General features: G+C 38.2%; 2 protein-coding genes and 2 non-coding genes across 4 annotated transcripts; 2 read left to right on the plus strand and 2 right to left on the minus strand.

Annotated features, from left to right (window-relative positions):
- The first annotated feature begins 11,126 nt into the window (after positions 1-11,126).
- Positions 11,127-11,199, plus strand: Trnay-aua (transfer RNA tyrosine (anticodon AUA)). Its single transcript has one exon. It is a non-coding gene; the product is annotated as a tRNA-Tyr (tRNA).
- A 13,130-nt stretch (positions 11,200-24,329) lies between these two features.
- On the minus strand, positions 24,330-26,660 carry LOC134654790 (uncharacterized). The gene has a single exon (XM_063510260.1). The coding sequence runs from the start codon at positions 26,658-26,660 to the stop codon at positions 24,330-24,332; it is 2,331 nt and encodes a 776-aa protein (XP_063366330.1).
- Positions 26,661-34,808: 8,148 nt separating this feature from the next.
- LOC134654505 (neuropeptides capa receptor-like) lies at positions 34,809-118,420 on the plus strand (the record flags this gene model as incomplete). Its single annotated transcript, XM_063509951.1, has 7 exons — positions 34,809-34,909; positions 66,988-67,187; positions 83,961-84,108; positions 91,792-91,901; positions 106,749-106,932; positions 115,742-115,894; positions 118,209-118,420. Coding segments are annotated over 7 exons (1,092 nt in total), but the record flags the coding sequence as incomplete, so codon positions are not given.
- On the minus strand, positions 92,272-92,344 carry Trnat-agu (transfer RNA threonine (anticodon AGU)). The gene has a single exon. It is a non-coding gene; the product is annotated as a tRNA-Thr (tRNA).
- Positions 118,421-120,662: the final 2,242 nt, after the last annotated feature.

Raw genomic sequence — 120,662 nt, forward strand, 5'->3', positions numbered from 1 at the left:
TGTAAAAGTTAGGAATTTGCTCATTTAAAATACCCTTATCTCCAGTAGGTACTAGCATAGACATGCTTAGGTATGTTCGGTTGTACCTGACTCGTGTTTCTGACCTGGTGAAGCTCCCGAGAGGCCAGTGATGGTTCGACGACCTTAGAAATGGTGTTTGGGAGGAGACTACCTACTTTTAGATCTCGCACGCATTTGTCACTGCCGCGGGGAACTGATTTCTTCTGATAAATTCGATATGTAGAAATACGATACTAAGAATCGTAAAGAATCCAGACAAATTATACTAGTGCAATCCCTTATTACCTTGCTTTAAATAAATTACATATTAAATATTTTTTTCACGATTTCCTTCTTATACGTAGGTATCCATAATCCACAGAGATGGAATCTCTTTCTTTGGCGTATCAGACGTGTAGCCCTTACATCTTCTTATCTTGTTGACATAACATAAGTACCTATTAAAATTTTATTAGCTAGTGATCAGAATATTTTTGGAGATATTTTCTTCGCCTTATTCTTTCGTATAAAAACAATTACATGTTTCGGTTGCTGTTTGGCGGTTATAGTATTTTTCACATAAATTGGGTAGAGTGATAGCTGTCATCTTAACACATATTTTGTGTTTTAGGGTTGTGAATTGTATGGAGACAACAGCTGACATCGTAGCCAAGTTATGTGAAAAATATTTAAAGATGCTTACTCGCATAAATGAAAAGGGACGGACAGTATCTAATTTTAATGTTTGTAGTGTGAGTATGTGTATTGCTCCATGTAGTGGTAAGTAATCTATGTATTGGGAATACGATTGGATTGGAAAATTATGCAGGAGTATTGACAATTTGTTGCTCGATACAGTCGAAGAGTCCCTTTGCCCTAGAGGATAAATAGGCATCAATCAAACAACTTTCACAAAAAAAAAAATTTTGTTACGAAAAAATAGCCCCCAGATAGAGAAGATATTCACAGTCATTTGGTATAAAATTTGGAAAAAAAAATTTCGAGACCATACTTGGTCTAACCAATTATTGAAAATGTTATATGCTTATATGGTACCTATGTTTAAAAGAAAAAAGTAAAATAACTTTGTATTGTCGACTTTATGACGTCACTGTAATAACTACCCCCACCATTTTCACGCTTGTCATCTCATATATTTGTGTTCAGAACATCAAACTGAATGAATTGATACCATATTCATCCGTAATATCATAGAATCATTAAAAAACGATTACGCAAAAATTGATATGGCACAAACGTATTCTCAGCCGACGATTCGATAATAGTTAAATAATAGTTAAAATGAAAACAATTGTTAACCAAGGGATAAAATTACTGCCTTTCACCCGAGTTAAATACTCTACTTTTCATTTCGAATAAGAAGAATGTAAAATGCATGAGTTTTGTGTAAAACATGACTAAGTATAAATTTATATAGTATATCTTGAGGGTACTTTCAACTAACAATTTAGGCAAAGGTATCGTTATTAATGGAACGGGGAGTTAAATATCAGAATAACAAATTTATTTCAACCCAAATTTCAATTGCTTATCGTAAAAAAAAACGTAGGTACTTGGAACGTAAAATGCTCTAGTGCAGAAACGTATCATTTTCTGCAGACCTTTTAGAACAACAATGACCCTCTTTCAGAGCATGAGGAATAACGGTTGATTATACAACGGAGATTTAATTAAGGACCATTGTAGAAACTGAACAATGGAAATTTAGGAAATTCGTCTGTTTTGTAATTATTGTTTCTGTTCAAAACTTCAGTTTGGGTTATTTTGGGTGTAAAAGTTATAAGTAACTTAATAAACGAATATGCATAATATCAAAGAGAATACATAGTATAGAGGAGTCCTGTCATAGTCAATGTTGTAGTCACAGTAAATCTAATTACGATTAAAACTCAAAATTAAAATGTATAAAACTATCAAAAAAAACTACAATATGGATAAAGGAGTTACATATATATGTCTTTGATAATATCGTGTAAAGGTGACATTCGGATGCTGCATTAGTGTTGTTGTTGGTGATTCTGATTCTGTGGCTGCATTACTGTTGCGGCGTTAGTGTTGCCGCCGCTGTATCTATTGATAACCTTCATAAAATGAGTGGCGTTCGCCTAAAATTATATGGATATTTTGGTCAATTCAGTTTTTGGATTTTTTCGAAATGGCCGGCTTCGCGAGGTCTACAGCCTACAGCTCACATTCATATATCCGAACGATCGATTACGAGTTTAACTACCTAGTTTATTTATACTGCCGTATTCGAATTTCAAGATATTCACAAGAGACGACACGTACTAGATCCATAATTCTAGATACGTTATAGTTTAGATTTCAACTAGTTCTCTTTTGCAGCGCAATTCGGGCAACCAATGTCACTTTTACGATAGATTGTGTTAGATATCTATTAGATGTGAATTAGATCTCTAAGTAATATCTTGTGGAAATCGTTCAAGAGTATCTCCAGAATCGCGGAAATGTCAGATTTGACAGGTTATATCTTAAACATATCGTTATCGTATCTTGGCGATATCTAATAGATGTCTATTACAAAATCCGAATCGGGCCCATAGTGAATAGTTAAGCGTAACGTAGCGAAGCGTATTAGCGTACGTATACTGAATTTATGTATAAGTCGGCGGCCGATCGTAAAATCAGGCCGATTGTAAAGTTCCTGTGTAGTGTTTTGACGGTAGTTACATTAAACCAATAGATAGGCACGAGTAGGACAGGTTCGTTAGGCTTCAGATGCCCGAACAGGGATGTTGCGGATGCAGATTTTTTGACATCCTTGCGGATGCGGATATTTAAAGGCTCACATCCGCGGATGCGGATGTCAAGATTAGGTAACTTATAAATGTCAAATATTACATTTTTTTTAGTATTTTTTTATTTAAAAAAAAAAAACGAAACCTTTGGTTGAGCAAGAATATAGGTGCGTTATAATACATATTTAATAAACAGTAACTTGGCCGACTTTTCTGGATTTCGTTATAGGTAATGACGAAATTACCTAGCACTTACGCCGCCGCTAAGACGTTCCTGTACCGACTTGTTCGACGTCCGCATCCGCATAAGCTCCGAATCGATTTTATGCGGATGCGGATGCAGATGCGGATGTTGAAAATAATGCGGAAGTTCCGCGGTTGCGGATGCGGATGCGGATGTTCGTAACATCCCTGGCCCGAAGGGCAAACTATCCAGAAATAGGAGCCCCGCTACGCTTTGTATTGTATGACTATACCGAGTGTAACCTGTAACACGAGCAAATAATGTAAACATATATTTTACTCCTCAAACGATAAAGCTTTTGTTTACCAACTTTTAAAAAATATGAATCCTTTAGACGACATGAAAACTTAATTCAAAATAAGTATATATAAGTATAGAGAATATTCATATAGACTGAAACAAAAACACACACACACACACACACACACACACACACACACACACACACACACACACACACACACATGTACACACACACCTCTTTTATATTAAGTACCCTATACCACATTAAATTTATATTAATATAATATAAGGTCTAGTTAATACCTATATTAATACTAGAATTTGTAATTTTTTTATAGTTTATTATTACATATTATTCCTAAGATACGTATTGTAAACTAACCGCGTGGAAGAGCGGTGTTCTCTTAGCACAAGTGCAGAAGCTTAAAAAGAGGCACCAGTGCAGATACTGTAATTTGTTTTTTAAGCTACTGAATAAAATATTTTTATTTATTTTATTATTTAGACTTCCTATATTTTATACAAAATAAATATTGCCTTCAATGTAGAGTCAGCAATACTATTCGCATAGGCAATATCGCAAGGGGGGTACTTTTTCTCTGCAGTTGACTGTACGTTAACATCGTTGTGCGCGACGTTACCTACCTGTCACGCTTTAAACAACAAAATTTGCAATGTCTACATTGCGTCTTAGAATAAACTTTAAATTGTACTAAAAATTAAAACACAAGTTTATAAAAAAATTGCTGGACTAATGTTAGTCAGTTTGAGGAGTACAGTCGCAATCAGATACATTTGAGCGGCCGAGGTGCTCACAAATATCTGAACACGCCTCTATTGTCACAGGCGTTAGAGTGCGTGTTAAGATATTTTGGACCACCTCGGCCGCTCCGATATATCTGATGGCGACTGTACAGCCTACAGTTTAATTTATTGCCCTTGTTATATATAGGCGACACCCGGTATACTTATAATAAACATGGAAAACAAGATGTTCCAATTAGCAATAGTTTACCGGCCGTTTATATTTACGACAGGTATAACAAAACTTCCGAATTTCGGGAACTCGATACTGAGCTAATTAATTTTGAGACGTCTTTAGAGCGCGTGTAACTTGAAAGTAAAGCCCTTGCTACACGGTCGCCGACAAGCCCCTCAGACCGCGTGGCCTTGGTCTGGACGGACCGTGTAGACAGTTGTTTCCAACAAAATTTGACCAAAACTGACCAAGGTCAGACCAAGGACAGACGGTTAGAAGGCTGGTCGGCGACCGTGTAGCAAGGGCTTAAGGAGCAAGAGTTACGTTATTTGAGCCATAATAAGTATATATCATGTATCGTAAACGGGTGTCATTCTGAATCCCTAACAACGTTTGTCCTAAAGTCGCTTGCCCTAACTGGTTTGTCCTAATGGGCACATGCCCAAACGATCAATTGTCATAACGATTATTTTCCATAATGTAAGGTTCTGAAAAATGGTTATGTTTTAGAACTTGCTGCCACAAAAGTGGGTTAGGTTAGGATTAGAACTGCGACCCTCGCAAAAAAGAAAATATGCTTAATAACATTAGGATAAGTAATCAATAATTAGGGAAACCAAAATTAGGGTTTTAAAAGTTAGGACAACTGATCATTATGACAAACAATATTAGGGAATGCAAAGATAGGAGAAATGACTTTAGGGATTCAGATATAGAACGTTTGCTACCTGTCCATATCGAAAATCCGCAAAAAAAATATAAAAACATCGAATTTCTTATCGTGTGCTGACCAAAACCGAACACTGGAACCAAACACACTGGAATAACACCATGGAAACACACTGGTGAGCCACAAACTGTAAATAACCCAAATATACGAAGTAACAGTAATAAGTAATCGAATTTAAACTAACATACTCCCTTCGGTCGTGTTTTAAATGTTTTAATTTATCGCCACTCGTTTCGAATTTCCTGTTTTCCGCACTTGTATCGTAAATAACTATAGCATGCAGCTCAGTTAATATTTCGATTGCTCGTTTTATTGTTACTTCTTATTCTCTCTTTACAAATATACATAGAATGACTTTTCAATAAAAAAAACAATAAAAAAGCATTTATTTCGTTAAAAAGCCAACCATCAGAGTGTTATGTTATGTTGTACTCAACATAACACTCTGATGGTTAGGACTTCCTAGTAAATATATGTATTAGTGACAGGAATCCCCCGCTCTTCCACATTTATCTATTACTTGGAAAAATGTAGATTTAGATTATAAACTATATAACTATGTATGAATGAACAGTGTAAAATAAATGCCATACGATAAATAAATCTAGTACATTTGTATTTGCACATAGTTAACGACAATAAAATCTAACATTGCGCCAACTGTTTTCACTCGACTTAAACACAATTGAATAATAAGTTCCATTTACACGTTTATTTATATCATATCACTCAAATTACCTTCATCCATGTCGGTATTCTTGTAAAAGTAAACAATAACAAATATGTCTGGTTACTTTGTTATTGTTAGTCGAAGCTATGGGCCCGATTCGGATTTTGTAATAGACATCTATTAGATATCTTTTAGACATCGCCAAGATACGATAACGATATTTTTAAGATATAACCTGTCAAATTTGACATTTCCGCGATTCTGGAGATACTCTTGAACGATTTCCACAAGATATTACTTAGAGATCTAATTCACATCCAATAGATATCTAACACGATCTATAGTAAAAGTGACATTGGTTGCCCGAATTGCGCTGCAAAAGAGAACTAGTTGAAATGTAAACTATAACGTATCTAGAATGGATCTAGTACGTGTCGTCTCTTGTGAATATCTTGAAGTTCGAATACGGCAGTATGGCTAAAAATCTCCACTTCGAGCAACGTGCTTTCAGTCTGCGAAAGCTCGCGGTTCGCTACGGACGCGTAGCCACGTAGCACGTCTACTGCTCTCCGCTGCTACGATCTTTTCAAACTTTTCACGTAATTTAATTCTATCCGCTAAGATAATTTTGAGTGCTACAAATAAATAGTGAATGATATTCATGCTTTTATGCTCTGTACTTATTCGAATTTAATCAAAGTTTGAGTGCTGATAAAAGTTATGATGAGTGTATTAGATAATTTGATAAGTGAACAGTTCTTTATATTGCCGGTTAAATAGTATTGCTCTATCGTGTGAGTAACCTTGAATAAAAATAGTTGGCGAGTTTTGTAAGTTTAAATCCAGTGCATAACATAGTGATGAAAACTTAAAACTATTTAAATTTCACAGTCAAAATACTTACAATAAAATTAAGTGTATTAAAATTCGTCTCTTTTAAGAATAACTCAATGCAACGATGACAGAATTTCTGCGTTTTAATGAGACTTACGAGGCTTTTGAGCAGCGATGTACCAACGAAACTGTCTTCGATTGTACCGAAGAAGAGATGTTATGGTGGATGATAGGGCCTCGACGTCTTTCTCTGACAGTGCTGACACCTGTGACGGTGGTGTTGCTGCTTATCTTTGCGACGGGAGTGGCGGGGAACGTGGCGGTGTGTGTGGTGATCGTGCGGCACCCCGCCATGCACACAGCCACCAACTACTACCTGTTCAGTTTGGCTCTCAGCGACCTACTGTTGCTGCTATTCGGTTAGTACTTTCTGTTCCTATAATAATGTATTAGCTACTTAATTTCGAGTGCCTATTTAAGTGATACGTGCTTTGCTCCCTACTCGGTAATTGTGCACCAACATGAAGTATGAAAACTTCACAACTCCATTTAAGTGTAACAACATGGTAGTAGTGACGGTCTACTTTAAATCGGTACATATATCAACATACCTAGAGACAAACCAAAGAAAGTCTGCAGCGCTAGATTAAAAGTAGTTTTTAAAAATCAGTATGCGACAACACCACAGAAAATGGATTAAATAGTCTTGATACTTGTGAAATTTCTACCATATTTACCGTCTATGAAAAAATTAAGCTGTATGCACAGCTTAATTTTTATGGTAAAATAAATTTCATTCCAACAATAGATGTCACTATTAATATGTAGACATATACTAATATTGATAAATAATATTGGGAGAATGTGACATTTGGCTTCATCAAAATTTATAAGCTTTTGTAATATCCGCGACGGCGGTAAATAGGTACAGAGGGCCTACCGCGAACACCGAAGTTCTCAATATGCGAGCATCTTTCTCTTTTACTCCCATTAAGGCGTAATTAGATTGACAGAGAAATTGCCCGCAATTTGCGAACTAGTTTTCGGAAAAACGAAATAAACCATTAAAACAATAAACATATATGTATTAAAAATTAATTTTAGCTTTAACTAGTAGGTACCCATGCCGTGAGCATAAGCATGGAGGTTGTGGGTTCGAGCTCAAAACCCGGCTAGTACCAATGAGTTTCTCGAAATGTTAGAGGAAGTTCATAAGTATGCCTATACCTATTAGGTGTGTTCAATTTGCTGTGAAACCTTAGTCTAAACCAATATTATATTATCTAAGTAGGTACATATGGTGAAGTATTAAGATGTTTCATTCCACTTACCCGTCATCAACTCCAAATTTTGTAAACATTGTCGTTTTTCAGCTTGAATCGCCTCGTGCTGACTTCTTACAAGTGTAAAATTATTCGTCATGCGGAAAAGTAACTCCCGCACGCCGGTTTTGTAAGGTTTCACCATGTTTATTCCGTTCATCACAAAACACAATGAATATTTAAACGATTTTGACAAACACATACATAGTGCATGACGTTTACTGACTGCTTAAAAAACATTGCCATATGTAGTTTTTTAATTCGATGTCAAATTATTGCGCTGCAGACTTTCTTTGGTTTGTTTCTACCACAATATAATAATAATAAAATTTAAATTAAATTGGCTCTCGACCCGTGGCCCAACCGCTATGTCCAACTGGTTGCACCACGGGTAAGTTAAACTATCCGTGGTTCGACTATCAGAATATATTTTTTCTGTGATAATATTGTTATGACCCGTGGTACAACTGAGGGGCAATTGTCCAACTAGTATATGAACCACCGCTATGTCCACCTGGTGGTACCACGGGTAAGTAAACTATCCGTAGTTCAACTATCAGAATCCTTTTTTTCTGCTATTTTATTGTCTATTCGTCATGTCCGTTTACCAGAATACATGTGCTGACAGGCAAGCCAATATACTCTATGTAGAAATAAAACGCTGTTTATTAGTACCGGGGAGCCTTAGTTGTAGGAAGATTAATTTAATTCGTACTGATACTAAAACATATAATGTATTAATGTAATTAATGTAAAATAATTCAAATGTATATAGACCTGGTCTGAAAATAGTACATTGTGAACGAGGGGGGCAAGTGAGATATTGGAGACGAGGGCAAGTCCAAGGCTAATTTGTGTGTAAAAAGGTGAATTTGGTATATATAAAATAAGCACCAACATACCTTAATGGTAACGGATCCAGTACATTTTTCTTTTTTGTATAAGGAACACCGCCAATATGACCCGCGAGACTTTTCTTTTAAAGATTTCACTCTGTAGAACTGCCGTCCGTTAAATATTAGATCTCATCCGCATTTTCTCTGAATTATTCTAAAATCGCAATTTTCTGCCATTTCTTACATTTATCCGTATTCACAGCAAACTAACAAATGCAAGCTTTAACACTGATGTTAATTTGTAATCATCATCGAAACAAGGTTGCAATCAATTGCAGTTTAACACAATAATAGATAACTAAGACAACCTTTTTGCCTTTATGTTAGTTGGTCCATGGGTAAACGTGCGTTTCCGTGGTGCAACAGTTGGACGACGGGTAAACATATTTTCTAGTGTTGGACTACCGATAGACTGAGTGTCCCGTGGTCCAACCGATTGGACCACGGGTAAACTTGCTTCCTCGTGGTACAATCGGTTGGACTATGAATAATTGTACTTATCCATAGTCCAACCGATTGTACCACGGGTTGGGAGCGATTTCGCAATTTGGAGCAAAGTATTGGGCACATTTTTACGGTACTGGTGGTAAAGTGTGTGGCTTCCTAAATGGTTGTGGGTTGAAATCTCAGTTCAGAAGAATATGTTTCTCTTGATGAATGTGTGTCATTTAAAATGTCATCATTAACATTTACTCTTCGGTGAAGTAAAAGCATTGTATGAAAACTCGCATGCTTATCTACATATGTAAAAAAAAAAAACAATGTATTTATTTTCAGGCAAATAAGGCACATAAATAACCCAACATTTTGAACATCGATATTATTACAAAAAAAAAATCAGAAACATATTCTGCGGATATATACATATAAAAAATATTAATTGTGTTATTTTTACGGCGATCGGAGTCGTAAAGCGACCATTACTGGCGTTTTACTGCGCCAACTAATATCACTTCCTGGCCGCGGGACTCGTAAAAAATAATTAACACTGGCGTTAACGTGTTATCTCAGGTCCCAGTACCCTTACCATGAGTATTCCGCGGCATTTTACGCTAGCGACTGCGTTAGCTCAAACGCAGTGCATCTAGCTTGCACCAATGTCAGTACGAGGGTGATACATTGTGAGTTAGTTTACGTAGTCGCTAGCGAATATGTCAGTGTCAAAGTTGTGGTAAGGGCACAGGTATAATATACCTATAATATGTAGTCACTATAAAATTTAATCTCTTGGTAAAAGGTACATATATTTAAACAGTGGTACTACTAAACTAAATTGGTATATGTTAAATGTCATAAGACTAAATATAAGTCGGTGTCAAATGCCGAAGCGGGAGCGTGGTTGCAAGCTTTGCCTGCTCCTCATCTGGGAACACTCCTGGACAACGACTCATTGCGGGTGGCAGTGGCTCTCCGCCTGGGCTGCGATGTTTGTGTGCCTCATAAATGCATCTGCGGCTCCATGGTGGAGGCGACTGGCCATCACGCTTTGAGTTGTTGTCGTTGTTCAGGAAGGTTCCCGCGTCACCACGCTCTCAATGACATTGTAAGGAGGGCTTTAATATCCGCCAATATCCCCTGTGTCCTCGAGCCTCCGGGCCTCTGCCGTGCCGCACCGATGGTAGAAGGCCGGACGGCTTAACTTTGGTGCCGTGACAGAGGGGCAAGTGCCTGCTCTGGGACGCCACGTGCGTTAGCACTTTCGCGGCCTCCTCGAAACGACCTCTGCCGAACTGTGCGGACGGCTGGTGCCGCTGCAGATTTTGCCGCGGTCAAGAAGCGGGATAAGTACGCGAACCTGGCAAGTAAATATTATTTTGTGCCCCTTGCGTTTGAGACTACTGGGTGCTGGGGGTCGGAGGCTATTGCCTTTATTAGGGAAGTGGGACGTCGTATTAGGGAGAGGGGGGCTGACGCCCGCGCGGGTTCATACCTGGTGCAAAGGTTGTCCATCGCCATTCAACGTGGTAACGCTGCTAGCGTGATGGGTACCTTTGCGCCGGGGACAACTCGCGGGGGACTTTTTGACTAGGCTTAAGCTAATCTTAAGTTGTTACTGTTTTTTGTTTTTGTATTTTGACTTTTATTGAATAAATTTTGACATTTTGAATATAAGTATGATTAAGAAAGCTTTGCTTGAAATTTTATGCAGCTCATTTTCTGCATGGAATATCTGTTTTGCATTTTGTAACAACTAAAGCTAGGCTTCTTATATGCTAAAGTTGTAAAACACACGCTTCGGCAAAGTAAATATTTTTTTTCAAAAATGGACGGCAAAGTCGACGTTGCCGGTTAAAAAAAAGGTCGCGAAGTGCGTAGTTTATGGTCAGTCAAAAATTTAAAAAGTTAAAAACATTGCAGTCTCGATTTCGGGACTGCAATCTGAAATCAAATCTTTCCACCATATTATTATTTGCTGGCTATGGATGAGGTCTTGGTAGCTCAGATGGCAGAGCGCTGGAATATAGATCCAGAGGCCGTGAGTTCAAGTCTCACCGAAGATAATAATTTTTCCACTTTTAAATTTATTCTAAGCTTAATAGCATCGTTCGCAGACGTTTCTGCTTATTAAAAATTAAAACAAGAGTAATTAATAAAACTGAATTGTATTCATAGAAATTGAAGTTTGATTCTATAATAGGTACTTGTACGGCATGGCCTTGTAAGTCATCATGACACTTTGTCATGTATGCGCAGGCGCAGCCGGCGCAGAGCGCAAAGTGGACGCGTTCAAATTTACTTAAGGGGCCCACTGATTAACAGTCCGCCGGACGATATCGGCATGTCAGTTGTTCGGAACTGTCAACTTTTTGTTCTAACTGACAGGCCGATAACGTTCGGCGGACTGTTAATTAGTTGGCCCCTTTATAGGGTCGTGTTGTACGGTTGCGTTCGTGGCCCACAAACGGTCTCGCCGGAAGACCAGCGCTGACTTTCGGGTTAGCATTATGCTGAGGCGGGACCATTTTGTAGTAAACTATAATTTTTGTTTAAAATATGCTTTTTGTAATACGTTTGTATGAAATGTAGTTTTAGTTTGCCATGAATAAACGAATTTATTCTTATTCTTATTCTCAAATTGATTTGAATAAGAATAATTTTTCTGTTTTTATTCTTATTCTTATTTGCCCAACTCCGATTCAACTATTTACGCGAGTAGAATGTCTAAAAATACTCCTGTTATTCTTCGATGTTGCGATATTCTCATATCAACATTGTGATGTAAAATTAAATTGTGTTTACATTTGCACGCATTGCATTTTTTCACCATCGCAAGGCTCAAGCCATAAACACAGTTTGTTTTAAAATTTCGGAGCGATCCGAAAAAATATATTTTTAAGTATCAAAAATATTTTTATCAAGACCACTATGACACTCCACACCATCCTATGGATAGAAGCGTTTAAAAAATTTGCATTGAATTTGTTTTTCACTCCTAAATCTTATAATAATAAAAAAATGGAAAAAAATCAAACGACCCCTTCGTTTGATTTTTTTCCATTTTTTTTATAGCTATGGTTAATGTACATAAAATACAAATAAATACTTTCCATTAGGTCAATATCTAAAGAGGAAAATGGGGACTTACATTTGTAGTGAGAAGCGGTCGGTCGTCGGTCGTCCCGTTTCCTCTTAAGGCTGTGGAAACATTGTTTTACATAATTTGATATAACTAATTTAATTAATTTAAATCAATGTAATTGCTAAAAAATATACCTAATTAGTACATACCTAGATTTATTATACATATTATATTAGCTATTTATACCTAAACTACCAATTTCAGACTGCATAATTAGGCAAGAAATTCAATTAGATCAAAAGCTGTCAGGCCAACTTTGACTAATTAGTAAAATCAGACTAGATTATTTGAGTAGGTGTATATGTCAGTATATAATAGTTCGTTATTAATTTCAATGTCTTTGAAGACATCAAACGCAAATCTTATATGTAGGTACCTATATTATGATAAGTGCTTTATGATATGCCTTTATCCTATGCTGCTTTGCAAATATTATGTTTGGAGAATATAATAATTTGCAAGGTAAGCGGATATTGCACATATACTAATAGTATTTTATACAATCGTGATATAATGGAGAGCTTTTCAGTACCGTGTTTAGGCAACGAAGCTTGCTGAGTTGCCTAAGTAAGGTACGAGATTGAAAAGCTTGATTATACTATACAATACTTTTTCTACGAGTCAACAAAAAAAATACTTAAAACTAGTAGAAGGATCATACATGTAGGTAAAAAAAACCAAAAGTATACAGCTAAGATGCGCGAGCAGCCGCGATACCTTCATACTTGTACGCGACCCGGCCCCCGCGCCCTGCGCCCCCCGGCCGGTTGGTCAACGACACCTTCTCGTAACTCATGAGGCCCTGGTACTTGCTACGCACTAAATTAAATTTTTAGACAGCTTTTGATTGGTAAATTTCATTATAGTTGACTAAACTGTATCGAAATGAATATTATTGTTGACTAAACTGTATCGAAATTAATATTATAGTTGAGTTTGGGTCCCATAGTGAAAAAAGTATGCGATTTCACTTTGGTATACGAAGTCTTAATTCAAGCATTGCAGTCGACGAGTAGAAAAAGATGATTATGTGACATATTTGTCACAACTGTGGAGTTACACCATCTATAAAAATTACAAGCCTAAACTGGGTGGGGGCAGAATCACTTGCTTATCCTGGTGGCAATTCCTGGCACGGCCTTTGACTTAAGGGGCCCACTGATTACCAGTCCGCCGGACGGTATCGGCCTAAGCTGTCAGTTAGAACAAAAAGTTGTCAGTTCCGAACAACTGACAGGCCGATACCGTCCGGTGGACTGGTAATCAGTGGGCCCCTTTAGTATGCCTTTGGCTTAATTAATAAACTGCTCCTTGATGACTGGATGCTTTGATAGGGATATAAGTACATTTCCACAAATTGTTAGATAAAATATTTCTGCGTTATTACGCAGTATTCTGTTAAATACATCGAAATTATTAATGTTTACGAGAAACATCGAAAATATTTCTGCGTTATTACGCAGTGTTCTGTTAAATACATTGAAGTTATTAATGTTTACAGTTGTGTATCTCAATCACCGCGAGTATTTTGCTTTTATGAGAGTTATAATGATTTTCATCCAATCAGTAAGTCGTTTCTTACTTTCTGCACTTTTGTAACTTTTCGCCAGCCCTCTGACCCTAAAGTTTTGATTGCGGGTCGCATTTATAGAAGTCATCAAAGAAATCTTTAACGAATTTCGGTTTGGATCTTGACTGTATGTAAATTAAGACCCACCGAAACTTACTTATGGTTATGACTTTGCACGTGAAAGAGTGTGAGAGCAAGCGGTCCAGAGAGCGGCGTCCCACTCTAACGCACGATTATTTGATGTTGATGAACATATTGGTGGTTATTTACAGAGAATCGAATGCAAAGTGCTTTTATAATGCTGCTTTTGCTAATATATGAAAAGAAATTGACACAAAAAACAAACTTTATGGAGAGTTCGTTTACTCAGAAGACATTCCCCATAAAAAAAAATGACGCCAATATGTCTTTCTGCTTTTTCCTGGTCGGAATATAATATCCATTATGCTTTTAAATATAGTTGGTCAAACCAATTTGTCAGTCAGTAAGAACCAGGAAAAGTATACTCATCCTTTTCTTTTGGGTGCTAGTTATGTACTAGTGTAAGACAAAGATAGTATGATTCTCTCTGTCTATTTTTGAAATGAGGCAGTCCTTTGACAAACTATATATCGTCAGTATCACACCTTGTATTTTAATGACCATGGGTGCCTATGCCCATTGTAAAATGCCTATTGAAATTGATATATACCCACGTTAAGACATTTCCAACCCACGCCTAACAGAGAAGTATCTTTCAAAACGGCTTGTTTCGTCATCAAAACCATACAAAAAAAAGCCGCTGTGTCATTAAAAAAAGTTAATTTGGGACTCATAGAGTGTAATTACGATATACAATTGCGACAGTGACGACCATATTATAAAACTTTTCAATCTTTTCATATACGAGTTGTAAATAAATAAAGTGCCAGACTCGTATTTCTAAATTACGTCCCTCGTATAAATCATGTTTATAAGGTAGTAAATTTTGACCCTTCACCGAGCAGCCGGGTCACCTATGCTATTCTTTAATCAATCAAAGTTGTCGTGGATTAGCAGATTATAGTAACATACTATTTGTTTCAATTAGTCTGTGGACGGACAGGAAAATCCAATATAGGCCTGTAATCTCATGACATGAATTGCTTCGCATTGTATTTATTATTTTTACGTTAAACATATTTTATTTCTTTTTTAATAAGTTTAAGGGTTGACTGAAAATCAGCGTCGTTACACTAAGTGCTCCGGTACATGCTGAGTGGTATCCTCTTGGGGACAAAAAAATACATGTACCTACTTACTCGTAATGTCACATGTTTATCATCTGTAAATTTTAAGATTGTGTTGTTTCAAATAAATTATTTTCATCACTACATAGTATAAAACAAAGTCGCTTCCCGCTGTCTGTCTGTCCCTATGCATGCTTAGATCTTTAAAACTACCCAACGGATTTTGATGCGTTTTTAATAGATAGAGTGATTCAAGAGGAGGGTTTTGATGTATAATTTGTTAACCCGTGCGAAGTCGGGGCGGGACGCAAGTTTATAATATTTAAAGTAGCAGATCTTTTACGCTGTCCAAAACATGTCATTCCGTACCAAAATCCAGGCGTTTACAAAATACAATGTAGTTTCGGAAATGTGTGCATTGGTAAAACCAAACGGAGCGTGTAAGAGAGGGTGAAAGAGCACACAGCGGCAGTTAAAAATCGCCAAGTTACTGACGGTTGACAGTATTTCACTTGTGATCGATATTTGGTAGGTTTTTTTACTTTTTTTAAATATTATAAATGGGTTTACTCATGGCCACAGACTAGCCGAGGCGAAGACGTGGCCTACGATGGAGCGAGCCTGCCCAGAGGGTGCCTGTTCACCCTTGATTTGAAGGTTGCCGGGTTATATGAGCTCGGAAATATAGACGCCGGCAAGGAATTCCATTCCTACTCTCCTGTGATAAGAAATTACTATATTGCAATAGTTAGTTTGTGTAAAAAAACCGGCCAAGTGCGAGTCGGACTCGCGCACGGAGGGTTCCGCACCATCAACAAAAAATAGAGCAAAAAAATCGTGTTTGTTGTATGGGAGCCCCCCTTAAATATTTATTTTATTTTATTTTTAGTATTTGTTGTTATAGCGGCAACAGAGATACATCATTTGTGAAAATTTCAATTGTCTAGCTATCGCGGTTCATGAGGTACAGCCTGGTGACAGACGGACGGACGGACGGACGGACAGCGAAGTCTTAGTAATAGGGTCCCGTTTTTTACCCTTTGGGTACGGAACCCTAAAAAAAGACATTCAGTTTCAATTACGTTGTTAGTTAAGTACAGTGTATAATTAAGTTGTGTTGGATAACTTTTTTTGTGCGATAGGTAACTTTAATGATTTTAATACATAAGTCTCAGAACGTTGGCTATTTTATAAAATATGTGACGCATTCAGAAAGAATAGTTAGCTACCATATTTTTTATTTATTTTTTATAAAATATATTAAAAATATGGTAAATAATAATAATATAAATATTTTACCAGACTCAGAAATAGTCTACATACATGAAACACACACCACTGATCAACACATCTCTATAGTTCGTTTTTTTTAGCATTAGAAAGAACTTGAAAGAAGGTAAAGCGATCTTGACATGTCTTTGAATTGAAAAAACGCTTTTTAAAAATCAGTAACTATTACTTATGAAAGCAGAAGAATATAAATGATCGTATTAGATTCATAATTGTTACATATTTGCCGTAACTTATTTTTAAAATGTGTTTTTCAATTAAAAGACACATCAAGATTGTTTACCTTATTTCTAATGCTAAAAAAAACGAACTATAGTGGAAGGTAATAACAGTAGAATAAACTTCGAACAGGTAGAAGTAGCTTCTCATACTGCAAACTTCACAATTTCGACTCGTTAGAAGTTTGTAGTGTGTTTGCTAGTTGTTGGAGTTATGGCTCGCTTCTGTGGCATTGTCTCGTGCGATGTAGGTCAGGAATGTAGCCGGAACACGGCCACCTTTGTACACAAGCTATTGGTGGAAAGCTTACTCGTCATATACTAATTATGCTATCTGTCTGTCATGTCATACTTTAATTAAATTCAAGTGCGGTTAACAAGTCCAAGAGGTCCAGGAGGGAGAGGCATTCAAAGTCACGGGCAAAATTCGTAATCTACCAAGGGTAATGAGGTTTTAATTGTTAATTACCTACCTGCGCTGCGTGCATTTTTCATGTTTGTCCTGTGTCTGTTAGATAGTATCTTAAAAGTTGTTCAACTCGTATTCCTGAAAATTGACGCGAACGTATAGTTCACATTAAAATTAGGAGGATTAATGAGGAGAAAGATAGGCCTGAGGGTGAACCGCGAACACCGAGGTTCGCAAATTGCGGGCATCTTTCTCTTTTACTCCAATTAAGGCGTAATTAGAGCGACAGAGAAAGATCCCCGCAATTTGTGAATTTCGGTTTTTGCGGTACGCCCCTTGGTTAAAGAATTAGAAATTAGAGGGATCAAAATGTATTTAAACATTAAAATTTTGACAATCAGTCTGGCTTAGTCGGTAGTGTGTAGTGACCCTGCCTATGAAGCCGATGGTCTTGGGTTTGAATCCCGGCATTTATTTATATGTGTGATGAGCATAGTAGTTGTTTGTTCCTGAGTCATGGGTGTGTTCTATGTATTTAAGTATTTGTATATCGTTGTCTGAGAACCCACAAATAATCTGTGCCACAACACAAGCCTTCTTGAGTTTACTGTAGGCCAGGGATTTGTCAATTTGTCTAAGAATGTCAAAAAATGTCGTGTAATATCTATTTATATCTATTTTATTTTCATGTCGCGAGGTTAAGGGCGAACTACTAGTAAACATTTTAGCTGTAACACAATTTTGCAAGCACTCCTTTCAATGCAGCAACCACTAAGTGGTAAAGGGATACTTGTGTATACAAAGCGGTCCTCGTAGAGAACACATATTGCAGACCTTTTGCTTGACAACAAACAAAATAATATAACGAGTACCCCTTAACGAGTTCCCTTCAGAGATGAGAGTCCTACGTGAAGAAGTAAGGCTTTTACTCGTAAATTTGCCGATTTGCAGAAATAATGGATTCGCTCCATATTCGTAATAATAAGCTCGATAACTGCACACCAAAATGGATCCAATCGAAATTAATACATTTGAACGACATGCAGTAACTTAACATTATGTAAACGTGGTGAGACAAGAAAACAAAACCCGATAAGCCTCGCTTCGCCAATATAAATCATCAGCACAGAATAAATTGGTACTAATAGTAGAAGACTCACTCTCTAACAAAACGCGTCAGCACAGATATGGCCGCTAGGTGATGACAGCGCCACGCGCGGCTTATGGCTTTCCCCAAAATTGGGGCGGAACGGATGTACTTTTAGCTACCTGTAGCAAAGCGACGAAATCGCGGAGTGAGACACGCCTGCCATCAGTGAGTAACTAAGACACAATAAAATTGCAACTCAATTCTGCCCCACGAAGCATAATCTAACCAGGCAAATCCACCTACTAAATAAATCCGTTGACGCCATTAAAAACTCTGACTGAACTAACTATAGTGAACCTTCCACAAGCATTAAAATGAAAAAGTGGCGGGAAAAAGACTGACAGAGCTGTCAGGGACCGCAGAATATCACGAAGAATCTTCGATAAATGGAGATCACCGCCAAAATCTATATCATGCAGAATCTGTAAGTTGCACGTGCACGGCGTTTTTTTCTAGGCCCCAAAATCATAAAAAAAATGTATATATGACATTCTTACACAGATTGACTAAGTCCCACAGTAAGCTCAATAAGGCTTGTGTTGTGGGTACTCAGACAACGATATATATAATATACAAATACATAGAAAACTGCCAAGACTCAGGAACAAATATCTGTGCTCATTACACAAATAAATGCCCGTAGCGGGATTCGAACCCAGGACCGCGGCTTCACAGGCAAAAAACGCCGATCTCAATTAAGCTATCCAACTAACTGCACTCAACGCCTAAATATTAAGATAGTTTATCAAAATGTAAGAGGACTCAAGATGAAGTTGCAGCAATAGAAACACCTACCTAATCTCCTATTTCACAAAAATACCACTTATTGTGCGATCAAGTGGTAAAATGAATTTACCAATTCCTACAGAAAACAGTAAATATTTTATTTCTTTCAAGGAAAATTGGATGGATATGTATCAAGGGAAATTACATTTTCCATTCTCTTAACCTAATTTGACGAATACGTAACGAATAGATTTGACGTTTATCCCATTATAAAGATATATTTATAGCCTGTCAAGCTATTTGGGCGTTTTCTAAAATAAATATTGAAAACCCGATTCTCCCAGATCCTGGTGTTTTTGGGTTCTTTCAACTCAGAATCACTAGCATATTCAATCCTGGTGATAAAAAAATATTGTCCCAAAATTTTGTATGAAAATTGTACATTCCACTACGTCACGTTACATACAAGTGAAAATTTTTCTCATACTAAAAACGTGACGTAATGGAATGGACATTTTGGGACATCTTTTTTTAATGGTAGGATGGAGAGTGCTATCGATTCTGAGTAGAATGAGCCCAAGAATGTCCAGATTTGAAAGAATCGGGTTTTCGATTAGAAAAGGCCCATTTCCGTCAGTAGAAAAATGCAGTAAATTTAAAAAAATTAGGTGCGAAGGGTTATTGTCCCATAGAAAATTTTAATTTCGCGCCTTTTCCTACATACAAAGTTGTTCGACAGACTACCTTTCGGAACTTATAATTTTCTGTTGAATTTGGTAAATTAGATGGTTCATCTCTGTTTGTCTTTTTACTGTGATTAATAAAAAGACAAACAGAGATAATTTAAACCATCTAATTTACCAAATTCAACAGAAAATCATAAGATAATTATTGAGAGTTTATCTGCCTAGGTATTTGTTTTTTGTTAACAATGTCATATTTCCAATGTGGTACATTAAAAAAGATTACCTACAACTAGACAATATACCTATCGCCTTCTATAAACTGTCAATGAAACATAATGCACATGGGATAATCAGCTTCATACCACAATAAGCCTAACCCTAACATTTGTTACGATAACTTTCGCATGTTCGTATTTTAAACAACCTTGCTTAAAAAACAACGTTAATACAAAAATAATAAGGTTCATTTTCTAAAGGAACACCAAAGCCAGTAGATTCAATGATCTGCAGTCATATTGGTTTCTAGCTAGTGAAACGGTGTATTACGAAAGTAATTTCCACGAACTCTCACACCGGTATTATATTCCAATTTGAACTTTACGTAGTTAGAATAGGGTTGGCTTTGCTGTAGTTCAGTTAGTGATGACATATGTGTTGATTAAACTCGCAGCGGGGGTTGTATTGTCTGTATTGGCATTGGTACCGTCTGTCTATTGGTTAGGGCTGGTAGAGACGGACTGCAACGATATGTGGATACCGCATTTCAAATCTTTGTTGGGGCACCTTTACCTTTCAGTGGTATCCAGGAATTCCAGGATTAGATTGAGTAACTACGGACTGAATGGTGTCCATCGTAATTTCGAAAATGAATGTCGCACTGATGAACGAGTCTACTGTGTGATTGAACAGTCAGCATCAAAAATAGATAGGTAGATATTTAGATAGATATTGGCAACCCGTGGCCAAATATATCGCAACACATCCTTATTATTCTTATGGTAAGAAACGTGTGTTGCACTATATTTGGCCACTTTGGCTGTCACTGTCATTTGATGCTGACTGTATGAATCTTTCTTTTTTGAATGAAAGTAACGTAATTTATTTCCCAGGTTCTGCGCCTTCCCATTTATATTTTTAGATAGGTAGTATTAATATTTCTTTTTCTACTTGCTGTCAGTTTAAGTATTCAGATTTTTTAAGATAATGAAGATCAAAATTAACCTAATATAAATGTTTTAAACTTGTTTTATTTTATATATTTATTGTGGCTTTATCTGGTTTTAATCACGCGACGCGTTGAAATCTGCAGCCAAAAAAAAATGGAGTGACCTCTTAAAATCCTCTTTTGTAAAAACAGTCAGTTATTAACCTTTTAAGGCTTCCAAAGCAGGGATCGGATACCGGTATTTTTTGTATGGGAACGGAAACGGTATTTTTTCGTTCTTTGTTAATTACTTCATTTCTAATAGGGCAATCTAATAATACGAAGTCGTAACCTAAAAACACAACTGAGTCCTACATTTCGGGTATAAAATAATTCGAAAAATATGGTTATTTCTAAGTTTTTGCCAAAAACCGGTTCCGATCCCTGTTCCAAAGATTTGTTGTCTAGGGGTTTGGTCTATCTCTATAATGGACATTTAAGTTCTAGCTTACTCTTGCGTAAAATTTGAGACAAGTATACATAGCTAAATAAAAAATACTGATAACCTGGCATTCTTCTACAAAGGCGAGTAGGTATTAATCGAATTTAAACTGTTGCGAGTCACATTAACATTAAACTAATTTTACGGAATATTGTCTTCGGTTACCGCGATAGTTACTCATGAAAAAAACGGAGCGCGAGGCCATTGAGATTAAGAAATATCCAAACTTTAATAGGGAAGATGGCTTTACACTACCACCAGCTTGGGATTCTGTAGTCCATCTGATAAAGGAACAAGCGAGATATTGACTGTGAGACCTTGTGTGTTGGATGATGCTGGACATTCTTAGTACAGTATTATTAGTTTTCATTTCCAAATGAATTCAAATGTATTTTAATTTAATGCATGTTAATTATAAGATGTAATGTTTTGAAAAGATGTGTCCCGCCGAGTTTCTTGCCGGTTCCATATTGGGATACCCTCCTACAATTTAGGAGGGAATTAAATCTTCTCGGGTTAGAGCCGGCGTAGCTTCATCGCGTATTTTTATCTTTATTTGAAAATAGTTGTAATGTAGAACTAGCCTTATGAACCAATTTTGCATGTATAACTGGCCTTAAAATTTATAGTTTAGTGAGTAGATTTGCACAGTGTAATTTTTCCTCAGTCACCCGTTAACCACAAACGCTGTAAAGGGTTCGAAACATCGGGATGTAGAATAAATTTAATATACTCGATATAATCCGGTTTAATAGTTTTATTTCTAATTTTACGGTTTAACTTTCGTATTTTTTGTCACTAGCGCATATGTTTTATTATAATCTTTTCAATTTATCCCTGTACCCCCGTATGATGAGGCAGTTGAACGACTTACGAGTAGTAAGGTACTAGTGGGCAAAGTCTCTCAACCTAGTTTCATATACAATAATTATTAGGTAGTGGGTAAAATGTTATTATTCTGGCAATGATGGTCTGAATCTTTTACGGGTCTCTGGTAAAATGTATTAAAGATAACATATACAAATTTGAATGTCAAGGATCATTTTGTTATGTAAGTCGACTTGTTTAGTCCCAAGTTACATCGGACTAGGCTTATAGTGACATTCAAAGTTAGAGAACGATTCAAAGTGAGCAATACATTTGGGAAATTAAAGCTATTATTCAATGGAAATTTATGAAAATGTTTGATGTAATATAATATAGGTATTTTGTATGAAAATTAAACTAATTTTACGGCTTAAACTCGTGTTTTTAATCACTCTGGTGTTAGGTCTTGAGGAAGGCGACCTAGACTCTCCGTAATATGTCGCGCGAGTGACTAAAACACGTCATCGTCGTATTCGTGCTCCCTCGGTCGTTTAATTTATAGAAACCGTCTAATTTAAGTCTGCAGTGTAAAATATATTTAGCAACACTTAGGTACAAACGGAACTCGGACGGACTCTAAGGCGAAGAACCCATTAAGCACGCAAGATGTGGCACGAGGTGGAGCCACTTGAAATCTTGTAGGTACCTAATAGTTAATCCGTCTAGACCACGTCTAGACCGCACACACGACGCCGCTCCAACCACACCGCTACCCGTGTTCTTTGCCTAAATAATTGTGCCAATGCCTTTCTTGCACACATAATCAGCCAGCCAAGAATTTAACGGAATTGAAGAACCCCTTGTCACAAACTATCCGAGTAATTGGCAATGAAAGTAAACTAGTATAATGACTAAACGGTACCCATTTCACGCACGCTGACCCAATTAAAGCGGAAATGAGGATCAAACACCACAATTGGACCTTGGCAGTGTGTTTCTGTCACTACTGTCACTAGACTCGATCGTTAAGTGCAGTCTAACGGTTAGGGTAGTGAGTTGTTTTTTAGGGCTCCGTACCTCAAAAGGAAAAAAACGGAACCCTTATAGGATCACTCTTGCGTCTGTTTGTCTGTCCGACCACCTTTATCTCCGATACTACTGGGTCTATAATTTTGAAAAAAAAAATACAGAAAATAGTTCTTTGCCTATAGATAACAGGCAAACCTATTAGAAATGTGCAGTCAAGCGTGAGTCGGACTTAATGTACGGATCCCTTGGAACGCGAGTCCGACTCGCACTTGGCCGGTTTTTTTTTCAATATGGGTACCTCGTTATGTACAACGTATCCTAGACTTTATTACGATCAAAGAACACGTGATTCTGAGTAGAATTAACATTAAAAATCCCAAATATAAAAAAAAGTGTAGTCAATAAATGGCCCACCTAGTTCGACTCGTCGCGTTGGAAAAACAAGCTACTCTATAAATAGGTATCTAAATCTACTACTGTTTCACACAGCCTCAATCACATTAAACTGGGGAGTTTTAATTACTTTAGTTTGAGGCTCCTTGAATAGAAGCAGGATGCCTCTATATTGGGTAACTAACACATGATTTTATTTATCAGTAAGCTACGTTTGCCATAATAATCATTTAGGATCGATGCTCACATATTATTAGTAAACAAATCAGATTATTTTATGAAAATATGTTAATTTGTGCCAAGTAGAAACAATACTATATAAATGATAAACTGGAATATATGTCATAATACTTACAAAATAAAAAACCGGCCAAGTGCGAGTCGGACTCGCGCACGGAGGGTTCCGCACCATCAACAAAAAATAGAGCAAAACAAGCAAAAAAACGGTCACCCATCCAAGTACTGACCCCGCTCGACGTTGCTTAACTTCGGTCAGAAATCACGTTTGTTGTATGGGAGCCCCACTTAAATCTTTATTTTATTCTGTTTTTAGTATTTGTTGTTATAGCGGCAACAGAAATACATCATCTGTGAAAATTTCAACTGTCTAGCTATCACGGTTCGTGAGATAAAACCTGGTGACAGACGGACGGACGGACGGACAGCGGAGTCTACTAATAGGGCCCCGTTTTTACCCTTTGGGTACGGAACCCTAAAAAGGGACCATGACCTCCATTGCCCAGGGCTGGCACCAAACCAGCTTCCTCTGCATTCATCATGATTAGAAGAAATTTTCCGACGGACTAGGGTTTTCGATTTACAAGTAAAAAAACTATATTTATTGCACAAAAAAAATACAATCGTACAAGAAACTAAACGTTAAAATTAAAACTAAAATAAAACAAATCTTAAACAAAACTTATAAGTAAAAAATGCTCCCCAGGTCACCTTCATCATGCGATATGGTGCCCAGAAGGCTGGCAGCGTTACCTTTTTGGATGGCCAGGCTTATCCTCTGTCCGAGGTAGCTGCCAGCCCTCCGGTCACCTGAGGTGTCAATGAGACGCTGGGACATTTCCTTAAAAAAGCTTTTTGCGCTAGGCCCCCACGGTCCCAGAGTCTCTACGCCAAACGGCGCAAATATGTAGCCCTCGCCGAGGACAGCATATTTGCGCCGCTTGTTCTGTTCAGCGGTTGTAGCCGCAGCTCCCGCCTTGACGGAGGTCGCCTGTAGGTGGGACGGTGCGAGCGTGTCAACGCAGGTGGCGTCCCACACAAGCGTCCTCCCCAGCCTCCAAGGAATGAGTGTCATCCCGTCGGGCCGCTTGCCGTCGTCGCGTGCGATACCGTTCGGCTCAAGGATGGCCGGCACGCTAACGGAAGCAAGCGCCCTCCGGATGACATCATTCAGGGAGGCGTGGCGAGAGATGCGGCCCGCGCTTCTCTGGCAGGACAAGCCGTGGTGGCCCAGCTCGTCAACATTGGAGCCACAGCGGCAGCGGTGGGGCTCATTGGTTTTGACCCCCAATCGCAGACTGGTAGCGAGTGTGAGGGTCGTTCTCTCAAGGAGGGTGCCTATGTTGGGGGATGGCAACGCATGGAGCCAGAGCCCCGACTCTGGCTCCGAAACGGCTAGGAGGCGAGCGCGCTCTGCAGGGCTTTGAGCATTATCAATAAGAGATTTTAAGGTGGCTCTGCAGAGGGGCTCATCCCAAAGTTTTTGTGAATGTACGAAGGCTGGGATTGGATTTTCCGGGCAGGCTTGCGTCCAAGCATTTTTGGCCTCGATCTGTATTTGGATGCAGATATTGTCGGCGGGAGGGCAAAAAATTTTATTGGCGAGATCTTGCGTGCTGTGGAAAGAGGACAAAAAAGCTGGGAGGGCGACGCTGACAACTTGTCGGATGCCCAGGCCGCCATGGCGGATTGGCAAAGAGGCCTGGGACCAGGCGCGGTTGTCCAGGTTGATATTGAGAATTGATGAAAGTGTGAGTTTAAGGACGGAGTCTAGGGGTTCGATGAGATGAGGGTATTTCCAGACGGGGCTGCATCTAAGTATGTATGTGAATTTGGGCACAAAAAGACAAAATTTAATGATTACTAACGCCATGTGTGCACTGATTTTTAGAAGGCGGTCCGAATAAGCTTTGTGAGTATTTAGATGTTCACTAATGATAGGTTCTATGGATTCCGGGAAGATAGGAGCACCAAGGAGTCTAAGAGAGGTTTTGTCTATGATTTTGATATTAGGAGCTAAAGTGTTGAAATTTGAAATAATGCTTTGCAGGTCGGTAGTGGGGACAGGATTATTTATAAAAAGTTCACATTTTGTAAAGTTTAATTCTAAGCCTATTGTGTTAAAAGAGTCGGTTAGGCTTCTCAAATCATCTAGAACAGACCTCCAATCGCCACCTAGTGCTCCGTCGTCCAGGTACCACGAATTAAATTTTGATTTTAGGTTGGAAATTATGGGGTGGATGGCAAGGCTGAATATAGCTGGTCCAAGTGGGTCGCCCTGCTGACAGCCCACAGCTGACGCCAAGCGATGGGTTTTGAAGAGGAGGTTTGTTGATTGGTGGTAACATTGCCACAGGTATTTGTAGATAAGAGGTGTGGCATCTTGGATTTGTGTCAGAAGGGCGCCTCTATCGACGGAGTTGAAAGCGTTTTTCACGTCCACTTTCAGCAGCACCTCGCACGAGTCGTCATCGACAAAGGCGCGCGCTGCGTGAACAGCAGCCTCGCAGCCGCCTTTGCTGCCGAAACCAAGTTGGAGAGGTTGAAATTTTTTGGTGAGGGTTGGAAAAATATGTTTGCAGCAAATTTTAGAACAAATACGCCGAAAGGTAAAGCCTACAGCGATAGGCCTTATACCGCCGTCTTTCTTTTTAAGGGCGCAGAGATTTGCGCCATATAAGATTCCTGAGATCTCGCTGCAGACTTTACCAGACAGCATGAGGTTTATCAGTTGGGTGATACCGTCCAATAGACGCTCGCCAGCATCACCGGTGGCACCGCATAGCAAATCTTTTAGGTGTTGCGGCGAGAGGCCATCGGGGCCACCGGCGGAGCCGTTTTTGAATGACATAACTGCGGCCAACACTTCTTTCTTATTAGCAATCAGGTGTGGTGCATCGGGCTCCGGGGGTTCAGGCAGGCGGAGGGATGCTGCTGGAAGTGGATGTTTAGAGATTAATGCTGAAACGGTGTCAGGGGTATCTGGAGCAACAACGTCACTGGAAAAAAGCATTTGGGCGGCTCCCTTTATATCACCGTCTGTGACTTTTTGTTCCACTATTTTAAATATTTTATTATTATTTGGGGTACGATTCGACTGAGGGCGGGGAACTGGGTCAGTTGGAAGGATACAGTTCGATTTAATTTTCTGAGTAAGGGGTTTGTGTCGCTGACGTGTAATGTTCTGTAGGTAAAGGATAATAGCTGGGTCCAACTTTGAAATGAATTCTCGCTAAGAGTTTTTAATATAATTGGGCATAAGGCATTCGCGACGGAAATGCGAGCTCCCATAGGAATTCTTTTAACGATAGGAGTTGCATTCCGTTGTGAACCAAGCCAATCCGGTAAATTGTTAATTGTATTGTCGCTCCTGATATGACTGGGCGCTGTATTTATGTGTAATAAAACTTAAAAAGGCCAAGCGGACCCCAGGCTTCCATGAGCCGTGGCAAAATGCCGGGACAACGCGAGGAAGATGATGATGAGTCTGTTAAAACTTAATAAAGGAACGCAAAAATTTATGCACACCTCCTGGGATTATGCAAACTCGGATTATATACATTTAGGATCAAAAGGTTAAACGATTTCCACCTTGCTACGAATTAATTCATCAAACAAATTTAATTTGATCGGCCTGATGGAACCGGGCATAGGGACGGACATCTCTTGTGCCAGACGGATATGGTAATTAATAATGATCGTCTAAAATTAAAGGGTTTCCTTTTAAAGCACATACATATACTTTAGTGATGTACCGACTATTGATTTGGCCGACTAGCCGACTAATCGGCGCTCGGATGGCTGATTAGTCGGCCGACTAGTCAGCTAGTCGGCCAGATCATTAGTTTGGTCTAAGTGCGGTTATAATGCACTAAAAAACAATCGTTTTACCCTTTCGTCGTGCTATTTATCATATAGTAACGCTAAAAAATTAAATAAAAAAATCCTAAGGTTATATTTCATACGGCGACCCCACAATCGGACATAAAAAAGCGACCACAACGTCAATAATTTCAAACAAAAGTTTTCGTAAGCACCCTAAATAAAAATAGGTAAAAAGCATAAGCTCATAAGAAAACATGTGCTGTTTATTTCTTTTTGCCCTGTTTTTATGTCACTTATAAAGTGCCGACTAGTCGCCGACTAATCGCCGACTACAAATGAGGCCGAATAGTCGGCTTTCCCGACTAGTCGGCGACTAGTCGGTACATCCCTAATATACTTTCAAAATATCTGGCTGGTGTAATCGGTTACACGTGTCATCCCTTATGCCAAATTCCATAATTCCATATGGGGCTAATGGAGAGGATATTTCAAAATAATTTGTAGCAATTTAATTAATGTAAATACTGGACAGTAGCCAGTAGTATGGGTTGATTAGGAATCCGTAGGTATACTTTAAGAAATATTATTTGCACCGATGAATGTTATTACACTTATCACTCGAAATAGCTTGGCTTTTACAATATGGTAATAAAATCATGATTTTGATAAATGTTTACTTGAGCTACACAATCTTGATCCCTACTCTTCTACATCTCATTTTCTAAGTTTTTCATGTTACCAACTTTTCAATTCATAGTCTGTTAAATTAAATTCAAAGCGCTTGTGGCCCAGCGATAAGAGCGTGCGACTTGCAATCCGGAGGTCGCGGGTTCGAACCCCGGCTCGTACCTACCAATGAGTTTTTCGGAACTTATGTACGAAATATCATTTGATATTTACCAGTCGCTTTTCGGTGAAGGAAAACATCGTGAGGAAACCGGACTAATCCCAATACGGGCCTAGTTTATCCTCTGGGTTGGAAGGTCAGATCACAGATGGCAGTCGCTTTCGTAAAACTGGTGCCCACGCCAATTACTGGGATTAGTTGCCAAGCGGACCCCAGGCTTCCATGAGCCGTGGCAAAATGCCGGGACAACGCGAGGAAGATGATGATGAGTCTGTTAAATTAAATTAAATATTTAATCATTTAGATTTTAGAACCACGCGAAATATTTCTACTTCATTTCATTATTTTGATAAGAAGATGAATTTCTATTGCAAAATTGATATAGATACCTTTTCAGTATCTTTTTAATTCCGGCACGTATGAAGTGACGTCTTCGTTGACACCCTGGCGTCTCTGTCGGAATTGGTAACTTTCGGCTAGTGTAAGGCCTGAGTGGACGCTCGAAGCGGAGCGTTCGGCGGGGCGTGCAGCGTGGCGTCGGGGTCACGAGTAATTTGAGCAGCGTGCACTAAGGCCGCTGCTATACGCTTGCATTTGTTTAACATGCACGGCGCACGCCCCGCCCCGCTGCACGCCCAACTCAAGCGTCCACTCAGGCCTTACACTAATGCGGACGGCGCCGGTTAGATGTTGTCGCATGAGCTCAACTACCTGTGAGTAAGTTAGTCTAGAAGGTTTCTTCGGGCTGGCTAAATTCACAAGCAGTGCCCTGTTTATCAAAAGCTTGTAACTTAATACAAGTGGAAGTCCCTTTCTAACAAAAGCTGTCAAAAAGGAGCTTCCGCTTGTATTACAAGTTACAAGCTTTTGATAAACAGCTGGAGTGGGGAGTCGCTTGTATTCCACAATATCGTTGTCCTTTGTCAACAGTAGTCATACATCTCGAGTGCTCAAGAATGATACCCATTGTCAGCCCTTTGTTTTTGGGATCTTTTGTTGTACATCCAGCAAGGTTTCGCTTAAATCTTGGGTAGCGGCCAAATCTACAGGACTCAACGTTTCTAGAAAAAATTCAAGGTAATAATTTAGGTATTATTTTGTCATCCACTCTTTTTTTTAAGTATTTTTTTCAATTTATGCAATGATTACTCAATAATGCAAAGAAAACCTTAAGGTATGTCTAAAACGTAGTGGTTATATTCTCTTGGGGTATGTCTTCTGACTAATTTTTTAATCAAAGGAAAAATGGAAAAAATTACACCTCCGGCAGGACTCGAACCTGCGACCATTGGACGCCGATCCAATCGCTTCTGCCAACTAAGCCACGGAGGCCTACCAGATGTGTGCGAATCTTTCCATTTCTTCCCTTAATGCGTTGTATCGCTCGCAGTCGTTTCTGCTTGATAAAAAAATAGGCAACGAACAGTATAAATTTATTTACTTAATTGGTTTATTTAGTGTTAACAATTGAAGGCTACGAATAAATTAAGAAAAAAAATCGTTTGAAGTGAGGTACGAGTAAGAACTGCTTTTTAAATTGTTTTAAGTAATTATATCGAAAAACGTCTACACAATTGTCGGTAATTAAACTAATCTAATGAATTTCCAACGAATGCCAGCAGTTTGATTTGAATTTAATTACCATTAAGTTAGTGTTTATTTCAACTAAATGATCGTCTGGGAGCGCCTTTATTTAATATTCTTTTGAAGAAAGGCACGACGATAGTAAAATTCTGAAGTTGTATACATGTATTATAAATCCAGGCAGTGATGACGTCTGCCAGGATTTTTGATTATTGGTTTTTGGTATTTTTGAAATTAGATAATTCGTAGGTAGGTATTCTCGCATCTTCAATCCGTTTACTTATTTAAAACATTCATTGAAAATAAAATAGCAAATATTTTTTTCCTTTTTACAATGTTACACTATTCAGTTTAGTCTGCGGGTATTAAACTAAGCCGTTTTTTCATTAAAATTACTACGTGTTTGTTGGTCTACGTCCTACGTGTAAACTGGATTATATTTCTAGTTAAAACTTTAGTCCTTAATCCTTAATTATTTATATTCCGCGACCGAGGGTTGGACAAAGGGTGTCAAATATTTTACAAAGCCTTTTCTGTAACGACTGTAACCCAGTAAACAGAGACAATGAAAACTTCCAAGTCAATTTCAGACACCCTTTAACTGAAGGAGTGACGTTTCAGGCGATGTTTGTTTAAAAGCGGGAATAGCGTATAGAAGATAAAGTTAAATTTTTGTATACGTACAGAGCGACATCGTCACAAAAGTGACCAAGCTCTTTATATAAAGATAAATAAAATAGCGTTTACTATTTATTTTTATCCAGGTATTGGCAGTTGCATAATATATGTTGCTATGTATGTTACGTCACCCTACGCGCGGAGGAAATCTCACTTCCTGACCAAGTCAAGACGTAAAACTTTAGACAAACCACGGGCGGTAATTCGTAAAGCCCCCGATCGCATATTTATTCACCTCCCTAGGTATGTAATGTACCTACTATTAACTATACTGTCGGTATGATGTTACCGTAAATGACAATATTTTTTTTTATATGTATATCGTCGGTGCGAATAAAAAAATCGCCATGTATTTTTAGCTACTTTACAGGAGAAAAAAAAACTGTTTATTTTCCTGTTTGTAATATATTAGTTGCACCTGTATTTTTTTCTGGTAGATCAATGGTTTTTACATATACTTATGCAGAAAATAAACAGTTTTTTTCGTAAATTTTTACAATATAAATTATTTTAACCAAAATTTTGCTACATAGCGACTTAAATTTGGTTCACTTAAAATCGTCATGTGTAAAGTTTACCACATAGCGATTTGTTGCCAAAGTAACGTAGCACGAGAAATGATATATCGCCATGTGCAATATTATCGTCATCACCCTCGACGGAAAACAAGGCATTTAATTTCGTTATGTGCAAAAAAAAACACATAGCTATTTATTTGTACAAATTTTGTTAGTTATTTTCAAAACTAATATAGATATAAAAAAAATATTGATATAGATCGACGGGAAATTGAAAAAGGAATAAGAATATGCCAAAATCAAAAAATCGTAAAAAACCACAGAGCGATTTTTTTATTCGCTCCGACGATATTTGTTCCTTAACCAGGTCGACCGATAAGTTCGTGTTCTTCTCTCACTCTCACTGAGCGTAAGCGAGATGGAAGAGCGTGCCCGGGAGTGCAAATATCATGTTTTTGAATTTTAATTTTTGTACGGATAAATAAATAAAAAAGTTTTATCGATACGTTCCCTCAAACAGCAGCAATTTGAGCAAGTAATATCGTCTTACACTATAAATTTGTAAAAAAAATATATAAATAAAAGTTAATTTTGTACGGAACCTTCGGTGGGCGAGTCAGACGCGCAATTGTCTGGTTTTTAAATTGTGAAAACGAGCTCCGCTAATTATAACCGTCGATAAGTCTTATAATCGGCTGATAGAATCCTGAGTAGAACTTCGAAGCATTTCTGCAACATCATGATTGATAAGGCAAAACTACGAAAACATCGGAACTCGCAAATGTGCTGGAACTTTCTTTTGTCTTTGTGCAGCGTATTTCAACTTTTCAAAGGGAGCAGAGATCGAAAAAGTATTCAATATTGTACTGTTTGCTGTCTAGTGTTTGCGTATTTCACGGAAACAATCGGGGTAATTTTGAATCAAATGTCGGAGTTCGACTCAGATTATTTTGCATGTATCTTTAAAATATTTACTGATGTTTTGAGTCAATTTTGGCGACAACATTATTTTACTGCGTCACCTGTTCAGGCGGCCTAGCCAAGGTGACAGTCGCTATCGCTTCGCGATCGAATCGCTTTGTGTCTCTCTATCACTCTTCCATATTAGCGTGACAGTGACAGTTGCGTTTCGTTCGCTACGGAGCGTTAACGATTGGCATGTTGTCTACTGGGTCTGGTGTAGGATTTGGCAGATTCTCACCCGCCAAAATATCACACCCTTATTGAAAATGAAAAATGAAAAAATCGTTTATTGGTCACAGTCATTATTGTGTAACAAATTTAGAAAGGGTCGGGACCTCCTAGTAAGTATATCAATACTTGTGACAGGAGACCCCGCTCTTCCAGCAGCAAGTTAAGGGTATACAAACCAATGGAATACTTGTTAATTATGTAGGTATACAGAAAGTAATACATTAAAACATATAATTAGACTAAAGTAACAGCAGTTAACAATTCAATGTAATGTAATAATCTGAGAGTACTTTATATAGGGATAATAATTATTTTAGTATATAGTACGAAAGTTTTGTCAGGCCTATGGAACTCTCCGCGCGAGCTCGGATTTATACCTACGATTCTGTTCCCGTTCACGGTAGAAAAGCAAGCCAGCTGGTTACCACACGCGCTCACGTACGCACGTTACCGCGCGCCGCACTGACAATTTTTACGATAGTTACAGCTACGTATGTACTATTGAATTACTTTAATTAAACATGTAGTGTTTATTACGACAAATGTACCTATAGTTAGATATCTATTTGAAATAGGTAGGTAGCTAACTTGGTAAATGATCATTTTATCGACAGTAAGATCTTAATTTTTACACCGGAAAATAGGTACTAATTTATGCTCTGGTTATTTTTATAATGAATTACACATGTAAGTAATCATGAGTTCTCTATTATTTTTCTTTATTGTGTAACATTAATCTATATCTGGTTTTAAATTACTTACATGAAGTTTTAAAACCAATTCTTGCTGGGTTCATTGCGTGGTTTATAAAACGGCGTAAAATCTGCGGTTACTGCAGGGACATATGACCTTTTAAAATGAGTATTTCGCAAACACTAACCTAACCTAACGCATAAACGGAATATTATAAATTATTGCAACTTAACTTGCTTAAATGTAGTTATTTAACGCTATGCTGTTATATACTTTATGGCAAGTTCTAATGTTAGTTTGATAGTTTGATCAATCGAATTAGGCGCCGGCCTTCACACGTATTAAAATTTCTAAGCGTCGTGTCGGCAACCCTAGCGTTGTGCCGGTGCGCGCGGTGCGGGGAGCGGCGCGCTGAAGGTCAGTCCATTGTATTTTTGTGTAGGTATCAAAACGGTAGGTATTTACGTTTTCTTTGAGAGATAAGTATCTGTTCGTAAGAACTATTATATAATCTGTGGTTTTGTTTTAACATTAGGAAAATAATAGGCTATGCTTTGTTACGTGTTATGTTAAATTACCTATACAGTGTGTAAATCCAATACGGGCGAATATTTAAACGGTGGTTAGCATAGGACCTAAAAAGTATATTGAGATAGATTTTACTTAGAAATGCATTGAAAATTTTAACCATACAAAATAATTCGGCCCGCAATGTAATACACCACACACGTTACGGGATACGAGCTTTTTAAAGTAACTGTCAACGCTTGTTGGCAGTTACTATGAAAAGCTCGTATCTCGTAATGTCATTATCATCTTCTGTTTCTTAATATTTACAGTACATTGCTGCTCGGTACATGTGGAAAAAATTAATCACGGGGTCATAATTAAGTGTAACTTAAAAAAACATCTTAATTAATGATAAGACGGGTAAATAGGCTACATGACTAATTTTTTTTTATGGTATCAATCGATCGGGTTTGTTTTTAGGATCAAATGTCTATATGGGACCCATTGCATTAAAGTAACACAAAAGTCAGAAATTGTAGTCAAAGTCCGACAGTCGCACTTCACTCGCGAAACGCCCCATACAAAACGGACAGAGGCCGTGACGTCATCGCCCATCTGGACCGCATCGCCCGTATGGACAAAACAAGAAAATTGCGTTTTTGTCGGTGAAATATTGCGTTTATGTATATAGTTGCTATACAATATTTTTTTGGATGAAATGTAAGGAATCAAATGGTACCCTTACTTTTATCGTTTTTGGAAGTTAAAAAAAACTTAAATTTTGAGACTTTCAGGTCCTGTAATTTTGTAATTTTTCAATATTTTATTTTAATATCCATATTATTGTGATAAATTGCTCGTTTGCTATCTATTTTACTAGATTTTGTTATAAAATTCAACATGTGTCATCATCCCTATTCTATATCTGGTTTAATTTATTGCCCGTATTTGACTTACACACTGTATTAATAATGTGTGTGTGTGTGTGTATATATATATATATATATATATGTGCGTGTGTGAGAGACCGTATGTTAATGATAGGTATAAGTATGTTGATTAATTATCAATAAAATTATAAGATGAATTTAATTTATATCTATTACCGAGTATTAGAATGTAATAATAACTCTGTATGCTCATAGTTTAAATTATTTAACCAATTCCGGACTCCTTTTTTACATTTATATGTCTGGAGTGGATAGATGGATAGTGTGGCATCAACCGAATTATACAAGTGGGCTGCTTGTGAAACATATTGCCGCTTCGCGAACACATACTTATTAATACAGTACAATAACATTAATTTTGTTTGCCCCTAGGTCTCCCCAACGACTTACTGGTGTGTTGGCACCAGTACCCCTACTTCTTGGGCATCGTGTTCTGCAAGCTACGGGCCCTCATCTCAGAAGCGTAAGTTATCATCTTTCCACATTCACTACCAGACGGTCTAGCATGAGTTGAGTTCTCACGCGCGACTCCATACATTTTGCGCGACTTCAAGTATGCAGTCGCGCGCAAGAACGCAACTCATGCTAGACCGCCAGGCTCACACCGCGATTTCGTTGCGTCGCTACTTGTAGAGATACTTGTATCTCAAGTACATGCGGCCCACACCAATTTTGGTGTCTAGCCATAGTAGTTGCCGCGCCTGTGCTCCCGATCCATAGCGGTGCGCTCCTGCGTCATGTCTGTCGTAATAGACGCGTTTTGTTAGAGAGTGAATCTTCTGTACCTAGTACTATTATTTATTCTGTGCTACCAGCTAAACGCTAGGCTGGTTCTCTGGGGGCCTAGTCGGCCTAGATGACAATCGTACATAATTAAACCATAATCTGCACCGCTTGAACCATAATTGAATAGAATTGGCCACGACACATATACATAATATATTTAGTTGCCAAGCGGACCCCAGGCTTCCCATGAGCCGTGGCAAAATGCCGGGACAATGCGAGGGAGATGATGACATATCGTCGGGGATAGTGCAATACTGCGTAACTAGCACTGGTAAATAGTGCGTATCTACTTTACACCCATATTGCAAAACCGCGTAACTAGGTAGCTTTGGTAAATACTGCGTATCTACACATCATGAAACTTTACAGGAAAAGCTTAAAACGTTTTATCTCTATTACTTTGGAAGATATTTTTTATTTTTCTACACAGGATATATTGAATCACGAGTTCTACAAGATAGTGAATCCAGTTTTATGAAATCATACCTAATTAGGTAACTACGACATTTACGCGGTTTTGATTTAGCCACTTAAGCCATGAAGTGGAAACCAATTATACATAATATATTTTTCACCTCAGCAGCTCGAACAAGGGTACTTTGCTACTTAAAAATAGTGAGCAAAATCGCATTTTGACGATCCTTTTGTGAAATTCTTAATTTAATTTAATCTGTGTTTAATTTGATTTGTATAATAATCCAATATTCTTATGGAATAATAACATCAATAAATTGCTCTGATAATTAGCTTAAGATAATTTATGTATGTTACGATTCATAAGTGCTTGTTGCTAAGCCTACATGAATAAAGTATATTTTGACTTTGACTTTGTATATCTTAAGAAAACATGAGTGAATAGAGGTAAGTGATGAAGAAAGAATACATTTTTCGGGTTCTCTAATATGTTCTCACTGCTGAGGTGAAAAGTTTTGTGAACTACAAGAGATCAAAGTTATTTACATCTCGTGCGCTTTTGAGTCCCTTACTACGCTCAAGATTCTACATTAGAATCTTTCGCTTGCATGGGACTCAAAATTTATTAATTAATTAATTACTATAGAATCTTTCGCTTGCATGGGACTCAAAATAAGCACTCGAAGAAATATCAAACTTTGATCTCTTGTTGTACAAATAACTATCTTGGTTGTTTCCGAAAAGAATACGTCCGCTTGGTGACCTAGTTTCAGCCGCTTTATGACAACGTTAATCCCTGTAATTGGCGTAAGCGCTTGTTTTTACGGAAGCGACTGCCATATCACCTTTTAATACGGTGGCAAAACTAAGCCTTATTTTTGTCCTTACGATGTTTCTTTTATACACTAGGTACACTAGCAAACTAAAGTACTGTAGTACTAAAGTCTTGGTTTTCCAAGCGAAGTTGGCAGGGATTTTGATACACAGACTGTGCAATTGTTATTCTACAACAAACTTCTACGAAGTTATGACGTTTACATAACACTTGCACAGTCTGTGCTATCAAAATCGTTGCTAACTTAGCTTGGGCTCTACTAAAGTTAATTCTAAGGTACCATAAAAGGTCCCTCATTATTTTTATTTCTTATTTTTATTTTGTTTAATATGAACTTGCAGTTTTGTCTAGGTTACTAGCGAAAATAGAGGCAAAATTTGAACCCATTCACACTTACTAAAGTATGAAATTTCGAAAGTAGGCAAGTTCCAAAACGTTCTTATGCACAGCTCGCAGGTACCTTATTTTTACAAGTTTTAAGTATTTTTTCAATACACTTGCTAGTAACGTGGAACTTATTGAACCGCTTATACCTAGGCTCATAACCGTAGATATTAGGTACACACGCGTTCTTTCAAGATACACGCGGCGGCAACAACGACGCCGCAACAGTAATGCAGCTACAGTTTACATCCGAACGTCACCTTTATTCCTTTTTTCTTAGTTTCTAATTTACTAGATTTATGCTCGAAAAATACTCCAGAGGGGCTACCGCGAAAACCGACTTTCGCAAATTGCGGGCATTTTTCTCTGTCACTCTTAATTACGCCTTCATTGGAGTAAAAGAGAAAGATCCCCGCAATTTGCGAAATTCGTTATTCGCGGTAGCCCCTCTGAACAAATCAAGCGCGAACCGCGCATGAGCCGACACTCGATTCTTTTGGACCAATGAACTGTAATAACATCGAATCTTCAAAGGCTTTTCAACCTTCCGCAGTCGGAAGAGAACCTATTTCAGATTAGCCGATTTAACGTTATAAATCGTGCCATTATTTTAGGCGTACCTGCGTTTACGCGATTTTGTTAAGGTGAAATTTGTCAAGTATTTCTAAGAGATTCTTAATGGTTGAACGCTCGGAGGAATAATCATATGGAGTGGTGACACGCACTAATTTCTATGTGAAAAATTCTGCCGTTTTCGGCGCGGGGGGCGAGGAACGCACACAAATAATGTAAACACTAATGCATTTTTCGCATGCGTCGCTACACACGCACACGACAAAATTATCAAACACTAGCATAAACTATATTCACACAAATACAAGAACAAACACAGACAACCCCGTCCGTGAACGAGATGATGTCAGTTCTAAGTAAACGTAGAAGTGCGAGGGACTTGTCGATAATATTGTCGATATTTTATTGACTGAATTTTAACTGTCTGCTTTAGTCAATTATAACCATCAAAAACATTACATGTAAAAAGGTGCAAGTCTCGCAACGCTTCTACTACAAAAAAGTTTTGAGATTTAATGCTAATGTGAAACCAAGTCGGTTATTTTAATCAGTGCCAGGGGGTGTTAAAACCGTATCAATAAGATATCTTTAATTTGTAATAAGTATAATGACTTGGCCATCGCACGGCTGCATAATGACCTAGGGATCATCGTCACCTACTAAAAATAGTTCTAATTGAACATAACGCTAGCGCAGCTAGCGCTAATTGCAGTTTGAGCATTACACATATTTACGAGTACGGTACGAGTAAATCATTATGTGCGATTGCCAAGTCATTATATCTTATTGATACGGTTTTAACACCCCCTGGCACTGATTAAAATAACCGACTTGGTTTCACGTTACATCTCAGAACTTTTTGTAATAAAAGCGTTGCGAGACTTGCACCTTTTTACATGTAATGTTTTTGATGGGATCTCAACTCTTTTTGTAGACAGTCCTTCTTTTCGGGTACTCATACCCATACTATGTATACACATATTATCATAACTAAACACATCTTTATTCATACTCACATCGTACATATATCGTAGTGTACCTTTACCTACTATTTGTAGGAACTGCAACAGTAACTTTGTAATAGCATATATTTATATGAAATTACAATCTTACTTATGCAGTTCTTAGATCTTTAAAACGTGACTGATATTGCAATATTTTTAGGTTTTCGATGGCTTGATAAGCTGAAAACTACTTATGTTTAAAATTTATTGCATCTTTTGGAAATCTAAAAAAGTAAATCGAAATAACAATATATTTATAATGTTCATATAGATTTTATCGATATTGGTTTTTATGGTGTCCCATCGCTAACTACGGTAGAGTGATACCAGAGTAATAAATTAAAAGTGCCTATTTATGGAAAATGACGGCAGTAAATACCTTAAAATAAATAAAATACAATACAAATATTGGACATGTCAAATAAAAAATATAGATTAGATTAGATTTTAGATTAGATTAGATAGATAGATATACGATAGAAACTAAGAGAAAAATGAATTTTCAATAGGGTAGGTGCGTTAGTTTTCGTCCAGCTCTAGTTTTCGTCCACTTGACGAAATTGAATATAAATCTACATTGCTGCACAAATTTGGACTTAATGCAATCCTTAATGTCGAGACAATATATCTATCTACATAAAAAATGTATTTGGCAAGTAGCAAATTAAATATCAAATATGTTATTTGCTAATCTGTCATGTGGTCGAAAACTAGAGACTAGAGCATGGACGGAAACTAGCACAATGGCCCTATATCGGTAATATCACGTTATTTATGATTTATACTATTTATTTCATTGACTGGATTATGTTGATATAAAAATAAGGTGTTATATAAAAATAATGTGTTATATAAATTATATAATAATAAGCAACGCAAATTAGAAGTTAGGTATACCTAATGAATATTTAGAAAGTCTTCTTTAAATATTACCCTAAATTAGATCTAGTACCATGAAGTGGTATCACTTTCAGATTGACAATGTTTTTTAGTTTTTTGCTAAATTAGTGCACTATTTGATAATATTGTACTTACATATGAAAAGAAACGTGTTCTTTAAGTACGCTAGATGTTTCCGATCGGTTTTTACAGGAGAAAACGCTACAATTCGGCATTTTCTGCTCCTAACATTCCACTTAGACTGACGTTTGCTGAATGGCGTATGACGTATGGCAACTAGTTTTATATAACCTCCTTGACCGGAGGCCGCCGACTTTTGGCAGAGGGGAACGCCTGTTAATGGCGGTTCCTGTTGGTTTATTATTCCGAGGTTGAACGGGTACTTAGTAGTTCGTTCTGTATGTTTAGCTTTTCTGTTACACAATGAGCCGTCAGTAACTTTAACGCAATTAGGTACTGGCAGAATACAAGCGATGTGGCTTGCCGCATCACAATGCTGAGCCAGCGCCTTTTCTGTGCAACGACACATATATGGCTTCATAATTTTTTAATGTAATAGTTAATAGTTTTTAGTAATTAAGTTGTTTTGCATGTTCTTATCCTGTACTTTTTCAATGCCGTGTATGTTGTGGGTATGAATAAAGAAATTATCTATCTAGGTATACTTATACATATTGACAATACGTTTTGGTTCCTTATCGAATGAGCGAGCGAAGCAAAGGTCTTATATTGAACGGGTATGTCCCGGCATTTCGAAGTGTTTTTGATTTTCATTGTTTGTTCCGCGATAATTTTACTAAACTACGCCTTAATGCCTGAAGACCGTGTACGAACGTATATTATATTACCGCTCAAAAAATACTGTAAATGAGACGTCAAACGCAATTGCAATGTTAGGTTTCCTTTTGTTACAATTAATACCTGCCAATAAGCCGCATGGTTACGGCCCACAGCATATCCCGAATGCAGCATTTCACATTTTCCATTCCGATAAACAGTAAACATAATCGTAATATTTATTCGTACCTAACAAATAATCTGTGTACTCTTGTCAAAAAACGGTTTACTTTACGGCATATATAAATCACTATATGGTTTACGGTTTGTGCTAGTGGCAGAACATTTCAGTAATAGGTGCTCCGTATTAATGCTTGCAACCACCCTGCAACATACAATTCCCCCTGCTAATATAATATAATAATATTATATTAGCAGGGGGAATTGTTACATTTATTATAGTGTGGTTTTAATAGATGTACTTATTTTAGTTTAGTTTTTTTATTATAGTAATAGGAAGCAAACGAGCAGACGAGCCGCCTGAGTTTTTATTATTCCTTTTTGTCATAGCGTTATTTAATGCTTAAATTCTTAGTGGTAGTACCTCAATTAGCACATTTGGGTTCGTCCTACTCCAAAAATATCAATTGTGACACCCGCTGATGTAAATGTATGAAAAAAACATTATTTTGTATTCTTATATAGTAGTTTATGCAACAGTGATATAATAAGGGTTCTTAAAATTCAAGGGTCGAAGTTACAAAACGAGACGTAGTCGAGTTTTGTAAAAAAAGACCCGAGAATTTCAAGAACCAATTATGAGCTGTTGCATACATTACTTTTTCTATGACAGCTGCAGCAAAAAAAAAAAAAAGTTATTATTAAAAAAAAAAGAGTTATTATTTAAAAAAAAAGAGTTATTATTTAAAAAAAATTGAGTTATTATTTAAAAAAAAAGAGTTATTATTTAAAAAAGAAAAAGAGTTATTATTGTAAATGAAAACATACCTCTTTCAATCAAGATGATCGGAACTAAAAAAAATAAAGCAGTTGTATTATACTCATAAGATGACTGCTAGCAGTCATCTTATGAGCCTATAGACAAAGCATTCAAATGACATTGCTTTAGATATCACTGTCAGTCATTTAATTGACACATTTAAGTGCTGGAGTAGAAAAAATATTTTATATTTGTTATGATCACATATTTCAATGTTGTTTTAATTTCGAGTTACCTATTAACGTGTAGTGTATCCATGGAATTTTACTTGTGATTAAATTCTTCGCCTTCGTTATTGAATTCCTGTCACTGTCATTGGAATTTGTTTGAACTTACAATTATTTAATATAAAATTAGGAGAGAGCACCATCCCCTAATTTTACAAAAAATGTCGTCCCAAAACCTTTGTGACGCAGGATTCTCGGGTTGTAAACCTGGTGAGCGAACAGACCAGTCAACCAGCGCCTCACGACCAAAGGGGACCAATGTTTCCAGTTGAAGTTATGACTATTTTTTAATTTTTATCATTGACTAAATACGATGGCGCTTTATTTAACCCTTTAACCGCCAGAGTCTGATATATAAGACATTACATATCCAGCTCATTTCGCCACAGTCTGATAAATAAGACAAAGATCTGATTTGGTTTTTACAGCACATTTATAACTCCCGTGACTATGCCAACCTTACTCTGCGTGGTACAATTACTGTCGGTGGCGACACGAGCACGCTCGATCAAAAATTTCTGGCGGTTAAAAGGTTAATATTGACTGTGCCAAGTTACTGTCCACATTGTTGTCCACGTTGCTGTCCACGTTACTGTCAGTGGGAAAATACTCTCGGATTAATATGGATTACAAGTAGGAGGTAATAAATGTGATTGTTCGCTCATCATGAAAATCGTTTATTTTGACCGAATGTCGCGTTAAATTTCTTAGTTGAGCTTCGAAAAGTATGTCGTTTACGGCTTTCACTGCATACCATCGTCGGAGTGATAAACTCGTCCAGTTAGCTACGTATTTAGAATAAAATTGTTTTGATATTATATTTTTAATTTCAAACTTAAATTATTTTAAACGGGCTACTCACACTTGATGACTGTTGATGTGTGGGTGTTGTTACTTAAAAGTAATGTAATTACTCATGATACGAGGGTAATTTGAGAAGTAACTTGTTTCGCCTATGTATAGATGGCGCTGGCTTCAACTCTGTATGTATTGATTTAGTTTAGTAATTAAACATATTTAATATGTGGCGTCATGTCATTTTTGGCAGGAATTTGTCATTTGACAGTAGGTCAAACAAAACTGGTCTGAGTTACGCGGGAAAATGGAGAAAATTGGAATTCGTGGAGTTCTTCAGTTCTTTTTTTTGGAAGGCAAAACTGTGAAACAAATCCATGAAAGGATTTTACCTACGTTGGGTAGATCGTGTCCTTCCTAGGGAACGGTTTGACTTTGGGTAAATGAGTTTAAGCGAGGCAGGACACACATTAAAGATGCACCTCGCCCTGGAGCCCCGAAAACAGCACTTTTACCCGAATCGATAAAATCCATGATTTAGTTTTAGCCGACCGAAGATTGAAAATACGCGAATTAGCTGAAGTCACAAACATCTCTTCTGAGCGGGTGCATTTTATTTTACACGACGATTTGCACAAGAAAAAGCTTTGTGTAAGGTAAGTGCCGCGATTACTGACTCTGAACAAATGCGTGTTCGCATGTGAACATCTGATGAAGATTTGCAGGTGTTTAAAAAAATCCAACAGATTTTATTCGCCGTTTTGTCACTATGGATGAAACCTGGATCCATCACTACATCCCGGAGACGAAACATCAGTCGAAACAATGGGTTGGTCATGGTGAGCCAACTCCAAAGAAAGCCATATGCATTCCGTCTGCTGGAAAGGTGATGGCGTCTGTGTTTTGGGACGCAAAGGGATACTTTTAATTGACTACCTGGCCAAGGGAAAATCTATAATTGGAGCATACTACGCATCACTTTTGGATCAGTTACACGCGGCAATAGCCGAAAAACGTCCAGGTTTGGCAAAAAATAATGTGATTTTTCACCATGACAACGCTCCGGTGCATTCAAGTCGTGTCGCTGCACAAAAATTGTCGTAGTTACGATTGGAACTTCTTCCACACCCTGCTTATTCACCAGATTTGGCTTCGTCGGACTATCACCTCTTCCCGAAACTGAAAACATTTCTCTTAGGGCGAAATTTTAAGTCCGATGAGGAGGTTATATGGGAGGTCAATGCGTATTTCGAGGCCCTTGAAGAGACGCACTTCCGTGAAGACATAGAGATGTTGCAGACTCGTTGGGACAAGTGCGTAGAACTTCGGGGGGATTACGTAGAGAAATAAAATAAATACATTTGCAATATTATTATTTTTTGATATGAAACAAGTTACTTCTCAAACAACCCTCGTAGGTAGTATATATCTGGCTCACGGAAGAAAGAATAAGCGCGCCGCGATCTGGCTCGTAAAATATATTTCAGATGCGCAAACATAAATTGAATTATTCTCATTAGCAAGGAGCGTATGTAATTATCATGAATTTGGCTAGTGTTGAGTCGCTCACTCGTGAGGCACCTCATTTGTACCACTCATTTTGTTAATTTGTCGCAGTACTTCGTACCGAAAAAATGTCTTACTTCACTCCTCTATTCATTTTACTTGATTCTAAAATTATCTTTCTCCTAAAAGTTCTATTCTTAACCTCCAGAATTGCACTCCAATTAAATGTTACTATTTATTTATTTATAAAGGAAGTGATGAATACATAAATATGTATATACATTAAATATTTTTGTCGCCGTTGGAATTAATGGAATAGTCGACGCTGAAAATATGCTAGTACCTCACCTCATTTGAAGTAAGACATTGTAACACCTCATTTTAGAAAATGAGGTACTCATACAAACTCATTTTAAATTGATGTCCTACCCATCACTAAATTTGGCTAATGTGTTACACATTTGCATAATGTAAGGGGTGAAATTATCGAAATATTAAATGAGTCGACACATATGAGAATGGAAATTTAAAAGAGACAATTTTGACATTTAATATGGTTTATGGTTTAAGAATTTATTTCTCCAAAAGAATATTACATTCACTTACATAGAGAAATACAAACAAACATTATTTACAGAGTGCACGAATAGCATAAAATATATTCTAGGACGACGATATATATTGTTAGCTCATTTATTAATAATTTATACGTGATAAATATATATTTAATTTATTACGTGCATGTCACTTGATTATCCCTCGGCAAGCCAAGAAGTCATTAGTACAGTTGTTATTTGACTACATCCGTCCAGCGCCCTCTAGAAGTAGTTTCAACGGTTGCCGAGTGATAATAAAAGGGGCAGAACCAGTCAGCGGCTCATTGCCTTGACAGCAGTTGAACAGTGCAGACGTATAGAGTTAAGTGCCGATTGTAAAGTGAATTATTGTAAAAACAAGTTAATACAATTTTTATTCAGTACCCTGTGAAGTTTATTTTTCTTAGGAAATACTCCAATAGTTCAGAAGAAGGGATAGAAAAAAATCTAAAAGATTTTTTTTTTATATACCACGCCACACTAACTTTCAGGTATGGAGGCGGACGATGACCCAGGGACACCCAGGTCACGGGGCCAGGATTCATATCACAACAGCGAGAGGTTATATTACGACAGCCCCGGAGCACCCAGGTCACAGGGCCAGGGTTCGTATAACGGCAGCCCAGGAGCGCCCAGGTCACAGGGCCAGGGTTCGTATAACGGCAGCCCAGGAGCGCCCAGGTCACAGGGCCAGGGTTCGTATTACGACAGCCCAAGAGCGCCCAGGTCACAGTGCCCACGTTCATATTACAACAGCCCAGGAGCGCCCAGGTCACAGGGCCAGGGTTCATGTTATAATATCCCAGGAGCGCCCAGGTCACAGGGCCAGGAATCGTATTACAACAGCCCAAGATCGCCCAGGTCACAGGGCCGGGTAATGTATTATGACATCCCGCCATCACCTAGATCGCGAAGCCAGCCACTGTATCATAACGACCCAGGAGCAGACAGGTCAGGTTACGAGAATGACGACTATAGCTACAAAAGAGGTAGAGGCAGCCGCAGACATCATCGTAGTCCGCCAGGAAGAGGCAGCCGCAGACGTCGTCGCAGTCCGTCAGAAAGAGGCAGCCGCAGACACCCACGCAGCCCTGCAGAAAGAGGCAGCCGCAGACACCCACGCAGCCCTGCAGAAAGAGTCGGCCGCAAACGTCGACGCACCTCGTCTGAAGAATCTGGTGAGCACTATGATAACTATATAAAACGACCGAAGTTATCAAAATCAAACAGGAAAAATCGCGACTCTGCTGTCCTAGATAAGTTTCTTGATGTGTTAAAGGAATTTAAACGGTCCGATAAACCGAAACTTTCCTTTAATACCAATGTTGTACCCGAATTTGACCCGATGTCTAAGGAACAGACGGTATTAAATTGGCTTACAAAGGTCGAAGAATGTGCCAGTATATACCAATGGGACGACAGGGAATTGATCCACTATGCTCTCCCCAAACTCACAGGCGTTGCAAAAACCTGGTACCAAGGTCTATCTAGCGTCTTATTCACATGGCCCGAGTGGAAGAAAAAACTCCTTGATTCATTTCCCTGTCGCGAGGATTATGCCGAGATTCTTACAGAAATGCTCTCAAAAAGGGCCCGTTATGGAGAATCACTGGAACAATACTATTATGCGAAGTTAAATCTCCTAAACAGGTGCAAAATATATGGAAGACAAGCTGTTGATTGTATTCTTTACGGCGTAGATGACCGCGCGGTAAAGGTAGGTGCCCAAGCAGCCCAGTTCTCGGAACCCGAACAAGTCCTGAAGTATTTTAGAACAGTGAAGGTAGGACAAATAAGAGGCAAAGACATTCAAGATTCTTCTCAAAAATTCCGCCAAAATGACTACAGGAATAAGTCTGCCCGGCCTCAGACAACGAAGGACACATCGAAAGAGAACCCTACCCACGGCGAGGTATGTTTTAATTGCAGTGAAACTGGACACCGCGCTAGTAAATGTAAGAAACCTGCTGCCACATGCACATATTGCGACAAAAGGAATCACCTGGCGGAGCATTGTTTTAAGCGACTGCGCGAGTCTAACGATGTGAAAGTGGAGGAAGCACGAGGGAAAGAGCGTAAGGAGAAGCAAGTTGCCGCAGTACAGATAGGTGATACAAATAATAAATATAAAATGGACATCAAAGTCAACAGTTCGATAATTGAATGTTTTGTAGATCTTGGCAGCGAATGCTCGCTAATAACAATTAATGCAGCCAAACAGTTGAATCTGGACATTGACACATCTGAGGAACTCCCAGTACTGAACACCGTAGGAGCTAATTTGGTATCACCTGTGGGTATAGTAACAAGCAGCGTCGAAGTTCAAGGCATAAAGGAAGTTATTGACCTATATGTGGTCGAAAACCATGTGATTAAGCGACCAGTTTTATTGGGCCATTCCTTCACAGAAAAACCGGACATCACAATAATTAAAACTTCAAAGGAACTTATTTTCGTCAAGACCGCAAATGGCAAATTACACCTGAAGGTGAGTAATCAAGTCTCCCTGCCACGCAATATGTTGACACCAGTCACTGTGGAATCTACGTCTCTCGTTACTGGAACCGTTAACATTAACGGTTCACTAAGAGGAGCAGAAGAAAAAAAATATTACTTACTTCCGGGACAATATGACATCAATTCTGGTACCAGCACACTGCTCCTCCTGAATGCATCGTCTGACGAAATTACTCTGAATAGTGGTTTTCTTTTAACGCGTGCTGAGTTCAAGCCAGCCGTCGACGGTGGCGACACCACATACGACTGTTGTGGGGTGACATTCGACGAAAAGGAAGTTGATGAGTCAGTTAATTGTGGTCCAAGTGTGAACAAGGAAGAACGTCTGAAGCTTCAACAACTTTTGTCCAAATACGGCAATTGTTTTTCGAAAGGTCTCGATGACCTAGGCTTCACGAAGGTATCAGAAATGGTTATTGAACTTGAAGAGTCAACTCCGGTGGTTTACCGCCCATACCGTATGTCACATGCCGAAAGAACACTGGTAAGAAATATGGTTCAAGAAATGCTCGATAGTGAGATCATAAGAGAGTCTTCGTCACCATATGCGAGCCCTATAGTTTTGGTCCAAAAAAAGACAGGCGAGAAACGCTTGTGCGTGGACTATAGGGCCCTCAACCGCAAAACCAAGAAGGATCATTACCCACTCCCCAGAGTTGAAGATCAACTGGACCAGCTCTCTGGAAACACGTTATTCACTTCGTTGGATTTGGCATCGGGATACTATCAGATCCCCATTTCGGAGGAGTCACGACACAAAACAGCTTTTGTCACACCTGACGGACAATATGAATATAACCGGATGCCATTCGGACTGGTCAATGCGCCATCAGTGTTCCAGAGGACAATAAACAAAATTTTGTCGGAAGCCAAAGTTAAGTATGCCATTGTCTATATGGACGACATTTTAATCCCGTCAAAAGATGTTGATGAGGGATTACAAAGACTGGAAGAAGTGCTCAACTTACTTAAGGAAGGGGGCCTAACGCTAAAATTAAGTAAGTGCAATTTCTTCCAAAATCAGATCGACTTTCTTGGGTTCGAGGTCAGCGCTGAAGGCATTCGCCCTGGATCTAGAAAAACTGATGCCGTTTCAAACTTCCCTACGCCAAGAAATCAGCACGAGGTAAGACAGTTTCTTGGACTTTCAGGATTTTTCCGGCGTTTCATCAAGGGCTACGCTCTCATAATATCCCCATTGACAGACTTACTACGAAAAGGATCTACATGGGTATGGGGAGAACCGCAAAGGAAAGCTTTTGATGATATCAAGACGCTACTGACTCAGAGACCGCTTCTAGCTCTGTACGACCCAAAGGCAGATACCCAGCTGCACACGGATGCCAGCAAAGATGGCATTGCAGGGATATTACTCCAAGCTAATCCGAACGGAATTTTCCAACCGATTTCTTACTTTAGTCGCAAGACGACTCCCGAGGAACGCAAACTTCACTCGTACGAACAAGAAACTCTCGCCGTAATAGCATCACTAAATCGGTTCAGGGTGTATTTGGTAGGTATATCATTTAAAATCTTTACAGATTGCAATGCCCTCAGGTATACACTCACCAAACGCGACGTTATTCCACGGGTGGCTAGATGGTGGGTACAGATACAAGAATATGACTGTTCCATCGAATATCGACCCGGTGCACGCATGCTACACGCAGATGCACTTAGCCGCCACCCTATCGACGACGGTGTACAAGAATCTCACGTTCTCGACGTACTACTGACTACGGAAGTGAGTGACCAGGACTGGATCTCGACTGTCCAGAGCGCAGATACGGAAATTAAAAAAATAAAGGAAACACTCAGTGACCCAAATTCCGAACAGGTAATTGACTACCTTAATAACCATAAACTTAAAAACGACCGTGTTTACCGCATCGTGGCTGACGAATTAAAATGGGTAGTGCCAAAGAGTGTTCGTTGGCAGATACTTCAAAAGAACCACGATGATGTAGGACATTGCGGATTTGATAAAACACTTCAGCGGATACAGAAACACTATTGGTTCGCCAAAATGAGACGGTTTGTTAAAAAGTATGTTGCATCTTGTCTGGAGTGTGCACACCACAAGAAGCCGGGAGGTAAACGGGAAGGCGAGCTACACCCTATAGAAAAGGCCAGTATTCCTTTCCATACTATTCACGCGGACCACCTAGGCCCTTTTGTAAAGAGTAAGAAAGGACACTGTTACCTTCTTGTAATTATAGATGGCTTCACAAAGTACGCAAACATAACCCCTGTCAAGAACACAAAATCAGCTACCTCTATCAAAGTAATTAAAGAGCACATAAGTTATTTTGGAGTACCAACCCGTCTCATTACAGATAAAGGGACTAGCTTCACAAGCAAGACGTTCAAAGAATTCGTCTCATCCCATGGCATAAAACATATTGAGAATGCCGTGGCTACTCCCCGGGCCAACGGGCAAGTAGAGAGATTTAATAGAACAATCCTTAATGCCTTATCTACCTCCACACATGGCAAAGATGAGAAGAATTGGGACGAGTACGTCGCTGAGATTCAGGTAGGTCTGAACACCACAATGCATAAAACTACTCAGAAAACTCCATCTGAACTTCTGTTTGGATTTAATGTTACAAGTAATTCTCAAGGGATACTGAACTCTGTCATAAGCGACACACTAAATGTTGTAAGTACTGAAGACCTAAATGATGTTAGAGAACAGGCTAAACAGAAAATAAATGAGCAGCAAAATAAAGATGCACTAAGGTTTAATAAAAGCCGGAAACCCGGTACCACTTACAAGGAAGGCGATTTAGTGCGTGTAGAGAGACAAGTACCACATGATGGGAAGTCACAAAAACTTGTAAGTAAGTACCAAGGACCATATCGTATCCTTAAAATTCTCCCTAATGATAGATATCTTATAGAAGATACTCCCTTGACAAAGAAGAAAGGTCGTAGGTATGAAAATGTGGTAGCACTTGATAAAATTCAACCCTGGTTGAATTTTGTTAGAGAACTCGATAGTGATGGTGATACTGAATGTCCTAGTAGTGATCAGGAACAATGACCCACTGACCCACCTAATTAATTTGCTATTAAACAATATAATGATATAAAATGTTACCTGTATACCTAATCATATTCATGGTAATTTAATTATGTTGATTGGGACATGCGTTTTGATTCAAATAAATTATAACCTTTTTAAGTGCTATGCGAAGACTTATATCACACAGGTAGATATGGTATTTGTGATTCATTTGTTTGTGTAATTATTTACAAATTAATAGTTCAACATTTATTTCATAAATTTCTGTGGTCAAAATTGAAAAGAAATGTAATTCCATTGTTTTTGTTTTTTTCTTTTCTTTTTTAATTTATTGTGAGATGAATGAATTTTGATTATGGCATTCTGTAATTATTAAAATATCACTTTTGTGTAGCAACGGGACTTGCTACAAACAGGATGGCCGAACTGTTAGCTCATTTATTAATAATTTATACGTGATGAATATATATTTAATTTATTACGTGCATGTCACTTGATTATCCCTCGGCAAGCCAAGAAGTCATTAGTACAGTTGTTATTTGACTACATCCGTCCAGCGCCCTCTAGAAGTAGTTTCAACGGTTGCCGAGTGATAATAAAAGGGGCAGAACCAGTCAGCGGCTCATTGCCTTGACAGCAGTTGAACAGTGCAGACGTATAGAGTTAAGTGCCGATTGTAAAGTGAATTATTGTAAAAACAAGTTAATACAATTTTTATTCAGTACCCTGTGAAGTTTATTTTTCTTAGGAAATACTCCAATAGTATCGACGCTGGAAAGGAGAAATGGAATAAGCGACACTTAGCTAACTTTACAATGCAGCCAAAAACTGCAATATTTCCTAGGACTAAACAAAACAAAATATTATTATTATTATTTTAGAATGTGGGTATTGTAAAGTATCAATCGGCAACTGGTAACAGTACAGTAGGTACAGGGAAATTGTCATCGCGCGAGCGCGGGCGGACAAGGCTGTCGCGCAGTCCAGCGTAACGTGACCTAGACATTAATAAAAGGGATTTAAACAAAAGTAAATAGGTATATTAATTAACATTATGATTAAAATAAATAATTAAAATTAAACTAAATGATTACTAAATAAATCTGAAATAAACGTAAAATAACCCTATATTATACCTAAGAACTGGTGTAAAAAGTAATGAAATATGTAAATGCATTTGTATTTGTATTTGTAAAATAAATTTACTAATTGTCCATGCGGCATAGTACCGAACCAAAGACACTGGCAACATTTCTTCGCTGAATTGTTAGGCTGATGTGTTGAGCGAGGAAGCTGCCAGCTCTTCGGTCTCCTGTGGCGTCTCTGAGCCTCTTCGACAGGTATTTGAAGAGACAGAGCGCCAGGGCCTCGTGGACCAAGGATCTCGACGCCGAATGGTATGAAATTATACTCGGCGCTGAGACCCCTATATTTTCCTACCTTGGCATAGAGTAGGTATAGCAGAACTTAGTACCTATACGTAATATATATTATCAAAGAGTGCTTTAGAACAAAATCTGATTATTTTCTCCAAGCCCATACAGTCGCCATCAGATAGGTATATCGGAGCGGCTAAGGCGCTCACAAATATCTGAACACGCCTCTATTGTCAGAGCGTTAGAGTGCGTGTTCAGATATTGTGAACACCTTGGCCGCTCTGATATATCTGATGGCGACTGTACAAACAAGTCTGGTAAGCAGTAAACACGAAAGGAATCCCTTACACTTGGTTGGGCACAACCTTTTTATTGAGTTTGCCGTTTCGGGGGTTGTTTCTATTGACCTAATGCCTATTTCCTGTATCTATGAACCTTTTACCAGGCTTAAGGGATATACAATATTTCCTACATACGGGCACTTCAAACATATGTTCTATTTCCGATGAATACGACTCACATTCGATTGTCATTTTTGAAATGTCAGCCTGGTAAAGGGTTAACTTACCTACTGGACAATGACAAAGATCACATTGACAAAGAAGATCTGGGGGTCTAGCCAAGATGACACTCGTCGATAGAAAAGCCAAGAAAACGAGTTTTTCAGATAATAGATGACATTACACAAAATTATTGCAGGACAAATTATGTTAAAATTACTTAAAATTACTGAATGAGTATAAGGATGAGTGTGACTTTAACAAAGCTAATAACTAATACAAAAATTACGTTAAAACTACCTATTAATCAAACATATGAAAATAATACTACTTAAAAAAATAATTGTGGCTTTCATTTTAATATTAATACCTTAAAAAAAATGATTCCAAAGCTCACTATAATCTTACCCACCGTGCGAACGAAACTCTGATGCCTACAATCATTACTTTCTAGAGTACTATAGGTACTTATAGCCTTTGGGGTGCTTTGGGTCCTACATGAACTTGGCAAATAGGCACTCAAAAGGGCACCTGAGGCCTCTAACTACACAATTAACCCAATTTACTGGGACGTAAGTGAGTGATAGCCGTCTGTTTAAATAGGTTTACCCACGTTTGACCCCAAACGGCCTAAATAACGTGACAGGACAGGGGGTAAGTATTTGGATTAGTTTTGAGAAGGCCGATTATGAATTCAATAATTTATTCACATTATTACAAAATATATAATTTGATAACTTGTTATTGACGTTAGTAATAATGATATAATGTTTACAACTATCTAATATATATTTACAATATTTACAAAGGTATTACATCAATTTTAGACGAAACCTAATGTCACCTGGGGCATAGTCCCCAGGACACTGGCCGCATTTCCCCGCTGTATGGTTAAACTCAGCCTTTGGGCAAAATATGACCCTGACCCTATGACTATCTAATGATTTAAAATGAAATAAGACATTGTTAATGGTACCTACATATATACAAACTCAATAGAAGAATATTGCCGTGCCCTAACAAACCTAAACCTAAACAAACAACTATTACCTATATAATACCCACAGAACATTATTAAAGAGGTTAGAATGGCTATCGCGCGCAGTTAGTATCGGAACCGGTGTCGCCGCTCGTTCCTCTCCACATTTACTAACACTCGCGCAACGGTAGTAAAACTAAAAATGTCTCGCTTCTTAATCTGAAGGTTATTGTGGCGCAAAAAGGCATGTTTACTACGCTTTCGGTCAGCGCGGGCGAGTAGCATGTGAGCGTTTGCTCAAAACCGGCGGCGACACGTACCCTGCTCGCATCGCCATTCTAACTTGTTCTGTGATAATACCTACATGTACTTACATGGATGCAATAAATATAAATATCTGGGTGACCGAGCTTCGCTCGGAAAACATATAAAAACTCGAAAATGCGCGTTTTCCCAGAGATAAGACCTAGCTAGATCGATTTTTCGCCCCCAAAAACCCCCATATAGTAAATTTCATCGAAATCGTTAGAGCCGTTTCCGAGATCCCCGAAATATATATATATATATATATATATATATATACATATATATATGTATATATATATACAGGGTGTCCCAAGAAGTAGTGATATACTGAAGCTGGGAGGTAGAGGACCTAGAGGGCTATCTGAATCACCCCCATGTATGTTCCGCGATTTTTCGTATTTTCGGAGTTATGATTTTTTTTAATTTTTCACCTATCGCCGAGTACGATGAGATTTTTATTTATGGTGACGTGAATTATTGCGGTAGATGCTTGATTTTTTTTGTGTGCTAAGCTGATAGATAGGCCAATTCAGTATGGTAACATTTACTATCGTTAGATCTCTGAATGGACTTAAAAAAAATTTAATACCAAGAAAGATAAAATTACCCAGTATGTTTTATTTTTCTAAGCGCCCTTGAAGTTGTGAACATTCTGGGTAATTTTATCTTTCTTGGCATTATTTTTTTTTTAATTCCATTCAAAGATCTAACGATAGTAAATGTTACCATACTGAATTGGCCTATCTATCAGCGTAGCACATAAAAAAAATCAAGCATCTACCGCAATAATTCACGTCACCATAAATAAAAATCTCATCGTACTCGGCGATAGGTGAAAAATTAAAAAAAATCATAACTCCGAAAATACGAAAAATCGCGGAACATACATGGGAGTGATTCAGATAGCCCTCTAGGTCCTCTACCTCCCAGCTTCAGTATATCACTACTTCTTGGGACACCCTGTATATATATATATATATATATAAAAAGAAATAAATATATGAATAAACAAGAATTGCTCGTTTAAAGGTATAAGATATATATATATATATATAATATATATATATATATATATATATATATATATATATATATATATATATATATAATATATATGTATATATATAAATATATAAATAAACAAGAATTGCTCGTTTAAAGGTATAAGATATGAATTATATACTCGCTGTCAGTTTTCATCCAGATATTTTCGTGTACGCGTGTAGATTTTCTTTTGCAATGTCGCCGTTTTTCCGCGATGGCCTTGTCAAATAAGCAGGCCTGACAGCTGACAGGCAGGCGGAAGCGCGAGCTGGTAAATCGGTGGAACCAACGGTATACTACCTATAGAGTTGCAACATTCGTGCGTTTGTGAGCCGGACAAAACATATTAATAACACGTTTTAAGACCAAATATCTGGGTGACCGAGCTTCGCTCGGAAAACATATAATAACTCGGAAATGCGCGTTTTCCCAGAGATAAGACCTAGCTAGATCGATTTTTCGCCCCCGAAAACCCCTATATACCAAATTTCATCGAAATCGTTAGAGCCGTTTCCGAGATCCCCGAAATATATATACCTATATATAAATAAATAAATAAACAAGAATTGCTCGTTTAAAGGTATTAGATAGATAGATAGATAGATTAGATTAGATAGATTTAAGACTTGTGTAGGACCCGCGCGAAATCGCCTTTTCATACAAACGTAGTCCTCATTTTTCTCTCTGGATTTTAACATTATAGAAAATATTTTGACACAATTTGTTGTATATCAACCACAGCTATGCCCTACGTTTCATATTTTCGAATTTTAAATTATTATAAGAGTTAAATTATTGTCAGGTAAATCACATTTTAAGGTTTGTCCCTATTCACCCCAGCCATTCCTTTTCACGGGTTGACGGTATAAAAGTTAATTAGAATCGGACCAAGCTAAAATTATATATTTATATATAAAAACCTAAGAAATCTGATTAAAACGTCCACTTACACAAATTCTTTGTCATGAGGATTATTAACCCTTATCAAGGCAAAGGCTTAATCGCCATCGCCACCACATGCGGCTCTTCAAACATGTTTTATACACGTATATTATATTAAATAAGCGGGTAAACTCCGCTGGGATTTAAGCAGTTTAAGCACTGGTTGTTTTTAATGTCGAGTAATCCCTACTATAATAGTATAGGTTTAGTTTATCCAATCTGTTACTTACTCTTTTGAGTCTTTTGTAAGCCCCAAGATACAGGCTCAGCCTAGTTACCTTTGTACATGCGTATTTCGTAGTTATTATATATAAAATTTATTCTTATAAATACGATAGTAACTCTGTCTGTATGTTTTTTTTCGTCCGACGTTCGTTCGAGTCCGACCTGCACTTTACCGACCTTTATTTAATGCAAGGTGAGATTTTATCATTTCAATGGCCTACATTAAAAACAAACTTATTCCGAGGGCCCCTAACAACGTCTCTTAAAAATATCACCGATCATTGTAATTATTTGTAATACAATAACAGGTTGAAGCGGATAATGTCATAAATAGCTTAGCAATCTACAGCGCACGAGCTCCCAGAGGTAATCTATATTCCAGTAGCTACTGGTTTCACAGAGCAGTCTGAAAACAGATATTAGTTAGACTTTTCTGCTTGATAAAAATAGTTTAGTTTGGGTTAGCGCATTGTTATTGGCAAATGGGGAATGGATGAAAATATTAAGTCAACTCATGAACTCAACATCATCATTCCCATCATCATTGCATGCCCATGTCGGGTAACTGTTGGGTTGTTCAATGTTCTTATTATATAAATGTCATCTTCTGTACACAGTTTGTCAATAAAGTGTTTCTATTCTATTCTATTCTATTCAACTGTCAATGTCATTGCCCACCACAGATTCAACTAGCCTTAACTTTTAAAGATTTTGATAAATGTCTTAACAGCCGGAAGGGACCGGGGGAACAACCCAAATATTCCAAAATATGTTTTTCCGACTTTCATAACCTCGATTTTCATAATCCCGATTTATTATATGTCCGAAATATCGAAATTACGACTTTGAAAATCACGAAAGAAGAAAATCACGATTATGCTATTACCGAAAACTTAAAATCCGATTGTCATATGCACGAAAGCACGATTAAAAAAAAAACCGAATATATTTTTTTCCGAATTTGTCTATTCCGAAAAAAATCATTGATCGATCGGAAAAAAAGTAATTCGGTATTCAGAAATTCGATCTTTTGTAAACTCGGAATAATGAAATTCGTGATTTTCAAAATAAGATTTAAACGCACTTAGACTTAAAAGTCTATATGTATAACTAACGAAATTCCGAATCGGAGCACCCCACTATCCACGTGGTCTTGTCTGTCCTACCCCTAGAGTGTATGTAAAAAGCCGGAGGCGCGGAGGGGAAGCAGCCCTCGCCCGCCGTAGCAATGCGCAGAGCACAACGCGAGTCGACCAGCAGGCCGAAGCTGCGGAGGCAAGCATTTGTGCCTGCGCTTTGCTACGCAAGGGCGAAGGGGCTGCTTTGCCCGTAGCGCCGGAGCAGATGCGGAACACGACTCGATAAATTCGGAATTTTAAAAATGGGGATAGTTAAAATAGGAATCACGTCAAATCGGAATACAAAATTTCGGAATAATGACAATTCGGAATTCGTGATTTCAAAAATCGAAAATGTTAATTTCGGTATTTATCACTATCGGAATTTTTATATTCGGAATTTTGAAAAATCGGCTGTTTTGCTATTCGGAAATATATACCTTCGTGATTTTCATCCTTCGTAATTACGACAGTCGGAATTTTGATGGATCGAGCATTTAAAAATCGGAATAATAAAGTTCGATATTCTAAAATTCGGCATTAAATATTTCGGAATCATGTAGTGTACCCAGGGGCCGGACGCGCGCCGTGTATGACGCAACCGAAAAATCTGTAACTTTTTTCTATAACTAGAAATGGTTAGTCCTATCACCAGAAAAATAATCAGTCACTTTTAATATTTTCATTCATTCCCCATTCACAATACAAGGTGTAAAAAAGAATATGGGGATCCGTTTGATGGCATATTCGATATCGTGTTCATATTAAGAAAAAGTAGAAGAAAAGCTTTGTTGACTTAGATACTTGGACGACCTGCCCCATAATTTTTTTTTTAACTTTTGGGCCTTATAGCCTATTATAAAAATCTAAAAATAATTTATTGACAGGCAACAGAAGGTCATAGAATATATAGGTACATATAATACTTTACAGACTAACATACATACCTACAATAACTATTTAACTATTTTTTTATCTCCCGTATCTCCTAGGAGGCTGTCTGTGTATTATATTCTGTGGTAACATGCACCTTAACGAGATCACGCAAATTGACTGGACATTTTCATAATTGCTTCATAATATGGTTCTACTATTCATAGTACCTAGAGCGTTTCTTTTATTTTTTGCCATTTTTAGGGTTCCATACCCAAAGGGTAAAAACGGGACCCTATTACTAAGACTCCGCTGTCCGTCCGTCCGTCCGTCCGTCTGTCACCAGGCTGTATCTCACGAACCGTGATAGCTAGACAGTCGAAATTTTCACAGATGATGTATTTCTGTTGCCGCTATAACAACAAATACTAAAAACAGAATAAAATAAAGATTTAAGTGGGGCTCCCATACAACAAACGTGATTTTTGACCGAAGTTAAGCAACGTCGGGCGGGGTCAGTACTTGGATGGGTGACCGTTTTTTTGCTTTTTTTTGCTCTATTTTTTGTTGATGGTGCGGAACCCTCCGTGCGCGAGTCCGACTCGCACTTGGCCGGTTTTTTTATATATTGTGACCTTTTTTGCCACTTTTACACAAAAGTGGCAAAAAAGGTCAAAGGTCACAAAGAGCGTGTGATTCTGAATAGAAATAACACTATTTCTACTCAGAATCACGAGCTCTTTCGATCCTAATGGGATAAAAAAATGTCCTAGAGTTTTTACCCTATTGTGTTACCATTTCCCCATATACTTTGTATGGCGGTAACAAAAAGGAAAGTTTGAAAAATGTATGGAAATTTTAGGACACTTTTTTCTCCTATAAGGATGAAAAGGGCTCGCGATCCTGACTAGAAATAACACAAAAGTGGCAAAAAAGATCACAATATATAAAAATGGCAAAAAATAGAAACGCTCAGTATTAAGATGTAATCGAATAAAAATGACAGAAATGTAATGGGAGATGTCGCTAGGCGTCCGTCCCCTTAAGCACATATGTAGGGTATGGTGGAAACATTCGCTGTCAACAGGTAAGTCTTGGTAGCTCAGTTGGTAGAGCAGCAGGCTGGTATTTCGGAGTTACGAGTTCGAGTCTTGCCCGGGACAATGAGTTATTTTACTTTTCTAAACATTGTATACAGAAGTAACAAAAATAGTGGGGATCCGTTTATAATGTGTTCTGAATTTCTGATTAGGAAAAAGTAGAAGATTTTTTTTGACGCGATATACCTACCTATTAGGTTAGGTCGACCGGGTTAAATGCAACTATGGGGTAATTGTGTCTATTTAACTTATTTTTTACAACAACGTGAATTACAAAAGCTCCCGTCATCTAGTAATAAAGCCTGAGCTTTGGAAATGAAACGTTGCATAGTAGAGGGCGTTTCGACCAATCGTATTCGAGAAAGAACGGAGAGACGCAATAACCCCATAGTTGCATTTACCTCGCTTGACCTTAACGAGTATTATTCCGTAATCACATAGCACGCTGAAATATTTAACGAACATTATTTTATCCACAATTTAATCCTTGTATTTATTACATTCATGTTTAATTAAAATATGTTAATTATTCATATTTATGTGAAAGAAAACTTCGTTAAAATATTAGGTTATGTGTCGAATACTAGCCAAGTCAGCTGTCGGTATTAACATACGAGATATCGTCGCTATACTTACTCAACCTCATATCTGCAACAATCATTTGATGGAAATGTCGCTTTTCTTTCAATCGGAATACGGGTGTTTTTGTCATCAAATGAGTATTGCAGACACGAGGTTGAGTAAGTATAGCGGCGATATATTGCGAGGCGAATGCCGAGACGTACAGCCGAGTCAATAAATATGTATAGGTACATTTTTAGGGCTCCGTACCTCGAATGCGTCTGTCTGTCCGACTCCGACCATCCCCTCCCCCCTTTAAAATAAAATAGTAATATGTACACAAAATTGTACTTTACTTATATATATGACAAGAAAACCTATTAGAAGTGTGCAGTAAATCGTGAGTCGGACGTAATTAGGTACTTAGTTTTTGATCCGACCCCTACAAGGTTTTTAAAGACATTTCAGTCACATTCCACAACAAAAATACATTATTAAAAATTGGGTAATGTACGGAACACTTGGAACACGATTCTGACTCGCACTTGATCGATTTACTGCAATTGCAATATATTAATGAGAAAAAATGTATACATTTCAATATCCAGAGAGGAAAATGGGGACTACGTTAATATGGAGAAACGGTCTTCCCCTTTCCTCGTAAGTCTCGTAGGTATTGGCAGCTTCCACCCTCATTTCATCTTAATTAATTTGGTCAAAATATTCAAAATCGCTATTAACATTTTGTTCAACTTAGATTTCCTTTTAACAGGGCTCAAGGAGGTGACAATCAATATTCAATAAATTTTAATTAATCGGCGTAGGTAGGTACCTACATAAATTACAAAATTGTAAGATGTTATTATAAAAGCTAAGATTAAGTACAGTCACCATCATCTGATATATCTATATTGGAGCGGCTAAGGCGCTCACAAATATCTGAACATCTCGGCCGCTCCAATATATCTGATGGCGAACTGTACCTACTAACAAGGATATTTTTAATAAAACCTTAAACCTAATCTATGTTAAAGCTAAGTAGTTTGATTTATTTGTGATTTTTTAAGTAAAATTAGCCGGATAGTTTTTACCTATTCCACCAAAGACATTCGCCTTTTTCACTTTGCCATATCACCTACCTAGCAGAGCAGAGGTGTCCATACAACTTGATTCCCACGTGCATGCCTATTTTATCATAAATTTTGGAATTCATTTGATACTAAGTAGCTGGGTTACATAATTTGACAGAGTGAACCTAATATGTTTTGCAGACGAATTTACCTAACACTTCTTTCTAAAGATTATTCAACTATCGTTTGCTTAAGAGCCCATCAACGTGCACACTAGCGCCACTGCTAAATAATCGTGATTATTTAAATTTAACGAAAGATATTTTTAAAAAGGAGCCCGCTACGTACTGTATCTTGTATTAAAGTACCTTTTGAATACATCAAACTAGTTTCTATGTTGCTGGATTCGTCAATCTATAAACACAAAACGAAAACGGCCGTATGAACTTTGAACGCATAGGTTGACGAATCCAGCAACATAGAAACTAGTTTGATGTACTCAAAAGGTACTTTAATACAAGATACAGTACGTAGCGGCCCCCTTTTTTAAATATATTTCGTTAAATTTAAATAATTACGATTATTTAGCAGTGGCGCTAGTGTGCACGGATGAGCTTTTAAATATTTTTTTTATTAAACAACAGAGCCCAGGAGGAGCCACATTCGCAAAACCTAATAGTAGTCCCAGTACCATCGCCCACACTGTTAACTGCAGTTCATAAACCTTATTACAATACGCATAAGGTCCACCGGTGGACAGTGAAGAGTGTAGCTGTTTGTACAAGTACAAAGGAATCAAACGGGTAACATATTGATGTTGGCAATTTCCGTGCCCCGCGAAAAAGACCGGAAGAGAAAAAAACCGGCCAAGTGCGGGTCGGACTCGCGCACGGAGGGTTCCGCACAATCAACAAAAAACAAGCAAAAAAACGGTCACCCATCCAAGTACTGACCCCGTCCGACGTTGCTTAACTTCGGTCAAAAATCACGTTTGTTGTATGGGAGCCCCACTTAAATCTTTATTTTATTCTGTTTTTTAGTATTTGTTGTTATAGCGGCAACAGAAATACATCATCTGTGAAAATTTCAACTGTCTAGCTATCACGGTTCGTGAGATACAGCCTGGTGACAGACGGACGGACGGACGGACGGACGGACGGACGGACGGATGGATGGATGGACGGACGGACGGACGGACAGCAGAGTCTTAGTAATAGGGTCCCGTTTTTACCCTTTGGGTTACGAAACCCTAAAAAGGACACTTTGAAGGAACTTTATTGGGCCTTTTTGGTTTACACGGATCGGTTAGGTACAGTCGCCATCAGATATATCGAAGCGGCCACGGTGCTCAGAAATATCTGAACACGCCTCTATTGTCAAGGCGTTAGGGTTCGTGTTCAGATATTTTTGAGCACCTTGGCCGCTCCGATATATATGATGGCGACTGTACAAGTGATAAGCTGTTAAATAAAACTAATATTCTTTTATACATGCTTACAATAGTTACAATAGTATATAACCTTAGTAAAATAGTTATTTGTTTTACAAGGGGGCAAAGTTGTTGTTTAACCGCTCGTGCTAATATTGATACCTGAGCAAGCGAAAGATTCCAAAATTGAACCACGAGCGTAGCGAGTGGTTCGAAAAATGGAATCTTGAGCGTAGCGAGGGTTTCAAAGCACGAGGGTTAAACAAAATTTGCCCCCGAGTGAAACACAAAATTTTTCACCACACCGACCCGAAGCAAATATTACTTAAATGTAAAATAGGTATCAAACAAAATCAAACCTAATCAAATCCAAATGAATGTTATTAAATACTTATTTATCATCCAAAATCATCATATAAAAGTCAATTCTACCAGCAAACATAAGAAAACAATTCAAAATTTGCATTTGATTATTTTACCTCACATGTGAATAAAATGCAACTTTGCTATCAGTTTTTGAAGTGCAAAGTAAGCCTTTCCGAGCTGGTGCGGTGAAAACAATATTATTACTTAGTGGGCTGTAGACCATGGATTCGCTATTTAAAAAAAACGAAATCTTAGACAAACAAAATATTGATCAAGAATCAGTTGAGAATTGCGGCCTGTAGAGGAGGACATCCGGACGGACATACAGAGAAATTTCGCCCAAGCTAAAACGGAGACCTTCGCTTTCGCTCTGTCAATTACTGAAAATATCAACAATCGTTCTTAGATTTTACTAAGTCGTGACGCTGAAACCTTTTTAATATAAAAAACCGGCCAAGTGCGAGTCAGACTCGCGTTCCAAGGGTTCCGTACATTACACAATTTTTAACAATGTATTTTTTCATGTGAAACGTGAGTGAAATGTCTATAAAAAACCCGTAGGGGTAGCATCAAAAACTAAGTAATTAAGTCCGACTCACGCTTAACTGCACATTTCTAATATTAGGTTTTCCTGTCATCGATAGGTAGAGAACTATTTTGTGTTTTTTTTTTAAATTTTAGCACAGTAGTTTCGGAGATAAATTTTCCATGTGTTTAAATGACTAATTCATTGACCAATCAAGCTACCATGTAGATTCACAGGGGTCAACCAGAAAAAAACGCGAGCGCAGTGAGCGTGAAATTTTTTGTGACAAAATTGTGAAAGCGTGTTAAAAAGGCCGGGCCGGGCCTAAAAATTTCCGGGAAAATGCGAGGTCGAAGCCGTGCTTCAGGATAAGCTCAGCTAGAGCATAGACGCCAACCAATGTTGATTGTGTGTCTGAGTCTGAGAAACTGATATTGGACTTGGTAGAAGTAGGTAGGTACTGTAAAACATTTTTTTTTAAATTTTGATCATATGAAACGTAGAAATGTAGGTATATTATTATTTACCAAGTCCAGCCCCCTAATACTAAATAACTATGATTTTGAACGAACAAAATTTTAGACCCAGTAGTTTCGGAGATAAGGGGGGGGGGGAATGGTCATTTTTTGCCTATTTTCTTGAATAGCCGCTAAACTATTTATCCTAAAATTATAAAAAAAATACATTTGAGATTCTTACAATGAGCTATTTCATTTGATATGTAACACGATATAGTTAGAAAAACTTTATTTTTTAATTTTCTCATTTACCCCCCAAAAATGGCCTCCATATTTAAAATTCATTTATTTACGTTACACGTCCATCTTTGGGTCACAAACCTACATATGTGTACCAAATTTCAACTTAATTGGTCCAGTAGTTTCGGAGAAAATGCTGTGACAGACGGATGGACGGACAGACAGACAGACAGACGAGTGATCCTATTAGGGTTCCGTTTTTTTCTTTTGAGGTACGGAACCCTAAAAAGTGAACAAGCGTAGGTACATACATATTAACTCACATTTATAGACGGGTCTATCGCGAATTATCTTTATTTACCGACGTTTCGACACAGGTTTCACTGGTCGTGGTCGTGGCTAACTGATGTCCCAGCAAAATGTCAAAACAAAGATTTGTGCAACTACCCGAAGAAAAGTGTATGAAAAAGTTTGGGGTAGACATCACATTTTCAAACCACCCACTACACATAATGTTAATAATTGTCAATAGTCCCAGTAGTCCCACACGCAACAAGCGAGGCAAGGTACATTTTAGATAAATTTCGCGATAGGGTCATCTATAAATGTGAGTTAATAAGCGTAGGTATTCAAAACTTTAGTTTTAGATTATTGAAAATTCCATTAGAAATGTTTATGCTCAACCCCAGTTTCTCAACTATGTAAACGGTTCAAGCTATAGCGAGAAATTAATAATATCGAATATTGTGCCATTCGTTTTGTGAACGTGTTTCAAAACAGTTTTATTGAAGAGAGTTGTTAAAACGTTCCTGCTTTTAAAATATAAATTGTTATGATAAAAACGTGAAATTTTTGTATTGACGCGAAACTTTGTTTAAAAATTTGTGAGAATTTTCACAAAGGCTCACCTTTGCTATGCGTTTCAACTCATTAAAATGCAAAACGCTTACACGGGACTTCATAAGCTGAGAAGCTACGAATTTCGCAAATTGAGGGCATTTTTCTCCGTAACTCACACACAATTATGCCTTCATTGGAGTAAAAGAGAAAGATCCCCGCAATTTGCGATATTTGGTTTTCGCGGTAGCCCCTCTGATCGTAAAAGACGTAAACGTTGGTACTTAATTAAATTTATGCTGTAAAGTCACCTGCATTAATTTATGAAAATCTTATTTTGTAAGCCCACGAGCGCAGACAAACCACCTAGGCGGTTTTCAAATGCGGTAATCAAATGTTAATAACAAAACTTTTTAGAGACAGACATATCAAAGTACCTACATACCTATGGGTACGGCGTTGTCCCCGTGGTCTCGGAGAAGACAACACCGTCCACGGGGACAACGCTGTCCTCGAAACGTCGGAGGTAAATCTTAAAACTTAGATGCGCGATTAAGTCCCGTTGTACAATTTAATAATGTGTAAAAATCGTGAAAGTTTAAATCAGTGTTACCTATGGGTAGTAGTTATTTATATTATACATTTTATTTCGTATTGATATCGAGCCAGACACAAATACACAATAGACGATATTATATTGTATTGCCTACTTGTTCAATGAAACGAGAGAACTTCTATTGACATTGATAGAGTTGGGTGGGGACCGTGAAGGTGACAATATTAGTACCTAGACTGTCATTCAATAGAACTTGCTAACTATGTAAACAAACCGCCATACTAAAATTGACACTAAAAGTCAATTTACTAGTAACCTTTGTTTACATAGTTCTATTGAATGACAGTTTATACACGGTTCCCTGACTCTGCGGGGTTGCGTGATGCATCGCAATCATAATGTGTTTTTTAGTGTTTAGTTATATTTTTATAATATGTATGCTAGTTTTAAGGTATTTATGTATGGACCACTAGTTGCCTGAAATAAACGATTTCTTCTTTCATTCTTTATATAGTTAGAGACGTACCTATCAAACACTGCGGAAATATTAGATCCATATAAACTAGGTTACAGATACCGCCTAAGTTAACTTTGCACCAATTTGAATAGAACAAAGCGAGAGTGTCATTATGATATTACCCCCGCTCCGGGTCGTTCCTATTAGCGCAAACTGCAAAGGTGTGATGGGCACCTTTGCGTCGCGTCGGGAGCGATGCGGGGTGGGTTGTTCGAAAAGTTTTTTTAGGTTAGTTTAGTTTTATTTATAGTTACGTTTTTTGATACATAATTTTTAGTTGTCGAGTAGGTATATTTGAATGATTGTATTTTTTTTTATTGTAAGTACCTAGTTATGTTATTGATTTGATTCCTAGGCCACTATGGAACCATGTCACAATTAATCAATTTATTTATATTCTACGACAGCGCTTATTGAGTGTTGTATGTCATGTATCTAGTAGTTAAAGCGACAAGGTTCTATAGTGGGCTAGGAAGGAATCAAAATCAGGTTGACTGTACTGAAAAAAAATATCTTAAAACACTAGTTTTGTAGCCATAACGCTTCTTCACAAAGATTCTACAAAAGATAATTTAGAATGGAGGCGTAGTTATTGTCAAAGTAAATTTTGTACTTACAGCCACAACCAAATCTTTTCGAGCGATGGCGCCTTCGATCAACACGGGCTTCCGACACGTCGGAAGGGATAGGCCCAAGCGATATCTTGACATTCAAATCATTCTGCCATTTTTCGCGGGGGGGGACGTGCACACAGTCGCACTTCTCACACACTTACATACAAAATCCAATCTGTAATGACGACACAAATACATAGAAAATGACACACGTCATAGACAAATCTTGCAAACCTCGATCTCTTTTTGTGTACGGATGAGTCACAAGTGTCACAACATGCACACTAACACATTTTCGTCGAAGAATGTTATTGTATTCTGAGAGATGAGAAGTCGGATTTGTCGCTCGACCGATCCGCAATTTGTACTGGGCGAGCAAAATCGATAAATCCAACAATTTCATGAGACTAAAATATAATAATTGTGTTTAAATGTAATGAAACGTATGATATGTAAAAAAAATATTACATGTGAAATGTAACACCTTCTTTTTGTAAATTTGATGTCCCCAACCTCTTTTTACAACAAAAAAACCGAGCAATTATTATTTTTTCTGCTGCTGTGTTCACTCGCGCGTCTGGACTCGGTCTAGTTAAAAATCCGAGCGCAACTAGTTTTATTACCCGCGCTAGATCAGTTGATCTTGTACCTAGGCAGAGGGGAAATAGTGCGAATGCCGCATCCCTTCCGTGTTGATCGAAGGATGGCGCCATACCTTTGGCCTATACTCGTCATACTCGTGTAGATGGCGATACTTTTTAATATTTTTTTTAATATTTAACACATTATCATTGAAAGAACAAGAATCAAAGTCAAATGGCGTTATAAAAGTTTTAATCATGTTTCGAAAGATGGCAGTAAATTTACTGTGGCTACGAAATGTGCTTTGACAATACTCCTCTATTCTAAATTCTCTTTGATTCTACATATATAGCTTCAGCTTCTGTTTACATAATATTTTTTGTTAGAACAGAGGCCTTATGGAATTTCCTTTACTTCTCGATATAGTCCAATACAAAGATTGATGTTTATGTTATTCTTCGGAATTTTTGTAACTTTTTGTGAGTATTGCCCGCAAGTAAAGAATACCAATTCGCTAAATTGGATTTCTCTCAGTTCCCGTTTATTTTGACAAGAATTCATTCATGTGGATTGGAGATGGAAGGATATAATAACTTGATTGCATAAGAAACACGAATAAGGTACAGTCAGCAGCAATAGTTGCTAAGCGGACGAGCTGTTCAAAATGATCTTGACGCGACTTTATTGTTAAGAGAGTAAGAGCGCGTCAAGGTAATTTTGAACACCTCGCCCGCTTAGCAACTATTGCTGCTGACTGTACTGCTTAGGTACAAATTTTTGTACAATATTCCACAAGCTATTTTGAACTTTTATCGACTAACCAAGGGTACCAAGTTCAAAAACAAAGCAAATGCTTCTGGGTGTCAGGAGGATAGGTACCATAAGTATGTCTACGGAAACAATCATAAATCGTTGTCTTTAATCTCGACTTTTGAAAAATGTTACCACAATATTTATTTTTTCAATATCGATTGTTTCAGAGCCTCCTACGTATCGGTGTTGACGATAGTCGCGTTTTCCCTCGAACGTTACCTGGCCATCTGTCACCCCCTGCACCTGTACACCATGGCGGGGCTACGGCGCGCGCTGCGGATCGTGGCTGCCATATGGGCTCTGGCGATGTTAGCCGCCGTGCCCGTGGCTACCTACACTAGCATACACTACCTGGACTATCCACCAGGTGAGTGCATTTAAAAGTTATCTGTCACCCGCTGCTATACACCATGGCGGGGTTACGGCTACGGCGCGCGCTGCGGATCGTGGCTGCCATATGGACTCTGGCGATGTTAGCCGCCGTGCCCGTGGCTACCTACACTAGCATACACTACCTGGAATATCCACCAGGTGAGTGCATTTACAAGTTATCTGTCACCCGCTGCTATATACGATTGTATTGTAGTACCTACTGCGCCATATGGGCGCTGGCGATGGTCGGCGCCGCGCCCCGTGCCCGTGGCTACGACATATGTAACTCCGTATAAGTTGAATAAAGTCTAAGGAAAAACGTGCCTCGGAAATCAAGAAAATCTCGCCTATGCTCTTTTCCTATGCTCCTTTGGCCTATGCTCGGCTAGATGGCGTTGACGACACCGTTTAACAATTTTAACACATTTCAGTGAAATGGGTGAAAGTCATATAAAAATAATTAATAATCAATAATATAAAGTAAATACATTTTTTTGATATTTTTATACTTTTTCATTTTTATTTTTAATCGTTTGTCGATAGATGGCAGTAATTTTACTGTGACTACAAAATTTATTATGACAGTAACCCTCTATACTATCTATTCTCTTTGGTACCTACGTACACCGCATTATTTTATTACATACACTAAGTACATATTTGGATTACCCACCTGGTGAGTGTGTTGACAACAAGGGAAGATTGAATACAAGTAAAAGGAAAACAACATATTTTTTTTCCGTATCACACGTTTATTTTTCTGATCACTAAGGTCGGCATGAAGATCAGGTGCGGTTTGTAACTCTAATTAAGCGAGTGGGGGCCCGATTCGAATTTTGTAATAGACATCTATTAGATATCTTTTAGACATCGCCAAGATACGATAACGATATGTTTAAGATCTAACCTGTCAAATGTGATATTTCCGCGATTCTGGAGAGACTCTTGAACGATTTCCATAAGATATTACTTAGAGATCTAATTCACATCTAATAGATATCTAACACGATCTATCGTAAAAGTGACATTGGTTGCCCGAATTGCGCTGCAAAAGAGAACTAGTTGAAATCTAAACTATAACGTATCTAGAATGGATCTAGTACGTGTCGTCTCTTGTGAATATCTTGAAGTTCGAATACGGCAGTGGGAAAGTGATAATGATAAATTGCGACATCATGCCACACTGTTTAATCTCAGAATGTATTTCATTCCGAGATAAGGCATTATGATAAGATTAGGCCTAATCGAATATTGATGTATGATTGTACTAATTCTTACGTTAAATTGGTCTTATTCTGACATTTAGTATTTTTACACCATTTATACTTGTACCGAAATAAGATTTATTTTTAGATACCGTCTATCGGGTAAGGTCATATCTAAGGGCATACATCTCAGGACTGGCATTGACATGCACTAAAAATGGTACTAGTTCAGCGGTGTCACTCACGAATTCGAGCCAATCGTGCAGTTTAACGCAACTAGTTGCGACCAATCGCGCGGCCGCGCGCGCGTGATGCGTACTCATCAGCCAATCGCGTTGTAGCGCTGTCACTCCGCTGTACTGGCCCCATTCTTATTGCCCGTAAAGCCAGTCCTGAGATATATACGTCAATGTCTAAGGGTAAGTTCGTCTACAACTAATACATGCTCTTTCTTCGCTTCTTACTCTTACTGCAGAAATAGCGAAGCTCGAATCTTCTTTTCATGAGCGACGTAGCTACGTAAAAAATACGAGAGTTATTTCCCTCTAACGGTCTTCCCAACCAAAAATTGTATTGTATTGTATTATTAATTGTAGTGTCTTCCCCAAATTGAACTTAGTTTTATTTCAAGATTTACATGACCCGATCATAGTTAAACGAATATTCTAATGTTAGGTTAGAGATACTAATCACTTGCACTTTCAATCAATCAATTTCTAGTATTTCTAAATTCTAGCCTATACCTATGTACATGCTGGATTATTCGCCATCCATCTAAATCCAAAAAAACAATAACAACTTAAGACTATCGTCCATCTAAATTGGAATTTTCACATCTAGCTGCTGTCATAAAGTTTTTGTCTAAAATATTAGGCACTAAAATACTACTCACGGCTTAAATACCAAAGTGATTTAAGAAACTTAGTCCGTTTTGCGAGAATTAATAGTTCACAAACTTTACATTGAAGCCCCTGATAATATCAGTCGTTCGAAGCGGCTATTTAAAGCCCAATGTTTGTTGTATTTGGCAATAAATGTTCATCGTCGATCGAAGCAGGTGTGAATCTATTTTTTTTTTTGTTTATATGTAAAGAAAACGGATATAGAATATATTGTTTATATTTAGTAAGGATAAAGACGACTGTTATGTAGACGTGGGCATTCTTACTCGTATTGAATGTGGTGTATATATGTAGGTATGTATATGTATATATATTTTGCTTGTGTTACAGCCGTTACTACCCACACCCATAGATATAAAACCGGGTATGGGATTGACGCGCCCGGGGATACAAAAAGGGATCAGGCAGTGTAATCAGATGAGATCTTTTTGCCTGCCTTTGGCGGGGCCAAGTTCTTAAAGGATTTGTATTTGCTGAAAACTTATTGGTAAGTAGGTAATATACGAGTGATGGTTACATGATACATGTGTACTAATTATATCTAATGGCGTACAAAAACTTAAATGATATACCTACTACGAGTATCATATCAATACAACATGTAAATATTGTGGCAACACACCCGGTTACCACAGAGGGTTATTATTATTATTGGGGTGGTATCGGGCCTTTGAGTGTCACGTCGACCAAGTATTGATCTATTGTGACGGCCCTTTAAAGTTCATTACTAATGCCCGTTGCATCCAGAAAATTACAGATGCTTTGGGCCGTAACGTTCTGTACCTCATAGGGTTGCAATACATGCCGCCCTAAGTAGGTACTTCTTTTTGACATTAGTGGTCCACAGGAACAGAGGATGTGCATTGCAGTCTCCTCTGACTCCTGGCAGAACCTGCATGTCGCTACCACAGAGGGTTACCGGACATCAGGAATTTTGGCCGTCAGGAACGCGGCTGAAATACGAAAATGTCAGGATTTTTTGTAAATTTTCCGACTTTTTTACTATGTACCTAAAAAGGTACTACTACATTATTCAACGAACATACATTTAAAGAATGTATCACGCATACATAGATATCGCTTACGGCAATTTTTAGGGTTCCGTACCCAAAGGACCCTATTACTAAGACTTCGCTGTCCGTCCGTCCGTCTGTCATCAGGCTGTATCTCACGAACCGTGATAGCTAGACAGTTGAAATTTTCACAGATGACGTATTTCTGTTGCCGCTATAACAACAAATACTAAAAACAGAATAAAATAAAGATTTAAGTGGGGCTCCCATACAACAAACGTGATTTTTGACCGAAGTTAAGCAACGTCGGGCGGGGTCAGTACTTGGATGGGTGACCGTTTTTTTGCTTGTTTTGCTCTATTTTTTGTTGATGGTGCGGAACCCTCCGTGCGCGAGTCCGACTCGCACTTGGCCGGTTTTTTCTATCCGATTTATTAAATAAGACGTGCTTAAAAATAACTGCTATCTATGTTTTTCTAATAATTATCTGGTGCTTTATTTCATGCACGGTGTGAAATAATTTATTTCTATTTCTGAACACGCTGCAGCTAGGGTTGCCAGATGGTCGGGATTTGGCGGGATTCTCCCGATTTTTAGCATGTGTTCCCGATTCCCGACAAAGTGGAAATTGTCCCGAAAAACAGCTTCACGTTATAAAACAATAATAACAACTGTCATCGAGCGAACGAGCGACCCGCGTCAAGCCCATCAGCGCGCGCGCGCTGGTGCGCGTGGCGAGATTGGGCAGAGCAGCTGACGTAGTGCCAATTATGTAAAATGTCATTGTTTTTAATACAATTACTTTAATTTGAATGATTTTTTCTTCCCGACTTAAGTCCCAAAATCCCGAAAAATTTATATTTTTCCCGATAATAGCGCCTTTCGATCTGGCAACCCTACGCACCGCTCACGCCCCGCCCGGAAAACGGGCCTGTGTGACGGAACCTTTAAGCTAGGTTTAGACGAAGCCAGTAACGCTGGCGCTAGTCCTCAGACAAGCCAGCACTGGCGCGAATAGACAAGCGCTCTATTCACGCCAGTGCTGCAGGCAGCCAGCGCTGGCTTGTCATGAAAAACTGTTTATTTAGACGAGGCCAATATCAATCCAGGGCTCCGTCTAAGTGTAAGGCCTGAGTGGACGCTTGAAGCGGAGCGTTCGGCGGGGCGTGCAGCGTGGCGTCGAGCTCCCAAGGGATTTGAGCAGCGTGCACTAAGGCCGCTCCTATACGCTTGCATTTGTTTAACATGCACGCCGCACGCCCCGCCCCTTTGCACGCCCAACTCGAGCGTCCACTCAGGCCTTACACTAAACCATGAAGCTAGTATCTGGATCTGGCATGAGGGGTGGGGGGAAATAACCAAACGGGATAGTCTTATATGTCTTTCAGGAGGAGTAGCAGCGAAAGCGCTATTATTGTTTGTCCTTATCACAGTCTCACATTTTTTTTATTCCCTACTTGTTCCCTACCGTAAATTTAGTATGGATTATGGTGGGCAACAAATAAATTCGACCAATCATAGTGTCGCATTGCGTATGTTTTGTCCCTCACGGACGCACGCGTGTAACACATCTGTTGGAATCCTACCATCTATTTATGGTCTAAACCTAGCTTAACATGTAAATTCTCTCTCAAACATCGCAATGTTTCGGAACGTGGCATCTGTTTATTTAGCGTAGCTCACTACCGGCATAAGCTAGAGACGACGCGAATATTCGGCAACTACCTATTGGGTATTCGGTCACTTTGCCGAATATTCGGTATTCGGCCGAATACCGAGTATCTGTTGCACCTACCTAAAAAGAAAACTTGCAAAATAAAAATAACCAAAACCTAGTTATATTTAATATTTAAAACGTGTTCTTGGAAAGTTGTTAAATACGAAGACCCTTATTTGAGCATATTGAAATTGAAATTGAAAATTGAAATTGATTTTTTTTATTTCAGACAATATCGTCCATATCATTGGTTAGTAACAAAAAACAAAACAAAACAAAGCAATTAAAAATAATGTTAGTATTACTTACGGCTAAAATATAAACTAATAACTAAACATAACTTACAACTACGCAGTCTAGATTCCCCGCTGTCACCGGACATACAAAATATTTTATTTACTTATGTTGATTACAAAACAAGCGCTGGTGGCCTAGCGGTAAGAGCGTGCGACTTGCAATCCGGAGGTCGCGGGTTCGAACCCCGGCTCGTACCAATGAGTTTTTCGTAACTTATGTACGAAATATCATTTGATATTTACCAGTCGCTTTTCGGTGAAGGAAAACATCGTGAGGAAACCGGACTAATCCCAAACGGGCCTAGTTTACCCTCTGGGTTGGAAGGTCAGATGGCAGTCGCTTTCGTAAAAACTAGTGCCCACGCCAATTACTGGGATTAGTTGCCAAGCGGACCCCAGGCTCCCATGAGCCGTGGCAAAATGCCGGGACAACGCGAGGAAGATTATTATGTTGATTACAAAATATTTTATTTTCATCATGGGTCTGATTTGATTGACTCAGACTACATTCATTAATTCTGTTGGCGAACAGTTTATTTCATAATAATTGTGACTCAAAAAGTTCACAAGTCATGCCGAATATTTGGTCGCCGAATATTCGGCGCTTCTGCCGAGGGAGGGGCCGAATTTTCGGTATTCGGCCAAAATCACTATTCGGGGCGTCACTAATATAAACTAAGTATATCCTCTTTGCTACATTGTGTAAACATTAAAGTTAATTAAAAGAGAGCTCATGTGAAACGGGGAAAACTGAATGAGATTTTGCGAGCAGGTTTTGAGCTGTGCAGGTTTTGTGTGTGTGTGTGTGTGTGTGTGTGTGTGTGTACTTTTAAAATTTCATACTTTTAGATTATGTGCGGAAAGAGAAGAGTCGTGGAATGTATTGGGCCCCATACATTCCACGACTCACCTCTTTCCGCACAGAGTCTATAAGTGTGAATGGGTTAAAATTTTGCGTCTATAGCTGGTCAAGCAAATCTTGTCAGTAAAAAAAGGCGCGAAATTCAAATTTTCTTTGGGACGATATCCCTTCGCGCCCACAATTTTCAAATTTGCCGCCTTTTTCTACTGACAAGATCTGCTTGACCAGCTATATGTTCACTAGTACCATAGACAAAAGTGAAAGTTCATACATAAAAAGAAAAGAAATGAAAATAATTATGGGCCTCTTTGGTGCCTTAGGTAATAAAGTAAAAAAATAGTGATGTGATATACAGATTACAAAACCCAGTCTCGCGTAAGTTGGAGTTAATCTTCAGCCCTAGTAGCACGGTCGCATTTTTATCGTTTATCACCATGCCTGTCACGTTCTAACAAGTATGTAAGTGCGAAAGTGACGGGCATAGTGATAGTCGATAAAAATGGAACCGTGCTGAGCCCGCAGGAAAAAATCAGCAGGTAAAAAACCCTCGGAGCGCGTTTTCGACTCGTACTTGGCCAGTTTTAGATATTAATTCCCAAGGAATCTGCCGCATGGATTAAACTGTTAAATTTAGAACGGAAAACGTCTGTTATTATTTACTTAGGATCCGTCATAATGAATTTTTATATGTTTGTAATGAACTGATAGGAATATAAAATGGTTTGAATATGATGTCGGCAGGAAAGACAAATAAATACAGAATATCACACCGAATGATGTTAAAGACGATAACGTCCTAAACCAATGACCTTTTATTTATGTAGACGTGTGACGTTCATAGTTGACAAAACTAAAATTTAATCCAACGATTTTGACAACTTGACAGGTTGGCGTCACCCATACGACTAACTAAATATAGGTCCCGTAACCTACATTTAATGGCTCACGATCGTGCGCCTGGTACCTCATTCTACCTCATTTTACTTACATCTATGTCCTAAACATCATTTTTAGAGAATGTTTTCTTTATCAGTTCACTAGTTAGGTAGTTAGTGAGATTGCCGAATCGTTGAATATATTGAAACTGTCCAAAACGATACCAGGTTGTCGTTGAAATGAGCAATGAGCTTTCAGTGATAATGCCTAGTCGTAGAAAATATTAAAATCAAAGTCAACTTCACGAAAAGTACAAGAGTAAACAATAACAATGATGAACTGGGGCCCATTTCTCGAACGGTATTAGTCTAATATTATTAGTGTGTTGCCATGGTAACCCATACGATTTGACAGTTCGTGGACTAATAATATTAGTCTAATACCGTTCGAGAAATGGGGCCCTGATGTGTTCATAGTGTTCTATTGATTAGTGTAAAAGTTGTCAAACAACAACTTTTTTTGATACTGGCTATATTGCATCAGCGGCCCGGTGTCAACTTCCGATTAAATTATTTTCCATCTATTTATTTTCCAAACATATTGAACCAGCTAATATTTTAAAATATAGCTTTTGCGTTTTATATGAGTTTTCCTCGAAATGGTTTTCGATTAACGGCAAATGAAAAATATGAAATGTTGTCAATTACCAGAACTAAATCCAAAACGCAGATCAAACAAATGTGGAAAGGCGTGGCATGATTTTCTTGCCCCATCTGGCCTCATTTAAATCAAAATTGTAATAATATTGGTGGGGAAGGTATTGAACAGTCGTAATCCGGGCAATCTAAGTCCCGGTAAGGTAAGGGCATTTATTTGAGTGATGAGCACAGATATTTTTTCCTGAGTCTTGGGTGTTTCCTATGTATTTGTATATTATATATATCGTTGTCTGAGTACCCACAACACGAGCCTTACTGTGGGACTTAGTCAATCTGTGTAAGAATGTCGTATAATATTTCATCATAAATATTTAAGAGCCAAGCTCTTGTTGGTGGAGTAAGTAATCGCCAGTCTTCTCTTTGCTGGGCCAGCCTTTTAACTCCCTCGTACGACAATAATATTTATTTATAATCCACTTCAATTTGTATTTATGTAGGTTGGTGGTGGTAGATGGGTACAGAAGTTTTAGAACTAAGAATCCGTTGAACAAAACACACTTATTTGCATAACATAATATGCCTTATTTATGAGTAAAGTTGAACGCGTGTCTGAAGCTCGTTTTCTGTAACTCTTGTTTCGGCCTTCGAGTAACACAACTTTCAAATGTTTGCCACAACATGCGTGTTAGGGAACTTCCCATTTGATCAACTTTCTTATACGGGTGTTAATTACAGGCCGCCTTTTGGGGTGTAATGAAACAATACGTAGAGCCACTATATTATTTATATACCTCGTTACGTCTTGTGGCTGTATGTGTGTTTTAGATATATGTTACTTTGTAGTATTGGGATACAATCCTCCAATTGAGGGGGATTTAAATATTTTAAATCTTCTCGAGGCAGAGGTTAGGTAGTAACACGTAGGTACCTAAGGGCAAGAGTAACATGATACGATAAACTTTAAAAAAACAAAAATCATAAGGTTTTTTTAGAGCCACCCCACACTAGCGTCTCCCGAGCGTCGGCGTCTAGTCAACTCTATGGCTGGCTGCTCGACGCAACGTTGGCGCAACTGCACAGCGACGACATTTACCATAGCGCTGACTAGACGCCGACGCTCAAAAGACGCTAGTGTGAGGTGGCCCTTAAACGACTGGAGTCATTGACGTATATCTCAGGACTGGCCTTACGGGCAATAAGAATGGGGCATGAATGGAGCCAGTATAGCGGTGTGACACCCACTACAACGCGATTGGTCGATGAGTTCACATCACGCGCGCGATTGGTCGCAACATTCGCAACTAGTTGCGTTAGACTGCACGATTGGCTCGAATTAGTGAGTGACACCACTGAACTAGTACCATTTTTGGTGCACGTAAGGCCCGTCCTAAGATATACGTAAACAACTGGAGTTTGATTTTGTAATCGAGGAAGCTGAAGCATATTAGACAAACTTGAAGGGTTTCCTCCGAAAATTGTGGACCTTTTGCCCTTCTCGACGGGTTGTCACTAACATAACATGTCACAGTAGATTCTGAGAAGCATAATGTCACGAGGGCACAGGCCAGCCCACCTATACCTATCTACTCATATCGCCCGGGCCCCTAGCTACGACAAATAACTGCCAAAAACATGTTGGATTGTTGGACCAGTTTTGTGTAGGATTCCGTAAATCCGTAGCCGATTAGTAAATATTAAACACTTTCGCCTAAAAGTGCTAAAGTCAGTGAAATCTAAGTACCTAACTTGTGCTTTTTTTTTCGTTTTCGTTATATACTTATTCTTCTTCTTCTTCCTCGCGTTGTCCCGGCATTTTGGCCACGGCTCATGGGAGCCTGGGGTCCGCTTGGCAACTAATCCCAGTAATTGGCGTGGGCACTAGTTTTTACGAAAGCGACTGCCATCTGACCTTCCAACCCAGAGGGTAAACTAGGCCCGTATTGGGATTAGTCCGGTTTCCTCACGATGTTTTCCTTCACCGAAAAGCGACTGGTAAATATCAAATGATATTTCGTACATAAGTTCCGAAAAACTCATTGGTACGAGCCGGGGTTCGAACCCGCGACCTCGTTATATACTTATTATTATATATTTATAAAAGCTGTCAAAAAGTGACATCCGCTTGTATTACAAGCTACAAAGTTTTGAGAAACTGGCCCCTGGGACGTTTCTCAAAAGCTTGTAACTTGTAATTTATTTATTTTTATTTTATTTATTCAATTACAATTATAAGCTTACAATAGTACCAAAGCGTCTATAATGCTTAACAACAGTATTTAACAATACAATAATGTAACAGTACATCTAATAACGCATATTTAAATTTTAAATGAATTCATTACATAATGAGCGTATTTTACTAATCAAATACCTTCCAACGCCACAGGGTTGTCTATTTTCCCTCTTATCAGAAGGCTGTAGTGAACGGCAAGATGCAGCTTGCGTCTAAAAACTGAGGGTCTTGAGTCCGACCATACCTCCTACAAAATAATACAAGTAATACAAGTGGAAGTCCCTTTCTAACAAAAGCTGTCAAAAAGTGACATCCATAAGTTGTACTTAAGGGATCTCTTCCAGTCAACCAATGTATTTGTAAGAAAGGATAAAACACAAAATAACAAATTCAGGCTTGTAAAGTTTCATGAACAAAGGGGTAAATGTTTTCTTCGTTGTCTTGTTGTCTACAGAACCCTAAAATGTGAAAAGGGTGAAAAGCCCCGACGGGCCTAAACGAAGGTTAGGGCCTTCGGGGCACGAAGTTTTGTCTACGCGATGAATAAAATTATAGTTTTCTTTTTTTTTAATAAAAAATGTTTAGCCGTAATCCTTTCAAGAAAATGTAGTAAAACGTTTTGTTTTTTACAAAACACGAAATCAAATTGATACTTTTAGATATAGCGCGATTTTCGATGTAAGATTTTTTGGTCGAAAGATTTTATCAAATCTCATTCACTGGTTGACTGTATCATTTTACTATTGCCATTAGTATAAACTACAGTTCATTGATAACAAGGATACATGGGATTAAGCTATTGTCGTGTATCACAAAACTTAAATTTTCTATTATTGAAATAATTTTACGGTATAGACTCACGTATATTTAGTCCAGTTCCAAATTTAATAGCAAACCTATATTATAGGAGTACTTAGGTACCAAAAGACACTAGTAAGTAACCTAAAGTAAATATTTATTATTAGGTACACCACAGGGTCGCTCGCGGATACCGTACAATTTCGTACGAGGCGGCTGCTCTCCTGGCACGGTCTCCGCCACTAGACATCATGGCGGAAATGGATGCCAGAGTTTATAGCGCCTTGCGCGCAGAAGCTGGAAGCTCTGCCGCAGAAGATATTAAGGTGCTTCGGGAGAGAGCCCACAGACAGGCCATCACTTGTTGGCGGGGGCAACTGGAAGAACCCAGATGTACGCGGCAGCGAGTGGTCGCCGCAATCCTGCCACACCTTAATCAATGGCTGGAAAAGAAGGGTCGCGTGACTTATAGACTGACCCAGGTACTCACCGGACATGGCTGCTTCGGTGAGTACCTACACAGAATAGGACGAGAGCAGACAGCAAGATGTCACCATTGCTGCTCTAGTTTAGACTCTGCGCAGCACACGCTCGAGGAATGCCCAGCGTGGCAGTCCGAGCGGCAGGTCTTGGTAAGAGAAGTGGGGCAAGATCTCTCTCCGCACTGCCTCATCGCAGCGATGTTGAGAAGTGCCTCGGCATGGGATGCAGCTGTCACCTTTTGTGAGACGGTCATGGTCCAAAAGGAGATTGCTGAGCGCGAACGGGAGCGCTCCGATCCTGCTAGGAGGAGGAGACGGCGACGATAATGTCGCCGCTGCGCCCTGTAGCCCGGGCGTAAGAATACGGCTACGGCATCCCCTGCCTGTCGTAAAAGGCGACTAAAAGGGGTCCTTGGGGTCGGAAACGGTCGCAGCTAGGGACTGCGACTGCAAAAAGAGGAGACCCATAAAGGGGCTCAGCGCTAGGACGGCACTGGCGGGTTCATTGGAGATCCCAGAGCCGTCCGAAATGCGCCGAGGAGGACAACTGGGAGGTTTTTAGTCGGTGAAAGTCCGACATAACCTCCGCGCTGTCCCTGCGGTGCGGAGGTATCCATAACGGATTTTCCTCCCAAAAAAAAAAAAAAAAAAAAAAAGGTACACCACAAATGAAAAAAAAATCATTTATATTCTTCTGCTTTCATAAGTAATAGTTTTTGATTTTATTCCCTAAAGTTAAATATTTTTATTAAAAATAAACTAAGTACTAAAACAAACAATAAAAAGCCTTAAAATAAAAATTACAACCTAAAATTAAAAACTAGAATTAAAAACTAAGCTTAAAAACTAAGCATAAAAATAAACTATAGATAAAAAATTTGGCCCAAATCGCCGTCCATTGGCAGCGTGCCCAGAAGGCTGGCAGCATTGCCACGTTGTATGGCAATGCTGATCCGCTGTGCTAGATATGACCCAGCCCTCTGGTCACGCGTCAATCCCACCAACCTGTGGCTACATTCTTTAAAGACCCTGTGAGCGCTTTCCCCCCAAGGCCCCATGGTCTCAACCCCAAACGGCTCAAATATGCAACCACTGTTTATGGTTGCATATTTGCGCCGCTTGAGGACCTCGGCCGAATTGGCAGCCGAGCCAGCCTTAACTGCAGTGCCATGGAGATGGGACAGCGCTAGGGTATCAGCACAGGTTGCGTCCCAAACCAGCGGCCGACCCATCTTCCATGGCACGAGGGTCATACCGTCGGGCCTCTTACCGTCATCGCGGGCGAGGCCGGTCGGTTCCAAAACGGCCGGTGCACCCGCACTGGCTAAGGCCCGACGGATGATATCATTAAGGCCGGCATGATATTTCGTAATCAGTTTTACGAACGTGAAATTTATAAAGCAATCAACCCAACACATCGCTTTTCACCCTTTTTAAAGATCTCATTTTTTTATGAATAACTGTTTTACGTTAACATTCGGACACCTTAAAAAGATTCTAGCTAAGAATTTACAAAAGTTTTAATTGTATATAAAATAACTATTAAAATAATAAACTAATGTTAAATTAAGTATTCATAAAAAAATAGTTATTTGTACAACAAGAGATCAAAGTTTGATATTTCTTCGAGTGCTTATTTTGAGTCCCGTGCAAGCGAAAGATTCTATAATAGATTCACGAGCGTACCGCGTGAATCTAATTTAGAATCTTGAGCGTAGTAAGGGACTCAAAAGCGCACGAGATGTAAATAACTTTGATCTCGTGTAGTACACAACATTTTTCACCTCGGCAGTGAGAACATATTAGAGAACCCGAAAAATGTATTGCTTCTTCATCACTTACCTCTATTCACTCATGTTTTCTTATAATATACCAACAATTAAATTTTCACCTCAGCAGCTCGAACAAGGGTACTTTGCTACTTAAAAACAGTGAGCAAAATCGCATTTTGCTCATTTTGTCTCACTCAGTCTCACTTGTTCGAGCTGCTGAGGTGAAAAAAATATTTAGGTACTCAAAACCTTTATTAATTGTATGTGAATGTACATTTAAAATTGACATATTCTTACTCAATGTTAATCATTTCACAATGGATTTCTATAGAATAGAATATACCACACACAAACCACATATAAATACCACAAATGTGTTGAAAATTCGTAATATCTGTTTAGAGAGTCCGTTATTTGGTTCTCATGGTAAGTTTGCTTGGACATCCCTACTTTTCCTTAATTCCCACTATCCAAATGACTGGGTACTCACTGGGTAGTAGGGGCATAAATTTTATTGACTGAACCGCCAATTTTGTGTATAATTTTATCGAGGTCGTGCTTAAGAGCCCTCAGCATCGGTTCTCCATACAAATGTACTGTAGATACGCTCTCATTTTAAAACAACTAGCTAAACTGCTCTGAAACTTAGTCACCTGGGCGTTTTTTTTAAAGTTGTCCCCTACACTTTTTTTTTCAAATTTGGGATTTTTTATGTTATTTCTACTCAGAATCACAAGCTCTTTCTATCCTAATAGGAGAAAGAAAGTGTCCCAAAATTTCCATACATTTTTCGGTCTTTCCATTCCGCGACCGCCATACAAAGTCTATGAAAAATGGTGACGGAATGGAAATAAAAACCTTAGGACACTTTTTTTCTCGTATTAGGATAGAAAGCGCTTGTGATTCTGAGTAGAAATAACATAAAAATCCAAAAATTTGAAAAAAAAAGTGTAGGGGACAACTTTAAAAAAAAACGCCCACGGTCTGCAATAATATGTTACACAACGAAGGCCTCAATAATATCTGACACGATCTTATTTGTAGAGCCATAAGAGCGTGTCACATATTTTTGCGGCCTTCAAAAAGTAATACATATATTATTGCAGGTGACGGCACTAACAATGGGATAAGTTATAATTATCTAGTCCTGTAATTAGTTTATGTAGCTTGAGATACAATATTTAAAAAATACAGCCAATACAATTTGAGTTTCTCATACAAAACTTGTTTTTGCTCTAGGTATTTGGTTTGTTTTATAAACTAGAGCTATATAAACTAATTACAGGACTAGATATACCTCATGCCATTGTATGTGCAAAGTTTAATTTCAATCCAACACGTAGTTTTAAAATGAGAACTAAATTCCGTTTGTATGGGAAGGTGAAATTGCTGGGGACTCTAAACAATTAATCTGTTTGAAAGTGGAAAGTGTAGGGAAGCGTATAAAGGGTGGAGTTATGTGGACCACTGATATGAAATTTGCGTCAAAACTTCAAAATAGGCCTAGAAAATTGTAGGTCGAGATACCCTTTTGTATTTGAAATATTATGGCAATCCATTTAATTTTATCTAATGATTTACTTAATACCTAACATCTATCTGACTATATAATCTGACAAATCCTCTATTGAGAGCTTACTCTAAGGCGATTATGTGGTGAAGCTAATAAGTTATTATCTTGATTTATTAGTAGTAAAAAATAGTAGTCTTGATTTATTAGTAATAAATCAAGACTTGCCTATCAAACCCGTCAGTTAGGATTTTAACATTTTTAACCTAGTTCAAAAAGAGGGAGGTTCTCCATTTCTCGAAATCTTTATTGTTCTTTGTTAGCTTATTTTCCATTCTTATAAGAAGCCCTGTAGGTATTTCGCTGGACCGATTAGTAAAATTCCTTTTACAGTACATATGGTGCTACTTTACCGCCCTAGTGCGGTAATTAGCACAATACGTGCCTATGCCGAAAATTTAAAGGGCCATATGTATGTACTGAAAAACGTTGTACCTACAATACACGTGCGAAAAGGTAATTCGCAACGAGTGGCGATAAATTGAAACACGACCGAAGAGAGTGTTTTAAAATCGACACGAGTTGCTATAGAATGTCCTAATTTTCGCACTTGTATCGTAATGTAGGTACTATTTCATCACTTATATCACAAAAAGATCTTATTTCATGCAGGTGTACTAAAGGGTAAAGGCACAGAACATATTAAAGGGGTTAGAATGGCTATCGCGCGCAGTTAGTACCTATTGGAACCGGTGTCGCCGCTCGTTCCTCTCCACATTTACTAACACTCGCGCAACGGTAGTAAAAACTTGTGTGCGTGGTGAATGGATACGCCTCCTTTAGACAAATTTGATGTCTGGCTTCTTAATCTGAAGGCTATTGTCACAGTACAAGAACAGTAGTGAATCTTCATATAAATGTGCCGCTGCCGGCTTGAATGTGTGCGTGCGCGCCGGGCGCCGTGTACGCACGCGCTGCCACGCACACATTCGCATAATATACAGGGGAATACGGTGGCGGCAGTGTGGGCCGTACCGCGACTGTGATCACGCGCATTCGAGTACGCTCGCATTTACCTGGTCTTACCGGCCTTAATTTATACCTCATTTATGAATTGATAGAACATTTCATTATATTATATAAATAGAAACCTAGTGCTACTCATAATACGCAAATAATATTTAACTAAAAATAAAAGTGACGACCCTAAGCGCCAACGCAAGAGTAGGTAAATAACTTGCCGAGCGGCCTTAGATTCACTACTGTTCTTAGTATACTGTGCTATTGTGGCGCAAAAGGCATGTTTACTTCGTTTTTCGGTCAGCGCGGGCGAGTAGCATGCGAGCGCTTGCTCAAAACCGGCGGCGACACGTACCGTACCCTGCTCACATCGCCATTCTAACATTTCTAACTTGTTCTGTGGGTAAAATGTCTATAAGTATTTGTTCCCGCGGATGGATTGTGAAATAAAAGCTACCCCCTAGGGAGTAAGATAAGCTATATTCCCTATAGGGAGTTATTTAAGTTTTTTATTTATGTCACTAACATATAGGAACCAAGCACACAGCAGTAAGTATTATGAGTTTTACTTTTAAAATACTGACGTTTGTAATTTAATATTTTGTTTATGTAGTAGGTAACTCGTGCATAATGCTTTCGGAAAGCACCATTTTTTGGTGAAGAGGAATCATCATTTTAATGTTGACACTGTTTTGTAAAGTCGGTTCTTTTTGTCAAAAAATTGTCAATGTCTATTTATATTTCTTAGCGAAAGATAGTCATCTAAGCTAAAGATGAAAGATAACTTTGAAACCTTTTGTAAAATAAATAATTAAATTAATCTTTTGATCTTTTGACAAAATTGTTTGCCCTAATTTTTCACATTATTTACCCCTGCATCTTAAGAAGCTTTAAATTAAAATCTCGGCTTGTCATCGCTTGCCCCAATTAGATAAAACACATAATTCCTTATTCAATCTTCTAAAGAACAAAACACCGGACAAGTGCGAGTCGGATTCGCCCACGGAGGGTTCGGTACAAATGTAACATATTTTTTATTTTTTACAAGTTTATTGATTTGAAATTTTTCCCTGTACTTATAATGTGAGACGATATTACTCGCCAAATTTCATAATTCTAGGTCAACGGGAAGTGCCTTGTAAATTTTGATTCCCTTGAGAGTGTCGAAAATATACGTTTATTGCGGCATTAAACGGCCATATCTTTTTTTACTTTTGAAGAAGAAGAAGAAGAAGATGTATTTATTGCCACAACAGCGAATACAGAACACAGAATATTAAAAAAAAGAAGTTACTTAACCTATAAACATTAAGTATACCTATTATCTAAAATCTTAACCAGACTATTGTAACTTAGAACTTTAACTTAGAAGGCCCTAGAAATAAAACTGACATTCATCTGACTTTATTTTGTATTGTTCCAGGCTCCGGCAACCTATCCAGGGAGTCAGCATTCTGTGCCATGCTGACCATGCCCTCCTGGTACTTGTGTGAGCTGAGCAGTCTTCTCTTCTTCATACTGCCAGCCTTCATCATACTGGGGCTGTATGTGCGCATGGGCCTTCGCATTAGGTACGTCATGGGGTACGTCTGCTTATTATTTCGTATGTTAATTTATGATGTAAGTACTCAGCAGAATATCTGAAGGCTTCGTCACACAGGCGCGTTCTCCGGGCGCGACGTGAGCGGGGCGCGCCGCTTTTCACATCCTCGAGACTCGAACTCATGGCGAAAACGAGTCACCACTTTACCTACAGATTATAATTCTAAATCGTTTATTTTCTCGTTTTTCGTCCGAGTATGGATAAAGCAACCTAAATGAGGAAATATCTCAACCATTCAAAAAATTACAGCCATTTTAGTTATTTGTGATTCTCACCGCGCTAACTTTGCACAAACTTTGCATACATAAATTATCCCTATAAGCTCCATACTTGACGTAGCAATTGGCACGAAAATTTAACGTGGTCCTAAAGTAGCTAGTACTTTTGAAATTAATGACGATATTTCCGCTCAACTACACTTTCAATTCGCCATTTTGCCTCATTTAAAATTTTGTAATATCACCTACTTCTCATTAAATAGTGGGTTGGTAATGCTGTGACCTACTGCCATAATATATTATAGGCACGTCACCTTCCGTCACGTAATAAGTAAAATTGAGCCATAGGTGAGAACTTGATTAATTGATTCTGTCCCTTACGCGTGCCACAACGTACGATCATTTATTTTCTAGGTATACGAGTATAACCGCGAAAATCGAAGTTCGCAAATTGCGGGCATTATTCTCTGTCACTCTAATTACACCTTCATTGGAGTAAAAGAGAATAAAGATCCAAAGATCCCCGCAATTTGCGAATTTCGGTTTTCGCGGTACCCCCTCTAACTTGACTCCATCTTCGAATTATACGTAAAAAATATTGTCCAGGAGACTTAGGTAATAATTATCTCGGTGATTGTAAACTTAGGTATTGCCAAATATATATTTACCATAGACTGAAATATATATGTAGCAAGCACCCTTAACCTTTATGATGCCAAAAACATCTGAATTTGTCGTGAGTAATGCCTGCAGCGTCAACCTACATACTCCTAAATTATAGGTACCTACTTATCGATACATCGTCTGTGGTGTTCGTGTTCGACTGTTCGCTACGCTTAGATCAAAAATGTAGGTGACTTGACCGTGACGTCACTTGTGCAGTTTTCATATAAATTTCGCCAGGTGACAAGCAAAAGTCACTAATTACTATAAAATATTTAAACAAAAATCAACCTTCTTTTCGTACTAATATGGTTCACTATGGCTATGAACTTGTGGAGGTACTTAGTGACTTTTGCTTGTCACCTGACGATTTCATAGTGGCTAATCGATTTGACAGTTCGGATTTTACTGGTAGGAAAGTACCCTATTACCTATGTTAAATTCTAGCATTTAATAAGAGCGTACCCCTCTGCCGAAAACCTTGCACAATTGTACAAACTTTTTTGGTACTTGTGTGAGCTGAGCAGTCTTCTCTTCTTCATACTGCCAGCCTTCATCATACTGGGGCTGTATGTGCGCATGGGCCTTCGCATTAGGTACGTCATGGGGTACGTCTGCTTATTATTTCGTATGTTAATTTATGATGTAAGTACTCAGCAGAATATCTGAAGGCTTCGTCACACAGGCGCGTTCTCCGGGCGCGACGTGAGCGGGGCGCGCCGCTTTTCACATCCTCGAGACTCGAACTCATGGCGAAAACGAGTCACCACTTTACCTACAGATTATAATTCTAAATCGTTTATTTTCTCGTTTTTCGTCCGAGTATGGATAAAGCAACCTAAATGAGGAAATATCTCAACCATTCAAAAAATTACAGCCATTTTAGTTATTTGTGATTCTCACCGCGCTAACTTTGCACAAACTTTGCATACATAAATTATCCCTATAAGCTCCATACTTGACGTAGCAATTGGCACGAAAATTTAACGTGGTCCTAAAGTAGCTAGTACTTTTGAAATTAATGACGATATTTCCGCTCAACTACACTTTCAATTCGCCATTTTGCCTCATTTAAAATTTTGTAATATCACCTACTTCTCATTAAATAGTGGGTTGGTAATGCTGTGACCTACTGCCATAATATATTATAGGCACGTCACCTTCCGTCACGTAATAAGTAAAATTGAGCCATAGGTGAGAACTTGATTAATTGATTCTGTCCCTTACGCGTGCCACAACGTACGATCATTTATTTTCTAGGTATACGAGTATAACCGCGAAAATCGAAGTTCGCAAATTGCGGGCATTATTCTCTGTCACTCTAATTACACCTTCATTGGAGTAAAAGAGAATAAAGATCCAAAGATCCCCGCAATTTGCGAATTTCGGTTTTCGCGGTACCCCCTCTAACTTGACTCCATCTTCGAATTATACGTAAAAAATATTGTCCAGGAGACTTAGGTAATAATTATCTCGGTGATTGTAAACTTAGGTATTGCCAAATATATATTTACCATAGACTGAAATATATATGTAGCAAGCACCCTTAACCTTTATGATGCCAAAAACATCTGAATTTGTCGTGAGTAATGCCTGCAGCGTCAACCTACATACTCCTAAATTATAGGTACCTACTTATCGATACATCGTCTGTGGTGTTCGTGTTCGACTGTTCGCTACGCTTAGATCAAAAATGTAGGTGACTTGACCGTGACGTCACTTGTGCAGTTTTCATATAAATTTCGCCAGGTGACAAGCAAAAGTCACTAATTACTATAAAATATTTAAACAAAAATCAACCTTCTTTTCGTACTAATATGGTTCACTATGGCTATGAACTTGTGGAGGTACTTAGTGACTTTTGCTTGTCACCTGACGATTTCATAGTGGCTAATCGATTTGACAGTTCGGATTTTACTGGTAGGAAAGTACCCTATTACCTATGTTAAATTCTAGCATTTAATAAGAGCGTACCCCTCTGCCGAAAACCTTGCACAATTGTACAAACTTTTTTGACGTGCCCCTACCCCGCAAAAATCGGCAGATTGTTTTGTACATAAAATGACAGACAAGGCATCTCCAGTTACTAAATGCTCTAAGCTGGATGACAGTGTCGGCCCGATTCGAATTTTGAAATAGACATCTGTTAGATATATCTTTTAGACATGTTTAAACATATCGTTATCGTATCTTGGCGTATTTTTTTTTAGACCTTAAGGTCTAACCTGTCGAATTTGACATTTGCGCGATTCTGGAGATACTCTTGAACGATTTCCACAAGATATGGCTTAGAGATCCAATTCACATCTAATAGATATCTAACTCTGTCTAACGTAAAGTGACATTGGTTGCTCGAATTGCGCTGCAAAAGAGAACTAGTTGAAATCTACACTATAACCAAGGACCATAACGTAACTATAACGTATCTAGAATGGATCTAGTACTTGTCGTCTCTTGTGAATATCTTGAAGTTTGAATACGGCAGTGTGTTTCGTCTTAGCGCAAAGCACTAATTTCCTATTTCCTACGCTATTAGCGCTTGACATCTCGTTACCGCAAATTGTAAGCCGTGCAGCGCCATCTAGTCCAGTTGTCAATAGCACTCCGCGGTGTTAATGTTACTATTAGCTGTGGACGTGATGGATCGAATGCATCTTCATCTGTGGATTATATGAGGCATTATCTATGAAAAGGGACCTTATTGTCGATGGCGCTTACGCCGCACAGCGTCGCGCGACATTGTATTTATATCAGAGCATCGTTAATAATGGCGTAAGCGCCATCGACAATAAGGTCACTTTTCATGGATAACGTCACATATGGGCGCATTTACATGGTCCGGTACTTTTTAGTGCGATTTGAATAGGGCATCTAATATCGTATGATTCTTAATTGTCTGTGCGGAAAGAGAAGAGTCGTGGAATGTAGGGAATGAGGCCCAATACATTCCACGACTCTTCTTTTTCCGAACAGACCGAGTATTTAAATACGATATTGGCCCTCGGTACCGGAATTCCGGAATTACCTTTATTTAGGTTGACAGTTTTTAATAATGACTATATTAACTTCGGTGAAAAAGCACAACATCGGTAAAAACATTGGAAACGAGTGACGTCACCTTGGCTACGCCCTCTATCATTTCAACACATATCTCATATAATTCTCATAAACGTCACTTTCAAACACAACATGTATTACTTCATCATTGGCTCACCTTGGCTTGAAGTTTGACATGTCTCAAAGCCAGCAGTAGGTAACACATTGTTACCTATCCACGTCAGGCCCAAGATACACTTGTAAGTTTTATTACTTAAGTAGGGACACAGCTATACTACAGAGTGACCCTCATACTGTCTGCCCCGAGCAAAATAAACCATGTTCGTCTTACCCCACCTTACCTTATGTCACTCACAAACCACTTATTCGGGTGGTATTGGGCCTTTGAGTGCCGCATCGACCAAGCATTGATCTACTGTGACGGCCATTTAAAGTTCATTAGGTACTAATGCCCGTTGCATCCAGATCATAGGGTATTTCCTACTAGTCAAATCAGTTTCTTTTTTAGAACTTTTCATGCATGGTGTGAAATAATTTATTTTAAATGCAGTATAATACTCTATTACAGATTTTTTGGGCCGTAATGTTCTGTCTCACAAACCAACATCGCTAACAAACGAGCCCGTACTTACTTATATTAAAAATCAAGGTTTTTTTTGCTGCGCCCTGAAAATAATTAAAACGCGTCAATATTTACGGACCTTGGACGAAGGTTACTAATTCCTTTATTATTTCTCTGAATAATATATTATGTTATGCAGCTGAGGTTTTTTTTAACTTCCATCTCTATTATTAAAGGTAATTTACAGAGATGTTGAGGCAACGGAAATAGGCGCTCTTTTAAAAATACTAAAGTAGTCAAAAAGCAAAATCTTCCGACGTAAAATATAACCGTAGATAAACGGGTCTTTAACAGTCTTAAAAATAATTGCACAAGCAAATTCAATACATTTTTTAATTAGCTAGTTTATTTCAAGTAAACTGACGTTGGAAAATGAGTCTTTTAATAAAAGAACTGAAAACAAATTGCGAGAAAAAGCTGTTTTGGTATAAAGTATAAATGTCTTTACAGCAGTGAGAAATATATAATTATTTATTTACTTATGAAAATTGTTCATCTACTGACGGAGGATTTACATAAAAACCTTATAACCTTAGAGATTTTATGACTTAAGTTTCCTTTGCGCTCGTGTCCTTTCTTAGATGGTTCAGGGTGCTTAGCCAACGTGCCATTCGTTAACGCTTCGTATCGTAGCGTAATCATCTCTCCATCGCTCTTCCAGTGCGACAGTGACAGTTGCGTTTCGTTCGCTACGGAGCGTTAACGATTGGCACGTTGGCTACGCACCCTGTTTATTATTTACGTTGTTTACTTCCTGAAATATGTTTACCGACTCCTAAAACTTTGTGAGCTTCTTGCCGAATATTTTTTAATACCAGGGTCGTGGACGATTTTATAAGTATTCGACTTGTTTTTCGTTGTCTTTTGTTTACTTATGATTAGGTATGAATAAAGTTCGGCCTGGCCAGCCACATTAGCGCTCACGCTAGTGACGCTAGACAACTTCTGTCGAGGACGAAGTAGGTTTTATATGATTATACCTTTTTGTCTATTAATATTTGTGACGTTTTTTATAAAATACTTTTGTTTTTTAGTTGTCAGTAAAATGCTCTGTGTGAATGCCGGCTTTTTCGTTGCTCCCGTATTTTAGCTAAGGTCACTGCGGGCAAGACCGTCTACAGGGCAAGTCCGTCAACACGTTATAACTTTTGAATTTGAAGGCGTATGCCGCTTTGGAGTCTAGTCGATTAATCAGTTTTGCGCGTTAGTTCCCTCACTCTAAAACACATGGCGCTGTGACAACCAATTTCAGAGCAATCCGCCTAAATAAGTCACTTCGTGTTTTGAACTCGAAGTCATAGTTCGACAGCCGTTCGAAAAAAATTTATTAAAAATAGTTTTTGAAAAGATTGTGCATCAGAAAGTACCTACGTAAATAGCATAAGAACCAGTTATCTTTATTCTGTGTTTAAAATATCATAATTTGGCTTAGTTTTGTAATTATACGTTCCACCATTTATCACATTAAAATTTGACTAAGTTTGAAAGTCCGTCTATTATTTACAAGGCAAGTCCGTCATATGCCGGACTTTCGTTAAATCAGAGATTACCAACTGTTTTTGCGATTTTAATATTATAACGATTTGATAAGGTATCGACAAATCCTCCTGACATTACGCATGATGTTAGTTTCCTAAATTTTCATCTCAGTAAATTAAAAGAAACGAATAAAGTACATTTTAAAATGTCTATTGGTCTTTTATTTCGGAAATCCAAAAAATGATTACGTGTAATTATTAGCCATAAAAGGTTTACCACCCCATTTTCGTAGTATATGCCTTTATATTATACTTTGCCTTTATATTAGAAAAATGGCGTTTATTTCGAACCAGAACCCTATATTAACAAGTTGAAAGTACACTTTTCATTGTCTTGATTCCTTCTTTTTAGGAATTCGACTACGAACATATACGCACCCATAGATTGGCTGATATCATTACTAGACGGACTTCCCTTAAACTACAAGGGAAGTCCGTCTACTCGCCGATTTTTTAAAAATACAAATGTTTTTGCTTAATTTATGATTAAAACGATCTGTCACTATGGCTAAACTATTAATTATTAAATTCTACGTCGTATGCGATTACAAACGGTAACGTAGGTGAATAATTAACGCAACTAGATCACTCCAAAGTAGAAAAAAAATAAAGTATGCCGGTCTTGCCCGCAGTGACCTTATCGAATTGTGTAAATTGTCCTGGATTCCGGGACAACTTCCATAATATTTATTTAGGGTCGCCGTCATCGAAAACGATGAGGAGGACTATATATATTATGACTGTGATTTTACAATGAAATTTTTGCTTTATTACCATTGCATATCTTTTAGATTTTGGACAAAATATCCATGATATACAGAACACGTTAGAAATGAAATTTAAACAGTGCATAAGGCACATATTTGAAATTAAAAGGAATACACGCCGACTATTCAAGTATTCACACCGCCGCCGGCGAGAAAATTAAATTTTTCGCACAGACAATTCGTAGAAAACTCGTAACCTACTTGTGGAAAAACTCGCTTATAGCTATTCTGCCCTCCTAACGTAAAGTGCAATAACTTATATTAAAATCTTTTTACCTTTAAAAGAGCATTTCTTGTATATATATTTATTTATGTATATATTTCGGGGATCTCGGAATCGGACTCGGATTTCGATAAAATTTGTTACATGGGGGTTTTCGAGGGCGAAAAATCGATCTAGCTAGGTCTTATCTCTGGGAAAACGCGCATTATGAGTTTTTATATGTTTTCCGAGCAAAGCTTGGTCTCCCAGATATTTTCTACTTCATCCTCATATTTTCGACGCCATACAAAACAATGAAAGTGTCGCAATCGCAACTTGTAGGCGAGGGGAGCGGGGCGTCAACCACGCGACCAAAACGTCGTAAGTGCCATTAATTTCACGGCGCTTACGAAGTTTTGGTCGCGACGAGATTCACGCCAGGTCCAGTTGGTGTCGCCTGGCAACGACTCATGGCGCAAAATACTGGTTCTCTGTGCCGGTTCTATACGTAGTAATAACAGTTCAATGCCCTTCCCGAACACCTCAGTTCTTATTTTCTAATTAAAGCAATTTTCTATCGACAGATCGTCGTGCAGCAACTCCGGGAGCCCCGGCACGCTCAATGGCGTCAATGGCAGCGTGCACGGGGAGGCCAGGCAAGCGCAGTCCAGGAAGACCATCATCAGGATGCTAGGTCAGTATTTATCTAGGCAGGGCCGGATCTAGGGTAGAGCGAGTGGAGCGGCCGCTCTAGGCGCCGGATGGCAAAGGGGGCGCCAAAATGGCAAATGAGAAAAAAAAGCTTTAAAAGACGCGAGTGTGGCGGGGGGGGGGAGAGGGTAGAAAATACGTTTGAAAACTTCAACGAAGGGCGCCAAAACCCGATTTCGCTCTACCCTGATCAAGGCCTCGGGCCGGCACTGACTGTTAGGTATAGTAGAGAGGTCCCTTTGTTTCCCATAAAGTTTTAAGTCATAATGTATTACATTAATTTTGTATTAAGCAGAAATGTCTGCGAACGATGCTGTTAAGTTTCGAAATAAATTAAAAGTGGAAAAATTCACTGTCTTGGGTGGGAATTGAACCCACGACCACTGGATCACTAGTACAGTGCTCTTCCATCTGAGCTACCAAGACCGTACCCAATTCAGCGAATATTTCCACCATATTATGAGCCCTAGGGAGGCTCATAGCGACATCTACCGCAAGAGTACTACACTTCTTAAACGGCTACCAAAGTTCCAAATCATATTGGAAATTCACCATGATGCGCTATCCCATAATAAATTAATTTTGTATTAAGCAGAAACGTCTGCGTCTGCGTCATATTGTTTGTCATATTATCATTAGTCATAAAACTGAAACCGTTAACATTTCAGGATTTTCGTAAGGTTACCCTATAGATAGGTTAGGTTAGGTTTGTTTTATGGCAATCCTGAAAAGTGATGCGTTTCTGAAACAAATGAATTATGACTAGCGGAAATGGGGGCAAACAATACATTATGACTTAAAAGTTTTTGGGAAACAATAGAGACCATATAGTAGAAACAATGTGCCAAAGCAACAATGGCATTATTAATTAACAGTAGCAGTAGTAACCACTACATAAAGGAAACAATATCTGGGTTATTCCCACTAGTTACCACCAAGTTTTAACTACTGGGAATTTTTTACCACCTTTTACAACTGGTAACTACTGGGAAAAATTATTCCCACCACCAAAATTTTGTTAGAGTTAAATACTAATAAAAACAGTATAAATAGTATAGTATAAATATAGAGTGATTTAATAGATAATTATAAGTCGATTAGTGTTTTAGTAAACTGCCTTAAAAGTGACCAAAATTATTGAAACAGTTTAAAACCGGTACTAGTACAAAAACTATAATATACAATACAATACAAAACTCTTTATTGCACACCTCACATACACGTAATATATGTAAGGATAAATGTAATAATCCATTCAGATTATTTTTCAAGTGATTTTATTAGGTATTAATTCAAAATCGTTGGTGGTCACTACTGGGAATAATTTTTCCCAGTAGTTACCAGTGGTAAAAGGTGGGAAAAAAATTCCCAGTAGTTACCACTGGTAACAACTTGGTGGTAACTAGTGGGAATAATCCCAATATCTAGGTACAGCCTACCTTTTGTTTAACAGATTAGGGCGGGTTTGAGCTCAAGAACTTAACAACTATAACAACCTCAAACTTTACGCACATAACTGTAAGGAAAACTCGAATAATCTCTGCTCATGTCAATCTTTAGCTATTACTGACAAAATCAAGTATTTGGGAGTCATGATAGACGAAACCCTCTCTTTTAAATATCACATTGAAGCATTGTGCAATAGAGTTCGAAAGTTAATGTTTATATTTAAAAAACTTCGTTCAATCGCTGATTCAAATTTAATCAAACAAGTATACTTTGCGCTATGTCAATCGATACTAACTTACTGCATCTCGTCTTGGGGTGGCACAGCTAAAACTACACTACTAACCCTAGAAAGAGCTCAAAGAGCCTTATTAAAGGTAGCCACTTCCCGCCCATTCCTATACCCTACTGACCTCCTTTATAAATCATGTGAAGTACTAACTGTTCGTCAATTATATATATTAAGCACAGTACTAAAGCAGCACGCCAGAACTCCTTTCAACACTGATTATAGAAATAAAAGGCGCAAAGATATTATATGCATGCAAACCGTACAAAGAAAATACGTATTTTCATCTAGATTCTTTGTCTTTTTGGGCCCATTTTTGTACAACAGGTTAAATGCAACACTAGACTTATACCCACTTAGCTATGCTTGTTGCAAGAATACTCTACGACGCGCCTTTCAAAAAATGACGTACGATGTACGATGATACAGAGAACTTACTAATAGTCGTAAAATGATTACCTACTGCCTACTGTATTCTGATATTTAATACTTAAGAACCTACTTTTTGTTTAGGTAATAAGACTTATATTGTGTACTACTTATAGTTTATAATTAAGTGAATAATTAATAAATAGTTAATATTGTCCTTCGCTGCCTGAAACACAGGGAATCCTAGTTCAGGCATTTGTAAATCACTTGTCTTTATTAATTCTTAGTCTTTAAGAGCAACCACTGTACTATACTTTTCTCAATAAATTATTTGTATTTGTATTTGTATAAAGTAAGTCCAACGAAACTTGATAAATTGTGTTATTCATGAACGCGCTACAAGCCTCAAATAGCTATTAACAGTTTGTCTTAGTCTGTTATTTTGACGTAGTTAGGGCTCATATAGACGGCGCGCGAACTTGTATACGATTTTAGTTACATTGCGGACCATTGAGGTGACATCAATTCAGCCGACCGATCAAATGACGCAATGTAATGGAACTCGCATGCCAGTCTCGCACCGTCTTAATGAGCCCTTAGTCTTAAGAAAATTATAAAACACAAATGAACTAATGGAGGGCTGTATAGTCCGACCGTAGCAAACGACTATATATTCTCGGTTATTATCTCTCGTATGCAAAGGTGGTCATTTGGTGGACGAAAACTATTCTTGCGTGATTTGTGGTACAGTCACCTGCAATAATATGTTATATCTTCGAAGGCCGCATAAATATGTGACACGCTCTTATGGCTCTATAAATAAGATCGTGTCAGTTATTTTTGCGGCCTTCGTTGTGTATAACATAATATCTGAGAGACTGAGCTTTGCTCGGAAAACATAAAAACTCAAAAATGCGCGTTTTCCCAGACATCAGACCTAGCTAGATCGATTTTTCGCCCCCGAAAACTCCCATGTAGTAAATTTTATCGAAATCGTTAGAGCCGTTTCCGAGATCCCCGAAATATCTTATATTTAGGTAAATAAATACAAATAACTTTATTTTGCATGAAATATGGTACAAAAGATGGTCAAACAATGGTACCTATACCTAAGTAACACATATTTCACCAGCATCTGGCATGCAAAAAACTAAACCTATATTATAATATGTCACCTACCTCGGTCAAAAGATGCCATGTATTCCTCTATGGAATAAACTAGAATTGCTCGTTTAAAGGTATTAGATTAGATAGATTATTGCAGGTGACTGTACAAGGAAGCTGCCAGTACCGGGGCCCAAAATGACAATCGTTGAAAGAAAACGCCAATTGACACTTAAATAATTTATGGAAATAGTCACGTGACTTTTCGTAGAATCTGTCATCCCGATATATATTATATTTTGTTTGACGTTTGTCGATTTACAATGTCGCCTTGGCTAGGCCCCCAGAGGACATCAACATTTACTTAAGCCTCCATTTTGTGAACAAGTTTATTTCTGTTTGCGAATCACAATTTCTTCAAATAAAAAGTTCAGAATCCTTGAAAGTTTGTTTGCATTATTTGTATCGGTACGTTTTCGGCCTCAACCTTTCGTGTGCCGGTCCCGGATACGTCCCAGACTATTTGTCTTGTAATTATTAATTCATTAGCAAATTTTTGACAAGGGCATACGGAGGGTTAATTTGGAGTATTTAGACAGACACGTGTAATTTATTTGCGGACGTGTGTGTGGGTTTCATACGATACCCTAAATTCTGGAGGGTATGAGCGGCTTTATCCTCGTTGCGGCTGTGATGGCTGCGTCGGTTTCTCACCCCACCGCTGAGGTGTGGTCGGATCTCAAGTGAACTAAAACTTGGCACTTATACACAGTGGCGTAACTAGGGGGGGGCTGGGGGGGGGGGCACGTGCCCCGGGCGCCGTCCAAGGGGGGGCGCCAAAATGGGCAAAAGACCTCCCATAGAAAATGGACCAGCCAAAGTGTAGGAAACAGTCAAATTTTTTTTTCGCGACCTAGGGAGGTTTCGGGATTATACTGAGCAATTTTTACTATGAGACCAGGGGGCAACGGAAATGCAGTTATTTTTTAGCCACCCTGTATACAGGGTGGTCCAAACCTTGACGTCCAAAACATTTTTTTAGAATCCTAGTCGTTGGTTATCAGAATATACCCCATGTATGTTAGCCGATTTTTCGTAGTTTAACTTTTAACTTTTGTTAAGAAATTCCGGGGTGAAGCTTTGCGTTGCTTTTATGCCTCCTAATAATTGTTCGTGGTATTTGCACTGATAACATGAAATAGCGATGGGGAAGTGACCTCATAAAATAATAGTAGAAATAACAAAAGAGGATTTTTGTAATGAATTACTAATTTGGAAGCTTTCCACCTCAGTTCCTTTGACCGGCGACTCTAACAAATTATGACTATTAAGTATCACTTTTTTGACCTTTTAAAAAAACGTAGGGTCTAGCAGTTTCTAAAATAACCAAAAGTCCTTGAAATTGCTTGTATTTTTTATTTATTTAGGTAAGGGCAACATCTAAGCTTGACATGCTTGAACGTAAAAGTTTGTCTTTTTTTCCCAACTCAGCCAAGTGAGGATGCTGATTTTTTTTAGCAACTGCGCCGTTTGTGAAGGATTATGTTACAAAAAGAAATATTCAAAAAAGTTCAATAGTTTTTTTTAAATAAATAATTGCTTCACCCCGAAATTTCTCAACAAAAGTTAAAAGTAATAAAAATAAAAATCATAATTCGAAAACTACGAAAAGTCGGCTAACATACATATTCTGATAGCCCACAGCGTGAGGAATCTAAAAAAATTTTTTGGACGGCAAGGTTTGGACCAACCTGTATAACACATGCCGTGCCAACATCGCTCGTTCTGTGATACTAGAATGCCGTGAAAAACCTGTGTCAGGTATTGAGAGCATTCTATCCAGAGTTTCGGTGTGGGATCGGGAGAATTTAGTCCAATTCAATCCCACCAAGGCTCAATTTTGCGCGTTTACCGCTAAGAAAACCTCATTTTCAAGGCACAAGTGGCACAACCCTTCCCATGTCAGGGAGTATTGGGAGCCTCGGTGTTGACATCTCCATCAGTGACCTCCAATAATTTCGTAGCCACCTTGCTGGGTAGGCTGCGCTCGTATCCAAAAAACTCGGTGTGCTCAATAAAGGGAGGCGATACTTTACTCTGGGGCAGACAGATCCATAGGCGTACCCACGGTGAGGCAAGGTGGGGCAGTTGTCCCACCCTGGTCTCTGACCATAAGCTAAGAATCTCTGCACCTAGATGCCACCTTGGTCCCTTCAAATCAGTCCAAAAGCGCGCTATGAAGTCTACGATCCCAAACTTACAAGCGATATTGAATCTTCAAGTCTAAGGAAATCTCCAAAAAAGAAGTGTATAAGTTTTAAAATGGTCGGCAACGCGCATGTAACGCCCCTGGAGTGTAGACGTCCATAGGATGAGGTGACCGCTTACCATCAGGTGAGTCGTAAGCTTGTTAGCCACCGATGGACTAAAAAAACACTTATTTGTCTAAATCAAAAGTAAACTTTAATAAGTAAAAACCGGCCAAGTGCGAGTCGGACTCGCGCACGGAGGGTTCCGCACCATCAACAAAAAATAGAGCAAAACAAGCAAAAAAACGGTCACCCATCCAAGTACTGACCCCGCCCGACGTTGCTTAACTTCGGTCAAAAATCACGTTTGTTGTATGGGAGCCCCACTTAAATCTTTATTTTATTCTGTTTTTAGTATTTGTTGTAATAGCGGCAAGAGAAATACATCATCTGTGAAAACTTCAACTGTCTAGCTATCACGGTTCATGAGATACAGCCTGGTGACAGACGGACGGACGGACGGACAGCGGAGTCTTAGTAATAGTAGTGGTCCCGTTTTTACCCTTTGGGTACGGAACCCTAAAAAGTAACCGTTTCGTTAGTTCATTTTTTGAGGGGGGGGGGGGGCGCAAATTTGGTGCCTGCCCCGGGCGCCATATCCTCTAGCTACGCCACTGCTTATACAGGGTGCTTCCTGTAACAGGAGCAATAAATTAAACTGAAGGCTGTACTCCTCAAACTGACCAACATTTGATCAGCAACTTTTAAAAATTATGAATCCTTTAGACTTCCTCTTTTTCATACAAAATAAATATTGCCTTCAATGTACGCTGACATCAGTGTGTTTGACGTTGCTTGTCACGCTTTAAACATAACAAAATTTGCAACACATTGCGTCTTAGAATAAACTTTAAAGTGTAATAAAAATCAAAACATGAGTTACAGTAGAGTCCGGTTATAACGACGCCCAAGGGACCGCTGATATTCCGTCGTACTAACCGGACGTCGTACAAAACGAACTGCCAATTTTAATATATTTTTTTAATCAAAATAATTACGTCCATTTGTATTTATTAATACTTATGCGAAAATCAAAGAAAAAAAAACATTTCCTTTAAAATATTTATTTACGTTAGTTTTACTTGACTTGTGTGTTTAGAAGAAGCCACACTTTTCAAGGTACGCGTAGTCAACTCACTCGTCATCCGCAAATTACTCGGATCCCGTAAAATAAAAAGTCGTAATTCTTGGGGATCTGACGTTGTTTTATCACACAGTTCCTATGGCCATCTCCTGTGTCCATCATCAGATCAGCTCGAAGGTACCTACCAAAATATTGCATTGAACCAACTTATGTACATAATTATGTATGTGAGGTTTAAGCTCGATTGAATAATGGGAATCGGGTTTTATTTAGTTTGCAAGATTACGAAAAGTCACATGACTATTTCATCTTGCTGCGTATACGCAAAAGGGGGAGGGGAGTTAGGTGCGCGGGACGGAGTAAGCTTCTTACCAACTACCTATTTATTTGTAAAAACTACGTCGCTCGTCGTTGTAACCGGACTCGAGGGACGGATTTTGAGTCAATTTCCGTCGTTAAAAGCGGTCGGTCGTTATAAGCGGAGTCGTAATAAACGGTTGTACTTTCATAGTAGCTCATACTAAAACCAAACAAGTGCCTATACTTACGTCGCTATAAGCGGTTGGTTGTTATATGCGAAGTCGTACTAATCGGACTCTACTGTATTTTCAAAAGTTGCTGAACAAATGTTGGTCAGTTTGAGGAGTACATCCTACAGTTTAATTTATTGCTCCTGTTACAGGAAACACCCTTTATAGTAAAAGTTTGTTCGTAAAACAAAAGCTTAATAAATGCTTTCACTGAAAACTATAGCGAACATGATCGGTCCAGGCGTTTTTGAGTTATTGCAAAAAGTCTTCTTTTCTTTGTAAAAAGACGCATAAAGCGCTCTGAAGGTACTCCCTTACAAGCGTAATGTACATCATAATTACTAATAGGCCCGTTCGCCTATCCTGAGAGAATGGTAACTACGAAACCCTACACTGAGCATGGCCCGAAATGCTCTTGGCCTATTTTTTTCTGTGTATGGACGCTTGCAACTCTACGCCATTGCCCGTTAACTGTCAAAATACTACACTTGTTTTTATAACCCTGTGTACTCCCTCGAGATAGCCCCGAGCATTGAGGTATATAACAAGAGACGACATCTCGAACAAAATGTTTCCGTACCTCAGAGAAGTGCATGCATGCATGCGAAGCCGAAAATTGTTAATAAAGACGCCACGAGTATTTTTGGACTCAGTTAAACAACGTTGCATATAATACTTTTTCTACGACCAAACATTTACTTTGAAAACTAAATAATAGTAAATCAACAGTTATTCCATTGCTTACCGGTGAAATGTTATTCCATCCCTTTTATTATATTTTCTTGTGCTATTGTTGCAACTTTTTAACACTTTTTAATTTTTTAAATTTATTTAATTTTCTGTACATCTCGTCAATGGTCGGTGACGTACTAAAATCAAAGAAGTGCATGCACTTCTCTGAGGTGCGGAAACATTTTGTTCGAGATGTCGTCTCTTGTATACCTCAATGGCCCCGAGCGGGGGAATTTATTCCATAGCCGTACTTCGTAAAAAGGATACATTATCTGACCTCAAATAAATGCGAAAACATTACTCAATGCCCCAAACTATTCCATCTAATGTACCTACTTGCATCCGAAGTCAAAGGACGAAATTGATCAATATTGGTCTAATTTAACCATCGTGGGTGAGACTTCGCAATAGTTGAGAAATTTGTCAACAGTTGGTAATAGCATAGAGAAAAAAATACATAGATTGCTCACTCTATACATCAGTTTTAGTACCAAAAAGACTATTAGCATCTAGCATCGAGTAGCGGAACTATCAGTACTGCTACTTGACAATAGATGTAGCACCGACCGGAAAGTCTTATCTCAACAGCATAAGACTTTCCGGTCGGTGCTACCTGCTACATCTATTGTCAAGTACCAGTACTGATAGTTTCGCTACTCGATGGTAGATGTAGACACTGAAATTAATAGTCTAACTGATGTATGGAGTGAGCACTCTTGTCTTAATATATTTCTCTATGGTAATAGTTGGTTTATTAGTAAGTGCCTTGCGGTCGAACTGAGTTGGTACAGGCTTCCTTATCTTGCTATTAGTTCTTGTCTCTTAGATCGGTTTGCATAAATCATCATCACGAGCTAACTTTAGAACAGATTTTCGGAAACGTGATACTTGCAGAGCTGTTTATATAGATATTTTCCCCTCATTAGCGTGTTATAAAATTTACAACAGGGCTTTAACCGCGAAAATCGAAGTTCTTAATTTGCGGGCATCTTTCTCTGTCACTCTAATTACGCCTTCATTATTGGAGTGAAAGAGAAAGATCCCCGCAATTTGCGAATTTCATCATGAATGTATCGTATTGATTTAAACAAATATTACTTAAAATTAGATTTTTTTAGGCTGGATCCTACAGTTTTCGTTTATTTAATTTGAATGACTTTAATTTATTTACGTAACTTACCACAAAAGTATTTAACTTTGTGAAACATTGCTACAACGCTCAAGTACAAAGAAACTTTAATTTAATCAGTTAGTTCGAAAACAAACCGCAATCACAATGGTATTTATTTGGCTCGGTTGTTTGTGAACGGATAACTAATTCAATTTTATTTGGTCGCGGTCAGACTTTTTTGAGGTTTTTATAAAAGGTGCATGGATTTTGTATGTTTTCATCACACTTGCTCGAAAAAGGTCTTATTTCATGCAGGTGTAATGTACTGAAGGACAAAGGCCTATATTGTTCCCGCGGGAGTTATGGATTCTGAAAAAAAAAGTTATAGCTTTTTTTTTTAATTATGTCACTATACTGGGTCAACCAAATCTTGTCAGTAAATAGGAACAAAAAAACTATACTCATCCTTTCTTTTGGGTGCTAGTACTAGTGTTAGACAAAGATAGTATGATTCTCTCTGTATATGTTTGAAATCAAACAGACCTTTGACACACTATAAATCATACGAACAAAGTATGTAGTTTTAAATGGGTTTTACATTGAAAATACTGACGTTTATAAATTATTTTTTATGTGTAGGTTTAAAAATATTTATTTTGATTATTTAATAGCCATTTAAATTATTTTTACACAATTTTCAATTATGGCTGAATTCGGATGGGTCTGTGCCTTCGAATCCTAACCTGCCAAAACAAAACAATATGGCCGACGAATGTTTGAAATGTCACCGTATTTAAGAATGATTTCATTTTAAATTTAGTTTTTTCTTCGCAAGTGTAATGAAAAACATTGTGTGTAACATCGGGGGTAAAAATATTGTTACTCGAGTCTTTAATTATCATATATATAGACTATAGATTATTATATATATAGACTCTCGTACAATATTTCACTTGCCCACCACGTTGCACAATGTAGTACTATAGGGTTCCGTTCCTGAATAACGCCAACAACGGAATCCTTAATGCCTACTGTACACACTCGTCGAGAGACCCCGAGACAGGCCGAGAACGAATGTTTACACTAAATGTGTACATTCTGCTCTTGTACTCTTTGAAGGCCGCAAAAATATGCGACACGCGTTTATGGCTCTACAAATAAGATCTTGTCAGATATTTTTGCGGCCTTCATTGTGTAACATATTATTGCAGGTGACTGTACCTATTAGTGTCGTGTCGGGTCACGGTGACAGTACTGACACGTACCTGTTACTGTCATGTCGGGTGACTGTACAGTGTACATACTGGGATATAACCGCGACTTAAATGGAGTTAAAGACAAAAATGCCCGAAATTTGCGGATTTCGGTGTTCGCGGTAAGTCAGGGACCCAGTGGCTTCCTTCTCCGATTGGGTAGGTTGTTTGACGAAACTCTCGACGAGTGTGTACAGCCGGCACTGGCGGCCTAGCCAAGGTGACAATAGCTATCGCTTCGCCATCGAATCGCTTTGTGTCTCTCTATCACTCTTCCATATTAGTGCGACAGTGGCAGTTGCGTTTCGATCGCTACGACTATGACAGATGACAGGTGATCACGTGACGCTTTCCATAGAAAAGAACGCCCCGGAAGCTCCGGAACGGACACGGCCCGGTGTAGCGTGAGTCATTCTTAAACCTCTAAACCAATTTCGACAAAATTTAATTAATTACAAAGGAAATAACAAGCTTGTTATTGTTATTAACTTTTGTCAAGTGTTCAAAGCAGTTCTTGTCGTTCCAGTGATTCTCTAGACGCCAATTTGAACCCCCAGCTTTGAAGATAATTTTCTTATGGAACTTTGTTTATAACTGTTAAACGGGTTAACACTTTCGTGTTAATTCGAGGTGACTTATAATTATTTTGCCGCAGAATAAAATAGAAAGAAAGAAAGAAAGTCCACTCCCTGACAGGGCAAGCCAAGTCACTACATAGTATAAAACAAAGTCGCTTCCCGCTATCTGTCTGTCCCTATGTATGTTTAATCTTTAAAACAACGCAACGGATTTTTGTAATGGATAGAGTGATTCAAGAGGAAGGTTTATGTATAATTTGTTAACCCGTGCGAAGCCGGGGCGGGTCGCTACTAAAAAAATAAAAGCTTGTAAGAATAGCTAAAGCATGGCCTACCTATGTATAAGCGTTGTCACGAAGAGGAATAGAGTTGGTCCATGTGTAGATCATTTACTAACTTGTAGTCTCTCCTACGTTCTTACGTAGGTATCAATAAAAAAAAAACGATTTCAAAAAGGATGAAATAAAATATTATCCTTTTTGAAGTCTATGCGTTACCAACTGATATGTTTGAAGTCGGTGCCAAGCCAAGTAGTAACAATACCAGTCAAAATGGGATTTATAGCCATAAAGCTGATTACTTTTGACTGGTATTGTTACTACTTGGCCTGGCACCCACTTCAAACATATCAGTTGGTAACGCATAGACTTCAAAAAGGATAATATTTTATTTCATCCTTTTTGAAGTCGGTTTTATTTTTTTTGTAAAAAGTTTTTATTTTTCCATTTTTAGCTTTAACGCATTGTTAAGAGCGCGACACATGAATGAAAAAAATCGGACTACCTACTCTGTAAAAAGTTATGCGTGGTCACACGTTACAATCGGTGAGTGAAGAATCAATCATCCCCTATTTTCCTACCCTTAAGGTTGGATTTTTTTTCCAAATTTATATGGGACTAACTTCAGGGTAGACCCTTTCCAGTAAAAAAATAATTATCAAAATCGAACTACTCTGTAAAAAGTTATGCGTGGTCATACATAAAAAAATATATATGTATACGTGTCGACTGAGAACCTCCTCCGTTTTTTTCGTTGGTTAAAAATATGGGTTTCTATTGTTTCCCAAAAAGTTTTAAGTCATAATGTATTGTTTGCCATAATGCATTTTCGTTAGTCATAATTTGTTTGGTTTAGAAACGCGTAACTTTTCAGGATTGGCATAAAACAAACCTCAACTAACCTATCTATAGGATAACCTTAGGAAAATTTAGGACTAATGATAATATGACAAACAATACACTATGACTAATAACTTAATGTCAAACAAAGGGAATCAAAAAGATCAAAATACATAATAAAATATCACCGGGGCAATAGGGATGATGAGACAATTTTATAACAAAATCTAGTAAAATAGATAGCAAGCGAGCAATTTATCACAATAATGTGGATATTAAAATAAAATATTGCAAAATTACAAAATTACAGGACCTGAAAGTTTCAAAATTTAAGTTTTTTTTAACTTCCAAAAACGATCAAAGTAAGGGTACCATTCGATTCCTTACATTTCATCCAAAAAAATATTGTATTGCAACTATATACATAAACGCAATATTTCACCGACAAAAACGCAATTTTCTTGTTTTGTCCATACTACAAGATGGGCGATGACGTCACGGCCTCTGGCCGTTTTGTATAGGGCGTTTCGCGAGTGAAGTGCGACTGTCGCACTTTGACTACAATTTCTGACTTTTGTGTTACTTTAATGCAATGGGTCCCATATAGACATTTGATCCTAAAAACAAACCCGATCGATTGATACCATGAAAAAAAATTAGTCATGTAACCTATTGACTATACCTACCGTATTTTGTTGGAGAATTTGTCAGAGTAAATCTGGTATTTACATGGTATTTACCTTCAGGGCTTTCTCACGTAAGGGATCAAATTCCTACAACCTTAAGTACATCAATATTCTCTTTTGCACGGACTATTTATATTTTGCTTGGCTGCTTTGATTTTTTAAATTGCTTTTATAAACCCCCAATGTTTGCCCAGGTTTCTTTGTGCAAATTTATTTTTAAGACAAGTAAAGTAACGACAGTGTCCTGAAAAAAGTTTAGCTTTCACCCAAAAAGTTCCGGAAATATTGTCAGAAAAGCAAAGCTTTATGGAAGCTTTCATTTTTATATCAAACACAAAGGCCTCATTAGTGGCGTAGGTACGTTTTTAATAATTAAAAGGGGTAAAACTTTTGGTTGTGATTGGCGAAATTTCCTTTTGAAGCTATTTTAAACTATTACTGTAAAAAAATACTAAATAAAATATACAAAAGAGCAACTCAACCAATTAGGGAATTAGGTACCTACTATATTATTCTTTCAACGTTCAAAATTTAAATTTAAATTTGATATTGCAATAAAAACTTGAGTGCATTTGAAATTACAATCAAGACATGAGTAGGTACCTGTACGGCTACCATCAGTTTGTCACTGACATAAACGCCGTCGAGAACGTAATTTACTTTCTATACATCTCGCTCGTACTCGCATATTAGTGCCAACGATATGTATAGGAAGTACATTACGTTCTCGATAGCGTAAATGTCAGTTTTGACACTGTCAGTGACTCATGGTACGGGCTCTACAGTTGAAGGCGGCGATTTATTGTCCACCCATTTCCTTTCCTTAGGTGAGGCTGAGGCTGCGTTTCCACCAGAGACGTGCGAAAATGCGTTGCGAGAGATTTGTTTTTAAGCACCAATAGAATCACTGCATGCTGAGCGAGAAAAACAAATGAAATGATTCTATTGGTTGTTAACAAACACATCCTTCGCTACGCATCCTCGCACATCTCTGGTGGAATCGCAGCCTAAGCTTTCAAGAAAAGATAACTATATAGTAATAAAATTTTCTTATTGCGAAATTCGTAGTGAAATCTTCCTCTTTGTTCAAAACTCAGTTAAATCAACACACAGAATGTACATAATACAGTTCCTTTTTTCAGTCAGATTTAAACAAATTACTAAGTATGAAAATAATATTTCTTCCCATCCTTTTATTACTTATTCATATTCCTTCCAGATTGAAATACAAGAAGTATTACATCGGAAAGTTCTCAGAAAAATGTTTATTGTAGGAAATGGGTTTAGGTACTGACTTGAAACGTGCCTAAACATTCTTTATCCACCGTTGTCACGGCCAGAATGGAAATAAAGAATATCGTATGCGAGCAAATCCTTCGGTTTATTTGGCTCAAGATATATGTCTCCCCATTTTTTATTGTTGGCAATGTGCTCGTACGTTCTGTATGTGTATTTATGTACTAGGTACACGTGGCATCGTAGCACATCATATTTATTTGCAATCTTACTGAAGTGTTTTCTCTCGCTTTGTGTTTAGAATATTTTAATTTCAGTCTTAGTGTCATTAATAAATAACTTAATAACCCGAGCCCTTAATTATTAATAATCTTTAATTTGCCAATTGTTGTACTTATTTACTAGAAAAAGGTGTATGAGTAAAAACACGAACATGACATCGCATCGTGCCACGACACGACGTCGTATCATGCCACGACACGACTTCACATTGTGACAATGAATGTGAATAGTACCTAGATTGTTAACCAAGGGTGAAAGGCACTCATTTCTGCCGAGGTAGTTTGGTGCTCGAACGCAGTGAGAACGCCAATAGTCCGAGGCTGAAATGATGCCTTTCACCCGAGTTAAATACTCTACTTTTCATTTCGAATACGAGGAAAGTAAAATGCATGTGATTTTAAAAAACATGACTGAGTATACAATTTTATACTGTTTCTCGAGGGTACTTTCAATTAACAATTTAGGTAAAATAATCGTTATTTATGGAAAGGGGAGTAAAAAATCAGAATGAAAATTGTATAACAAATCCATTTAAAACGAAATTTCAATTCCTTATTTTAGAAAAATGAAAAAAATCGTACTTGGAAAGTTAAATGCTCTAGTGCAGAAATGTATCATTTTCTGCACACCTTTTAGAACAACAATGACCTGCTTTCAGAGCATGAGAAATGAAAATTACTTTACCAAAAACTGTTTGTTCCAGCCGCCGTAGTCGTGGCGTTCTTCGTGTGCTGGGCGCCCTTCCACTTCCAACGGCTTTTCTACATCTACGGGAAAGCCACCCCCCACTTCTCGACCATCAACGAATACCTGTTCTTCGTGGCTGGCGGACTGTACTACGTGTCGGCCACTGTCAACCCTATACTGTACAATGTCATGAGTCATAGGTAAGTCTTTTAACATTCATAATGATTAGTGATAAGTAGGTCTATTTACCACGAGGATTATTTTCTTATTTCTTCTATCAAAGCCTTAGTGACAATAGTGACTAAGGTTTCTAGACAATTACACAATGCGACGCGTGTCGTGGCACGACGCGACGTCGTGTCAGTACGTTACGACACGCGGAAATCTACGATGTGAATTGATTGATTCACGACACGATATCATATCGTAGTACGATTTACGGTACGACATTGTGTTGAATTCCATCAATACCATAACGTTGAAATGTAAAAAAATATCGTAGTTAATCAAAAGATATGGACCGCAACAAACGTGTTCTTATCCTGATGCTCCTAAATATTATTAACAAGTCGCAGAAAGAAGAGAGAGACACAGAGAAAAAATAATATTTTACTGTTTACGTCGTAGATTTCCACGACAGCGGTGGTGGCACGGTCGTATTTCTATCTAAAAATCTCTCACGTTCTAACAGGTATGTAAAGTGTGAAATAGTGACAGGCGATAAAAATGGAACCATCGTGCCACGACACGACGTCGCATCGTGTAATTGTGTTTTGGCCCTACCTCATTCAATTATACATTTATGGAGGAGTGTTTCGACCGCACGGCATCACTTTCGCTGCACACTTTAAATAGAAACGTTAAACGCTTAAGTTTAATTTAGACACTCGTAATTGAAATTATACCTTTACAATTTGCTGCCCTCAATCCTGAACCCATGTGAATGCCTCTAAACTACACAAACAAATTTGAAACCTATATTGGACGCCCTTTGTAAATATTCCTCAGTCCAACTTGGTCCTGTGACTTTCACATAGTTCAAGACACGAGCTATCTCAGCTGTATACAAAGTATTGCAGGTAGTTTGATCAGATTATTAGATTAGATTTATTTATTTCACTACATTTATGATTACAATTAAATACAAATTACATTAATGTCAATTTATAAGAATCTATATTGTGATCGTCAGAAATACATTTAAGTAAATAATAGCAAGATAATCTAAATAAATTCATAATAGATCTTCAGGGCTTTGACATAAAGTCTGTTTTTGCGTGATCCACGTGCAAAGTTAGGTATCTCTAATAACCTCATACTGGAACCCAAAATTTTGCAAAGTAAGGGGTCGCTACCGACATTTGAATATTTGTGAATTAAAAAAGTTAAAATTCAACTTGTTTCGCTTGCCTGTGGTGTGTGCATGAAAGCGGCTGAGTGAGGCAAATTCATTATTGCTCAGTTCAAAGGAGGGTGGGCAGACTGGCCTATTGACCAATAAGGACAAGCGATGTCACTGGATAGCTTATTCTATAAGTTCTAAAACTTTTACTATGGCAGATAGTCCCAAATCTTTGTGTGAAAAAAGTTATCACCGCAAAAGGTAGTGTGAGTTTAAACGTGCTGTATAGTTTTTTTCAATACTTACTAAATTCCTGTGTCGCAGATCATTAAGGATTTGGTGTCACGATATTTTAGTTTTTTATTCGGTTTCTTATGTTTTTTGTGGCATTTTTTTAACAGAGATTTGACAAGTTTCGTCATACAAAAAATGGAGTATATAAAAAAACCTTTCCAATGGTATGTCGCTTATTCTTATTGGTTCATAGGCCAGTGTCCATACAAATCTGCCTATCCTCCTTTTAGAAACGAAAGTTAACATTTTTGGCACCCCAAATACGCTTTTTGTTTCCCCACTTGCATTTCTCATAGGTGGGACTATGCCAATAGCATGTAGCTATCACGCCGTGTTATTAAGTAGATACTTAAGGATAGTTGATATTACAGCAGATATATTATGCATTTGACCGCGAGCCAAATGTGAGTTCGCTGCAGAATGCAAACCCATTGTGAACACATCCTAAGGGCCGGTTGCACCAACCACTAAATTTACAATCAGCAGTAAAAATACAATAAAAGTTAGCGAACGCTTTAAAACTAAAGTGGAGGGCCCAAGCGAAATCGCCTTTTCATACAAACGTTGTCCTCATTTTCCTCTCTGGTTATTAATATTATTGAAAATATTTTGACACAATTTGTTGTATAATCAACCACAGCTATGCCCCTACGTTTGATTTTTTCGAATTTTCAATTAATATAAGCATTAGGAGCATTTAAAATATTGTATGACATCGGTTCGGAAAAATCGAAAAAAGTCAAACGTAGGGGCACATTTTACTTAGTGAGAGAGTGAGACGCAATGCCCATTTGATTAAATATTGGACAGGTGGAATACCACCCCAAAACCTACGCCAATAATATTAGCCGGATTATTCTTAACGTATAACTTTAATGAAACTTTCCAAAGACATTAGAATATTTATGAGAGCAACATCTTGTGGTTTTGTTATGGAAAAAGGAGATATTAGTTAGGCCACAGGTGATATCTATTCGTCACCGTAAAATTGTAAACACTCGTCAGATTATAATCTCGCTAGTTAAATTATAAACTGACGGCAGGGAGATTATAAACTAACCTAACCTAACCTACGTTAGATTGTAAACTAACGAGTTAAAAATCTTACGGTGTCAGATATATCCTTAAGAGGGAGGTTGGGAGGTCGCGGGTTCAAACCCCGGCTCGTACCTAATTACTTACCAATGAGTTTTTCGAAACTTATGTACGAAATATCATTTGATATTTACCAGTTCATCTATTTAATATATCCTTAAGAGTGAGGTTGGGAGGTCGCGGGTTTAAACCCGGGCTCGTACCAATGAGTTTTTCGAAACTTATGTACGAAATATCATTTGATATTTACCAGTCGCTTTTTTGTGAAGGAAAACATCGTGAGGAAACCGGACTAATCCCAACAAGGCCTAGTTTCCCCTCTGGGTTGGAAGATGGCAGTCGCTTTCGTAAAAACTAGTGCCTACGCTAATTCTCAGGATTTGCCAAGCTTTGAAGTCGTAGACGGTTAAAACTACTATACGGCCGTGATAAAAAGTAATGACACCTGCAATATACATACTTAAACTTAATGAAAAAGGGAAATTTATATGTTTAATATTCCTATTAGCCGCGCCGTCCTAGGGTATATTATTTATTATTTTAATGTATATTTGTGACTTTCTATACAGAAAGGGTCCTTACTCCTTATGTTTCAAATGCAAGAATGTCCTTTCCATCAGAAATTCTATTAGGATAATTACAGGAGGCCAATTTAAACTTACATTTTGACATTAAAATGATATCTGAATTGATGTCAGTACAGACAAGTACGAGCGAAATGCTTGCGAAATCATTTTGATGTCACATTGTAGATTTGAATTGGCCTTCAAGTTTCGTAATTTAATATCGCACGTATTTTCTAAATTCTAGAACAGCTGAAGGCAAGGCCATATATCAACAAAATACAGCCTTACAAATAACAAAGCCCTACTTAGTATAATAGGTTTTCACGCTTGAATCCTTAAGCTGCGTAACTTGAACAAATTAGAGTTAATAATAACTCTAAAAGTGAGGGCTATAAAGCACTCATTATAATATAAAATGTATTGTTAACTATTACCTACCAACTTTTTTAAATTTGTATAAGTACCTACCGTACGAATTTTGATTCTTTACATTTTGTTAGAGGATTTTTTATTTTTTTCTAGGTAAGTTAGTTTTAGTCGTTTTATTAGAAGGCCTACTTGCACCATCCCACTAACCACGGCGTAAGCGGTTAAACCGATAAACTGGTAACCATGGTAACTCCGGGTTTAACCGGTTAACCCCGAGCTAGTGAAATGGTGCAAGTGCCGCTACTAAGTCATAATTTTGTTTTATACAATTAATAGGTATCCGTGATATATTTATCATCTTTGAATACAGGTTTTTGATTCAATTTAACTGCAGCATTGCGATACAGCGAGGAAATGTCGCCAGCATCCTTGGTATAAGTGCCTCATGGGCCTATTTTAGATTTAAGCTAGTTATTAATTTATTTTATTAATACCACTGTATATATCTTGTTTGTAAATAAATGATTTACATTATTTAGCTGATTTTATCAATTTTATTGCTCTTAAGGGTACCTACAATAAAGGGCAACGAAAACCAAACCAATTAGGGTCCTAATAAGCTTAGTTCAGACTTATTTCGTAGGTAAGTAACTCGAGTGCCTCCGGGTACCTTACTCGTACCTACGTAATTGGATTTTACGGAGTCTTTCTGTGATCGATGCTCTTAGATGTTCTTGTCTATTGATGGATGAATGATTTTCCAGTAAAGTTTAGTTGAGTTGAGTTGGGTTTGGGCACTCCATCACGTGGGTCTAGTGCAACTTTTGATGGTCTTTTTTGAAGTGAAAACTTCTTTAGCGGCGCTGGGCACTTTTTGAGGTGGGGAAAAAATGATAAACTCGAGGCAGCGTAAGGCGATCACTTGACCGTAAGGGGCGTAAGGTTTAGATGGCCACTCATAATTTAGATGGCATTTAAATCAATAAAGAAAAACTCAATGTTATTTGACATTTATGTTGCGGACTCCTTTTCAAGACTCTTTACCTATGTTCAAATAATTTGACGTTGTCATGGCAGTATGTACCTATATAAACAATGAAAAAATGTGATCTTATTTGAGAATGATAATAATATATAATAAATAAAAAGATTACCTCCGCTAAACGTATGTATCGTGTTACCGGGCGTCGGTGACATAGTGAGGTGAGTTTTCACTTCTATTGGCACTCCCGGAGTGCAACCGTTGTTGCTTGTTTTTTAATAGTGTTTTGTTACTGGAAACGCGGCGCTATCGGTATACACGATGTTTCCGGGTGATCACTCACGTTAGACCGGGCCGTGTCCGGGCCGGAACTTCCGGTACTTACTTTTCTATGACAGATGACACGTGATCACGTGATGCTTTCCACGCGATGGTATGTGGTGAAACGTCGTCATTGCCAAAATCTTTCCTGCCGAAACGTACAAGAGGAAAGCTATAATTATAAAAAGAAATAAAGTTAGCTCAAAGTTACAGGTAGTTTGAAATACATTGATCCATAAATAGAATCAAGCATAATTAGCATGCTATATAATGAGCAGTGCGTGGATCACGTATTAAGTTAGGCCATTAAAAATCTGTGAGACCGAGCTTTGCTCGGAAAACATATAAAAACTCAAAATTGAGCCTTTTCTCAGAGATAAGACCTAGCTAGATCGATTTTTTGCCCCCGAAACCCCCCATATAGCAAATTTCATCGACATCGTTAGAGCCGTTTCCGAGATCCTCGAAATATCTAAATAAACAAACAAGAATTGCTCGTTTAAAGGTATAAGAAAGATATCAGCCGCAGGCCACCTCAAGCTTGTAATAGCTAATAGCTCATGCTTGTAAACGCTTTGCCTCATAACATAAGTCATAATCAAAATTGTCCATACATATAGGATGATGATGATGATCATAATCCTATAGTTCTATAAAATCTGGCGTCATTAACACTGCGCCCTTTCGACATTCTAATCGATTAATAAGCAATCAAGTTTGATTAATAAGTAATCAAGTTTGATTAATAAGCAATCAAGTTTGATTGATCGATTGACTCTGCGTATACCATGTGTGCAAAAATTACGCATTATAACCGCTATGTGGCCTGTGGTTTAATGCAATGGGTCCCAAGTCCCAAATAGACATTTGATCCTCAAAATAAACCTGATCGAACCTTTAATAAAACTTGTCATCTAGCCAATTGACCGATTTATTAAACGCTGCTCAGACGATCCAGCGTGACGCGACGACGCTTGACAATCACGATTGATTTTAGTTAACCACCTACCTTAAAGCGATTGTCATGCTCAGTTTCGTAATTAAAGGCGCTAGACATTTTTTCCCTTGAAATTTAATCAATCACATTTCTACGCTTGTTAAATAGGTGTCGGTAAATGTGCTTGCTAAGCATTCTTGATTTGCGCACCCTTTTACCGTCCCGATTGAGATAGGTGATTGAAGGCGATTAATAACAGATGTTTTGATTGATTGGGGCTAAAATCAACACTCGTATCAAAACCTAACTTTCTTATTAGTCAATATCGTCACTTAAAAGTCAATTCCACCAGCAAAAATGAGGAAAAACTCAAAATTTGTATCTAATTACTTTGCCACTCTTGTGAATAAAATAAAACTTTTCCATCAGTGTTTGAAGTATTAAGAGAAGAGAGCCTTTATAAAAAGTTTGTAGCTTTCTAGTAGAGCCCGAAGGCTTATCCTATTGTCTATTGTTCAGTAAAACCGCACGTGCTACTTACCTGCAAAAAAGGGTCCTAATTATTCTATTTGGCACCTGAGCGCGGGCTAGTCCAACGCTCAAAAAAACCAGTGTAGGTGCGCTCTCCGATAACGCGCCTTTGTTACCTACGCATCTCGATGACACATTTTAGACTGGTTCTGTAGCGTTCGACTCGCCGGCACTCAGTAACCGAAGTACCGATTTTTTATGCAGTTGGTTGTGGCACGTGGCACGAGCGGTTTTACTTAACAATAGACAATAGGATTAGCCTTCGGGCTCTATAAGAAAGCTACAAACTATACCAGCTGGTGTAGTGAAAGTATAAGTACTTATTTTTAGGGCTTCTTTAAGAAGACGTGCAAACCTGGTGAAAACTCACACACGAGTTCTGTTTATTTACATTGAGGTTACATCCAATTCAGCCGAAGATCAGATAACGCAATGTAATGAAACTCGCATACGACTTGTCGGACCGTCTAAATGAGCCCTTAGTTTCTTACGTGGCATTTTATGACGTCATATTACCTAACCGTTACCGCGATTTTTATAAACGACCTGCCGTTCCGTTTATCTTAATCCTCGAGATGATAGATGTGCGGTCAATGTAATGAATACTTGCACGACTTTGGACCTTACTCCGATGGCATTACGTTTCAAAATTAAGAGGTAAATAAGGACTATTAATGACGTGTGAGAATGAGGTTAGTAGGTAATGTACCTATATTTTTATACTCTTCTACTTTAATCTTTTAATTATGGCTTCATAGATCAGAGGAATGACATACCTTATTACTATTACATATAGGTAGGTACTCTATGGTAATTTGAACTAAACCGAAATATTCATTATACAATGATTCAGATAACTATAATACTTATTATGCTATAATTTAGTGATCTTATGATTCTTTAATATTAATTTTATTATTTCATGTTTGTTTTAGTTCGCCTTTGTATCTTTATTTTTGTAAATATTATGTAAACCTGTGTTGTGTACAATAAAGTGATTACTACTACTACTACTACTATATTACATACTATTATTTTAACAGATAACCTACCTGCATATTTCGTATAAACTATTTCACACTGCAACATAAATAAGTATCAGCATATAAGCAGCAACATATAAGGTAAATAGATAACAAGAAGCGTAAGGCGTTGAAGCATCGTTCCGATTACACAGGATAACAAGTTATTAAAGTGGTATTCCCTGATGCGATTAACGTTAAGTTACGTGCTCATGTAATTTAATGAGTGAATTTACTCTACTACGTTAATAGTACATTACATAGGTACCTAGGGAGGTGAATTCGTGAATGCTCCAGATCGCAGTTATTTGTGCTAATAAATATGCGATCTGGGGCTTTACGAATTACCGCCCGTGGTTTGTCTTAAGTTTCGTCTTGCCTTGGCCAGGAAGCCCACTTACGGGCCTATGATGACGTAATATTTATTTGTTTTACAAGAAGGCAAAGTTGTTGTTTAACTCCTCGTGCTAATATTGATACCCGAGCAAGCGAAAGATTCCAAAGAAAAAGTGGAATCTTGAGCGTTTCGAGAGGGACCCTACCACTAACGGTATGATTCTATTTTTCAAACAAAAACGTAACTTTTGACACTGACATATCCCATCCATATCGTGTCTAGAGCTAATTTTTAATTAGAATCAGCCGATATGCTGTCTGCTAGAAATTGTGATACAAAGAAATAAACTCTGAGTAGAAAAACTCTTTTACTCGCTATGTTTTTGTATAACATATGTTTAACAACGAAAGTCGAAAACTATAGTACTTACTTACCGTATAATATGATAAGTCATACATAAGTCATTAATTATAAATTCATTCATAAGTCATTTTTAGTGTAGGTACCGCACAAACATTGTTCGCGGTACACTTATGGGATCACATCATCGGTCTTGCAAATCAGTTAAATGTGTTTTTCTCAGAAACCGTTTGACGTAGATAGCTAAAATTTGGAACAGTTATAGCAATTCTTCTTCTTCCTCGCGTTATCCCGGCATTTGCCACGGCTCAAGGGAGCCTGGGGTCCGCTTGACAACTAATCCCAAGAATTGACGTAGGCTCTAGTTTTTACGAAAGCGACTGCCATCTGACCTTCCAACCCAGAGGGGACCTTATTGGGATTAGTCCGGTTTCCTCACGATGTTTTCCTTCACCGAAAAGCAACTGGTAAATATCGAATGATATTTCGTACATAAGTTCCGAAAAACTCATTGGTACGAGCCGGGTTTGAACCCGCGACCTCCGGATTGAAAGTCGCACGCTCTTACCGCTAGGCCACCAGCGCTTAACAGTTATAGCAATTACCAGCACTAATATTATTAATAAGTCAAAACCGCTTACTTATTATTTTTAATGTAAATGTTCATGTCATGTAATTTAAGCATGTCTATTTAACATGAGAACGTAACTATGATTGTATGAGAGCGGCTTTTTGGCGGCGGTATATCGTGTTGACTCTTGGAATGAAGTATTTAGTCCCGGATTATTTCTATATCTACAAGTATAATCACGCTTTTCAATTAAAAGTTAATCTAACCAGCCCCGTTTTTCAGGTACAGGATAGCGTTTAAAGAAACGCTATGCTTCGGGCGTGTGAGACGCAAGAGCAAGTACTACCGAGAACACTCCAGCATTCGGGAGACCACCGTGAACCACACCTCTGACGGATCCCACCTCGTCAGAGTCCGATCGCAAAGCCGAGACAGGTATGTTCCTATCCTACTTATTGGCTACTAGACAAACTCTCTTTCCGCAAGAGCAAGTACTATCGAGAACATTCCAGCATTCGGGAGACCACCGTGAACCACACTTCTGACGGATCCCACCTCGTCAGAGTCCGATCGCAAAGCCGAGACAGGTATGTTCCTTTCCTACTTATTGGCTACTAGACTAACGCTCTTTCCGCAAGAGCAAGTACTACCGAGAACATTCCAGCATTCGGGAGACCACCGTGAACCACACCTCTGACGGATCCCACCTCGTCAGAGTCCAATCGCAAAGCCGAGACCGGTATGTTCCTATCCTACTTATTGGCTACTAGACAAACTCTCTTTCCGCAAGAGCAAGTACTATCGAGAACATTCCAGCATTCGGGAGGCCACCGTGAACCACACCTCTGACGTATCCCACCTCGTCAGACTCCATTTGTCTATTGACTATTAGAAAGATTTTTCCAAATTCGTCCACCCGAATAAAAATAATACCCAGACTAGTCAAGATAAGCCTGCTCTACCTTAATAAAGTCATAAAGGGATTATTTGCATACTTAATAACTCTCGAGAATTCTCCCTTGCAGGACAAATAATACCTTTAACATACCTACCGGTAGGCAAAACAGAAGGCGTTCTTGCCTCAGTTTAATTTGTGGGTTGTTACATTTTTAACACAAGTTATTAAACATTTTTCTCATTATCCTGTTCTTGGCAAGGGACTGAAAAAAATAAGTATATAAATCTCAAAGTACATCTCGCAACGTCTTAAATCAACAAGCTTGTTTGATGCTATTCATCATCTCACTATTTACTTTTCTACTAAAAAAATATAACTATAAATGTGCAAAAATAATGGTAACGGGTCAGTTTTTATGTAAATTCTCGAAGTGACCCGTTTTAGTGATAGTTTTCGACATTCATCTAAAGACTATGGCAAACGTAGGTAATCTTAGAAAATCGGACAGGCTATAGGTACATAAATATGTTGTTAATCGATTGGTGAAGTACTTAAATAAGAAACAGTAATAATCAATACATGTAGGTAAGTACGTAAGGACCTGGGGCCCGTTTCTTAAAAGCTTGTAACTTGTAATACAAGTGGAAGTCCCTTTCTAACAAAAGCTGTCAAAAAGTGACATCCGCTTGTATTACAAGTTACAAGCTTTTGAGAAACGGGCCCCTGGCAGAGATTCATCAAACAAGTACGAAGGCGAACCTTTAAGGGATCGTATAGCCAGGGTGACTTTCAAAAAGCAAAAGTTTTTATATGTATAAAAAGCTGTAGCCAGTGTCAGGTTCTTCAAACGCTTTACTTTTTAATTTAGCCGGACGTCTTTCCTCGCATTTCAGTCACAATAGCCAAATGTCAAGCGTAATAGTCCGAAAATAATGAATTTTAGGTGGGTGGGTATTATTAAACATTTCCCCCGGGACAACGATATCCGCAACAAGCCACAATTCCATTTTGCACTTGGTTAACTTCGCGGTGTGAATGATATTTTCAACTTTTCGTGCCGGCGGGCCGTTATAATTCCCTGGCTTAGGAAAACATTTACCAAAATTGTTGACGCGGCCGACTTCGCCGCGCGCGCGGCTTCGGCGGGCGGCGGCTGACCTTTACCTTAAAAAATTCTGACGGTAGCGTTAACGTAGCAGTTAGTAAGTTTGCCTACGATGCTGAAATAGTCCTAGGTATTAATAAGGGAACTTTGCATATAGGGGCACAAACAGGCATGTACAGTCAGCTGCAGAGAAAGGTACCACCCCTGCATAGAAGTTTGTATGCATGGGTGGTACCTTTTCTCTGCAGCTGACTGTACCTACCTACCTACTTACACATTTAAACCTCGGCCAGGGCCAGACTATGCTCCTCGCGCTGCCGCGATGTTGCCCACTCCGGCCACACACTGCCCTACTCGTGAATGAATGAATGAATGATTTATATGCTTAATGGTACATTACGTTGACATTATCAGTATAAGCAGGCATATCACATGTTTAGCCAAAGGCAGCATGCAAATATTTATCTTAAAATTAAGTTATTTACATTATCTTTAGCCAAGGGCAGCATGCAAATTATTATCTTAAAATTAAGTTATTTGCGATTGATCGCGACGCTCCACTCGCGCCTTTGACTCGCGCCAAAAAACCGACAAAACAGGGAGCTGTGGGCATGACGAGTAGCAATACCAGTGGCATGACGAGTAGCGCGGCCACAATACGTCTCTGCCTACTCCCCTCGCTACGAGTACTTCCCATGCTTCGTCGAGTAAGTGGCCGGGATAATACAAATAAATGTTGTCCACAGGGGAAACCGCATCAGCCAAAAAGTCTTCCGGCGATCCAGCTACACCGAAACTTCGTCCACCGACAGATGGAAGGTCAACTACTTCAAGACCAAGGACTCCTGTCTTCTAAACAGCGCCGATTCCTCCCCGTACAACAGCAAAGAGACCAGGCAACTAGTCAACGATGTTAAGAAAAACAGTGACGTCAGTTTTTGAAAGGCACCGTGTATATTTTAAAGGTTTTTAACAGTGTAAAATTTATAGCAATCTGGTTCTTAAAAAAAAGTTGAACACTTTCAGTGCCTAACGCCCCATTTCCAATAAGAGGGTATCCGCTAGCTGGCACGGTTACACCGTGCACGGGTTAACGAAAGATAGTACCTATAGTACCTATGAGAAACGCTATCTGGCGCAGACTTTACCTACAATTCTGCCCGCGCGCGTGCGCCCGCAGCTAGCGGATGCCCTAACGCCCCTAACCCAGCGGTCGGCAACCTGCGGCCCGCGGGCCGCATGCGGCCCGTGAACCTGTCACTTGCGGTCCGCGAGCCTCCCTGGCTACTTTGTATGTAATATTGACAAACGATAATGTCTGATAAAGTCATAAATATTAACAAAGTGCGGCCCGCGTCAACTTCGTTAACTTCTATGTGGCCCTTGGCTGCTAAAATGTTGCCGACCGCTGCCCTAACCTAACCAACTACGAACAGAAAAAATGAACTGATCTCGGGTAAAAACAAGTGACGACGCGACAGATTTTTTAAGCAGGTTTAACCAGAATTGGACCCCATAAATTTCACGACTCTTCTCTTTCCGCACAGACTCTATAAAACATTCGCGGTCCTTTTTCGGTTACATGTATGTACTATAGTATGTAGTTTACTTCTAACGTGAGATATTTTATGGGGCACTAGGTAATTTCGTTTAGAATTTTTATAAGTATGTAAATCTAGTTTAAGGTCAACGTAAATAAACATTTTATAAATAAACTGAAGCTATTTGTGAACCGTTCCAACCCAATCCATATCTTTCAGCCTTAAAATAGTTAAAATAATGTTCTCTGTCTGTAAATAATGTTCAGCAAATCGAGCTCAACATTTCTAAATTTCCCATAAAGGGCCAAATAAATTATGAAAAGTGTGATTTTTTGACGACACTGTTTTAGGTACAATCGTAGAATTTAATTTCAGTACCATTTCGTACTGTATCACAGTGACAATCAATATGAAAGTCGCTAGGAACCTCATACTATTGTCACTGTGACACGAAATGGTACTGAAATGTAATTTCTTGACCGTACCTAACTATTGCGCCAATTTTAGTAACTCAATATTGTAACTCATAACATAGGTAATTATTCCAAAATAAAATAAGAATGAATGTAAATAAAATAATAAATGTTTGTGATGAATGTATATAATTGTTAGATTTAGATTTTTACGTAAGTGCACGGTCGGTGTAAAGTATCACCTTAATTTTAAGTATAGGTAAGGTTTTTATATATAGACCATTTACCGTTATTTCTTTAGTAAATCGGAGATTCATAATCTAGTTCCTAATAAGCCATCCTTACTAATGAACGATTATGCAACGTGGATTTCCACATTTAATGGAAAGACATACTATTTTATTATTACTATAAAGTGCCACGGTTCACTGACATGTATACAAGTACTTATGTCTATACTAAACTTATCACATCTTACTACGAACTACTTATTTATACATTTTAAATTTGTACAAGTTGTATATAATCTATTTGTGATAATATTATTTTAATTATGTATAATTCCAAATAATACAATTATATATCGAATTAAAATTGTTTTATTACTTTCCGGCTGCTTCAAATGGAATGTTGTATTTTTGTATACAGGCTCAAAAAGAACCCTGTATTTAAAGGGGCCCACTGATTAACAGTCCGCAGGACGGTATCGGCCTGTCAGTTGTTCGGAACTGTCAAATTTTTGTTCTAACTGCATAGATGGCGCCATCATATTAGCTTGCTCTTTTTTCTATGAGATTTACCTTAAAGAGCTGGCATCCAGGGCATTAAAAAAAATTGACACAATTCTAGGGATTGGCAGGGCAAGCTATGCTGGCGCCATCTGCTAAATACTTCGACCGGCCAACCCCATTGATTATTCACAGCTGTCAAGTCTAACAAGCCCTTGATTATGGAGGGTAGAGGTAAGGAAAAAGCTGTTTTATGGGCGAACATTTGCAGTGGAGGTTCTGCTTTTAGCATAATGTATTCTGTGCGCTGGTCAGCAATTACGTACCTACCGTGATAGATGGCTGACATGTGACGTTGGCACAGACCACCTCAACTACTAGACTGAGCACATAAGACATAAGGTCACCACACAAGATACACATTTAACAAAGATATATACTCGTACCCGTCCCGTTCGTCGTACTCGTTTGCCGTGTGGTGGCCGGCTTTAGAATAGCGCCAACCCTCACATGGGATA

This window comes from Cydia amplana, chromosome 15 (assembly GCF_948474715.1).
Source record: "Cydia amplana chromosome 15, ilCydAmpl1.1, whole genome shotgun sequence".
In the NCBI taxonomy this organism is placed as follows: Eukaryota; Metazoa; Arthropoda; class Insecta; order Lepidoptera; family Tortricidae; genus Cydia; species Cydia amplana.

Excerpts from the sequence above, each read along its gene's own strand:
- LOC134654790 (XM_063510260.1), bottom strand. The coding sequence starts at position 26,660 with ATGCTTTTTTCCAGTGACGTTGTTGCTCCAGATACCCCTGACACCGTT.